Source organism: Arvicanthis niloticus, chromosome 8, assembly GCF_011762505.2.
Source record: "Arvicanthis niloticus isolate mArvNil1 chromosome 8, mArvNil1.pat.X, whole genome shotgun sequence".
NCBI lineage: Eukaryota > Metazoa > Chordata > Mammalia > Rodentia > Muridae > Arvicanthis > Arvicanthis niloticus.
The window spans coordinates 9,248,346-9,370,241 of record NC_047665.1 but is presented as its reverse complement, the minus strand read 5'-3'; the positions used below and the strand labels follow the sequence as shown (position 1 = coordinate 9,370,241).

Here is a 121,896-nt window from a genome sequence, read left to right as displayed (position 1 = left end):
GTGAGTGAAGCTAGCTTTCTTGCCTAAGTGCGAAGAGTAAATGAGATGAAGTGTGTCTGGCACACCCAAAGGAGGTGGGACACCCCTCTCCAGGGACGGTGTCTGCCTCCTGCTCTCATTCGAACCTCAGCCTTTGTCTTCCCTGCCCTTTCCTGGTTCAGAGAACTCATTCAGAGGATTCCATGGCTCCTTGTCACCCTCGGCCCATTCTGCATCTCCAAGGGTGGGCGGAGAGAGGCTCCACTTAACCTTGGTTTATGTGTGTGGATGATTTGCCTGCATTCACATCTGCCTCACCTGTGTGCACAGCTCTGTCTCTAAAGAACATGGACAGTATAAACGTCTGCCCAGACCAGCTGCAAAACTATTCACCTGAGGTAGAAAGTATAAAAATGGGCATTTCACAATTTATTTAACACCTATAAATTTTTGTGGCAATAACAGAGACAAGGACTGATGATGCCAGACCCAAGTCTTGGCAGTGATTCTGGCCATGTGCTCTCTATTCTCTAGACTGAGATTTCAGGAGATATGTCTATCTCTGTGTAGTTGTAGTTGATCCAGAACTTTGCCATGTAGACCAGGCTGGCTTTGAACTCAGATCAGTAAGTGCTGGTATTAAAGGCATTTGCCACCTGCCTGGCTGAAGCATTCACTCAGTCATGCTAAAATGCTAAGTACTGTGTACCTTTCATCATGTTTGTAGAAGGTTGTCATTTGTTCAGTGAAGTTTTGCCTGAGTGTGCTGGAGTCTTCAGTACCAGAAGACTGGCCCAATGTTGTGGGTGAGTCTGAGTTCTCTCCCCAGAATTATCAAAACAAAACTTAATCCAGGTATGAACAAAGGGTAAGGAGAAAAATGTGGGCTTTGCTGACTGGCAGACAGTGCCTGGCCTCCGGCAGCCCTCATGTGGAGTGCTTTTGGAACACCTGTGTAATTTTTAAAAAGAAAAGAAAAAAGGTACATATCTATTTTGAGAATAAAGGGAGGCTAGTGAGGTGGATCAGTGGTTAAGAGCACTGACTGCTCTTTCAGAGGTCCTGAGCTCGATTCCCAGCAACCACATGGTGGCTCACAACCATCTGTAATGGGATCTGATGCCCTCTTCTGGTGTGTCTGAAAACAGCTACAGTGTACACACATAAGTAAATAAATAAATCTTAAAAAAAAAAAAAAACTAAAAAATAACAAAGGGGCCAAAGGGTAACATGAAGGAGTCCTTTGCTTCCACCACATTTGATCCCAGGATTTAAACTCTGATCCTCAGGATTGGAAGCTAGCACCTCTATCTGCTGAGCCAAGCCCCTGATTCTCCTGTGCTATTTACCCCTCCTAGAGCCCTTTCCCCGCACCTCAGCCACCATGCTGGGTAGGCCTTCACAACCTGGGACTTGTACGTGTCCCTCTTGCTGACTCTCAGGATGACACGAAGATTCTCCTCTTTAAGTTGACTTTCCCTGTAAGATAAACCTGTTCTATGGAAAGCTGGGCATGGCCGACTCCAGTACCGGCTCCTCCAAGGCGGAGGCAGGAAGCTTTAGTTAAGCCACCCGGCCTGTAAGTAACAAAGTCTGTCAGTATAAGCCTCAGGAAGCAGGCTGTCTGTCACTCTGATGGGTGACCCTAAAGATGGGTGCTGAGGCACATGCCACCCACTTACACTACTTTGTCCACAGCCCATCTGACTGCTGCCAGCCATTCTCCAAATACCGACAGCCCATGCACTCACCATGTGATTCCAATGTGGATTCTGTATTTTTTTACATTTATGATTTATTTATTATATATAAGTACACTGTAGCTGTCTTCAGACGCACCAGAAGAGGGAGGGCATCAGATCCTATTACAGATGGTTGTGAGCCACCATGTGGTTGCTGGAAATTGAACTCGGGACTTCTGGAAGAGCAGTCAGTGCTCTTAACTGCTGAGCCATCTCTCCAACCAGCTATTTCTTTTTAATTTTAAGCTCTTGTGTGTTCGCCTGCATTTCTGTGTGCACCACTTCTCTGCCTGATGTCCTCGGAGGCTAGAAGAGGGTGTTGGATGCTCTGGAACTAGACTTACAAACAGTGCTCTTAAATACCGAGCCATCACTTCACCCTGTACCCTTTTCTTTCTTTCTTTTGCTGTGATGCCAGGAATTAAACCTAAGCAGGCATTGTAGACCTTGTAGGTATGAAAGTTTTGCTGTTTTGTTTCTGTTTTTGTTTTGTTTTGTTTTGTTTTGTTTTTGTTTTTCGAGACAGGGTTTCTCTGTGTAGCCCTGGCTGTCCTAGAACTCACTCTGTAGACCAGGCTGGCCTCGAACTCAGAAATCCACCTGCCTCTGCCTCCCAAGAGCTGGGATTAAAGGCGTGCGCCACCACCGCCTGTCTATAAAGTTTTTTAATGTATGATGATTGCATGAAGGAGCCTGTGGGTATCAGATCACCTGGGACCGGAATCAATGGCATTATAGGTAGTTGTAAGCCACTATGTGGTTGCTGGGGACCAAACTCAGCCCCTTATGCCCTAGCAGTAAGCAACCCTTAACTGTTGAGCCATCTCCAGCCCATGCATATGTTTTTAAATGAGATATACTCTACATAAATGTCCAAATTTTAAGTCTGCACAAAAGTTGATGCATACACCAAAATGAAGATTTATAGCTTTTCAGTCCCCCGGAGTGCAGCTGCATAGGAGTCAGGACCGTGTTCTACTTCTCCATAGGACTGCCCTCTGCCTTTAACTGTGGGCTTTTGTTTGCTTGCTTTTGAGTTTGTATTGTTTGTTGTGTCTATGTGTAACTTTATTTTTTTTCCTTTTTTTGATATTATATTTACATTTCAAATTTTATCCCCTTACCCTATTCTCCCCACCACCCAGGAACTCCTTATCCCATCCCCTCTCCTCCTGCTTCTATGAGGGTGTGCCCCCACCTACCCCCACTTCCACCTCTCCACCCTCAGATTCCGCCCCCCCTCAGTGTTCAGCCTTCATGGGACCAAAGATCTCCTCTCCCACCTATGCCCAACAAGGCCATCCTCCCCTACATATACAGCTGGAGTCATGTGTCCCTCCCTATGTGCTCCTAGGCTAGTGGTTTAGACCCTGGGGAGAGCTCTGGTTGGTTGGTATTGTTGCTCTCCTCATGGGGCCACCAACCCTTCCAGCTCCTTCAGTCTTCTCTCTAACTTCTCCATTGGGAACCTTTGATCAGATCAATTGTTAGCTGTGAGTATCTGCCTCTGGGTATGTCAGACTCTGGAGGACCTCTAAGGAGACAGCCCTATCAGGCTCCTGTCAGCATGCACTTCCTGTCATCCTTATCAGCGTCTATTTTTGGTGACTGCACATGGGATGAATACCCAGGTGGAAAGGTCTCCAGACAGCCTCCCCTTCAGTTTCTGTCCCACACTTTGTCTCCATATTTGCTCCCTTGGGTATTTTGTTACTCCTTCTAAGTAAGACCTAGGCATCCACACTTGTTCTTCCTTCTTCATGAGCTTCATGTGGTCTGTTAGTTGAATCTTTGTTGTTTCAAACTTTTGGGCTAATATCCGCTTATCAGTGAGTAAATACCATGTGTGTTCTTTTGTGATTGGGTTGCCTCACTCAGGATGATATTTTCTAGTTCCATCCATTTACCTAAGAATTTCTCAAATTCATTATTTTTAATAGCTGAGTAATATTCCATTGTGTAAATGTACCACATTTTTTGTATCCATTCCTCTGTTGAAGGACATCTGGGTTCTTTCCAGCTTCTGGCTATTATAAATAAGGTTGCTATGAACATAGTGGAGCATATGTCCTTGTTATATGTTGGAGCATCTTCTGGGTATATGCCTAGGAGTGGTATAGCTGGGTCCTCAGGTAGTGCTATGTCCAATTTTCTGAGGAACTGCCAGACTGATTTCCAGAGTGGGTTGTACCAGCTTGCAACCCCACCAACAATGGAGGAGTGTTCCTCTTTCTCCACATCCTGCCAGCATCTACTATCACCTGAGTTTTTGATCTTAGCCATTCTGACTGGTGTGAGGTGGTATCTCAGGGTTGTTTTGATTTGCATTTCCCTGATGGCTAAAGATATTGAGCATTTCTTAAGGTGCTTCTCTCAGCCATTCAAGTTTCCTCAGTTGAGAATTCTTTGTTTAGCTCTGTACCCCATTTTTAATGGGGTTCTTTTGCTGTCTGGCATCTAATTTCTTGAGTTCTTTGTATATATTCGATATTAGCCCTCTATCATATGTAGGATTGTTAATGATCTTTTCCCAATCTGTTGGTTGCCGTTTTGTCTTATTGACAGTGTCCTTTGCCTTACAGAAGCTTTGCAATTTGATGAGGTCCCATTTGTCAATTCTTGATCTTAGAGCATAAGCCATTGGTGTTCTGTTCAGGAACTTTTCCCCTGTGCCTAGGTATTCGAGGGTCTTCCCCACCTTCTCTTCTATTAGTTTCAGTGTATCTGGTTTTATGTGAAGGCCCTTTATCCACTTGAACTTGAGCTTTGTACAGGGGATAAGAATGGATTAATTTGCATTCTTCTACATGCTGACCTCCAGTTGAGCCAGACCATTTGTTGAAAATGCTGCCCTTTTTCCAACAGAATATAAGAGATAGAAGAGAGAACTTTAATTTTTTTTTTATAACCTACATCTAATGATGGTTCTTAAACATTTTAACCTTCTCTGTAGCCCACCACCCACCAGAGGTAATGGAAAAGAAAGGATACAGGGGAAGTGGACCTGTTTAGAAAGGTTCTTTGGAGCAACTCCCGTCAGCGTTGTCTAGAAATCAGCAGTTCCGTTCATAGGTCAGTAACAACAGCTCGGTCCACTCGCAGACACTTTATGGATATACCAGTAGTCTAGTTTGGTAGAGCCTCAGCTCCAGTCATCAGGAGGGACCAACAGGGTCGCCAGGAGAAGTTCTTGGCTGTGCCTCTCTCAGAGAAGATCAGTGAAGATGGGAGACCAGTAAGTGTTGTACAGCTGGCCGTACCAGCAAGCCAAACTCAGTCTCTATCAGTGTCCATCATCTTTTTTATACTCCCTCTGAACATCACGTGTCCTCCACGGGTCTTGTCTCAGTATGTGTCTTCAGTATGTGCATCTGTCTCAGCTGACATCACTCTGTCAATCAGCCGAGTCCATAGAAGCAACAGGAAGCCTCCACACACCACCAGAAGTTTTTTGTTGTTTTTCTCTATGGAGTCCCGACAAATGGAGCTCAACTAAGGTGGACTAATATATGTGTGTCGTTAATAAAGAATCCTTCATCAAATGTCCTTTCACGTGCTTGCCTTAATAGAACATCCTTTCACCTGTGTCTGCTTCAGTGAAACGTTCCTTTCACCTGTGTCCACTTCAGAAAACACTCCTTCATGTGTCTGCCCCAGCAAAACACCAACACAACTGACTCTCCAAAGAGCCTGCAAGTTTCCACCTCATGTGTGTGTATGTGTTTGCTGTTGAGGACTGAATTCGGAACCTTGTGGATCCAGGTAAATATTCTGCCATTGATCCACATCATGAGCCTTCACCAAAATTATGTTAACATCTGCCTCTGGGGGCAGGGTTTGGGGTGGGGAGAGATTGTTTTTCTGACTATGGTTTAGTTCTTTTTTTATGGTAAGAAAATTCAGGAGTACATGAAAAACAACGAAGTCAGGCATAATGGCACCCATGCATAATTGCACTACTGAGGAGACTGAAGCAAGAGGAACTCAAGTTTGAGACCAGTCTGAGCTACATAGAACCTGTCTCTCTCTCTCTCTCTCTCTCTCTCTCTCTCTCTCTCTCTCTCTCTCTCTCTCTTTTTCGAGACAGGGTTTCTCTGTGTAGCTCTGGCTGTCCTGGAACTCACTCTGTAGACTAGGCTGGCCTCAAACTCAGAAATCCACCTGCCTCTGCCTCCCAAGTGCTGGGATTAAAGGTGTGCCATGCACCACCACCGCCTGGCAAACCTGCCTCAAAATAATAATAATAATAATAATACCACGCTGACCAGAGATACCTGTTGTTAATATTCTATTCAGTTTTGTTACACTTTATTTACCTTGTTTATGGTGAGCCACAGTATCTGGGTATAGGTCAGGGAATAATTTGTGGGAATTGTTTAATGCTCAGAAAAGCTTTTCTTCAGGCTGAAGGTGTAGCTTAGCAGTAGAATGCTTGGGTAGTAGTGTGATCCCACTACCAAACACACACATAAAGCCAGAACTTAAAAAAAAAAAAATTAGTTCCAGGGCTACACAGAAAAACTGTCTGGACTGTCTCAAGGAACAAGCGAGCAAGCAAACAAAAACATTCAGTCATAAATGCTGGGAATTGAACATGGATCCTCTAAGTGCTCCAGCCCTGAGCTCCAGCCCCAGCTTTTGGTGTGTGTGTGTGTGTGTGTGTGTGTGTGTGTGTGTGTGTGTGTGTGTTTGTGTGTGTATGAATGCATGCTACATGAGTGCAGGTGTCACCCTCAGAGACCAAAGGAAGGCATTGGCTCTCTCCTGAGGTGGATGCTGGTATCTGGGAACTGAATCTGGGTTCTCTGGAAGAGCAGCAGGTGTTTAAATGGCTGAGCCACCTCCCTAGCCCGCTGTGCTACCTTTTTAAATGGCTACAGGGCTTCACTAGATATAAATTGATCAAAATCTTCTTTTATATTGTTAACCCTTTCTTTAAGAAGCAGGTTTATAAACTCCCCTGTAACTAAATGTGCATATCCATGCTGGCTTCCTGAAGAGAACAAAGACTGAAACACAGGGATTGAGGTGTAGCTCCGTGGGGGAGTACTTGCTCAAGGTGCACTTGGCCCTAGATTTGATGCCTAGCGCTAGAAAGCAAAACCACAAAAGTTCCTGAGTTATAAAAGGACAGAAAGTTTTACTTTAAAAAAATAAAAAGGGGCTGTAGAGATGGCTCAGTGGTTAAGAGCACTGACTACTCTTCCAGAGTCCTGAGTTCAAGCCTAGCAACCACATGGTGGCTCACGACCATCTGTGGTGGGATCTGATGCCCTCTTCTGGTGTGTCTGGAGACAGTGACAGTGCACTCGTATACATACATTAAAAAAAAAAAAAGTTTGTGTTAGGAGCTGGCAAGGTAAAGGCCCTTTCTGTGAAAGTAGGTGATCAGAGTTCAAGCCCCATCACGTGGTGAAGGTAGAGGGACGCCCCAGCTCCGCCAAGCTTTCCTCTGACCTCAACCACACATCAAACAAGAGTAATGATTTTTAAAGAAAGTGTTGTGTTGTCCCCGAGAGTGTGTGTCTGCAGCACTGTAAGAGTGAGTCCCAACCTCTGGTCCTCTGCCAGCATCCCTGGAACTCTAACCCACCATTCCAGTTTGCAATTCAGGAATGCAGGCATGGTGGTACTCACCTTTGATCTACCTCTCAGGGTTAGGGAGACAGAAGCAGGCAAGTCTGTGGGTCAGAGGCTAGCCTCGTCTACAGAGCAAGTTCCAGGACAAAGAAAGCCTGTCTCAAAAATTTTTTTAAGTCGGGCAGTGGTGGTGCACGCCTTTAATCCTAGCACTTGGGAGGCAGAGGCAGGTGGATTTCTGAGTTCGAGGCCAGCCTGGTCTACAAAGTGAGTTCCAGGACAGCCAGGGGTACACAGAGAAGCTCTATCTCAAAAAAACCAAACCAAACCAAACAAACAAACAAAAATGTTTTAAAGGGGGCAATTTGGGGAGGAAAAGGTTAATTTCAGTTCAGGCTTCCAGGACACAAACCCTTACTGAGAGAACTCAGGCAGTAACTCCAGCAGAGACCTCGGAGAAATGCTGCCTACTGACTTGCTCTCAGGCTCATTTTCCGATTTTTTTTTTTTTTTTTTTTTTTTAAAGAAATCATACTTGACTTGAACCCAGGCCTCTATGAGTGCCAGGTAAGCGCTCTACCCACTGAGTACAGCCCTGCCTAGCTTTCAGCTTTTTTTTTCCTGGATAGGCTGTGGCCAAATATCACAGAAAGTGTTTATACATGTGCAAAATAAATACGTTTTTGTTCAGCAGATGTAGTAGCATGAAGCCAAGCTGTATGTGGGTGCTGTCATAGCGCTGAGCACTGACCAGGAGTGAGCTGGCTGTCTTGTTTGAGGGTCTTTTCCAGAACGCACTTTCCCCCTTTCTCTTCTCCCTCTGGCCCTGCTCGCTCGCTCCGGCCCAACGGTTTTTATTTATTTATTATATGTGAATACACTGTAGCTGTCTTCAGACACCCCATAAGAGGGCATCAGATCCCATTAGAGATGGTTGTGAGCCACCATGTGGTTGCTGGGATTTGAACTCAGGGCCTCCAAAAGAGCAGTCCATGCTCTTAACTGCTCAGCCATCTCTCCAGCCCCATAATGCACTTTCCTATCAGAGCCTTTATCTGGGATAGAAGCAGCAGAGACCAGAGATTTATCTCAGCTTGCCTCATTCTCATACCCAAACAGCAGTAATAACTGCCTGTGGGTTAATAACCGATCCTTTCTCCTGGGCCACCGAGGAGGGCAGGGCCTGTGTTAAAGACACTGGGGCCCTGGGGTTGGGTCAACTTCCCAGATGCTTTCTCTCCGAGCAGTTCACTCATTTAACTTGCTTGTTTGTTCAATGCATGTATTCTCAAAGTGTCTACACTTCCTTTTTGCTGGGATTCTGCCCCAAGTCTTTCGCTCACAAATTTACCACATTGATGCCCTGCCTCCCCGTGTGCACATACCTCTCCCAAGTCCATCCCCCATGGCTTCTTCCCTGCAACATACCTTGCAGAGGGTTCTCCTGTCACTACAGCTCCTGCTGACAGCTATTGTCTGTGTTAGACCCAGAGCTATCACATGTACCATAATCCCAGGCCAGGAATTAGGAAGGCTTCTTTTACAGCCGAGAAGAGAAAGGATGGACTTGGTGGCACGTATCTGTAATTCCAGCACTCTGGAGGCCAGGGCAGGTTTCCTGAGAATTGCAGGCCAGCCTGACAACTCAGCTAGTATCCAAGCAAGACCTTGCTTTAGAGAAGAAAACCCAAACAGAAGAAGGTCCCGTGATGGGTGTACGCTGGCAGTGCCACAGGCTTTCACAGGTGTGTGCTATCCTCAGCATAGCACGCACTGCCAGGGGACATCAGAAGGATTTGAGAGTGGGTTCGAAAGAGGGGAGGGCTGAGGGCTGAGGAAGGAAGAGGGGGGGTTGTGGTGCTGTCCTGCAGCCATGCAGAGTTGCTCCAGGAGAGGTGCCAGGGCCCCACACCATTCCTCAACTAAAAGGATTTCCATCCTTTTGAAATTAGTTGAAATCATTGACTCCTCATTCAAGAACAGACTGACTCACCCCATGCTGCCAAACTGGAGAAATACTTCCTGTGTGGAGCAGTCTGGCTGACAGTAAGCGTAGCTTGAAAAGAGGCGGTCCAAACCAGGGCCTCTGTGCATTCAAGCCTGGGGCACAGGGCTCACCCTCACTCCTGGTCAGTTCTAGATCCCGGCTGTCTAGTCCCCAGTTTCTCCGGGTGGAAATAAGACATTTCTTAGGCTATGGAGGAACAGAAGCACCAACCCCTGGCCCTCCAGTGCCCCCCTCTTCACTCAGGTGCCTAGCCTTCAAGGCTCTAGTGAGCATTTGAAACAGCTGTGTATTTTAACTTCTGCTTCTGGATTGGCTTGAAGCTGAGGTCAGCTAATTTTATTGAATACATTTATTTGACACAAACGATATGCCAAGAACCCAGCCTCCATCAGGAGTCAGGGCAATCACATTTCTTCTATAGAACTCCTAGGTTTCTTACATGATCTTTGTAGCCCAAGAACTAGGAATGTTCCTCCTGCCAAGGTGCAAGCTGAACACCCAAGACACAGGATGCTTATCATGGGCCAGTGGCAATTGGAGTTGCTAGCAAGTAGGCAGAGTTTCTGAGAGGGCACAACTGAGAGCCTTCTGATCCATGTCGTACCTTAAAATGGTAAACCGAGCCCAAAGACAGCTGGACCTTAATCCAGTTTGTCCTGTTGGGGGTGAGCCTTTATAATTTTCCACAGGCTATTTGGTTTTGAGATCAAACTCACTATGCTACCCAGCCTGGCCTCAAACCCACCACAGGACTCTCTCCTAACCTTTCCAAGTGGGTGGGACTGTGGGAGAGACCCACCACACCCAGTTTTCCTAAACTTTGTATTTCAAAATAACTTTAGAGTTATAGTGAGTGCAAACACGTGTCAATAGGATCCCATGTGTACCTCCGTTTCGCTCCGGTGGAAGCTGGTAGGCAGAGAGGCCAGGGATACTCCCCTGCAGCTTCTTGTTTGGGGAGTGTTATAAATGCAAGCAGCCTCATGTTTGAGTCATAGCAGGAAAAACCAAAACCAAGCCATGCAGGAAAATCGACACCGGTACAATCTGTAACCTTCAAAGGTTTTTACATGAACCCTGTGCCCACATGTGTGTGTTGGTGTGCTTCCTCCCTCTTACGTGCAGATCCACCCAAGGAGGTCCACTCTGCTGCTACAAAGGACTTCCTGCTGCTGCCCTCACTGCCTAGTCCTTATTATTATTTTAAATAATGTATAATATAATAAACATTATATTATAATATAATAAATATATATAATATAATAAATATAGAGATAATAATATATATATTATATATATTAGAGAAAGAGAGAGAGAGAGAGAGAGAGAGAGAGAGAGAGAGAGAGAGAGAGAGAGAACACTGTAGTTGTCTTCAGACACACCAGAAGAGGGCATCAAATCCCATTACAGATGGTTGTGAGCCACCATGTGGTTGCTGGGAATTGAACTCAGGGCCTCTAAAAGAGCAGTCAGTGCTCTTAACCTCTGAGCCATCTTCCCAGCCCCCTTATTATTTTTAAATAAAGATGTTATAATCTTTTAAAAAAGATTTTGTATGTATGTATGTATGTATGTATGTATGTCTGCTCACTATACACCGGCCTGATGCCTTAGGAAGCTGTGAGCCTCAATGTAGGTGCTGAAGATCGAACCCATATCCTTGGCAAGAACAAATGCTCTTAATCACTGAGCCAACTCTCCAGCCCCTAGTTTTCTTTTCTTTTTTTTCTTTTTTCTTTTTTTCTTTTTTTTTTGGTTTTTTTGAGACAGGGTTTCTCTGTGTAGTCCTGGCTGTCCTGGAACTCACTCTGTAGACCAGGCTGGCCTCAAACTCAGAAATCCGCCTGCCTCTGCCTCCCAAGTGCTGGGATTAAAGGCATGCGCCACCACTGCCCGGCCAGCCCCTAGTTTTCTATTCCTAACCCCACGTTTGTACTAACTTGTTTGCGGTGTCTCCAGTGCTCTCATTTTAATAGCACTAGATAAAAAGAATCAAGTGCAATCCTTGCGATTGGCTACAGTCGTCTGTGGAAAGTCTTGTTTTCCCCACCCCCGTTCTTGTTCTGCCCTCTCCAAGAATGAACCCCTCAGACAAGCAGGATGCTTTATTAACGTGGGGTTACTGACCTTAAACAGGATAAACAGGAAAAACTGGTCTATACAAGCTAGTGACAACTCCAGCAGACAAATCTGAACTCTGGGTAGCACCGGGAAGTGAGCCAAACTGTCATGATGTTACAGGTTTCCAGAGTAGCAGGTCTGTGAGCAGTGGGCCTGGACACTGCGAGCACATTTCTGTCTATAGCTGAAGTGTATAGTCTTGGGGGCTGAGGCAAGATGAAGTTTCTCTGCTTCGGCCACTGCTGGAGTTCCAGAGCTGCCTGAGACAGGAGCCTTTCATTCCCATCGGCGTTGTAAATGTTGTGCTGTGTCTCATTGGGCTTTCCGTAACAGCTGATGGGCTCGAGCATGTTTTTCATAAGTGCAAAACGGCCTTTGGTAAACTGTATATTGAACTTTTGTTTTTATGTATCTGAGAAAGGAGCCCTTTTTCTGGTGTGTGTTTTGCAGGTTCTCATTTTGATATCAAATTACTAACTTATTAATTGAGTTTGATGTACTTTGCTTAGCCCTAGATAGGAGTTTCTACCTATCTTCCTAAAAGTTTTCAAGTTCTGTGTTGACCTTTAAATTTGTGGCCCACTCTGTGTTCACTGTAGCATAAACTGTGGGATATCATTTGGAGTAAAGCCAATTACAATTGTGTAGACTGACTCCCGGGCTTTTAAAAACAAATTTCAAGCTGATCGAGGTGGCTCACGCCTTTAATCCTAGCACTTCAGAGGCGGAGACAAAGCGCATCTCTGAATTTGAAGCCAACCAGGACGACACAGTGAGACTAAAAAACAAAATCTTTGTTTTTGACTGTGCATGTCTGTGCACCACGTACCCGTGGAGGCCAGAGGAGAGCGTTGTCTCCTTTGTATCTCACCCCACCTCCTCCCGACTGGAGTTCCATTGAGTTACGTGCTTGCTGGGATCTAAACCTGAGTCATTGTAAGAGCAACCTGTACTCTTACTGAAGACTGAGCCATCTCTCTAGCCCCAACTTCTGGATTCTTTTTGTTCTGGAAGTCTATCATATTGCCTTTTTACATTTGTCCGTGTGTATGTGCGCGTGTGCACGGGTACGCACATGCATACTCGGTATGTGTGTGTGGGTGCACGTGGTGTGCACCGTGGCACAATGTGGAGATCAGATGACAACTCATAGCAAGTTCTCTCTTCCCACTGAGTCCTAAGGACCAAGCACAGGTCACCAGGTGTCACTTGCTGAGCCAATTACATGGTTCTGATATTTTCTGATATTATCTATTTCAGAAGAGGCTAAAAACTTTCCCGAAATTTGGGTTGATTCCAGGATACCTTTCATTCATCCAAATGTGAGTTTATTTTTGTGTGCAGCTACACTTGCCTGTACCCTAGTTTTTACAACTTCCAGCGTATCTTGGATTTTCCTTTAAGATTAAAATTTTACACGTGTGTGTGTGTGTGTGTGTGTGTGTGTGTGTGTAAGCCATGTGAGTGCCTGCAGAGACCAGAGGCATGGGATCTCCTGAAGCTAGGCTTACAGGCAGTTTTGAGCCACCTGATTCGGAGCTGTGAATCAAGCTAATTCTCTGGAAGAGGACTACTTTCACCTGCTGAGCCATCCTTACAGGTCCAAATTTTTACTGACTGGTTAGGAATACCAGTTTGTTTATAGAGAGAGCTCTATACAAATATGCCTGCATGACAGAACAGGGCATTGGATCCCATTACAGATGGCTGTGAGCCACCATGTGGTTGCTGGGAATTGAACTCAGGACCTCTGAAGAGCAGTTGGTGCTCCTGTTGAACCATCTCTCCAGCCTCTAGAAATAATAGTTTTAAAATTCTATTTTCATGTGTTTAGGTTAATGTTAACATGTCAATCAGTCAGTTGAAAGTCTGGCATGACTGCAGCACTGCACAAGTCATGTCTATAACCCGAGCTCTTGGGAGGTGAAGGCAGAGTCTGCTATCAAGCTGGAGGCTGGCTTAGGACACATGCTATGCTCTCTCAATGTTTTTTTTTTTTTTTTTTTTTTTTTTTTTTTTTTTTTTTTTTTCATGTATTTATTGCTAGCTTCTAAAAACCCATTTTCTCCGCACTTTGGATTTTTATTGCTCTAGAGCCTGGGAACTCGGCTGCTGCTAATACATCATCTACCATGTCCCGGTATGCTGCAAGGGTGCACAGCTGCAGCGAAAACAAATACAGAACACACAGCCTTAAGAATCAACTCTGGAGATTTACAGGTCTACCTGTACAAGGCCCAGTTAGACTATCAGAGCCCTTATTCCTGAACTGTGATGCTTCCTAATGGACTTCACTGTGGAAACACCTCAGCTGATCCTGCCACTCCCCCCCAGCACCCCCCCACCCTCCCCCGCCACTTGAAATTAGACTACATGAGAAGCACCTGCAGAGCTCTCGTTAGTGGCGTCACACGAGTTAATGCTGTGCAGAACCATGCTGTTCACTTCTGATGCATACTCACTCCTGAAGCCCTGTACCTAATGCCATCATGGAGATAAATGAAGCCCCTCTGGGGAAGGGGACAGAGCCCATCATGCTGTTGAACTGAGAGACTAGATTAACTGAATTTGCTCGGGTTCAGTCTGCAGCCAGAGTTGTCCAATGTCTAACAGTTCCTCAGGTTTTCCCTCTTGGAGAATGCAGAATTGGATTGCACCCTTAGTCTTTTTTTTTTAAAAAAGATTTATTTATATGAGTACACTGTAGCTGTCTTCAAACACACCAGAAAAGAGCATCAGATGGTTGAGAGCCACCATGTGGTTGCTGGGAATTGAACTCAGGACCTCTGGAAGAGCACTCAGTGCTCTTAACCGCTGAGCCATCTCTCCAGCCCCAGCCCCAGTCTCAACACTCTACCTCAAGATATTTTTGTTTTTTCATTATGTTAGGGATGAGGCCCAGGGACTAGTAGATGAGAGGGTAGCACGCACTACCACTGAGCTGCATGCTACTCCCTCAGGACTTCAGTGTCAGGGCCCGTGTAAAGGGACATGCCTGTAAATCCAGCAATGGGGAGACAGAAGCAGCAGGTTCCGAAGACTCAAGTTCATCCTCAACTACAGACTTGAGTCTGAGGCCAGCCCAGGCCCCATGACATCACCTCAAATGCCAGGAATAATCTAGAAGTTAGGACTATTAAAAGGTGTCCCTCTGCCGGGCGGTGGTGGCGCACGCCTTTAATCCCAGCACTTGGGAGGCAGAGGCAGGCGGATTTCTGAGTTCAAGGCCAGCCTGGTCTACAGAGTGAGTTCCAGGACAGCCAGGGCTACACAGAGAAACCCTGTCTTGAAAAACAAACAAACAAAAAAAGGTGTCCCTCCTCACACTAGTTAGAGGCAGCTGGTTCCGGTCATGGCGATCAGGTCATGGTTCCACCAGCTCGTCCCCGTCCCCTACTTTCACGGAAAGAACACAAGTAGGCAGAGGCAGCTTGGGCAGCACTTGTATACATCATACATTTATTAGTGAATATCCCTCTGAAATCAGCAACAATATTAAAAAAAATAATGATTGCACTACTTGGTCAAGCAGAACTAGCAACTTTCATTTTAAAAAAAGTACAAATCTGTTAAAAATTTCAATCAGTATACACATATATAATACAACATACTAGTTATGTTAAATGCTACAAACCAATGTGAGTCCAATGGGATGGAAAAAACCACACATTTAAGCTTTAAGAACCATTTGTCTCTATATATTAGCATTTTCTCAAATACATACATGGGAAAAATGAGGTAACTGTAAGATGTGCAAGGAACAGGGCCCCCAAATCACATGTGTTTATATATATATATATGTGTGTGTTTAGTTATCTATATATATATATAAAACTTTTCTAACACAGAACACAGGCGCTGGGCCCAGCAGTGCTGGGGAAGGTGCCCACTGTCATGCCTAGGCCAGAAGTCGGTAAATAAAGAGTAAACATTGCCAAGCCCCCACCACAGGAAATCATTGGTAACATGGCATCTACAGCAAGGTCGGCAAATCACAAACATCCTAAGTAATTGTTTCATAAATCTTTTTTAAATGATTAAAAAAAAGGTGTATTTCCCCCTATAGCTGCTTGTTGGAATCATCACTGCAGCCGACACAATCCATGAGCCAATTCCGCTGCCCCAGGAACCACAAGGGTTTGAAAACCTTTTTTGGGGTGAGGAAGGGATGGGGGTTGGAGAAGGTGGTTCTCTGTGTAAAACGTGGATTTTCAACACTGCTATAAATATAGAAACATCACCTGGAGTTATATACAGTAAGACTTTGGGTTCTTGTGGGGTGGGACCAGGCCAATGGGCCCCTGGCAGGCTGGGGTGGGGCAGGGAGCCAGGGCTGCTGTGAGAACGAGGGTGGTTGGAGCATCCCTGAGGCAGCAGGCGCCAATGGCTGCCTGCTAGGATGTGCCGGCCCCACACGCAGTTCGTTCAGTCCGGGCAGCAACCCCAGTTGGCGGTAAGAAAGGAAAGGAATGGGACCTGAAAGGAGGGTAAGGAACACAGCCTCCTCCAGACCTTGGAGGGCAGGAATCAGGCTGGGAGGGGCCCCCTGAGGTGGAGGTTCGCGCCCTCCCTGACCCCTGTCCTCAGGGGATTGCTAGGAGACTCACCCAGGCAGGTGGGACACAAACCCTGGCTGGAGAGGAGATGCCCTGAAAAGCAGACGGTCCCGGTAGGCTCTAGGGACATGTGCAGTACAGTGCATGGCAGTTATCAGCTGAGCACAGACCCCCCAACTCTGCCCTGTGACTTCCAGCCACATTTATGTGGAGGCCTGGTGTGGCACAACCTGACCCTACTCTGCCCCCTGGGCATTTGGTCCCGGTTGGTCCCTATGCCCCCACTCCTATTAAACCAAAGGGAAAATAAGATAATAATAAAAAACCAAACACCTCTTAAATATCCACACCCCCTACACGCAATTTTGGGCCAAATGAATAAACAAAAACTGCTGTTCCTCACATTCATGCAAAACGACAGAGGGGGTGGGGGGAAGATCGAGCATGGGTCTGACACTGTCACTGGTGGAGGGGCACCCACCAGGAACACAAGGACATGCCCAGATCATGGCTCGGCTACTGCAGAACACAATGTATCCAGCTTGGAGCCCTGTCCCATTTGCTCATGGAGCCTGGCTGGGATCCTCTCCAATCTGGGGGCAAGCTGAAATGCTGTGCCTGGGGTAAGGGTCCTGGGGAGTCAGACCCACACCGCACAGCAGCGGAGGCAGAGCTGACTGCCTAACTCTGTCTGGAACCAAACAGGAGAACAAAGGAAATGGTCTCTGGCTACTACCTGCCCACACACAGGCAGTCCCACTAGGGCAGAGGAGGACACATCACTTCAGTACAAGAGACCAGTTGACCCAGGGTGGCTATTCCTTTGCCCGTTTCGGGGCCTGGGGAATCACACGAGCCACCACACTTGGGGAGTGGACTCCTGCCTCCCAGAGCCAGCAGGAAGAAGGACCCAGGGGCAAGTAAGAGGCAGACTGAGTTGGGGACACTCAGGCAGCTCCATGGCGGGCAGGCAGGCAGGCAGGCAGATTGGGGAAGGAGTCTTTGGAGCTTGGCAAATGCAGGGGCTTATTGCAGGGGCTTCTCCAGGGCTGACCCTGGCACCAGCTCTGGAGTTGCAGGTGGGAATGCTGACAGGCCTGGCCCCTCCCTTACAGTTCTCCCTGGGCCACTCCCTGCTTCCCCCCACCCGTTTCCGGAGCTTTGGGCAGGGTTCCTGTGGGCGGCTGTGGAGGAGCCTCACTCAGCCTCCCTGGGCACCTCGGAGGCATCCGCCCGGCAAATGGGACAGGTCCGGTTGGCCTGGGAGGAACACCCACACATCAGACCCCATTCTTGTGTGACCTCCCTGCCCCCACCTATTTGACTTGGATAAACGCTCCCTACCCTGGAGACACCCAGGAGCCATGGTACCTTACCTTCAACCACTTGTCAACACACTTGGCATGGAACTCGTGGTTGCAGGGGAGGACTCGGAGCAGCTGCCGCACCTCAAAGTCACTGAAGCAGACCACACACCTGAAGAAGAGCATAGTGTCACCCCACAGACAGCAGAGCACCCTCCCAGGGCTCTCAGGGGGACACTCACAGAGTCTGCTCGGACTGATGGCTGTCAGGGTTAAAGCGGTATGACGGCAGTTGTTCTATGTCTGCTTTGGTGAGGCCTCGGGGTTTGGCATCTCCCAGCCTCTCAGCCAGGTTCAGGAGAGCCTAGAGCCAGGCAAGGGAGGGTCAGCAGTACCCGAGGCTAGAGCTCTCCCAGCCAGCTCTACCCCAGGCACAGGTGCTACAGACCTCATAGTTCTCCATCTCCACATCATCCACATCCAGATCCAGGCTGATGGTGGGGCCCACGGTGGTTGGTGACATTGGCAGCATTGAACTAGACAGGGAGAGACCCCAGAGTGCAGGTCAGTAGAGGCAGAACAAAGTGACCCTTGCTCCTACGTGTGCACAGTGCGGACTCAGGCTCCTGGGACTTGTTCCAGGAACCAGCAGAGGCAGGGATGACTGCTGACTGCTGTGTGTGCTATGGAGAAGGCACTATGGTGGCTCAAGGGCCCGGGGCCACCAGAGCCGTGGAGGCGCCTAGAAAACAAGGCCTAGTGGCTCTAGGGCAGTTATGCTGGCACTTACAGGAAGTAGGGTAGGAAGCTTGGGTAATAAGATGGTGGCGGCGGCGGTGGGGGTGGTGGCAGCGGCTGTTGCAGGCGGTATCTTTGTGTGTTCAGTCTTCGCGGCATCATGTGGGAATATGGCTGCAAACAAGGAACCAAGTGCAGGTCAACTGGCAGGCCTGGCTTCTCACTGCCCAAGTTGGGCCTGGGGGAAAGGGGAGGCCACTCACCACACCAAAGGACAGCTCCTGGTGCAGTGGATCATGGGGTAGGTAGTGAAGGGGCACTGAGGGCGACAAGGCTGGGCCAGTGGCGGAAGTGGAATAAGTGAAGCTACCCAAGGGGTGCTGGTCTCCTCGAAGGTCCATGTCATTATCCAGCCGCTGCAGTGGCTGAGCGAGGAAGGGCCGGGTCAATCAGCTGGCTGTCACAAGTCCTAGTGTTCCCCTCTGCAGTCTCCCTCCAGTCCCCACACTTACCATACGTGGGTGCTGGGTCTGCAGGGACACAAACTGACCAAGCGGTGCCATGTGGGTAGGTTGGGGCGGTGGGGCCGGCGGTGGGGGGTGAAGGATGTAGTGGTCACTGGAGATGAGGTGGGGGTAGGTATGGTAGGGCACGGGGAGCTGCTGCATGGTGCACGCCTGGATCAGCTGCTGAGAGAAGCAGAGAAGCTGGGCCAATGCTTGCCACGAAGGCCAGGGAACCCCACTCAGCTAAAGGTTCCTATGTATGCACAAGCCAGGGGCTTGAACAGCTCAGGCCACCCTTGCTCTAGGGCACCAGGCAGGATGCCACACCAGACCACCACTGCAGCACCCCTGCCACTGTATGCAGCAGGCAGTTTGTTGCAGACAGTCCCTCAACTCCAAACTGTCTTAAACCTGTGTGGAAGCACACACACACAATCCTCTGGGAAGGGCCAGGGCCAGCATACTGCATGGCACCTAGCCCAGTTCCTAAGGGTGCTCGTGAGCACGTCTGCTGAAATGGAGAGCATTAGGTGTGGCTTGTACCTGGGTAGAAGAAAGCACTCACTCACCGGAGGTGGGAGGCAGCAGAGGGGGTAGTGCTGCCCACTGAACATCACGGAGCATGCTGGGAGCTGCTGGGCACTGCAGCCAGGGATGTGTTGGCTTGTAGGCAAAGGGAAGCCTTGGGTCGTCACTGTGGTGACTGTGTAGGACAGAGGGACAGGTCCCTGGTGCACCTGTGGAGAGAGCATCAGAGAACTGTAGGGAGGAAACCTGGGGAGGAAGAACCATCCCCTTTCTGGAATCCAATTTCTCCATCCACATCATGGGATAACATATGCTAATTCCAGCAAGGCAGAATCATCTCTGCCGCCTCTACTCCTTAGACCAGTCTGGGAGAAACAAGTTGGGGGGAGGGGAGTGTGGTAGGAGTTGTTCCACTTACCTGTTCGTGGAGATCAACCATGAACGGGCTCTGCTGGGTGGCTGGGTGCAGCATTCGGGGGCTCCTGCCGGCAGGAGCTGAGGCTCGGTGCTCCTCTACAGAGAGGTGTGATGGTCGGGGCAGCAGCTGCTGGGAGGGTAAGTGCTCATCCTGGGCAGGTGGGCTGGCCAGGGGCCCCTCGTGGCCAAGGCTGTACCACACAGAGGAGCCCCAATAGGATAGAGGGGCACCACTCATTTATAATTCACGGAGGGAAGCCAAATAGCTCAGGGCCCTGGGGCCCATCCCTCCTGTGCCCTTGAACCCAAGCCACACTGGCTGCCCTTAAACTAGAGATGGAGACTTCTTCCTACCTTCCCCAGAGCTGGCCTGGACTGCTGCTAGGTCTTGTAGAGACTCGCCAGTGACCCACAGGGGCAGAGGGTGGCCACTTAGTCACTGCCAGAGTCCATGGTCTCATCAGGAGGGCAGGGAGGTGGAGGGGCTGGGCCGGGGCTCACAACCCTAGGAGACAATTAGAGAAAAATTGGAGGGATAGAAAAATCCAGTTGCTTGTATAATTAGGAGCTGGGAAACTGATAAAACTTGGACAGATCCTTCTCTGAAGCCTGGAGTCCAACACTGACAGGCCAGTCTTAGTTTCCTGTTCTGTGAAATGGGATCAAATCTCCTTAGAATATGGTAAACTCAGAGCCAGACCAGTATGCTTCAGGGCTGGCCTGCTGGAGTGAGGCTCAGGCCGAGGAAGCTCCTCCTCTGCCTCCTGACAGGGGTTAAGTCTTGAGCCCCAGGCAGCTGGGACTTTTGGGAGCTTCAGGTTCGCCCTTTCCGTGGCTGGCTGAGGAGGAACCCCAAAGAGACCTGAGACTCAACTCCCCTCTAAAGTACTAGATAAGAGAGTCTAACCTGCTTCCTAGTCTTGGAACTTGGTCTAAGGCCAGATGCTGTTGTCTCTCCCCTGAGCCCTTCCTCATGTCCCCTCAGGTGAGACTCCACTAGTTAAAGAAAGCTTTTAGCAGGCTGGGCAGAAGAGACTCACTGTCCCAGGTTCCCCATGTCAAAGCTAGGAAATGGGCGACTTCGAGCCTGTCTCTACACCCTAGTGTTCACAGGGAAGGTCGCCTCAAGGCTTCACAGGGACAAGGAAAGAAGCTTGCTGCTGGCAGCATGCCAGGGCCTGATATATGTCCATGTCTTGTAACCCCAGGCAGAACCCAGAGTGGGTCTTTAGGGTCAGAGTGAGGATCCAGGTGGGTCTCCAACCTCAGGCTTCTGCAACTAAGTCAGAGTCAAGATGAAGCCTTGGCAAGAAACATGCTGAAACCCACCAGGCCCAGCGACACTGAAGAGTGTATCACACTGGACCAGCCAGCTGTCCGCCATCACTGCCACAAGGTGGGCTTTCCCCTCATTCTCAGCCAACAAACCTATGGCCACCTGCTGTCCAGTTAGTTCCAAATGATGCCACCTGCTGACACAGCAAGGGAGCACTGTGCCAGGTAAGCACTGCAGGCGTTCCCTGCAACCGCAGAACCACTTCCTCTACCCAGGACTTGTCAAGTTTGGGCCGAAATTGTCCAAGTCTGCACCAGAGACTGTTTTCTCCACATTACCCAACAGGGCCTGGCCAAGGCCACAGGACTGGGGTACAGCAGCTGGATTCACTTCTGTTACTGACCGGTTCAGGCACTCAGCTGGGGTGAGATTCACTGAAGAAAGTCCCACACTGTATGTAAAAGCACATATTCTGGCATCGATGATGCGGTGTTGTCAGAGTAAACACTGGGAGATTATAAATTAATCACTCCCCCCACAAATCCTTACCTCTGAAATGAGGCTAAAGCATACAGAAACAGACACACACCCACACAAGTCCCAACTACACTTGCCCTCCTCAGTCAGAATGAGGGAAGCGTACACAGGGATGGATGGATGGATGGATAGACAGACAGACAGACACACACACAGACAGAGGACCCAACTACACTTGCCCTCCTCAGTCAGAATGAGGCAAGCGTACACAGGGATGGATGGATGGGTGGATGGATGGATGGATAGACAGACAGACACAGACAGAGGACCCAACTACACTTGCCCTCCTCAGTCAGAAAATGGACCTTCTCTCCAAGATACTCTTACACACAGCTCCCCACTTTTGAAATTCCAGGTCAGGCACAAGTAAGGGTCAGGGAAGACTCACATACTCAAAACAAGATGCCTGGCCAAACCAGCAAGTAAAAGGGCATCTAGTGGGGAGCAATGGGGTCAAAGTTAACAGCATCACTCCCAATAAACAACACCAATTTCTCGCCAGGGTCTTAGGGTCTTCTCACCAAACCTCAGATTCTTCCTCTGTAAAAATGAGAACCACCTAAGAATGATCTTTTAGGGAACCACCAAAGGCCACTCTACAGGGACGAGAAGAGGCAACCTTAAGTGAATGCCAGTTGCAGTGTGAATTGTCACTACTAGAAAATAAGATGGGCTGTCCTTCTCCTGCACGGAAACCTTAGGCAGAGACAAGTCACTAAGTGCTGAAGGAGACAGAAGCATGTTGTCCTAGCAGTGTACCCAAGGAAAGGAAGGAAAGGTGGTTCTCTAACTCCTGCCAGAAACTAAAGTGGTAAAGAGGGGACACACCCATTTCAGTTACTAAAACCCCAAGGACTTGTTCTAGACCATGGGGGAACACAATTGGTCCTCCTGGCTGGTTCCCTAGGCCCAGACTCACCAAAGCCCCAGTCCTCTCAATGACAGTGGTCAGAGGAAAAACCAGAGTACCTCACGAGCCACGTGGGAGATGGAGTATCTTTAAGTTTGAGTAGCCGTCCCAGACAGCAAGAGTAACTGAGCTGGAGCAGCCGACACACTCAAGGTCAAGCAGCAACACTGCTTTTCCACACCTCTCTTTCACTGTACTCTCTATGAAGTGTGTGTAAATTCCTCTAAGTCTGATCTTTCCCCCATGGGTCCACAACTCTGCAAGCCAAGCACAGTGTCCCAAGCACGTATTCTGACCCGGGTAGGGTCGAATAGGGTCGGTTTGCTGAAAGATACGCTCCCCCTGGAAGAGGAGCAAGATCAGGCTTAGGCGGGAATACAAGCCCCCGTTCCCTACTTGCTGGCGGTACCTCCTGCTAAACAGGGGCTTCACAACTCCCACAAAGGCCGACGAGGCGATTTAGGGTGGAACCACCACACCTTGACCAGCTTAGACTCCCTGAGTGACCTTGGTTAAAGAACTCCTTTAGTTTCTGCTAAGCCGTATTTACAATAAATTAAAGCAGGGACTGAAATCTCCCCAGGGCGCCCCTAAAAAGCCAGAGACAAGAAACCAGGTGTTCACACTGGGGTGGGGAGAAACAAAGTCCCAGAGGACAAGGTTCCTCCCCAAAGCAGGCCAGACACAGGCAGTAGGGCTCCAGCAGTCTTCCAAAGCTACCCCTCCCTGGGGACGGGACCGAAGCTCGCACACCTGTCCCAGGAGGGGCCTCCGTTGTTCCCCTCTTACTCCGTAATGCCGCACTCAGAGAACACTAGGGAAGAGGCCAAGCAGCAGCGCTGGGGCTAGAGCGCTGTGACTTTAAGAGCCGAGGATCTCGGACCATGTGCTCGGCGTGAGACAAAAGCAACAACAAAGGAAGTGGCGGCTGCAGGGGGAGGGGGTGGCTCCTTCCCCGCCACCGCAGCGCTCCGCAAGGCAGAGGGGCGGCCCGGCCCACACTAGGTAGCCGCAGGCAGCACCAGACCCAGGGGCCCCACCGCCTTCCCCCACCACTCCCGCTGCTCAGGATCGACACCTAAGAGGCCCGCAAACAACGCGTCCCCCAGGGAGCCGTAGTTCCGGGGTGCGGGTCCGAAGTTAGAGGCCTGGCCCGACTCACCGGCAGCCGTCCGACCACACGCGGGCTCCTTTGTTCGCGATGCGGGGTGCGGACGGTGAAGCGCCCGCTCCTTCTCGAGCCTGCTCTGTCTTCCGCCTCCCCAGCCCGGGCCCGAGAGAAGGGCGGCGCAGGACGCAGCTGTGTGCTCCGGCAAGCTGGCCCTTTAAGAACTGTCCGCGGCGGCCGGATGGAACCAGCCCCACGTTTTGATTCACAACATTCGGAGCGGCGGGGGCGCGCAGCGCGGGAGGCGGCTCGCGGGGGCGCGCCGGGACGCTCAAGCAAACAGTAGCGGCAGGAGCCGGCACCCGCCCCGCCCCGCAGGCCCCGCCCCGCGCCGCGCGTCGGCCAATAGCGTCCTGCGGGCGGCACGTGACTAGAGGGTCGCCATCTTGAAAGGCTGCTTAAAAAAGTCTCTTCGCCCCCACCTCATACATCAAAGCCCCCAAGGCCGGGTCGCAGGTGTAGAGCGGTGTGACCGCAGGTACCGGGGCCGTGGCGCGCACTAACAAGTCATGGTTACCTTCTTAGGGCCGCGGCCTTTGTGGGGCACGCAGCCTCTCACGCAGCCGAGTGAGAGGACCGCTCTCAGCCCGGCAAGCACACTTCCCGGAGATGACGTCACTCCCAAGCCAGGCAAGCCTGCGATGACCTCATAGCTCACCTCTCCTTTCGACTCTAGCTTTCTGTACCGTTATGCGGCGCCTTTAAAAAGCTGAGACAACCCAGATGGCTGAAGAGACCAATGACTGAGGACCCAAGCAAATGATTTAACGTCTCCCGGGCAGGGGGATTGGCCCTGCGCATGCTGACGTCACAGAAACATTTCGCCACCCCGCCCCCAGCGCGACCCGGGAAAAGGGGTAGAGAGGCTCTTGTAGAGCTAAAGTGGGAAGAGCTGGAATCTCCTGAACCAAGCCCAGGGAAGTTTCTGCACTTTAGTTCTCTATGCCTCCCAACACCTGTGAGCCTAGGGGTTATGACAAGCAGTCCACTACACCGGAGAGGACAGTCACTCCCCCGAGGACTGGTGGATCCATCAGTTGAGAACAGCCTGGTCTACATAGCTACAGAGACCTTGTCTTCAAAACACAACAAAAACATCACACGCTTAGGTAGTGACACAGCTGAGGCAAGAGAGGGAGCAGACGTCGGTCCCCCCTTAGGATGTCCCCCAGGCAAACATACAAAGTGTGTGTGTGTGGGCACGGTGTCCGCACGGATTATATAAGCAGAACATCACCATGACCTTAAAGCACTCATGTCTACTAGGATGGTCTATAGTAACTGGACTGCTCCAGTGTCCACCAACCCGGAACAAGATGTCAGTAGAAAATGGCAACATTTGTTAAACCTCTGTGGCTACAGATGAGTGACACTCTGTACTTTGTGGATGTATCCCATAATCTCAAATATTTAAAAAAAAATTAAACCAATTTGCTAACAAGATGTAACAGTATTATCAATTTCAACTGGATATTGTATCTGCATACAGTATTTCTGAAATGATACAGAAATTATCATTAGGGCGCACCTGTTCAGGAGGGCAGATTTTTATTTTCTTTGTATTTATTTACCATTGTGTTTGTTTGTTTATAAACAGAGTCTCCTGTATCTCAGGTGGCCTCAAACTCTTGATCTTCTTCTCAAATGCTGAGATTACAGGCATATACCACCACTCCTGGTTTAGATTTTTAAATTTGGTAACTGTGTATTTGCTTTTAAAAACTCTAGACAGAATTTTTAAAAGGGCTGGAGAGATGGCTCAGCGATTAAGAACACTAGTTGCTCTTCCAGAGTACTAGGGTTCAGTTCCTAGCACCCACATGTCTGTAACTCCAGGGGATCTGATACCCCTACACAGACATACATGCAAGCAAAACACCAATATACATAAAAATAAAATAAATTCTACTTAAAAAAATTCTAGACAGAGCTGGGTGTAGTGGCCCATGCTTTTAATCTCAGAAATTGGAAGTTGGAGGCAGGTGGCCTCCGAGTTAGAGGCTACCCTGATCTACAGACTGAGTTCCAGGACAGCTAGGGCTACACAGAAATCTTGTCTCAAAATACAAACAAATTCTAGACAGTACAACCCATGGAATAAAATTGCCAAAACTATAAAACAATGTATCTTAGGCCTATTTAAAAGGATTTTTTTTATCATTTTATGTAAATGTATGAGTGTATGTCTGACTGTATGCTTGTATAACATGCATGCAGTGCCTGTAAGGGCCAGAATAGATCACTGGGCCCCTGAGAACTGGAGTTAAAGATAGTTTGAATCAACAGATATAGGTGCTGGGAATTGAACCCTGGTGCTCTGGAAGAGCAGCAAGTGCTCCTAACTGCTGAACTACCTCCAGTCCTTTAAGCCCAATTTTAAGGCATAAAAACTTTCTCTTATAATGAAAATCTTTCCTCAGGAAAAGTAGCCAATGGAAAGAATCTAGAAGAAAACTGGGGGGTTGGGGGGGGGGGTCAAACCTTTGGCTCAGGACACCCTTTCGCCAACTAATTGTACTGTGGATGTGCAGCCAGCAACATGATGATGGCAAGGTGGTACCTGGGGCAATTTGCAGATCTCTGAGCAACAGGACATCAAAGTAAAGACTCAGTGGCATAGCCGATACTTGGAATGGCGCTCTATTTCCCACGAAGGTTCATGAACTGATACGGACATGCACAATGATGTTCTGTGTTGGCTCCTTATAATTCTCTTGTCTCCTTCAACCTCATCTCCACCAATTACAAGCACCTACAAATACTGTCCACATTCAAAGACACCTAAATCTGTCTGCCTGCTGCTTCTACAGAAGGAACCTGCAGGGGTCCCTCACTGCCACTGAGTGTGCACTGGCCCTGAAGGTGCATGTAATATGCTCACCCCACCAATCTTCTGGGCTCACCTCTTGTAAGTGCTTCCTGAACCATGATAGTGCTCCTTCTGCCAGCAGAGCCTGGCCCATTCTGTTTCCTAGTCTATGAATCACTCCTTCCTTCCTTTAAGGTTCCACTCCCACCTCCCCTTTTACAAGGGCCGATGGGACCCTGACCTTCACTTTGTGTCACTGTCTCAATAAGCTCGTGGATGAAGGGGTTCACCTTCTAAGTGCACTGAAATCAGCCTTTGCTGGAAATGTGGCATCACAAGGCTAACCCAGTGTATGGGTGAGGAACTGAGGAGCGCAGAAGTGAAGTGACTTGCCCAAGCACACATTACTAATTTCTTCTCCCAGAAAACCACCATCTGGAGCTAACATTGGTTAGTTCCACATCCATCTTTAAAAAGGGTGGGCAGTGACCAAGGAATGTCATCCACATATCACCACATGTGTACTCACAAAACACACAAACTCACCTTCCATTCACAGTCCAGTTATGGGCTTTTAAGCCCACGCCTGGCCTATGTATAATTTCCTCTGTTTAATATGTCTTCAATACCACATACCCAGCTCTGGCAGAGTCTTAGTCAAGCTCTAGCTAAGCCAGATATCTCCCTTGTACCTTTCCTGGCCTGTTAGGTTTGCTTTGGTTTTCCAGACCCAAAGAACCATGATCACAATGCATCTCAACAGGTGGGGCTATCTCCACGTGGTCATCCTGCAGTTCCTAGCAGGGTCCAGACTCATCTGGGACCTGGCTCCTACTGGGCCACAAATACTGTAAGAAACTCTAGATTGTCCCTACCTGGCTAGGCAGTCCCTTTATCTTTTCTCATACAGGGCCTTCTTGTTGATTTTCCTCAGCCTGGCCTTGGAAGCCCTCAGTCAATCTCTCCCCAAGAACAGATGCCAAAACCACCTCCTCCAAATCTGAAGATCTTTCCTGGCCACAAGCAAAATTTTATGGACAGAAGGGAGGAGAATTTTACCAAGTTTCCTAAGTTTTCAAGAGAAGCCAGAAATCTAGACTATTCTTTAAAGTCCTATGCTTTGGAATCCCAGTGTGGTCCCCCTCTGTGTGCCTCTTCCTCATCACAGCCCAGTCCCTGTGAGGTGTGGCCTTTATACCTACTGTGTGCTGCTTATGACAGCCCATCCCCCAGTTGGCAGGTACTGTTTACTCTCAGAGAGGAAGTAACTACCCTCACCACAGAACCCAGAAGGGTAGCCCAGTGGATTGCAGAAAGCACAGACAGGGTTGTTGCCTCTGTTCCTGCAAGTGCTTAAGAGGTTTTTGTAGACCGTCCTCAGTTCGCACATCCTGATCATCTCACAGTAAGCTAGGAGCTAGATACTAGTGCTTGCCCCATTTCACACAAGAGGCCGCTAAGGTGACAGATAACCCACAGACATCTCTGAGACCGTGCAAAGATCAAAAGCACACATGTCCCTCAGGCGAAAGAAGAGCGCAGAGAGGCATAGGACCTGACGAGTGGCTTGAGATCACAGAAGAGAGATGCAGGGCTCAGCAGGGTCCAAGTGCAAAGCACTTGCAGCATTCCAGCCTTGAGGCCTCGTCTGCACAGGAGCAGGACTCTGGCAAGCAGAGGCAGGAAGAAGGTACCAGCACTCTTTTCCTATGGGGCCCTGCCCAACCAGGTTTCCCATCTACCATCAGAGCCAGCAAACTGGCTCCCTCCCTTTCTCTGAGTCAGGAAGTACTCAGTTCCTTCTCCCTTGGACCCTCAGATCTTCCTCCATAGAGGTGGGACACAGTAGACCTCTCAAAATACTACCAAGCATCAGACTGGAGCCCAGAGCCTCAGACACCAGGGAGAGTGTTAACAGGCCCTGTTCTACATCCTCTCTGCTTTGGGCAAGGATGAACCCCAAGCTTTGCCCCTCCAAATACTCAACCATTTGTGCAGATGGGCAAGGAGCAGAGTGTGGGTACGTGCAGATATGTTCTGGGTCTTGTGCTCATGAAAGCACAATCTGGGTTCAGCTTTGAGACACTGGGTTATCTTCCCTTTACCTCAAGCTCTCATCTGTAAAATGGGGTCAATGACAACACTAGTAACTGAGGTACCGATCACCTGCTTAATGTTATTAAGACAGGACTATACACTAATGGTTACATGTAGGCTGTTTTGGCTGTCAGGGGCTCTGTGACCTTGAAATCTTCCCTAACCTCCCTGAGGCTGTTTGTCCAGGGGTAACACTGGATGGTACCTGTTACCTACCTACCTCCTTAGGTGGCTTTCAATGGATATGCAGATGGCCGTGTACCAGTGTAATTGCCTGGCTCTGTGTCAGCAGTAAGGATGTGTGAACCTTGTGTGTATGTTGGGGGCCGGTGGGGGGCTTTTTTCTCATTCACCCCTACACTGCATGCACCTCACCACTGGGATCGCTCAGTCTGCAGTCGGATAGGAGAGCACTACACCACTGAGGAAAAAACTGGGGGCTACAGGAGTGCAGTACCTGTAAGGCCCAATACTCCACTTCCTTGTATTTTACGTATCACCCCCTAATTCTTTTCTTCCTTGGTCCCCAGCATCGGCTCCACTCTAGCTGGGGCTCAGACAGCAAAAGCTTTGCGACTGGGCAAGATGCAAACCTACCCGACCCCCTCGGGGTTCGGACATCGTGAATGCAGTGATGGCCCTGTGTCAGTGCTGTTCTGTTCCCTGGACCTCCAGCCACTGTGGCTGCCAAAGGGTGAAATGTTAGGGACCCTCACTGGACCACAGGGCACAGGATCCTCGCTGGATTCCCACCATCCGAGCGCAGAGCTCGCAGGAACTCGTCCAGCTCGGCGCCCTAGCACTTGGACCGAGCATACCGGCCGGAGCGATGACTAGGGCCGGCGAGGCCTCACTAAAGCTCCCGCACCTCCCGCCGCATCTACAGCGGCCCGCGCCCGGGCGTTACCTGGGGCCACGGCTGGGCTCCACCCCAAATAGGCAGCGGCGCGTTGCTCCCGGGGCAGCCCGGTCCGGCTCCGGCTGCGGCTCGCAAGCCGCCGGCCGCGGCCCTCCCCCTACGCCCGCAGTGGAAGCTCCCAGTGGCGACGAGAGAGTCGTCGCCTCCCCCATCCCCAGTGCTCGCTTTGGGCTTGTCGGACCGCACCATCGTGGAGGGGGGTATGGGGCGGAGCGTCTGGATACACTACCTTCCCGGGACCGCAGGGACGCCCCACCGCACAGCATGCAATGGGCCGGTCGGGCCGTACCATCGCGGTCAGGGGGAGGACTTGGGCGGGGCGTCCGGACACGCCCCCTCAATGAACTCCTCGCTTAGTGTGCGCAATGGGCGGGCCGGGCCTCACCAACGCGGAGCGGGGGAAGCCGGGAACTGGGACTCTGGACACGCCCCCTCATCTCTGGCGAAACCCAGGAGCTGAACGTCGTCTCCCCCTGCGGCGCACAGTGGGCCTATCGGGTCGTACTATCGCAGACCGGGGAAGGGTGGGGCGGGGCTTTCGGACACTTCCCCTTGGCGCGACCCGAGAGGCGCGGGCGAAGCGCGTAGGAGTCGTCGCGCTCTCAGCGCCTCGGTGGCCCGGCAGGAGGGCGGACTCTATTTCTTCTGTAAAATAAGTTAAATACGACTCTGAGGCCTTTCAAGGACACTTCAGAGGACATAGACTCCAGATACGAGAGTAGGGGGTAGATCTTGCCTGGGCCTTTCCTTAATCGCGCGGGTCGGTGAGGACTACAACTCCCAGCGGGCCGTACTGCCCAGCATGCCGGAAGTCGTAGTTCCTGCAGACCGTGCCCTGGTGTTTGCCCCAAGCCTTCCAGGATCTCAGCCCAAAACTTGGCTGGCTCCTCTGTGGTTCGTTGTCCTCAGCGTTAACTGGGCCTTTAAAGCCTCCTTTTGTTGGCTTCCTCCTAACAAGAGCGCCTTAAAGGGGATGTATTCCCTGGAAGGGGCCTAGGGTCTGAGGCCAGGTGTGGGTTGGAAAGTTGTTTCTAATGGTGACCTGTTCCCAGGCTGGTGCCCTCACTATACAGGCACGGAAGAGACTTTGTACCTGCCAGGCAATGATCTTGGAGCATGGGGAATGAAAGCGTGAACACATTCCACCAAGGAACCACCCTCGACGTGCTCTACGGGTCACCCCGAAGACAGTGTCATACACCTGGTCAGAGCCAAGCTACCACTAGATTTCACCTTGACCAGTTTCTGGGTACAGAGGATGCACAGAACAGTCAAGGCCACAGGAAGCTTCTCTGGTTTTGTTTTGTTTGTTTTAAAACAGGGTCTCTCTACAACTTTGTCCTGGAACTCGCTGTGTAGACCAGGTTGGCCAAGAACTCACAAATATCAGTCTGCCTCTGCCTTCTTAGTGCCGGGATTAAAGGTGTGCATCATTAAAGGCTTGTACCACGATGCCCAAAGACTTTCTTTTTCAAAGCACATACTAACGCAAGGACTATGAAGGACTTTGGTGTCTACTTTTTACTCATGCAAACTTTGCTCTGTGGCATGCCATCCTTGGTGCTCTCAAACGTTACAAGACTGCATCATTTCTATGGATTGGAGCCTGTCCTCATGTCCAGGCGAGGGCTTGGGGTGATCTGAGAACCTAAGGTGGTAGGTTGTAGGCAGGCCTTAGGACCCTGGTCATTTTTGGCTTTCACCCCACTTTCTACTTCCTATCTCCTGAAACTGACATTGGACATGAGTCTCTCAACCAGACCTGGATCATCACAGCCCAAAGCCCAGTGAAATTCCCAGGCTGCCTTGGTAGAAAATGGGCAGGATGCTGTGGGCAGATGTTGTGCACGGTCTAGCCTTTGTCCACTTTCTGGCAACCAGAGTAGTGACTCAGAGCTGCTGACCCTGCCTTAGAATGAGGAAGAAGTTCTGGGTCCACCTGCTTTGCTGGGTTGGGCACTGAGACCAGCCTGGTGTACTTGGACCCGAGGTCTAAGGCACAGCTGAAGCCTCTAATGAGGTCACCTGCCTGTCCTCCCACCACCCAGGCCACAGCCCATTATTAGTCTCTCATTCCCAGAGCATAATCAGTGGCTAGAGAATCAGGCAACAGTAATTGCCCAGATAGTTACCATGCATGGGTGACCTTTAGCTGTTAGCCTGGCCCTGGATCTCAGTTTTTCCATCTGTAATAAAAGAAAGGGTTATTCTAGAGTTGTGGGGAAGAAATGACATTTGTAACAATATCACAACAACTAGCTGTACACCACAACAAAAGCCAGTGTTCACTGAGACCTTGACCCTGATACACTATTGCCCCCTGCCTGGGCAGGTATCACACATTACCACAGTTCAGACTAAATTATTTAGCTTTCCCCACCCAGATGGACCCCCACAGCCTGGTGCCTGAACCCAATGTCTAGACCATTGCATGGAGCAATCTTGTCAGGAATGCGCAGCCTGCAAGTGTCTTCAGGAACACTCAGAGAGAAAACTCCTGGGTACTGAACCTCAGGGTCACAGTGTGACTCCAGAGCTTGTCTGTCAATCCTCACTATTTAGACAAGACGGTATGATAACCTTGAACTCCTGGTCCTCCGGTCTCTGCCTCCTGAATCCTACTGCATCACTACTGAGATGGTCTCACTGTGTAGTCTTGGCTGACTTATGTAGACCAGGCTGGCCTGGGACGCATAGAGATCCACCTGCCTCTGCTCCCCTCCCTCAGTGCTGGGATTAAAAGCATATGCCGCCATGCCTGGCCTTAGGTATGTGTTTAAATAGATGGATCCTGTTTCCCTTTTGTGTCTTGGCTACCAGGACTCTCAGAGACATTTTTCATGGACTACTTCCTTAAGCCAGAACATCAGGACATATTTTGTGGACACAATTCAATTATAGATTCCCCTTCCCTCATCCATCCATCCATCTATCTATAATATATATATATATATATATATATATATATATATATATATCCTTTGTTTTTCAATACTGGGGTCAACCTGGCTATGCTAGAACTCGCTATGGAGACCATACTAGCCTTAAACTCAGAGATCCACCTGCCTCTTCCAAATCCTGGCATTAAAGGTTGTGTACCAGCACAACCAGCTTCATATATCTTAAATTTTTGTTTTAAATTTGAGAGGGTTTGGGGATCAAATTACTCTGATAAAATGTTTATCTATATCAAGTACATGTCACAGATCTACTAAGTGTGAACCAGATATGGCTTTGCTCAGGACTAGTAGGCAGCCTAATAGTAGTAACCAGACAGAGCATGCATCTGAGGAAAACTCAGGTCAGTCTGGGGGAGCCCAAGTGAGTGGCAGCAGTGTGTGTGTGTGTGTGTGTGTGTGTGTGTGTGTGTGTGTGTCTGCTGTCCTCCAGGCCACACTCCAGTAGTGATGTCTTAGTTCTTTGGTCTTTTAAACAGTTTTATTTACAGCTCACATGTGGAGGTGAGAGTGGGCTCTCTTCTTCCAAGTAGGTCCCAGGGGTTGATTCAGGTTGTCAGGCTTGGTGGCAGATTCCTTTATCCGCTGAGCCCTCTCCCTGGCTATGTTTCTCAGGTCTTCATAAGAATCCTATAAAGCTAGGCGGTAGTGTGCATGCATTTAGTCTCAACACTTGGGAGGCAGAGGCAGGCGGATCTCTGAGTTTGAGGCCAGTCTGGTCTACAGAGTTAGTTCCAGGACAGCCAGGGCTACACAGAGAAACCCTGTCTTGAAAAGCAAACAAACAGTAAGTGAGGGAGATGACTTCTTTCTGAGTTTCACGTAGGCTAAGGGGCTCAGGAGGAGTAGGTCTCCCAGACAGAGGCTTAGTAGTTGGGAGATGGTGGATCCACAGTCAAGTTCTGGCGTCTGCCCTTACATCTGGTGGAGTGTTGAAGGACTGAGAACTCTAAGCACTAAGGGGAATGTAGGCAGAGCAGAAACGAAAGAAACAAAATCAAAGAAAAGAAGCAATGTATTGGTTTAGGTGAAGAAGTAGATGACTTCAAACATGGTTGTTCAGGAGCTAAGGAAAGTCACTAAGAAGATATTGTTTCTGTTTTCTTTTTGTTTGTTTTTAAGACAGGGTCTACTTCCAGAGCAATGGATTAAAGGCCTCTGCCACCCCCTGCTCCATGCTTCTGATTCCTTGCTCTGTTTGAGTCTTGGGGTATCTGGCTTATTTGCCCTCATGACATTAAAACAGCTGTGTAATGACCTAGTCACTTTTTTACAGTTTAGACAACAAACAGGGAGGGAGAAATCCATGATTTCAACCATTCCAAATGAAGCCGTTTATTTGAGACTAATTATTAAATTTGCTTGTCTTTCCCCCTTTCTTTCTTTCTTTCTTTCTTTCTTTCTTTCTTTCTTATGTTTTTCTTTTCTATTAAGAGAACATGTCACTCAGGCTGACCTTGAACTCATCATTCTCCTGCCTGTCCCTTCCTGCTGGGATTAGAATCACAGGCCAACATGGCTGGCTTCTCATTCTTATAACCAAACCAACCCATTTGCTCTGGCCCTAAGTCTCACAGGTTAGGCCTCAGCCACATACCCAGCATGAAGTGGAGGAGCCATGATTCTGGGCTTCCTAGAAGAAGCTAGAGGACCATTCCCTGGATAAGGGCTCCTGGGCTATTTGGACATTGGTACCCATGATGGAGGTCAGGGTTGGAGGATGCTTTGTGGGCAGGGAGAATAGCCCCAAGGGGAATAATGAGGAGGGACAGGGCAGCATTTTTTGTCTGAGAGAGGGCTCCTCTCAGCCACTAGCAGTCAAGGGAGGCAAATATGAATTTAGGCTCCATTCCTGGGCGTGGACCTCACAAGCATTGTTCTTAATTCTGGTGGTATCCAGCATCCATGAAACACAATGTAAAGCACACAGTAGGTTGAAGTGGAAACTTCTGGTTTCTTTGGAAAGTCAGTCATGTCAAATGATGTTTTGCCGGGTCACACAGGGGAAAGGATATCTTGCTAAAGCAGACACGTGAAAGGACACATGATGTTTAGAAAGATTATAAATATGGCCCCTCAGACAGCGGGAGCTCGGGTTTTGATTGGTTCGATTCATTTCACCTGGCTCGCTAGTCTTTGCTGACGACCTGCATGTATTGGTTGGCCTTACATTGAGTTGCTACTTGTGGTAGAGAGAAACTGGCCAAAGAACTCCTGAGGTTCCTGTGACTTCTTGTGGCTTCCACAGACTTCAGCCAGGTGGTGAGACTCACAGTTTCTTCTGAATCGTGTGTGGTGTCTGTTGAGTAGACTGGACTGCAAAGACGCCAAAGAACTATTTCTAAATAGGTCCACTTCCCCATATCCTAATGAACGTTCTTTTCTACTACCTCTGGTGGGTGGCGGGCTAGAGAGGAGGTTGAACCCTACCCCCTAGAGGGTAGGCTGTGAAAAATATATGCCAATACTAGGTGCTCAATAAATACAGATTCTAGCCCCTCCCCAGAGACACGAGGCCAGCCTTCACCAGGACCTTGAAGAACCATGATGTCTTTGGGTGGATTTGCTGCTCTCTGAGAGCTTGCAGCAGCACACCAGAATCTCAGAGGGATTATTAGTATCCAGAGGGAGCAGGAGCCTCCTCAGGCCACTCAGCGCAGAAGAGGGACATGATTGGTGATCCGTAGCATGGGCCTCCTTCCTACTATGAGGTAGGATGAAATGAACTTGGGGACCTGTTCCCCTGTGGGAGGCCACCACTGGGAGTGTGTGGAGCCCCTGGGGCAGTGTGTGATGCTGCGTTTTGGTTTTCTTTCTTTTCTTTTTGTTCGTTTGTTTTTTTTGAATCAGGGTTTTTTTCTGCTTAACTGAACTTGCTCTGTAGACTAGGCTGGCCTCAAACTCATAGGTTGGCCTGCCTCTGCTTCCCAAGTCCAGGGATCGAAGGCACCACTGCTCAGCTTGTTTTTGTTTCTTTGAGATAACATCTTACTATGTCTGGTCTAAAACGTGTTATATAGACCAGCTGGGCCTATACTCACAGGGATCCACCTGCCTCTGTCTTCTGAGTGCTGGGCATATGCCACTATGCCTTGTATTGGCCCTGCCCTTTGATGTCCTGCTTAGAGGGGACAAATATGGGGCTGAAAAGGCCTGGTTGGAGCTGCAGGGTGTCCCTTCATGTCAGCCTCAAGGCTTGGCCTGAAGGCTCCATGCTTGATAGCTATCAAGTCTCCCCACCCCACTTTCTCCACAGGTCCCCACTACTGAATAAGAGCCAGGAGAGGACAGAAGGTTTTGACATGCCCTCTGACTGTCACTATCTCCAGCTTCCAGTGGGACTCTGGGCTGGGCATCTGCCTAGCCCCTTCTCTGGCACTGGGCCTGCCCGTTCCTCAAGGACTACAGCCCCAGGGCCTTGCCTGTCCTAGCAGCAGCCGGTGCCTTCTGAGGAGGTGTGGTCTCTGCATGGTTAATGATTGCTCAGGAGAGGTGGAGATGGTGCTAAAGTCTGCAGCTGTGTTCTGCCGGCTCCAGACGGTGCCCACCTGTGACTGGTGCACATCACTGCTTCTGGGCCCCTTCCAGGGGCTGTCCAGCTCAGCTGCTTCAGGGGCTCTTAGCCCGAGGGTAAGCCGGGGGTTCCTTGGGATTGAGGCAAACTTTGAGGTCTTTCAGACTTGTTTCCTGGCATCTGGGGTGTGGAGGGGACACCAGGGGGAAGAGCTAGCTGTGGCATTAGCTACTGGCCACTGGGATGGCTTGAACTGGTGACGCTACCTGTGAAGCCTGTTTCTTCTAGAATGTAGGGTAAGACCTCCTCTCTAGGCAGTGACAACCTCCTGTTTGCCTTCCTAAGTCCCTGAGAAGTGAATTGACTACTTATCTGTTCCCTACAAGGAACAGATGAGGAAGACAGGCTGAATCTGGCCCTGAGCCTGAGGAGAAAGGCTGGCTCCACTCTGCCAGGCTCAGATCTTCATTCAGCTTCATGCAGACTTTGAGTGAGCCGCTGACTGTTTTTGGGCCTCGGTCTCTGCATCTGTGGAGTGGGCACAGTACTAGTAGTCTCCGGAAGGCTCATGAAGCAGACATGGCAGGGTATGGAGGATGTCCCTCACAGACTCAGAGATCAAATGCTAGGTCACCTCAAGGAGGACTAGTCATGCTGGTCCCAACCCTTAACTTAGTCCTTGTCCTGGTCACAGGTAAAGACTCAGCCAGGCAAGCTCATCTTCAGACAGGACTTAGTTGTTGGTTGGCCCCAGGCAGCATATCAGAGAATAATGCTGCTCTCCTAACCAGCATAGGCCATAGCCTGCACTCACCTTATTCCTTAGAAAACTGAATCAGAGGGCAAGGGAGGCTTGCCTGGCATTGGACAAGCAGTATGTGAAATGCTAAAATCTAAACCTGAGGCCTGATCCATACCTGTCTCCCAGAAGAAGCAGCCAGGAGGGCAGGTACTGTCTCTGGCTCCAGGAAGCCTGGTATCCCTGGGCCATGGAAGCTTTAAGGTCCCCGGGTCCCTATCTTTGTGGCTGTATCACTTGGCTGGGCAGGTGGAACCATGAGAGACCTCTGTAGGATAAGCAGAGTGGTGCCTGGGTCTAGCCTTGCCTGCAACTGGTGATTAACCCTCTCTTCTTGCTGTTGGCTGTCCCTCTGAACTGCCGTTTTCTTGAGGTGACAAACAATAACTGCATCATAACTGCTTCCTGACAGGCAGCTGTGGGAAGGAGTAAGAGGAAGCAGAAGTGAGAAGCGCTCAGGGAGCTGTGGAGGCTGAGGCAGGGTGGGGTGGCTGTGGGGCGAGGGAGCCCATTGCTGGGTCATTAGCAGGTGAGGGCGTCCTCCCTCTGTGTCCTTCCAAGATGTCCTGGGGTCCTCACACCCAGCAGATTGAATTGTAGAGGCTTTGGTTTCCTGGAGTTTTGTGAGCTGTGGCCAACGTGTCCTCTGAGACAAGAGAGAGGTGCCCTCTTGCTATGTTGGACCTGGCAGAGGATGGCCTGGGTCTGGGGGTCCATAGAGTGATCTGGAGCCCCTAATGCTCCCGACTTTCCCTCAGACACGTTGTAGCATGAATAGCTGTGTGCTTCTGCTTTTAACTGGCACAAAGTAATTGAACATGTTGACAGAGTACGGCAGGGCAGCTCACACTCCTCAGTGTCCTCCACAGCTGGTCTGCTGTGGTAGACAGCCTCCTGCCCAGCCCCAAACAAGTGGGGTGGGAGCTTGGGAGCAAGGACCTGGGATTTCTAGGCTCTAGATCTGTTCTTTCTTTCTCTCCTCTTTCTCCATCATCCTCATCTTCTCCCTCTCCCCCTGCTTCTCTCTCTTTCTGCAATACAGCCCAGGCTAGTATAGAACTAGAGAGCCTCTTCTCTCCTGAGTACTGGAATACTGGCTGCATTCCAGGCCCAGCTTCCCATCTCTTAAAGAAGCAAACTGTATCAGGCACAGAGTGGTTGGAGGCTAGCATCAGTGGCGTCTAACATTTGACTTGTGGTCCTTCACAGGAGAAAAGGGAACCTGGGGGAAGTTTCCCCAGCTCCAGTTCCTGGGCACATCCCCTCCCTTCTCCCGTATGTCCTATAGCACATGTTCCCCGACTGGAGCTCAGAGGCTCTAGCCGTGACCTGAGCTTTGAAGGACAGAGAGAATTTGCACATGGACAAGGGACACAAGAGGGGCTTTGGGGCAGAAGACACACATGCAAATCTTGGGTAAAGAGAATACAGGGTGTGTGTGTGAACTGTGGACAGGATACCACAAGTGGGAAAGAGCCACTCTTGGAAGGTGAGGCCCAGGTCCCCTAAGGAGATTTGGCTTGCCAAAGGTGGGAAGTATGTCCCACAGCTAGTCTGAGCCTTGTACAGGCCTGGTCTTGGGAGTGCCTGTGCCTGTCATCAAGGTGAGGCAGGTTACCTGGTACTTTCCTATCTCACAACACATTTTTCTTAAGTGATGGAGTCTGAGAAGTGCTGCTGCCAACTGCAGAACTTTGGCCTCATTATGATCAATGAGTATGCTTGTGAGAAGTCACAGTGACAAAGGGGACAAGACTGTGAAACTTAGGGTCAACTCATATAGTATAGGCAGGAGGATCAATAGGAGTTGTAGGTATGAGTCAGGCATGACCCCGTGACTGCTGGGCAGCAGCCTTAAGGGTTCCTATAGGCAAGAAGGAGTGTGTAAGCCATCTCTCCTTCCCAGGAGGTGGGATGTGAGCATTCCGGTGTGGGCACCATCATCTGAGTTACACCTGGAGGACAGGAGGGGGAAGTGGGAGGGAACAGAGAAGGGGACTTGAGAGGAGCCTCCAAGGGGCTGTGGGGAATGAAGGTCCCAGTTTGGTTTCTTTTTCTTCAGCTGCACCTCTCTGAGGTTCTGTGTAACCTGGGGTGGGGGGAGAAATGTGTGTGTGTGTGTGTGTGTGTGTGTGTGTGTGTGAGAGAGAGAGAGAGAGAGAGAGAGAAGAGAGAAAGAGAAGAGAGAGAGAGAAGAGAGAAGAGAGAGGAGAGAGAGAAGAGAGAGGAGAAGAGAGAGGAGAAAGGAAAGGAAGAGGGAGAAAAGGAGGAAGAAGGGGAGGAGGAGGAGGGAAGGAAGAACAGGGAGGAGGAGGAAGAGGAGGAAAACTGGGTTTGTCCAGTGCTAGGGATGGAACCCAGGGCCCTGAATATGCCAGGCCAGTGTTCTACCACTGACATATATCCCAAGCCTTTACAGGTTTATTTTTAGCTGGACGGCGGTGGTATTACACATCTTTAATCCCATCACTCGGGAGCCAGAGGCAGGTGGATCTCTGAGTTCAAGGCCAGGCTGGTTTATAGAGTGAGTTCCAGAGCAGCCAGGGCTACACAGAGAAATCCGGGCTGGAAAAAAATTATTTTGAGATACAATCTTTCCAAGTTCCCAGGCTAGCTTTGAACTCTCAGCCTTCCTGCCTCACTTTCCAAATAGCTGGGATTACAGGCACACGCCACCACACCCAACTGCCTGCCTTTGGATTGGAGTCCTGTTACTGGCTGTGGTGGGTTCCTTCCAAACTTCCTTGCCAACAACATGATAACAGGTGCAAAGGGCCAGCCCAGCACTGTCCTCCGTCATTAACGTCCTTCCCATGGTGAGCTGGGTGGGGATGAGTTGAGGCGGACTTTGGGACATGATGAGATGAATTGTGCTCACATCAGCAACTGATCAGCCCGTGGCTGTTGCTTTACATGCAATAGAAAGAAAATGATTGAAAGAAAGAGATAAAGGAAGAGGAGGAAACTCAGTTTGTCCAGTGCTAGAGATGGAACCCAGGGCCCTGAATATGCCAGGCCAGTGTTCTACCACTGACATATATCCCAAGCCTTTACAGGTTTATTTTTAGCTGGGCGGTGGTATTACACATCTTTAATCCCATCACTTGGGAGCCAGAGGCTCAAAGCTAGAGTCCTGAGGAGATGTCAGATGCGCATGTGCTAGCCCAGCCAGCAAGGAAGCCCCAGGACCTTCCACACATACATCAGCATACACATCGGCACTCTGCTCCCCCCCCCGCCCGACTCTCACACTGCCACCCCCCACCCCAGCTCTACCTAGACCCTCCCTGGCTGGTGTACTATGACCTCTACATTCAATCTGAGAGCATGTGGGACAGAGTCTCAAGAAAGAGCAGGGTCCATGGAGACTCTAGTGAGGTTACAAAGGCATGGTGAAGGTGCAAACTCCGGCACAAATGAGAGGGGTTCAAGTCTGCAGAGCCCCTGAGAGCTACAGGCACATGGGCTGGCATCACACCATCCACAGAGCAGAACAAGGCAGGGCAGAGGAGAGCACAGGCTCACTGAGAGTCACCCCCTGGACTGACTTCCACGTCTGCCGTCACTGGTTTTCTTTGCTCGGTTTTCTGCTTATTATCACAAGTCAGCCCGGTTTACTCTGCCAGCGATGCAAACCTCCCACAGGATGTGGGAGCCCAACCCTGGCTTCAGGGTCCACTACTTCTCCACCTCTGTGCGGGTACACAGTCTTCTGTCTTGGGCTTACTCCTATACTGGCTTCCTGAGGAAAGATTCCTAAGAGGTAAAAATGTAGGCTTGGTCTGTCTAAGACTGTGTGACCAATAGCTTTAGTGGATATGGACAGAGTCCTGGGCTGGAAATTCCATGTTTTCAGCGTTTTGCAGAAAGTGTCCTGGCCACTCACTGCTGCATCATAAAACATTCCAGAGCCAGAGGCTTAATCAGCAATCTGTTATTAATGTTCGAGAAGCTGTAGGAATTTAGATTAGGTCTAGCAAGAACTGCTCAGCTCTGTTCTTGGTATTTGAGGCTTCAGCTAGGATTTAGTGGTGGACTGAGTGGGCATCTCACAGCTTGGCAGCCACAGGGGCTCAACACCCCCTCCTCCAGCACTGCTGAATCTCTGTGGGAGCAGACCTGTACCGCGTGCAGTCTCTAGTGTGTACATACTGGATGCCGGCAGCAACATTTTGAGACATTTCTGCTCTTGAACGTTGGTGTTCATAGAAGCCTCTTGCCCTGCCCTGGGGGTATCCATGATTATAACGTTTCTGGGTCTCTTGCTTTTTATGTTTCTCCAGAGTTGGTCAGCCTGAATTTGAAAGCTCTGCTTTAGCTGGGCGGTGGTGGCGCACGCCTTTAACTCCAGCACTTGGGAGGCAGAGGCAGGCGGATTTCTGAGTTCGAGGCCAGTCTGGTCTACAGATTGAGTTCCAGGACAGCCAGGGCTACACAGAGAAACCCTGTCTCAAAAAAAAAAAAAAAAAAAAAAAAAAAAAAGCAAGCAAGCAAGCAAGCAAGCAAGCTCGCTCTGCTTTATTCTGTTTGCCCACTTCCCTACCATGGCTGCATCTAGCTAATTCTAGTTGGTGGCCCCAGCCTGTGGGTAGCACAGGTCACCTGAAGGCCACACTACAAGGGCCCCTATGGAGACCCTCCCACACACATTTCAGAATCTACTATTTGTTTTCCCCTTTAGGCGGGTCATTTAAATCTTTAGGCTGTTGTTTTGTTTGCTGGAGATGAAACCCAGTGCCTCACACAAGCTAGGCGAGCACTGTCCCTGAGCTGAAGTATGCTCCCTTCACTTGCCCCATGTTCTTGGCTGCGTTTCTGGTTGTGGTTGATGAGGTGACAGACACCAAGACAACAGCTCACTAGCTTCCATTATTCCTACTGCCATTCTAGTGGGGTCTAAGAGGGGGCAGAGGAGTAGCAGCCAATGCAGGGCACCCCACGAAGCTCTTCTGCTCCTCACAGAGGCCTCCCCTCATCCCTCAGATCTTCACCTGTGTGGAGATCTCCCCTTCCTGTTCTTGTTATCCATAGCTGCAAGACTTATCACCACAAAGGTTCCTGGCAAAGAACAATGGCAATGAGGCCACATGCTACTACAAGCCTCTAATCCCAGCACTTGGAAGTTTAGGAGTATACATTACACCACACACACACACACACACACACACACACACACACACAAGTCAGTTAGGCATCATGGCACATACCTTTAATCCTAGAACTTGGCAGGTAGAGGTAGATGGATTTCTGTGAGCCCGAGGCCACCCTGGACTACATAGAGCGTTCCAGAACAGCCAGAACCACACAGAGAGCCCCTTTGTGAAAACAGCAATAACCAAAACACAAACAAACAACCTCCCCCAAAACACACCAAATAACAACCTTCAATTCCAGCACTTGGTCAAAGGAAAATAGATCTGAATTTGAGGCTAGCCTGGTCTACATAGCCATCCAGAGCTAGAGACAAATACACAAACAACAAAACCCCAACCACTACCATCCTGTCTAGAAAGCTTGAGTCTGGGCAGGGCTCTGAGTGGATATGCAACTCCAGGCATAGGCTTTGATCCAATATGGTTCCTCACGCCTGCAGCTACTGAGTATTGATTATCAATAGGAGCTCTGAGTGGCGGCCGGTCTCCCTCTGCTCCACCGCAGCTCCACAGAGACTTGTTCCCATCCCTGGCAGCCATTCAAGGGCAGCTTAGGCTCTCTTCCAGCACAGACCTGTGTTCCTGGCTCAAAAGACAAGAAGTCTTATAGCCTTGGCAGAGGGCATCTCTGGTGTCACGTTCTGAAGACCACTCCCGTCTGATGTCATCATTGTTCTTACGGGATGTGTCCCAGTCAGGGCCGCTGTTGCCGTGATGAAACACCATGACCAGAAGCAAGCTGGGGAGGAAAGGGGTTATTCAGCTTACACTTCCACATCACTGTTCATCATTGAAGGAAGTCAGGACAGGAACTCACACAGGGCAGGAGGCCCTAAAGGGGTGATGCATACTGGCCTGCTCCCTATGGCTCCATCAGCCTATTTTCTTTTTCTTTTCTTTTTATTGGATATTTTATTTATTTACATTTCAGATATTATCTGCTTTCCCCATTTACTCCCACCCAGAAACCCCTTATCCCATCCCCCCTTCTCCTGCTTCTATGAGGGTGTGCCCCCACCTGCCCACTCCCACCTTCCCATGCTTGAATTCCCCCACACTGGGGCATCTAGCCTTCACGGGACCAAGGCCCTCCTCTCCCACCAATGCCCAACAAGGCCATCCTCCACTACATATACAGCTGGAGTCCCTCCATGTGTGTTCCCAGGCTGGTAGTTTAGACCCTGGGAGCTTTGGTTGGTTGGTATAGTCGCTCTCCCCATGGGGCCACAAACCCCTTCAGTTCCTTCAGTCTTTCTTCTCTTTAACTCCTCCATTGGGAACCCCATGATCAGTTCAATGGTTAGCTGCCGGCATCTACCTCTGTATATGTCAGGCCTGGCAGAGCCTCTAAGGAGACAGCTATATCAGGCTCCTGTCAGCATGCACTTCCTGGCATCTACAACAGTGTCTGCATTTGGTGACTGCACATGGGATGGATCCCCAGGTGGGGTAGTCTCCGGATGGCCCCTCCTCCAGTCTCTGGTCCACACTTTGTCTCTGTATTTGCTCCCATAAGTATTTTGTTACTTCCTCTAAGAAGGACCGAAGCGCCCACAAACCGAAGGCCATCAGCCCAGGGTTGGCACCACCCACAATGGGCTGGGCCCTTCCTGTCAATCACTAATTAAGAGAATGCCCTGCAGGCTAGCCCACAGCCCAATCTTATGGAAGCATTTTTCTCAATTGAGGCTCCCTCATTTCAGAGGACTTTAGCCTGTGTCAAGTTGACATAAAACTATGCAGCACAGGATGTTGCTGGCTCAGTAAAGAGGTGACTGAGTGGTGACACAGACACTAGGAGCATTGGAAGCAAGTGTAGCCACTTCAAGAGGAAGGAGCCTGCCACCTAAGGAAGCCCAGGTGGGCCAGAAAACAGAGGGAAGGGGAGAAGCCAAGACAGGGGGCTTTCTTGTGTTTTCATGGGAAGAAAGGTGGACAGGAAGCCAGAGCGTAACCAGCAGGACTGGGTGTGGGGATAACCTCTGGGTGCCATGGGCAGCAGTGGTAATCACCCACCTGTTTAGTATTTGCACCGGGATTTGAAGTGAGAGACACTGGAGGGTGGTTAGCACTCTGGCTTTGAATTGTTCCATTTATATAAGAAAGGAGTGGCTGGAGGTTTTGTTTGCTGTCTCTGGAATCAGCTGCACTAACTCTCCAGCCAGCCACACCCCAAACAGAGCATCATAAAATACAGGAAATAAAGAAGCCACAGTTAGCACTCCTGGTTCAGCTAGCACTCAGGAGGCAGAGGCAGGAGGACCACTACAAGTTCACAGCCAACCTGCTCTACAAGGCTAAGTTCCAGGCCAGCCAGGACGACAGGGAAGCAGATATAGTCGGCATTTCTTGCTGAGAGGAATGTCAAACAATGAAAGTACTTGTTTGCCATAATGCCTAAAATAAAATAATTTCTCTCCTTTATGTTCTCTCTCTCTCTCTCTCTCTCTCTCTCTCTCTCTCTCTCTCTGTCTCTCTCTCTCCCCTTCACGATGGGTAAGCAATATTTGGGCAGCCATTAGCTGAGCAAGGCTTGTCCACTCACTGTGTATTGCCAGAGTAGGAACAGATCTGGGAGATGGTAGATGGTAGGTGGCAGCCAGTATCTATTGAAGGCATAAGTCGGGACACTCAACATGCTGAGGGTACTCAGGACAGTGTCAGAAGACATTTAAAATGACCATTCCCCCAACCCCGACCCTTCAGTGTCTTCAGAAAACTGAGTGTTTTAGTCAGTGTTCTGTGGCTGTGAAGAGACACCATGACCTTGACAAATCTTATAAAAGGAAGCATTTAATTGGGGCTGGCTTACAGTTTCAGAAGCTTAGTCCATTATTATGGTGAAGAGCATGGTGGCACACAGGGAGACATGGTGCTTCTGGAGAAGTAGCTCAGAGTTTTACATTCTGATCTGAAGTTAGCAGAAGAAGACACTGGGCCTGGGTTGGGCTTTAAAACCACAAAGTCCACTCCCAATGACACACTTCCTCCCACAAGGCCACACCTACTAATCCTTCTAATCCTTTCAAATAGTTCTACTCCCTGGTGACTAAGCATTCATGTATCTGAGCCTATGGGGGCCATTCTTACTCAAACCATTGTACTGAGGCAAGATTGATCTGAATCAAAACAGGAGGGTTATGCTGGGGTTCAGAGCTGGTGGACAACAAAGGGCTGAAAGCCAGACTTGACTGTTGAAGGGATGTTGAGTGAAAGGGAGCCAGTCATGGCAGAGATTGGGGATGAGAGAGACCAGGAGTGGGGATACCAGTAGCAAAGGGGCAAAAGAGGCATTCCTTTCCATGGCAGTAATCATTAACCTTTGTTCTATGCTCTCTGGGAGTTGGCACTGCAGTGTAGAGGCCCGTGTGCCTTCCTCACAGAGGAGCCAGGGCCAGAGGGGCTGTCCACAGCCTCTGGGCTGCACAGATGGCCCTGCTGAGTCTCTAGGTGCCCCACGTTAGCCTCAGGCAGTTGGGACTCATGGTATCATTTGCTCCTTTCAGTAAGGATGGGGGAGGAGGAGTCGGTTCCTCCTGGAAAGCACTGAGGTGTGTGGACAGGAAGTGACCCTGGAGGTCATCTGGGAAAGCAAGAGGGCAGAGATCTTGCTGGAGAGGAATGATAGGGTGGAGTGGCATATGGGGGTGTAGAGGCTGGGGGGCCGCTAGGGGTCTTAGGAAGCTCTGTTTAGGAGCTGTCACAGGGCTTTAAGCAAGAGACAAGGAGTTAGGATGAGATTTCTTGAGAGCAGGGAGTGGGCTTGAGTTGGAGAGAGTCCTTGAGGCGACTTATATATTAAGCATGATGACGGAGAAAGTGGTCTATATGGCACAGTGGAGTGGAAGGGACAGGGGACAAATTGGATGAGACACTTCTAGTGGGGAGCAAATTGGATGCAACACTTCTAGAGCAGAGATGTGAAGCGGTGAGCCTCTGAGTGTGTGACAGAGAGCATGAGCTGCGTGCTTCACGGCCATAAAGCTTCTCTTCCCCGCCTCCCTCTCTCCCCATCCATGTGGCCCTCTGAATCCTTGATTCTGAACGGTGCTGAGGTTATGTGTGAGACAGGGGAGGTGGAGTGGAGGCTGAGGGTGTGCATGCTGAAGTCAAAAGACTGCTTTCAAAGCCAGTCCTGTCACTGTTTTCTGTGTGGCCTCAGTCATACCACTGACAGTGCTTAGCAACTGCTCTGCCGCACACCCAAGGCACTTAGAACAGCACCTAGTGCTCAGTGGGTGCTGACTTCTGGGGTTAAGTGTAGATTCAAACATCCTTCCTCCCCTCTGACTTCCCTGTGGAAGATGGACAGAGGGTGGTAGAGACCCCGGCAGAGATACAGAACGAAGGACACTGATAGCTTAGAGCCAGACCTAGGCAAGTGGGCTTTGCCAGAAGGGAGGACTGTGTCCTACTGCCTACCCCTCACCTTTTCTTTTAGGTCCCTTCGAGATGGCCTGGCTGTGGCTGCTCTGTGCACTGCTTCCTGCCTTCATGGTGTCTGGTGAGTGTCTTCCTCCCCAACAAGGGCAGTATTAAACTGGAGACCCCAGCAAGACCTTGTGGGACTCGGGCCTCACTAACAAATGCCCAGACTGAATGACTCACTCTAGGTAGGCCCTGGGAGGACTATAGAAGAGTCTTGGTCTAGTTGGGTGGTCTGGGCTGAAGGTTGGCTGTAAGGGGAAGTCATCTAAAGGACCAGCTGGTGGTGAGGTACAGGGTGTACAGACCTCCTCTGCTGTGTGTCCTTACAGTGACAGCTAACTCGCCACCAAAGTTCCCAAACGATATGTCGGTGGTGAGCCTGCCAGAGGACTTACCCGTGGGTGAGTAATGCTGCAACAGAGCCCAGCGTTTATCCTGAGATCCTCACATATTCCCTGCCTATGTCTGAGGAACAGCCCCTGAATGATGATTGCATGTGCAGTTAGCCCTCTGCATCTATGATTTAACATCACAGGTTCAGCCTCCAGGGTCTAAAATACTCGGCGGGGGAGTTTTAATAACTTTTATTCTTGTCCCTATTTCATAAACCAACTGTTTCCACCCTATTCCGTGTCATGGTCACCTAGAGGGGATTTGAAATCAGGAAAGACAGGCTTGGGTTCTATACAAAGGCTCCATCACTTTCCATGAGGGTCCTGGGAACTCACTGATTTTAGCATCTCAGGAGTATCCTGGAACCAACCTTTCGGGATACCACCAAATCCTTTTGCCAATCCATTTGAGATTGGTTGATTCTGAAATTGCGTAAGACAGAGGACCTCACTTAGGACTCTCGATCATCAGCTTGAGGACAGAACAGCTCAGATAAGATTCTTTAGGCACCAGAAGCATGCCTTCCTGCATCTTAACAGTTTCTAATCAGAAAGGGTCTCTCTTATCATGGCATGGTCATTTAACACAGTTATTTATTTATTTATTTTTTACTACAGAAAGAAATAAAATTTAAAAGCCATTAAATGTATCTTCCAGCCAAGAGTGTTTCTTCCATAGAACACTGTGCAGCAATTTCTAGTCTTACTGAAGCAAGAAGCCCAGAGGCAGGAAGAAAGGCTGGGTGGTGGTTGGGGGGAGGGGCAGAATCCCAAATCTCAAGTTGCATTTGCATCTCTGCCCTGTGGGAAACTGAACCAGACCACCTTAAAGGAGGTAGCCATGGACCTGGGTCAGCCCTGTTCATCTGTAGGTACCGTGGCCTTCTGGTTGGTGGCTACAGACCCTGATAATGACCCACTGACCTATGGAATCAGTGGCCTAAATGCCTACTACTTCTCCGTTGTTTCAAACACTGGGGAAGTGAAGCTGGCCAGCTCTTTGGACTTTGAGGTAAAGGATGGTGGAGTGGGGAAAGCCTGGAGAGAGGGGGCAGGCAGGGGCAGCCCTTGGAGCCTGAGTTCTGGGAGCATGGTTGGGATCCCACACTGAGCAAGGCTTCTTCTCCTTGCTGCTACAGACACTCCCTGACTTCACGATCACCGTCTTTGTAAATGACCATCACAACATCCAAGTAAGTGAAAGAAGAGAGGGGAGGGTGACCAGGAAAGGGACAAACATCAAGTGTCCACCTCTGATCATGTGTCTATTTCAGCCAAGCAGAGAGTAGTTGATGTCCCAGTCAATATTGCTTCATGTTGATTGTTTTCAAAGTTATGTGTTTACCTTGTCATACAATATGACCATAAGTTTGATATTTATTAACTAAGCATTTGTTTATAAAATTACAGTGTTGGTTTATACTAATGTAAATACTGATTTTAAAAATGATTTATCTTTTGTTTTCTGTGTGTGAATGCTTTGCCTGCATTGTATGCCCCTGCATTGTGGGCATGCCTGATGCCTACAGAGGCCAGAAGAGGGCGCTGGGTCCTCTGGAACTGGCGCTGCATCAGTCTTAGTCACCACCACGTGGGTGTTGGGAACTGACTGTTGGTCCTCTAGAAGAGCAACAAAGTGGTCTTTTTTTGGTTTTTCAAGACAGGGTTTCTCTGTGTAGCCCTGGCTGTCCTGGAACTCACTCTGTGGACCAGGCTGGCCTCGAACTCAGAAATCCACCTGCCTCTGCCTCCCAAGTGCTGGGATTAAAGGCGTGGGCCACCACCGCCCGGCAACAAAGTAGTCTTAACTGTATCTGTTATTTCAGTTACTGCATCTACTCAATGACTGGTGTAATGTTGTTTCCAAGTCTCTGTATGCGCCCCATTTTTTAATTTTTTTCACTGAGTGGCTTCCCCAAACCCCCTCCTCCGTCCTCCTGTTAAAGTCTTGGTGATATGGTGGCACATGCCTGTAATCTCAGTGGTTGGGTACTGGTGGTAGGAGGAGCCATAGTTCAAGTCCACTTTTGGCTACACTATGATTTAGGCCAGCCTAGGATAGGTGAGGCTCTGTTTAAAGAAATAAAGGCAGTTAAGAGAGCAGACTTATTATGGCTCACAGTTCTGGCTCAGTGCCAAGGGGCTGCAGCTGGTGAAGGACTTCCTGCTGCCAGTCACAAGGTTGCACAGAACATCACACGCACAGGACAAGGACCACCGTTCATCGTTGTAATGTCTGTTTCACCCCATGGGAGCCCACCGGGGGACTTTAGTTGATCTCCTTCATCGGGTTCTCAGGTTCATCACAGATTATGCTATGGGTGGAGAAAGCTAAAACATGCCCTGTTATGGAGCAAACACGTTTTAGATTAAAAAAAATATATAAAGAAAAACAAACCTGCCGGGCAGTGGTGGCGCACGCCTTTAATCCCAGCACTTGGGAGGCAAAGGCAGGTGGATTTCTGAGTTTGAGGCCAGTCTGGTCTACAGAGTGAGTTCCAGGACAGCCAGGGCTACACAGAGAAACCCTGTCTCGAAAAACAAAAACAAAAAACAAAAAACAAAAAAAAACCAAACCAAACAAAACAAAACAAAACAAACCCAAACCTGAATGCTTGCAACTTCACATTCACCTAATATACAACACACACACACACACACACACACACACACACACACACACACTCATGCATATCCATGAAGGATGGAGAGGGAAGAGGCATACATCTAGAAGAAAGGTAGCAGAAGCTCTCCTGGAATTCTTTTCTTTTTTTTCCCCCCCCACAAGACGTGGGAAGGAGCAGGCAGGATTCGAACACGCGCACAAGAGAGACCCGCACCCTCTGCAGGCGGCCGCCTTATGGGCTGCACCACCACTGGTTCGCTGTGCTCTCCTGGAATCTTAAGTCACATTTTCTGACCCCACCTGGGTTTTCTCATCTGCAGGTGACAAAACAAATGCGGGTGATTGTAGAAGACAGAAATGATAATGTACCCATTTTCCTGAACACTGGATTCTCTGCCAACATCAGTGAGGTATCCCCGGGTCTTAGTGGGGCAGGGCATGGGGAGGGTATCTGAGAACACCACTCAGCAGAGGGGGACCAGGAAGCCTTGGTCTGGGAGGTGCAAGGACATAATGACAGGGCCGCTTTTACAGGCAAGCACCTCAGATTAGAAATCTCTCAGTTGTAGAAAAAGTACACATAGAAAGGTGATTCTCGAATGTTTATAAAGAGTGGAGGTACACTGAATTAGACAGAGCCGGTGATGACAAAGTTACCCCGTGCCTGCCACTGCCGTCTCTGTATCCCTGCTGTTTCTGTGTCACTGCTGTTTCTGTCACTGCAGTCTCTGTGTCACTCCATCTTTGCTTCACTGGTTGCCTCTGTCCTGAGGTGTGGAGCCCATTGGCTCTGGCTCTGAGCTGTCTCCTTGCCTCAGCAGCTTCAGCAGAAAGACTGGCCATTTCTCTGTGGTTTCAGCACACACAGGCCTGGCTTCCATCCAGTCACTTTGGCACATGTGTCCTGCCTAGAGACAATACTGAGGTCTGGAGTGGCTAGTCTGGGCCATGGCCCTTTCCTCAGCCGGATGGTGTCTCAACTTTAGCTTTAACTGAGTAGGAAGAGGCTCTCCCAGTGCTGTGCTTCAATAACAAATAGAACATTGTCCCCAAATCTCCAGACCATGCGGTTGTGAACACCTATGAAGTGGATTCAGGCATAAAATCCACCTGACAGGCCCTACCCAGCACCCATGTTGTGGGCATTGTCCTGGTTCCTCACATCCCCTGGTGGGCAAGACTCCCCTGGGTATGATGCTTCAGGACTTACAGTCTAGAGCACAAGTGGTACCCAGAAAAACAAGCTGTGAGAGATGCTGCAGAGATGTGAAATGCTATAAAGATGGCAAGATAGGGAAGAGTGGAAGAGAGTCCTATGATCAGACTGCTTCTGCCTTCTCTGAGTAGGTGATGTCGGAAGAGACCTGAATAGCAAGGAGCCTGCTGGGGATGGAGGGGGAGGCTCCAGGGAAGAGATGGTCTGGACTGGGAAATACCATGTACAGGGGTCCTCAGGCAGTGATGAGGCTAGCCTCAGAGGCTAGAGGGTAGAACATGAGGAGGGTAGAGCCAGCAGCAGCCTGACTTCTGAAGGCCACCAAAACTGTTTGGACCATGTTCTGGGCAGAGTGGGAAACTTTCAGAAGCCAAGTGTGAGGAAGTCCGACTGTGGCTGTGGGCTGTAGGGCTACTGGGAGCCTTTAGGAATATCTGAGCAGGGGAGAAGCATAGCCAGGCTGGATTCTAGAATGCTCTCTCACTTATGGCCTTGATTGTACATCTCAGGCTCATTGAGTGGTTGGTAGGTGGGTGGGTGGGTGGGTGGGTGGGTGTCCTGCTGGGTGCTCCCATCCTTAACCATCTGATGCCTCCCCTGAAGGCCCAGTCCAGGGTTGGGGTGGGAGGAACACACAGGTTTAAAAGTCCCTTCTTACAGACCCTGCCAGTCGGCTCCGTGGTGTTGTCTGTGCTGGCTAAGGACAGTGACACAGGGTTAGCCGGTGTAGTGCGGTATTTCATACGGAAGGTGAGTGTGAAGAGTTCCTGTGGCCCCAGGTGGGAGCTGGACTCATTGTGTCTTACGTCCACCAGGGGGCAGCATCTTCACAGGCAACCACAACCCTAGTTCCTCAGCCTTTCTCTGATCCGCCCCCTCCCTCCCAGCCCCCAACACAGAGAAGTCGCACTTTACCCAGTTGTTGGAGGGTCCATCCTTGCTCCTACCCCATTCACCAGCACTGTCAAGTTAAAACATCATAGCTCCCAGGATCCCAGGAGAGTGCAAGGCTCAGAGAGGACCTGGCTCTTGCCCAAGCTCACGAGACAACTGAGGCGTGTGTTTTTTGAACTTTTTGAAAAACTTAGTTTCAACCCACCGAGGCATTTATACCAGCCAAGGGAAGAACCCGAGGTTCCTAGAGATTACATTGGAGACATTTGCATGTCTGGCCAATGGTAGAGCCAGGATTTGACCCTATGTCTCTCAGAGTAGGAGGAGCAGTGATGTCGCTGGGACCTCACCCAAGTGTCCTCTGCATAGGTCATCCCCAGCACTGCTGACAGCATCAATCTCTTCCGCATCCTGGGAAACGGCTCCATTGTACTGAATGATAGCCTCAGCTACAATAACAAGAGTGCCTTCTACCAGCTGGAGCTGAGTGCCTGTGTGAGTGGGGGTGTAAGCAGAGCTAGGGGGCTCAGAGTTGTCGCACTGTCTCACAGAAGGCCGTCTCTCCCCACAGGACTCAGGGGGATTGTTGAATAACAAATCAGTCACCCAATGCTCCCAGCCAGTCTTTGCATCCATCTCAGTGATTGATAAGCCAGACCTGGACCCTCGGTTTGTCAGGGAGTTTTACTCAGCCTCTGTGGCTGAGGATGCTGCCTTGGTATGTGCTGGGGATGTGAGGGCGTTGGGGAGCAATGGCTGCCTGAGAAGAAGGTCACATGCACTCACCAAGCCTCCTCCCAGGATACGTCCGTGTTGACCGTGGAGGCCGTGGACAGTGACAAAGGCATCAATGACATTGTGACCTACAGAATCACCAGTGAGAACCTGGTTGTCCCCTGGAGAAGGCTCGGGTAAGGCTGGGGTGGGGCGGGGTGGTCAGAGCCCTGCAAACAGCTGCTGCAAGCGCCTCTCTCTCAGACTCCACAAGGCCTGGGTGGTTCAGCATCACGAAAGATGGAGTCATCATTGTCAGTGGCTCCCTTGACAGAGAGGAGCTGCTTCAGGATAATGAAGAAGTGCAGATTCAGGTCACGGTGAGTGTGACTCCCCTTCTCTAACCCTTGACCTTTGCTCTCACTCTCCGACCTCTGGCTTCTGCTCTGTACCTCAGGCCACCGAGAAGAATCTTAACATCTATGGGCAAGAGGCCAAGGTGAGCATGTGGGTCACAGTCAGGGTGACCGACGTCAATGACCACAAGCCGGAATTTTACAACTGCAGCCTCCCAGACTGCTCCTTTAGCCCCCAGGAGGCCCAGGTCAACTTCATAGGCTGCGTGGATGAGCACGCCTCTGCCCGAATCTCCATTGATGATCTGACCATGGTGGCCTACGACCCAGATCAGGCAGGTGCAGGGGAGAGGGGAGGGGCACTGGTGGAGGAGGACTGGGAGAGGGGAAGATGACAGATTGGGGGAGGGCAGCAAAGGGGAGGGAAGGCAGGGAAAGAGAGTGATGGCGGATTACACAGCACATGATAGGACAATGTGTAGCTGTGTAGACTTGACGGCAGCACCAATCTGCAAAGAGGAGATTGTCGAGTGCTGCTTGGTGATGTTCAGGGGAATGTTGGCTGGTGCAGAGCAGAGGCCTCGTGGAGGCATTGACATTAGGTGCTAGGCAATGGTGCCAGGCGTGGTTGTGATTCTGGTGCTGTTGGCTCTGGGTAGCCTGTGGTTTGGGGAAGTAGGGAGCCTCAGAGAAAGGTGGCTGGTGTTACGTTCAAGGTGATCTGGTCAACTGGGAGGGAATCACCACGGAAAGGATGGCAGTGAGTGACAGGTAAGGTGATGGTTTATTGAGTGAGGTGGGGCTGAGTGGAGGCTGCTCAGTAGTGACCAAAGGCTGGCGGGTGTGCTAAACTGGCAGTGGGGAAGGGTAGCTTTGAGGGAACAGGGTGGGATGGCGTGAGTGCTGAGTGGTGGCCAGGAAGGAAGGCTAATGGGGATGTTTTATGGGAGTGAGGTGAGCGTGGCTCTGTCTCTCCAGACCTGGGGACCCACAGGGCCGAGGGCAATCCTCAATGGACAAAGCTGTGTTGGTGGAGCTGAGCAGCCAGCTCAACTTCCGAGGCTGGGACCATTGTCTCAATCTTTTCTGACTCCCTCTGTGCGTCTTCACTGGGCAGGGCTTCTGCAGAAGGCCCGGGCTTGGAGATGAAGGGAAATATGCAGGAAGGCAGTTGCAGTGGCTCAGTCCCTATTATATCACTCTCCTTTACAGGGTGAAAATGGTACCTTCCTGCTGTCTCTGGTGGGCTCAGATGCTGGAGCCTTCAATGTGTCCCCAGTGCGAGCAGCAGGGTCTGTCAGTGTGCAGGTGGTGGTGAAAAACTCAGAGTTGGTAGACTACGAGAAGAAGAGGGAGATGGTTGTGGAGGTATGGTGTGCTGAGATGCTGAGGGATACAGATGCCATGGGTAGCTGGGCCTCTGTACCACCACGTGCTCTTCTATCCTCAGGTTGTGGCCACTGACTCAGTCAGCAAGGACTTCTCTGTTGCCAATGTGACCATCTACCTTAGAAACATCAATGACCACAGGCCCGTGTTCTCTCAGAGCGTGTATGAACTCACTGTGCCGGAGAACAGTTCAACAGGTTTTGTGGTCACCAACAGCATCCAGGTGAGTGATGCTGGCTGGATCACACTGGGAGAAAGCTGCTGAACAGGGCTGATCTCAGACTGTCCCAGACTTGTTTCAGTCACTGGGTCTCCAAATACAGATACAAATGTATCTGGGTGCGTGGAGTGTCTAGGTGTGAATGCAGATGTGGTGAGCTTTGGAGTCAGGATGCACAGTGGCGGTGTCGCATGGGTCACGTGGCGACACAGATGGCCCTGTTTCCAGTGTTCTGCCATCTTTGCCTCACAGGCTACAGATCTAGACGGGGACGAGTGGGGTCCAATCACCTACAGTCTGCTTACAGGAAATGGGTAAGATCTTAAGGTGGGTGGGTGAGGGTGGAGGTAATCTCTGCTTTGCCATGGGGCTGGGGGAAACAGAAGAGCAACCTGCAAAAATACAAAGTGCTCAGTTGTGTGTCCATTCCAGAAAAGCAATCTGAAAAATATGGTTGGTTTCTACAATAAAATGCCCAGGGCAGGGTATTCTATAAAGAGAAAGGTTTATTTAGTTCTGGAGGCTCAGAGGCATGGGACGCCATCTACTGTGCCCTGTGAGGACTTGATAGTATATTGAATCCCATGATGGGGTCGTGTATGACACAGAGAGATCACATGACAAGACAGGAAACCAGAGGAAGGGAAGGGGTGAGGGACAACTTCCCAAAAGGCCCTACCTCTGAGAGGCCCCTGCAACTCCTGACATCATCACACACTGTGGACCAAGTGTCCAACACCTGGAGGTGTGAGGGCACTCACAGCTCGACCAGTCCACTGTCATAATTATGTTGGAAATACTGCACAAGGTTCATGTCTGAAATTCTAACGTTAGTGCACACACATCCTGTCCTTTTATTGGCTAATCTGCCCACCCTGAGCAGAGAAGACCTGTTTGCGGTGGATCCAAACTCAGGGGAACTGACTGTGAAAAATGGCCAGCTGCTGGACCGGGAGAGGCAGGCTGTGTACTACCTCACGCTGCAGGCTACTGATGGTGGGAACCAGTCTAGCACCACCACACTGAAGATCACTCTGCTGGATATCAATGACAACCCACCTGTGGTTCAAGGCTCCTACAACATCTTTGTGCCAGAGGAGGATGGCAATGTCTCTGTGACCATCCAGGTGAGAGCCACACGGGACCCGGTAGGGGAGTTGGGGAGGGGACCATGATGCCCCTGCAGGAAGTCTCGCTCTACAGCATTGGCCCTAAGGAAGTTGCCCAGCTTCTCTGGGCATCTGTTTCCTCTTAGAAAACCAAGAGTTATGGCCCTTATTCTCAGGGTCAGTGGGGCATAATGAGATAAAGGATCTATTGTACCCTGCGCAGGTCTGGTGTGCGACAGGCCTTCACAAACAACTTGCTCTTTTACGTACACATTCCCAACTCGTTCCAAAAAGATTTGATGTGGCTTACATACAAAGTAAGATCCAAGCAAGGCATGGCAGTGCATGCCCACCTTTAGTCCCAGCACTCTGGGAAGCACGGGCAGAGGGATCTCTAAGTTTAAGGCCAGCCTGGTCTACAGAGCTAGTTCTAAGACTGCCAGGACTATGCAGAGAAAACCTGTTTTGAGAAAAGCAAAACAAACAAGCAAACAACAACAACAAAAAACCCAAGCAAACAAACAAAAACCAACTTCCAAACAGAGAACAAGTAACAAGAAATGGGTGATGTTATTAAAGGGCCAATACCAGCATTAAAATCCAGAACGCAAAGACCACAGTTAGAGCAAGGGGTTGAGAGTCTCCCCTTTAGGCTGACCTAGATGCACATCTTGTGAGAAGCAGCTTGTGGGTCCTCACAGGCTGTCACTCTGTCCCTCAGGGGCTGAGGCTTCCTGCTGATGTTCCTATGCTTTGTTGGCAGTGGTAGGGCTGTAGTCCAGATCTCAGTGGACTTGTTCCCTCTGGCCCTGGCCCTGGCCCTGTGTGTGTGTGTGTGTGTGTGTGTGTGTGTGTGTACATTGGTGTTTTGCCTGCATTTGTCTGTGTGAGGGTACCAGATTCTCTGGAACTAGAGCTATAGACAGTTGTGAGCTGCAATGTAGGAGCTGGGAATTGAACCCATGTCCTTTGTCAGAGCAGCCAGGGCTCTTAACCTCTAGGCCATTTCTTCAGTCCCCTGAGCCTGGCATAAGAACATGCATTCTTTATGTTGGTTCACTCCAGTACAATCCAGATGTTTGGACCCTGACAAGACAAGAATGTATGTGTTTACACACACACACACACACCTTTTATATGAAGAATGGGCTATTTAAGAAGTACATCACAATTGCCAGATGTGGTGGTACATACCTTTGATTTCACCTTTGAAAGGCAGAGGCAGGCAATTCTCTGTGGATTCCAGGCCAGCCAGGAATAGTGAGACTCCATAGTGAGACTCTGCCTCAAAGTAAGTTGGGTGAGGAGCTGGAGGGATGGCTTAGCAGTTTGCAGTGTCTGCTCTTGTAGAGGACCCAGATTTGATTCCCAGCACCCACACAGTGGCTCACAACCATCTGTAACTCCAGTTCCAGGGGGCCTGACGCCCTCTTCTGGCTTCCATGGGCACTGCACACACAGGGGATGCTTACACTTATACAGGCAAAACACTCAAACATAGAAAATTAAAAAAAACACTCAGATATATAAAAGAAAAAAATCTTTCAAATTTTAAACATGAAAAAATCTAGTTCTGGGCTAGGGGTGTATTTGGTTGGTAGAGGGCTTGCCTAGCATGTGTAAAAGCATTGGGTTCCGTTCCCAACACCATATAAACAGGGTGTGCCTGTGCATGCATGCCTGTGATCTTAGCTCTCTGGAGATGGAGGCAGGAGGATCAGAAGTTTAAAGTCACCGTTGGCTACGTAGTGAGTTTGAGGCCAGCTTGGGCTCCATAAGAGACCGTGGAGTCTCTAAATAAATAAATAAATAAATAAATAAATAAATAAATAAATAGCCTACTCTGTGTGTGTGTGTGTGTGTGTGTGTGTGTGTGTGTGTGTGTGTAGTAACAGATACAGACAGAGAGACAGAAACAGAAAGAACATGCATACATGGCTGTAGCAATTGAGGTAAAATCAGATTTTTAAAAAAAATTTTATACTTCTATATTAAAAAATATACTCTTCCACACTCTTCTCTGGATCAGGGTTTTGGACTCTCCCCCCGCCCCCCTTTCATGTCTTCTCTGACAGTCTAGCTCAGGTCCAGATTTGCACAATTCATTTAGCACTTATCTGGGAGATGGACAAGCTCAAGGTTGAGACTAGCTTCTGCTGGCTGTGCCCTGCATTTCAGCAGGAAGCCATGGCCTGTGTCCTCTGGCTCCAGCCAATGGCCACTTAGACCAGTACTGGAAGGAGGGGTTAGGCCTGAGGCCTATATACCTGATTGAAAGCCAATTGTGTCCACAGGCCTATGATAATGACCAGCCAGAGACTAACAACAGCCGCCTGCTCTTCAACCTGCTTCCTGGACCCTTTAGCCAGAACTTCTCCATAGACCCCGACTCAGGGCTCCTCAGGAATCTTGGGCCCCTGGACCGAGAGGCCATTGACCCTGCCCTGGAGGGCCGCATTGTGCTGACTGTGCGTGTGGCTGACTGTGGCGAGCCTTCCCTAAGCACTGATGTCAATGTCACCATTACTGTGGAGGTAAGCAGGGTGCTCCCAGGCAGCCTTGCTCCCCGGTTCTATCAAGCTATACTTCCCGCCTTGTCCAGTATGGCAGATAAGAGGTTGGGACCTCAGCTGTGGAGCCTTTGGCAATCCTTGTCCTTAAGTCAGAAAGTCTGGGGGCGAAGTCGTCATGAATGAATGGAGGTGTTCTGAAGAGGGGGGTCACCTGGGCAGGGCTCTCAGTGCCTTAGTTCTGATTGCCAGGCATGTCTTGTCTGGAACCGTCTTGACTGACAGCAAGCAAAGGCCAGAGGTAGATGAGCCTGGTTCCAGTGAAGTTTCCTGCGCACCAAGAGGTGGAAATCAGAGCCCAAGCATGCTGGTGCACACCTATAATCTCAATACTTGGGAGACTGAGGCAGACTGATTGAGAGTTTTAGCCTATCCTGACCTATATAGCAGATCTTGTGATCTCAGGGGGTGATTGAGACATTGAATCAGACTTAGGATTTGTTGGCTTCCTGGGAACAAGGTAGAAGGAAAAAGGAAAAAGGAAGAATTACACTCACTGAATTAGAGGGGTGCTCTTGCCCTGTGAGTTTCTCACTCTCGATGTAAGTGTCGGAAGCTACTCTATTTTAAACTAAGGACACTGAAGCCCAAAGAGACCAGAGCCATGGGAGAGGCAGAGCAGGTGTCTTAGCCACTCCCGTGGGAGGCAGGATGACCACGAGACTTCAGTGGCCTTGTGCAGGGATCCAGTGGCTCTTGTCTAAGGAGTCATTGTCAGGAGCTCAGGAGACAAGTTACATGATGTGACCTCTATCCTCGGAAAAAGACAAAGGAGGAGAGAGTGGGGAGAGAAAGAAAGACAAAGGAAAAGGAAGGAGCGAGGGAAGGAAGGCAAAGGAGGGAAGGCACACCCACTGAAGGGCTAGAATTCTGTTCCCAGGTCTCTGTCCTATGGTTATGTAGACAAAACCTACCGCCAAAGCAGGCACATATGCTCACAGATAAGGAAGGGCTGGGTTATTCAGGGCATCCTCAGGCACACAACAGTCCTGACGAGAGCGTGGAAGACAGGGGTCCAGCTGTGCACGTGGGCAAGGACAGAAAGCAACAGAGGCCAACTCAGACTGAGCACAGAACTGGTGTCACAGGTCTAAGAGATGGGACCTCAGGCTAAGCCAGATGGGCACACAGACAGGGATCTGGAACAGTTCTGGAAAGTGGAGCTTGTGTGGTTCTAGGCCGAGGTCATACAAACAGAAGGTTAGACTAGCAGAAGGACTACTTCCTGGCTTTCTTTGAAGGGCTGTCTTCACATCTGGAAACTGGGCAGTGATGTCTGAGGGACACAGAGTCGATGGCTCTATCTGTAGAGATATTTCTGGGTTCTCAGATGGCTCTGGGGAGGGTGAACCTGGGGCTGCTAATGTCTCTAGGACTCAAACCTGCCTTTCCCTTTAGGACATCAATGACAACCTGCCTATATTCAACCAGTCTTCTTACAAGTTCTTTGTGCGGGAGAGAGATCCAGGTATGTGCCCTCTTGGCTGGTTGGGGCCCATACCTGGGCTAGCTGTGTGGATGGGAGAGGAAAATGTATCCTCATACCTTGGCTACATGATACGCCTGCAGGTGTCATCCTTTGGTGAGGCAGAACTTAGGGGAAGGGTACCTAGGAGGAGAGGCGTGTTTACATCCTATCTCTGACACTAAACAGTAAGGCCGTGCTAGCGCGCCGTAATAGGACCAGCCTGAGTGGCCAAGGCCTGCACAGGTGTCCCTCCAAGCTCTGTCCTCTGTCCACAGGAGCAAGGGTGGGCACAGTGAAGGCCTTGGATGCTGACCAGACAGCAGCCAACAACCGCATCAGCTTCAGCCTGTCCGGGACTGGCGCCAACAACTTTATACTCCAAAGCAAAGTGCTGGAGCAAGGGTGGGCAGAGGGTGGCCTCTGGCTGCTCCCCGATGTGGGCCTGGATTATGAGACACAGAACGTCTTCAACCTGATAGTGAATGCTGAGAACCCAGGCCCCCAGGTCTTCAGTTCTACGGCCACAGCAAATGTCACCGTGGAAGTGTTGGATGTGAATGACGAGCCACCTACCCTGAATGCAGCCTCACTCCAGAGCATCTCTGTGGCCGAGAATGGCTCTGAGCACGGCCGGGTGGCTCAGGTGATAGCCCATGATGTGGATAGTTACGCCTTGCTGAGGATAGAGCTAGTGGACGTCATCTGCACCAAGGCTGGCGTTGATGTGGGCAGCGTGTGCCATGGCTGGTTCACTGTGAATTCTAGCGGCGTTGTGTACATCAATCAGAGCGAGGCCATCGACTATGAGGCTTGTCACCTGGTCACACTGGTTGTACGGGCACATGACCTCAACACAGATCCTGGCTTTGATGCTTACAGCAGTAACGGTGAGAAGGCATGCAGGGCTGAGGCTCAGGGTCCAGGGACCCACGTCAACGCTTGTCACTGTGCTGTCATGGCTTCTGTTCTTCCTCTGTCCAGTGGGGAGTGGCCAGGGGGCAGGCTGTGGAGAGTGTGAAAGCATGCAAACATAGTGTTGAGTGGATCATCTGGAAGCACCTACTGAAGGCCGCCATTTTGTGAGGAGCTACCGGCATCCTCCCCCATTCCACGCAGGCACAAGGGCCACATTAACAGTGAGCACAGCACGGAGCCATGCCAGGCCCCTTACAGCATTTGCTCATTTTATTCTTGCACAGCTCATGATCTAGTGGTACCCATTCAACTTAAAGATGAGGAAGCCAAGGCACAGACTGGGTATGAGGTTTTTATTTTGCTTTATTGAGACAGGGTCTTGCTCTATGGCCCGGGCTGGCCTCAAATGTATAATCCTTCCACCTCAGCTTCCTACATGCTGAGATTTACAGTTGTGTGTCACTACTCCTGGCTCAGAGTGAGTGTTCAAATGACCAATGGATGTAAAATGTATGCATCACACTTATATATTAATATAGACAGACAGACATAATATTTATTTACACACACACACACACACACACTTTTAGGTGTGTTAAGAATGGAGACCTGGATCTTACTTGTGCCAACTAAGTGTGCTGCCACTGAACAATACCCATCCAAGCATAACATGCCTGGTCAGCTGGGGCAGAGCCAGGCCCACTCCTGGATTGCCTCTCTTGCGTGGCTCTGACTAGCTGTTTGCCCTTTGCAAGAGTAGGAACAATACTAACAGCCAGAGCATCTAGAGGAGACTGTGAGGACCCCTGGGCGAGGACCAGGGACGCGCAAGATGGGCAGAGCAGGGGACAGACAGCAGAAAGCCTGCTAAGGCCCAGGCCCAGGCCCAGGCCCAGGCTCAGGCTTTCCTCATGAGAACTTTGCACAGAGCTTTGACCCACAGGACCTTCTTTACCCAGGAAACCTTCTTATCAACATCAAGGACAAGAATGACAATACCCCCTATTTTCTGCCTAACAACCGGACCTTTGGTGAGTGAATGTGGCACCCCATCTTCATCTTGTATCCACACACCTTGTAACATGGGATTACCCTCAGGGACCCTTTCCATCTCTGTAAAGCCTCCCTAGGCCACAGAGGGACCCAGCCCACCTCTGCCCTGGGTTGTAGCTCGAAGGGACATCTGAGTTTTCATTCCAGCTCTGGATCAGCTGATGGCTGGCTCTAAGGCAGGTCTTTCCTCTTTGGGCCTTGATTTCCCCATCTGTATAATGAGAGATGTGCACCTTGCCAACTTTAGCCCCTCACCCCCTCTGGGAACAGCTGAGATGGAGTCACTTTTGCAGAGGGATTGGGGAATGGACTTGTGGAATGGACTCAGATTATAGGTAGTGCTGGGTACTGTCCAGCTGTACTTATAGCCAGGTGGGCACTGTCCAGCTGTACTTATAGCCAGGTGGGCACTGTCCAGGTGTACTTATAGCCAGGTGGGAACTGTCCAGTTGTACTTATAGCCAGGTGGGCACTGTCCAGCTGTACTTATAGCCGGGTGGGAACTGTCCAGCTGTACTGACCTCTTCCTGCTCACATTCGTAGTCATCATTCCAGAGCTTGTGTTGCCCGACCAGCAGGTGGCTTCTGTCCAGGTGAGTCCTTAGCTGCAGTGGTTATCTGTCATAGTAACTCCAGGGACAGAACTAAAGGCTTCAGGCCTTTCAGCTGCCCTAGGCCCGATGGGCTCAGGGTGGCGTGGGCTCACACAAAGCCTGGGCAGCGGCAGCACTTGCCTAATCGATGAGCTCCCGTCCTGCTAATTGTTCAATTTAGTATTCATAAAATTTTCATGACCAGAAGTGCTACTTGTAGGCTACACTTTCCTGATGATGCCAGAATTCTTGAGTGTGATTGAGAACCCATAGCCAATTATAAATTAAAAGGCTTTCTTCTACTTAAATAGCGTACTGAGCACAGTTATAGCAATGCTTTCGATTTGTTATGGTGATGGATGTGGGTGGACGTCTAGAAGGTGGCTGGGCTGTGTAGGGTGAGCCCCAAGGTGGAGCTGCTGTGCTTCTCTGGGATTAAGTTTCCCTTCCTTTCTGTGTGTATTTTGAGACACGTTCTGACTAAGTAGCCTTGGCTATTTTGGAACTCACTATGCAAACGAGTTTTGCCTGGAATCTACCTGCCTCTGCTTCTGCAAGGCTGAGATGAAAGGCATGGGTCACAGCGCCCAGTTCAGTCTTTGACAAGAGGCTGGTGGCTCCTGCACTAGGCTTAGAAAGGCCTAGCCCTCCACACATAGAGCTGAGGGCATCCCTAGGACAGGAATTCTGGGAACAGCAATTTTCCCTTTCTAGATTCTTTCAAGACTTAACCCAATTAATTTTCAATCCTCAGCCAACTGTATTCCAATGTCCCAATTTAGTCATGGCTTTGAATTGTTTTCTTTTGTATGCATGCACTGGAACACATGTGTAGGTGGGTTCACATGCTCCTGTGTGTGTATGTGTGTATGCGATTGCGTGTATGTATTGTGTATATTTGCATATTCATATATATGGTATGTGGTATGTGTGCTACAATGTAGGTATTGTTCCCTGGGAACTATCCCCATCCTCCCCCTTCCTTTTGAAATGGAGACAGGATCTCTCTCAGAGCTTGGAACTTGCCTATTAGGCTGACAGGCCCCAGGAATACACCTGTCCCCACATCCCCATTGCTGGGATTACACTGTACCCCGTCTTTTTATGTGGGCTCTTAAAGCCAAATGCAGGTCAGGCCCTTGTGTCTGCAAGGTAAGCACTTTACTGACTGAACAAAACTGGTTTGTTTTGTTTAGTTTTGTTTTATTTTTTGAGACAGGATTTCTCTGTGTAACAGCTCTGGCTTCCTGGAACTAACGCTGTAGAGCAGGCTGTCCTTGAGAGACCTGCCTGCCTCTGCATCCAAAGTGCTGGGATTAAAGATGTGAGCCACCACTGCTTGGGTTCCAAACTAGTGTTTTTTTTTTTTTTTTTTTTTTTTTTTTTTTTAAAAAAAAAGTAATTAATTCCTTTTTACAATGAGAAGCCCAGTGGCTCACCCTGAGCTTGAAGCCCTGTGTACCTGTTGCATTCTTTTTTAAGACACTGGAGTGAATCCAGATGTTTGTTCCTTCTTCTTGTCCATTTCTTGTCCACTAGGGAATGTAGACAACCCTGAAGGGCTTTAAGAGGATGCACACTGTAGGTGCTTTAGAACTGAGCAAGGCTGTGATCGGGAGTAGGTGTGCTTGGCAATTGAGTAGAGAGGGGGGCAGGTTTCAGTACAGGGTGGCTTTGGGTATTGATCTGTTATAGTGGGGTACATGAGAAAAAACTTAGACAAGTGTGGATGTGCCGTGAACTCGACCTATCTAGGTGTGGTTTACATTTCTGTAGTCTTCTGAGGCACAGGCAGGAGGATCACAGAAAGTTCAAGGCCATTCTGGCCTAACAGTGAGTTCCAGGCCCGCCAGGACTATATAGTAAGACCCAGAAAGAAGTATTTCTGTAGTGGCCACTGTAGCTTCTGATTGTGGTGGGGAGGGGAGGCCTTTCCTGGCCTCTTTCCAGACATCCACTCTTGCTCCAGGCCAGAGATGAGGACTCAGAAGACAACGGGATCATTAACTTCTTCATCCTGAAAGCAGATTTTGTCCACAATGATGGGACGACCAACACTGTCCAGGTCTTCCGGATTATCAAATCAGTGGAAGCCGGCCTGTTCACTGGCAGCATAGAGTAATGTAGTGATGGCTGACGGCCTGGGTGGGTGGGGTAGGGAGCCCAAGCCTGAGGCAGGCCTCCATCCTGGAAGCTGTACAGGTGGTTTTTCAGTAGGACTGTAAGAATCCAGATTAGCATACAGAATAAAGTTATATCTTTACTTCTCTCATAGGCTAGTGACCAACCTTGATTCTACTATCCAAGGCACATACCAGGTGACAGTCCAGGCCAAGGACCAGCCGGTTATGGATCCTGCACTAGAGACACAGACCACTCTGAATGTAAGTGCCGCTCTCTGTCTCCAGCTCCTGCTGTTCTTGGCTAGCCCCTGTTTCTTTTTTGTTTGTTTGTTTTTATATTTTGTTGGTTTTTGTTTTTTTGAGACAGAACTTCTCTGTGTAGCCCTGGCTGTCCTGGAACTCACTCTGTAGACCAGGCTGGCCTGGAACTCAGAAATCCTCCTGTCCCTGTCTCCCAAGTGCTGGGACTAAAGGCATGCGCCACCACTGCACAGCTATTTTGTTGTTTTAAGACAGGTTCTCACTATGTAGCTCTAGCTGGCCTTGAACTCACAAAGATCCACCTGTCTTTGTCTACCAAGTGCTGAGATTAAAGGTGTGCTTTATTGAAGTTTTATCCAGAATACTTGTCACAGTCAGATGGACCCTGTCATTTGGGAACAAAACAGGAGGAGCTTGAGTTTAAGCCAGCCTAGGCTACATAGCAAGACCTGGCTCAAAACAAATCATAAACCACACACACGTGCACATACATGCACACATACACACAGACACACACAGGTACACAGGGATACATACAAACACACAGATACACACACAAACACATACACACACATATACACATACACACTGACACATAGACACACACAGGTACACAGAGATACACACAAACATATATACAGATATAGACACACAGACACACAGAAATACACAGAGACACACATATAGACACACTCACCCCCACCCCCACACCAGACACAGAGATACACACAAACACACACACATAGAAACAGACACACACACTGACACACACAGACACATACACTGACACACAAACACACACAGGTACACAGATACACATACACACACTGACACACAGGTACACAGAGATACACATACACAGACACATACAGAGAAACACACAGACAGACAGACACACATACACACTGACACAGAGACACACACAGGTACACAGACACACAGACAGACAGACAGACAGACAGACACACACACACACCCCTAAATGATGGGGATTTCGTTGCTCTCACCCACACAGCAGAGTCAAGAATGACCAGCACTCAAACAAACAAACAAACAAACAAGCAAAAGAACGACCAGCACACACATGGAAAGTCAAGTCCTGGTCCACAACAGCTCTGTGAAGGACTGAACGACTCTTCTAACACCAGAGATCTTACTTCTTGACCCAGACCCTTCTTACTCTTGTTGATACACTAATTCAGCTGTGATCCTTTAGGGAGGGCATTTGTCCATCTCTACACATACCCACAAGACACACAGTATTTTAGCCAGCAGGTCTCTCCCCTTCCAGGGATGTTCCTGCAGACACACTGATGGTACATCAGGGTACATGAGAGCACCTGGGGGTGAGAAAATCAGGAAGAGGTGAGGGTGTGTGTGTGAGAGACACTCACATGGACCACCACAGATGCCAGATCATGTAGAGAAAATGCCCAAGAGAAAGTGAGCGAGCAAAGACATGTAAGGACGACAGAACCCAGAATTCTAAGAGTGTGGACAAGGAAAATCATGCAAGAGTTTCATGGGATTATTTATAGCCAGACAATTCCAAGATAAAGTCTCATGAAACTTTCATTATGATGGCCTCTTTAAAGTGAGACCATGGATCTGAGTGTGGAAGAGGCTTTTCTTCGTGTGCCCCTTTGTGGCATCTGAATCTGGGTTGCAGGTGCTGTAACAGTGGCTGTGTGTCCTGAGAAGCATGTGCTGTTGGCAATCTTGTGGTTGCCCCGTGTTTCTGATGTCTCCTCTGCCCACCCCTTCTACCCTAGATCTTCACTGTGGACCAGAGCTACCGTGTGAGGCTTCAGTTTTCCACTGACAAAGAGGAAGTTGGTGCCAATATGGAGGCTATCAAGGCGTAGGTCTGGGAAGTACAAGATGGAGCTGTTGGAAGAACAGGGCCTAAGGGGCTGGTCTCAAAGAAGTAGATGCAATACCTCTCTGCCCTGTCCCTGACCCAAACTTGAGCTTGTCCCCTACTGTCAATCCTGTGCCTGTACACCAAGAAGGCAGAATGAGACAGAAACACAAAAACGATTACAGTTGTGAAGCCAGGTACCAGAGAAGAGCCAGGGGCTCGGGAGAAAGAATTGACATTTCTGATTTGTGCAGAGGTGTCAGATGCTTAGGGAGCACACTCTTTTCATCCACACAACTCCTGAGTCCACTGCACAGCCCTGCCACAATCCTGGGCTAAGGTCCACACTCTAACTTCTTTGTAGGGCTCTTATCCAGGCGACCAGGACCTCTGTCTACGTTGTAAGGATCCAGAACATAGACTCTATGGCTCGGTGAGTGTCCCCAGGCCCAGTGGCTGGGCTTAGGGAAAAAAAAAAAAAAAAAAAACAAAAAACAAACAAACAAAAAACCAGTAGTTAGAGAGGCTCACGGTGTTCCTGTGCTGCTATTTGTCTATTCCAGAGCCCGAGTCAGCTCCTACATGGATGCCTACTTTGTCTTCTCCAATGGGTCAGCCCTGACACTTACCGAGCTGAATGTGTGAGTGGGGCTGTCTGGGAGGGTGGGCAGGGGACATCAGAACAAGAAGCCTTCGGGGGAAGGACAGTGACCCTTGGGTCTAAGCAGGACTCTGTGGCAGGATGATCCGGAAAGACCAGGATGCACTGAAGCAGCTGCTGAACCAGGGGCTGGTGGTAGTGGTGAGTTGGGGGGGCTGATAGGATTACAGGTGGGGGAGGGGTACAGCTCCCACAGCCTGCTCACTCTCTCTCTTCTTCAGAGCTCCCAGGAAGGCCAGGAGTCTGATGAGCCGAAACTGCTCACCAGTGTCATCATAGGGCTGGTGGTGTCTTTGGTGCTGGTCCTTGTGATTATGACCACAACCATCGTGTGTTTGCGCAAGAGGTAAGGCTTGCATTTCTCCTCGTGTCTCCAGCTCTCTCCTGGCCCCGATGCCCAGTGTGTGTGGGGTGGGTAGAAAGAACTTGGGGTCAAGCCTCATCTCCTCACCTGCAGAATGGGCTCTGTGCTAGATTCCTCCATGGATTCGGGGTAACAATGTTCAGCTCCCCACCTCCTCTTGCCAGAACACAGTCGGTAGCTTCTCCAGTTGTACTCTGGCTGTCACTTCTGGCGGCCCGTGTGTGGCCCGTGTGTGGCTTTTGGCAACACATTCCCTTGGCTGTTAGTTTCCACTCCCTACAAGATGCAGCTAAAATTATCACCAGCCAGGATCCTTGTGAAGCCGCAGTTGAAGGGCCCCCACTAGGCACCAGGCCAGTATGTTGCAAATGTGACTTCCTCTGGTTCAACAGCTACCACCGGAAGCTTCGAGCTATGAAGGCTGGCAAGGAGGCCCGGAAGACACCAATAGAGACGACGACTTCAACTGCTGCTATCCCAGGGACCAATGTGTACAACACTGATCGGTGAGCAGGGGTCAAAGGGGAGCAAGAGACCTCATATGATGGCTAAGGGCCATGGCTGCTTGACCAAACTTTCTCCCCAGGGCCAACCCTGTGCTGGACCTCCCCACCAAGGATCTGGGATTGGAGTGCCACTCTTCCAGTGACTTGGACTATCACAGGTGAATAGTATCTCTTACTACCAGACTAGTTGTTTGTAGAGGGGACAGAGGTGGTGGTGATGGTGATAATGTGGGTGGTGATGGTAGTGGTAATGGTGTGGTGGTAGTAGGTGGTGGTGATACAGATGATGGTGATTATGTTGGTGGTCATGGTGATGGTGATTCTGCTGCTGCTGGTGATTATGTTGGTGGTCATGGTGATAGTGATGGTGGTAGTGGTAGTGGTGATGGTGGTAGCAAGGCCACAGACTAGGAAGACTGGGTCAGCTTGCTAACAATCTAAATTCAACCATTCTTCCCATAGCCTCAATTCCCTAGACGAGAACTCTGTGGACTTGGACATGGACAGTAAGGAATTCAAGGCAAGCTGTGGGAGGGGTCAAGGAAAGCTGTGGGAGGGGTCAAGGTAAGCTGTGGGAGGGGTCAAGGTAGATAAGGGAGGGGTCAAGGTAAGATGTGGGAGGGGTGAAGGCAAGATATAGGAGGGGTCAAGGCAAGATGTGGGAGGGGTCAAGATAGATAAGGGAGGGGTCAAGGCAAGATGTGGAGGAGTTGGTACCTGGGGCTTCTGACTTGAGACTCTTGCCAGAAGGAGTGGAATTCAGGATGAGTGAGGCTCAGCACTGTTCCTCCCTAATGCGACCCTTGGTGGGCTGCTTCTTGCTTTGGGCTCTCAGTTCTTTTCATCTGTAAATAGTAATCAAAACGCAGGCTCTGCGTAGGCTTCTGAGTGGACTAAGCCAGAACAAGCATGTGGTGTAATGGTAGAGCACTTGCTGAGGCTCTGGGGTCAGACGCCAGCACCACCACCAAAACAAACCAACAAAACCCCAAACAACAAGAGAAGGAAAAGCCCTGGCCCAAAGTACATAGCCAGGAACTGGTCCTGCCTGTACAAATGCTGGTGGAGTAGGTGAGGAAGAAGTCTGGGCACAAGCAAAGGTACCCAAGGAGAGAAAGGAAGCCCAGTAAATGACCAAATGACAACACTACTACTTGTTAACTAGGTTAGTTGGTTAGGTGGTTGGTAGATGAGTCACAAGCTTACAGTTTGAGCCCAGCTTCTCGATGGGCTTTTGATTTGTTTCGGATTCTGTTTTGTGATTGGGGTCTTACTCTGTAGCCCAACCTCAGACTTTCGTCTCCTGTTTTGGCCTCTTGAGTGGTGGGATTACAGCTGTACTGCCTTGCCTGACTCTCCAGGCAACTTCAATGTTTAGGTGGAACAGAGACTCACTGGTACTAGTCAGTAATGTCAGAGGGTCTCTTAGAGTGCTCCCCTTCCTCCCAAAGGAGCAGACAGTTTTGGGGTCCATCAACTGCAATCATTCCTTTCTTGTAAAGAAGTGGTAAGGCCGGGCAGTAATGGCGCAAGCCTTTAGTCCCAGCACTTGGGAGGCAGAGGCAGGTGGATTTCTGATTTGGAGGCCAGCCTGGTCTACAGAGTGAGTTGCAGGACAGCCAGGACTACACAGAGAAACCCTGTCTCGAAAAAAAAAACCAGGAAAAAAAAAAGAAAAAAAAAAGAAAAAAAGTGGTATTTGTACTGTCACAGTACCGTTCTTTGGGCTCTTCCCCCACAGGCTGCCAACTCTCACATCACCATCCTTATTTTTCCTTGAGGACTTCTCTCTTTCCCTCCCTCCCTCCCTCCCTCCCTCCCTCCCTCCCTCCCTGCCTCCCTCCCTCCCTCCCTGCCTGCCTCTCTCCCTCTCTCTTTCTTTCTTTTTAATATATTTTTTTGAGATAGAGTTTCTCTGTGTGGCCCTGGCTGTCCTGGAATTCTCTCTGTAGACCAGGCTGTCCAGGAACTCAGAGGGCCACCTGCCTTTGCCTCCCAAGTACTGAGATTAAAGGCATCCACCACCACCACCCGATAGAGGACTCATCTCTTAGATCGATCAGGCTAATCAAAGGTTCTCTTGGGCTTGTACAAGGGCCCAGATGTAGCATGATACAAAGTCTGATATAGAGACTTCCAGAGGACTCCCAGGAAGGGGGATCATGGATAGCAAGCTAGTCAGTCCCTGTGTGTGGCTCATCTTGGTGTGAAGATGATTAGAGGCAGAAAAACAAACAACAAAACAACAGCAAAAAAAATTTCCCAACAACAACAACCAAAAACAAATGAACAAACAAAACCCCCCAAAACAAAAAAAGTCAAAAACCCTAAAACTCTAATGAACTTCTTTGACACAACTGAGGCAAAAACTTCAGGGCCCAGGGAAGGGCAAGGGAGGCAGTGCCACCCAGGAGTAGCATTAGAGATTCCTGACTGCCCTGTGGAAAGAACAGGGCTTCAGAGAGAGGAGTCTAGAGAGAGGTTGTGGCAGACTGGCTGGGGTACAGAAGAAGTTTTTCTAGCAATCCCTGAGTGCCGTGACCTACAGGTGTGAACAACCAGGAGACCACCCAAGCCCTCTTGCCAAGCAAATAGCATGGGTGCAGATGCTCAGAGGCTGCTGTCTGGCTTAAGGCCTGAGGCAGTCTGCAGGGAAAAGCAGTCAGGTCTCTGGCTTAGGTACCAGGTTATATTTTCTAGTGTTATACCAGTTTCTTTGGGCTCACGGCCTGTACTAAGGAATGACTAACCCCTCAAGGCTCTTGGATGCTCTGCTGTTTACCAGGGATAGTAACATCCCTAGGTTGGAAAAAGCTCTTATACTATCCAGGGAAAGGTAGTGGTGACTTGGGGCTCTGGCCCTGTGGAGAAGGGGGCCAGTCACTGCAGTGGACTAACCTAGTTCAGGGCCTGAGCTCTCTCATGGGAAGGTATATCTGTGAAGAAGGATGGGTGGGCAAGAGGAAGGGCAGTAGGGTGTTTGAGTACCATGATAAGGTACAGGTGTAATCCTGGGTGACATTTCTAGAACAGACGGGAGATGCCAAGTTCAAGAAGATTCTGTGTTATACTATGAACATCCACAAGAATGGTTGAGTGGTTTCCATCTCTCTCAGCAGGGGATCTATGGCTATGCCAAGGAATTGAGGGAGGAACCTTGCCCAACCCATGGCCTGCTCTAGGGTATAGGTGGCAGGAACTGTGACAAAGTTGCTCTTTGGTTTATAACTGGTTTGAATGCCAGAACTTTCTCTGCTGGGGTTAGGTAAAGGTCACAGGTGACCCCCAAGGGCCACCCCACCTGTATCACCCTTGGCCACTGCTGCATCTGGGCTACAGCAAGGAGACGGAGGCCCAGACAGAGTGAGCCTCAGAGAAACCTCAGGTGAGGAGCCAACAGCTGCTCTAGGGTCTGGGATGACAGCCCCATCTTTACCCTTCCCTCCTTGTCTCTCCAGAGGAAGGATCTTCCACATAACCCTCCTGAGCCTGACCCAGAGCCCCTGACTGCAGTGCTCTCAGAAAGGTCAGCAGGCACAGGTGGACAGAAGAAGAAGAAGAAGGAGAAGAAGAAGCTTTCTTTCACCAACCCTGGCCTGGACACCACAGATCTGTGATGGAAATCTTCATTCTTTAAGCTCAAACTGTACTGTCTGCCCTCCCCTAAAATATAATATATGGCCTTGCTTTGCTCCTTACTTTCAATCATAGACAAGAGTTGGGGAAAGGTTTTATTACCAATGTATACTGTGACAGTTAGTAGCCAAAAACAGAGGCTAGAGGGTTAGGGACCAGGGCACTCAGTGGTTACAAGGAACTTGGGGCTCACAGCATTGTGTATGGGGGCGGGGGTAAGAGGGGAACCTTTAAAGACAGCTGTAGATGTCAAATGGGCCCTCCATCCTGTTCCCAATACCCAAGACCAGCTGTCACCCAGGTGGTCGATGGCCTGAGACCTTCTAGGAGCTTTACAATGACCTTCAGTCCTGTCTAAGACCCTCTGACCTTTCCATGACTCTCCTCAGTTGAGCCCCAGGGCACTCCTAGCATTTGGCCTCAATGGGAACTGTGCATAGTGGCTAAGTAGGGGAGAAAATAGGACTAGGGTACTGGGCTAGGTGGGGAGAGGCAGGGATGGGGCTAGGACTACCAACAGCATGCAACAGATGCCCTGGCCATGGGGCCAGCACCATGTAGAGACCTCTCACTGCTCAGAGACTCGCTGCCCCCCTCCCCCCAGACTCCCATTTTGCCTTTCTGGTGGCATTACATCAATCCTGGCACACGTGAAAGAACACTTAAAAATCTGCATGCAGTCTTTCCCCGTTCTGGGGACCTGGCCCACTGGAAGCCTCAAAGCACCAGTCTGGCCATCTCAGGAGCCTGCCTCAGTTCTAGGGTGGAAGGGTGGGAGCAGGTCCCTGTGCTCTTCCCGTAGTTCCCGCGGGAGTGGAGCAAAAGGCTGTGAGGGCACCAGGGTGGAGTTGTCGGGGCTGGGTGTGTGGGCTCCTGGCCACAAAGGGGCTGGATAAGGGGTTTTCATCAGTGTTTGGGAAGGGAGGGACTGGAAAGAAGCCCCTGAAAGCTGCTCACTCCTCGGAGGCGTGACGCACTCGGGAGTTGGACACCGCTTTCAAGGGCCAGGCATGAGAAGGGAGCCTGAGAAGGTTGGAAACCCGGGCCTACAAAACACACGGGGACAGATCACTCGGCGGTGGGTCCCGCCCGCGAGCAGCACCGCGGCCGGCGCACACTCTGCAGCAGCGCGCGGAAGAGGCCGGGCGGGCGCTTGGCGGCGCCCTCCGCCGGCGCGGTGCGCACGGAGCCTGCACGGCCGGGGCCCGCGCGGACGGCGGGCGGCGGCGCCGGCGCCCCTTGGCGGCCGTGCTCCTCGATCTGACGCTCCAAATGCTTCTGGATGGCCATGCCCAGCACCTCCACCTCCATGGAGGCACCGTACACTTCCCACGTCATGCCCTTCTCGTCCCAGCTCACGTCGCGCACCGGCTCGGCCGCCTCCTGGGGCGCCATGGCGGCCGCCAACACGGAGCCTGGCCGCACCCGCACCTCAGGGAAGACGGGCGGCACGGCGGGCGGCGCGGCGGCCTGCGGGGTCATGGGCCCCGTGGCCACTGAGCGGGTCTCGGCGGCTCCCAGCGACACCTGCAGGCCCGCGTCCCGGCGCGACGGTGGCCTGGGCGCCGGGCTGGGCGCACGTGGCGCCGCCTGGAAGCTGAAGGCCGGGTCGCCCGCGCCGTCCTGCGGGGACATGGGGCTCACCGCCACCGAGACGCAGGCCTGCGCGCCAGCCTGCGTGCCCGCGTCCTCGCGCGGCGGTGGCGCTCCGGCGTCCCACGACGGCGCTTTGGTGAAGTTGTCGCGAGTCCGTGGCCCTGGCGGGGGCGCTGCACCCTCCGCGCTGGGGCTCTTCTGAGCCGTTGCTGCCGCTAGGTCTTTCTGGCTGGTGCTGGCCGAGGGCTCCGGCTCTGGCAGGGCCCCGAGGCTCCTGGTATCTCTCCGGGGCTGGGCTGAGCTGCAGGGTGTACCATCTGATTGCCTGAAAGAGGATGTGGCCTTGTCTGGAGCCTGAGGGGCAGTCTTTGCCGAAGTCTGAGACTCTGCTTTTCTAGGAGATGGAGATGCAGAGTCAGCCTTCCCCAGGGACACAGTTTCCACAGACGGGGTGGGGTCAACTTTTCCGGAGGGATCTGTCTTCTCAGACAGTTGTGGCTGCTCTTTTTGCAAAGACGGAGCTTCCACCTTTCCTGGGGATGTGGCACCTGGAAGCTGGGTTACGACTTTGACCCCAGATTTGGGCTCAGTACTCCCTGAGGCTCTGGTGTCCACCCGTGTGGAGTTCCCAGGATTCCTTTTCTCTTGAGCCTTCAGCTCTTGAATGCCTTCTGCTCTTTCTGAAGCCACGAGATCCACCTTCCCTGGGGACACCAAAGCCGTTTTTCCTGAATTCGTTGGGACTGTTTTTCCCAAAGTCATAGAGCCCACTTCTCCAGAGGGAACAGTTTCTGCCTTTCCCTGGCTTGCAGAGCCCGCCTTGCTTAAAGCCAGGGGATCAGCCTTCTCTGAGGCTGGGAGATTTGCCTTCTCCAAGGATTGTGGGTCTCCTTTCCCCTCAGTCACCTCAACTTTTGCAGCAGACAGGGACTCCCAAGTCCCCAGAGACCTAGTATCTCCTGAACTCGAAGACCCAGGGACTGTCTTTCCTGAAGACTCGGGATCCCCCCTTTGAGATGTTTTTATGTTTCCTGTGATAGTCGTGTGATCCACCTTTCTAGAGGACCTTGGATCTTCTTTTCCTGAGGATAAGGTTTCTGTTTTGACCAAGGACACACGTTCTGCCTGCCCAGAAGACAAGTGTTCTGGTTTTACTGGGGACACAAGTTCCGAATTTCTTAAGGAAACAGGGTCCACTCTGCCTGAAGGTCCTGTATTGTTCGAAGATGTAGGATCTGTCTTTGCTGGAAACATACCTTCCGGTTGTCTGGCAGACACTGTTTCTGTCATTCCTACAGACACAGGCCCACTCTCTTCTGAGGAGACAGGCTCTTTCTTTCCAAGAAACTGAGGGTCCTCTTTGGCTGAGGACAAAGTTTCTGTATTCCGAACAGCTGCAGGATCCGCTCTCCCGGAGCATACAGGGTTCACATTTTCGGAGGATACAGGAGCCACAGTTACTGAGGATTCAAGCTCTGTCTTGCCTGATGATCCTGGAGTTAGCTTTCCAGAGAACCCAGGATCTGTTTTTTTTGTGGATGCAGGATCTGCCTTTTCTGGGGGTTTCATATCATTTTTCCTCAGAGACATAAGATCCTCCTCTCCTGTGGATCCAGGGTGCTCTCTTCTGGAATGTATGGGGTTCTCCTTTTTTGGATCCATTTTGCCTGAGGATATAGCCTCTACCTTTCTTAAAGACCCAGCATTTTCCCCTCCTGGGGATACTATATCCACTTTGCCGGGACATGCTGTGTCTACTCTTCCCGAGGACCCAGAATCCTCCTCCCGTGGAGCTGTGTAGTCCATCCTTCCCACGGCCCCAGGCTCCCCCTTTCCACAGATCATAGGCTCTGCCTTTCCCTTCAACATGGACTCTTCCTTCCTCAAGGACCCAGAGTCTTCCTTTCGTGTGAAAGTAGAATCTGCCTGCTTCAAGGAGTTGGACTCCATCTTCTCAGAGAACACAGGATTTCTGATCTCTGTGGCTGTGGGAGCAGCTTCTGCTGAGGACATGGGCTCTGGTTTCCCAAACAAAGTCGTTTCAGAGGCTTCTGAGGTCAAGGCTCCATGTGCCCTCACTGTCTCTGGGAGAGGGCTGCAGGTAGGAGATGGGCAGGCTAAGCTCCCAGCAGGGTTCTCAGAACAGGAGGCCCCTTCCCCAGCCCCACTGGAACTGCTGTGTCTGGAGTCCATGCCTAGGCTTTGGTCAAGGGTGTGCCTTGGGGGTGTAGGGATAGCCTTTGGAGAGGAGCAGCAGTCCCTCATGACCGGGCCTCCAGTGCCCAGGCTCCCATCCTGTGAGGAGCAAAGGGATCTTGGGGAGCTGGAGTCCTTCCAAAGCAGGTAGAGCCAGGCTGGGTCTTTAGGACCAAGCCTCTACCCTCACCGCCATGTTTGAGCTCAGGACAGTTGTCTAGTTCTGAAAAAAAGAGAACAGATTCAGGCTTAGGAGATACTCCTGAGGGCGGGGGGGGGGGGGGGCGGCAACTTAGTCTGTCTAGCTTCTCACTGGATTCTTTGTCCCCATCTGGTCCCCTTGTCAAGAAGGTCTCAGATAAAAGCATAAACCCAATCCTAACACTCCCCTGCTTCATCACATTTAATAGCTATCCAAGAAGCCAACACTCCCAGCACTTGGGATACTGAGGCAGGGGATTTTCTAGTTTGAGACCAAGCTGGGCTATTTAGTAACACCAAACCCAGATAGACAGACAGACAGACAGACAAACTGACCCTTCACAACATGGCTACAATCTGACTTTTTAACTTTACCGCCATTTCCCTATTTCATCTCACTTCATGCTTCCAGAAGTGACGTATTTGTCTTCAAGCCCAGTGGCTGCAAACTTGTGATGTCACTGGGCCAGATGGGTCATTTGGGTGGGGGAAACAGAGGGAGTAGTGTAACTATGGCAAGTGGTAGAGGACATGGCTTTTCCAAGAAGGGCTGTCTGATGCTCTAGAGCAATGAATCCTGGAACTGTAGGAGCTTTTCTAGTGTCTCAGGAAGAGTGAGAAAGCTGGACCTTGATGTAAAATATGCTAACTAATTCAAGATTTAAATAAAAGCCCCAAACACTATGTGAGCTAAAGAAAACATGTCTGTAGGCCACCAGTTTATGTCTGTGTAGGCCCTGGGGAGCTGTGAATGGTCTGTCAGGGAGAGGACATAGTAGTTGTGTGCTTTCAAAGACTGCTCTGAGACTGTGTGGCGATCAGGCTGAAAGGAGAGAGAAGCTAGCCAAGACCCAGCAGGAAGACAGCCAGACTCTCACTGACTGATGCCTCACTCCTTGTCAGAGCCCCTTCTATACAATGGGCCCTGGGCAAGTACCCTGAGTGATCTGGGTGGGAGACCACCCTGAAGGCAGAAATGAGAGCTGAAGAACCAGCAGAAGGTAACTGGCTGTGGTGAGTGACAGCAGGGATGGGGGTGGCCTGCAGAATGCTGGGTAGGTGGGGATTGCAGGGCTACAGTGCTGGCCTGGAGATCTGGGGCAAGAGGGGACTCTGTTTAGGATGAACTGAATTCTTGATGTCTGAGGGTCATTAGGGGAGAGGGTCCAGCAGGCAGACGGACCTAGGAGAACCTGTCATGCATTATTCACGAAGCAGCCCAAATGAGCAGAGCTGGCGATTGCCCCTTGCCTGCATCCAGACCCTCTCACCCATGCTCAGGCCAGAATTCCTAGAACAGCAGTGTTCAGTCTGTGGGTTGTGACCCCCTTGATGTCACATATCGGGTATCCTGCATATCAGATATTTACATTGTGATTCATAGCGGTAGGAAAATTACAGTTATGAGGTAGCAGTGATGATAATTTCATGGTGGCGGTCATCCCAGCATGAAGAGCTGTATTAAAAGGTCAGCGCGTTAGGAAGGCTGAGAACTGCTGCTCTTGAGTGTCTCTTGGCTTTGCACACTGTGAACCATCCATCAGCAAAATAGAATCAATCTGCCTTCAAACCACATCTAGAACCTGGGTCTAAGGGCTCCTCATTGTTGGCTCTGTTGCTTCCTTTGACCCTTGACCCTTCCTTCTACTATCCTCCCTTTTCTGTTATTTTAGCTCAGTTTCTGTTATTTTAGCTCAGTGTGCTATCTCATGGTTCATTGACCATTTCCCTGCAGGTATCTGCATAGTCTACTCTCAGCTCATCCTCTATAAAATAGTCATCTCCAATTCTGGCTGTCCCTCTCCATTCACCTTGTTCAATTTGTTTGTTTGTTTGTTTTGTTTTGTTTTGAGAAAGGGCTTCACTGTGTAGACTGTGTGCCTGACTTGGAACTCGATACATAGACCATGCTGGCCTCAAATTCTCAGAGATCAGCCTGCTTCTCTCTCCTCAGCACTGGGATTAAGGACACCACACCCAGATCTGCTTTACTGAATTTAAAATTCAGAATGCTTTTCCCTGCCCAATCCATCAAGGTATGTGTTCCCTGAACTCTAGCTTCATGGTGGGGCACACCTGTAATCCCAGTGTGCAACAGAAGCAGGAACTTTAGTTTGAGGCCAGCAAGACCTGGCCTCAAAACAAATCATAAACCACACACATATGCATACACATATGCTCCTGCACACACACACACATTGACACACACAGATACACAGAGACACACACAAAGACACACACAGACACAGACACACACACACTGACACACAGGTACACAGAGAAACACAGAAAGACACATACAGAGATATACACAGACACACAGACACACACATACTGACACATAGGTACACAGAGACACACACAGACAGACACATACTGACACACACAGACACACATAGACACACAGACATAGACACACACAGACACACACAGATACACACACACACACACCCCTAAGCGATGGGGACTTTGTTGCTCTCACCCACACAGCAGAGTCAAGAACGACCAGCACACACATGGAAAGTCAAGTCCTGGTCCACAACAGCTCTGTGAAGGACTGAACGACCCTTCTAACACCAGAGATCTTACTTCTTGACCCAGACCCTTCTTACTCTTGTTGATACACTAATTCAGCTGTGATCCTTTAGGGAGGGCATTTGTCCATCTCTACACATACCCACAAGACAAACAGTATTTTAGCCAGCAGGTCTCTCCCCTTCCAGGGATGTTCCTGCAGACACACTGATGGTACATCAGGGTACATGAGAGCACCTGGGGGTGAGAAAATCAGGAAGAGGTGAGGGGGTGTGTGTGAGAGACACTCACATGGACCACCACAGATGCCAGATCATGTAGAGAAAATGCCCAAGATAAAGTGAGCGAGCAAAGACATGTAAGGATGACAGAACCCAGAATTCTAAGAGTGTGGACAAGGAAAATCATGCAAGAGTTTCATGGGATTATTTATAGCCAGACAATTCCAAGATAAAGTCTCATGAAACTTTCATTATGATGGCCTCTTTAAAGTGAGACCATGGATCTGAGTGTGGAAGAGGCTTTTCTTCGTGTGCCCCTTTGTGGCGTCTGAATCTGGGTTGCAGGTGCTGTAACAGTGGCTGTGTGTCCTGAGAAGCATGTGCTGTGTAATCTCATGAGGTATATCTAGTACAGTCCTAAACAGTGGGGTCAGCAACTTCCCATGGCCTCTTGATGCAATCAGGAGTCTCAGTACACTTGAAATGCTACTGGTAATACAGCGATACTGTCTGTAGTCCATTTTAAAAGTGCTTATTTTAAATTACATGTAGGTGTTTGTCTTCATAAAGGTATGTGTGCATATATACAGAGGAGGTCAGAAGCCTTCCCCTTGAAGCCAGAATTACAGGCGTGATGACAATGGGTGCTGGGAACTGAACAGGGATCTTTTGTAAGAGTGGTAAATGTTCTTAACTGATAGGCCATCTCTCTAGCACTACATCACCTTTAAAAAACCAAACAGGAGCTCACTCTAAGATAACTATAACAAAGAACTGTGTGCGCTGCTCAGTGGTAGAGCAGTTGTTAGCGTCTCAGCATTATAAGAAAATAACAAAGCAGCAGCAGCAGCCTGAGGGTCCCTAAACCAGGATCCTCACCATTTATGATCACTGTCAGGTGACATCCCTGTGTGTCACACACTTCCTGTGTCTATATAGGCCTAGCAACACAGGTGATTGCTTACTTTTAACATTACCACAAACAGGTGAGGGAGACTCGTACTGAGACTTTAGGAGGTGGCAGGGGCTCTCACTCCGTTCCGCATGGCTGCACCTTTTTGAAAAATAGGAAAATGGAATGTTTCTCTGTGAGGGTCACTCCGTCTCCTTAAGGTGCTTCTAAGTCCCACATGCTCACTTCCTTCTTTTGTTGGTATTTCTCTTTTATTATCCTCTTCATACCCAGGTGTATATGTGCACACATACACACACACACACACACACACACACACACACACACACACCGATGCACGCACACATGTGCACACACACACACACAATGTGACTGCTTTGTGCACAACCATGGCTTGGAGTTCTCTCCTGTCTCAGCCCACATACACCCTCTGCTGTTGGCATCGTATCAAAGTTTTAGTTCTCAGCTTAGATGTTCCTTCCTCCAGGAAGCCTTCTGTGCCTACCAGCTTCCTCTGAGGCTCCATGCCCTCTTCCTACCCCCCTAGCCAGATTTCTGTTACTCCATGCATATCCATTTAACCTGAGCTCTTGACAGAACTTCCAATGGCAGTCTCAACTGATACTGTTCATTCCCGGGTCTCCCCCAAATCTCACGTCTGCAGCTTGGGAGGATGGCAGTCATCAGAAAGACGGACACACAAAAGGGCATCTTGCTGAGGACTCTAAGGCCTTAGGGTTTGGAGAGCTGGACTGGATGCCTCTGTGTCTGTGGGGGTACACAAGAGTAAAGTGGGTGCAGGTCTAAAGCAGAGGAAACATGGAATGGGTGGTCCCTGACCTCCAGATAAAGAGAGGAATGAGGAGAGGCTAATAAGCTAGCAGTGAAGAAATTATGTCATTTCTGATGTGAGATGTGAGATGATGTGAGGATGAAGGACTGGACAGCTGGTCTGGACACGTGGTCAGGGAAGGCCCCTAACTTCTGAGCCACCCATGCAAAGGCCAGAGAGGCTGGGGTAGAGCTGGAGTCAGACAGGGAGGACATGGGAGGAAGAAGCAGTAGCAGCCAACCATATGAGGCCTCGGGGGAGCGGTGGGGACTCATCCCAAGGTACTGAGTAAACACTGCTGCATTTTAAGCAGGAAGTATGTGAGACTGTTTGGTGGCCAGGCTCCTTAATTCACTGAGTAAAGTCACAAATATGGATATTTTTTAAAAAAATATATTTTAAGTATTGGCTTTTTTTTTTTTTTTTTTTTTTAATATGATGAAGGCCAAACAAAACAATTGTGCAGGTCGATTTTGTGACCTATCTCGTCCTTGGGACTGTGGAACAGGATGTTGTAAGTCAGAGCGACTGGGCAGATGGGCAAGAGAAAGCGCCCAGAAACCAGTGAAGGCCAAGGTCTGTTTGCCACGTTTTCTTGTTTCCTCCGCTGAAACTTGACTGTCTAGCAATTACTCAGGGAGGGAAGTACAACCCAGAAGGGTCAGACAGGGCTGAAGGAGGGGTGCCTTGGGTCGCCATGCCTCCTTTCACACCGGTAACCCAGTCAACCCCAGGTGTCTCTGCACACCAGCGCCTGCTTCTTGTGTGTAGTCTGGACAGGGAGTGCAAAGAGTTCACCGCTCAGCACATCTGAGACTTCAAGCAGGGCCCTTCCCACTGAGCCCCAGCCCCCACCCCGACTCAACACCTCCTTCCCCACCAGACTTGTTGTGAGAATTAGAGACGATGAGGGGTGTGCATGGTTCTGCTCACGTTAGGGCCAGGCTGTGTACACGGAAAGCCTGTTTTTATCTACTCAGCCTGTCAGAGCCCAGCTGTGCTCCCAGGAGGGGGTGGGGGTGGGGGCTGAGGCTGAAATGGTTGCAGCAGAGACAAAATTCAGCAAAATCTGCCTTTAGGGCATGCTTGTTTGGCCTATGATGCTAAGAAATTATTTTTAAAATCAGATGTGTGTGTGTGTGTGTGTGTGTGTGTGTGTGTGTGTGTGTGTCTGCAAACAGTAAAGGTCAACCTTGGGTGTTGTTCCTCAGTAGCTGTCTACACTGTTTTTTGAGACAGGATCTCTCACTGGGACCTAGGACTCACCTATTAGGCTAGGCTGGCTGGCTACTCAGGGAGCTCCCAGCTCCCAGTCTTTGGCTCTCCACAGCTTTTTTTTTTTTTAAATTAATTAATTAATTAATTAATTTAATATGAGTGGAGGGCATCAAGTCTCTCTAGTCCTTTTAAGTCAGTTTTAAGTAAGGGAGCAAACTTGTCACCATCTAAACACTGCTAGAGTTCATGTGGAAATCCGATGTTCAGGTTATTCTGGCAAACTAAGATTTGGCAAGCTAAGCAAGCTTCCTGCAGAGCGAGGGCCAGCTGGAGATGGATAGGACGCCTGAGGAGGCAAGCAGCCACAGTCCCCACCCTCCCTCTGGGGTCCTGGACACTAAAGCTAACTGCACATCACCACCCGTCTCAGAGGCTGGAAGCGTACCACCAGCCTCTCATGTATGCTACCTTCCTGTTCTATAGCCCCCAAGTTTTGATACTTTTCTCACATGCCAATAAAAGCAGGAAGTGGCTTCGCCCGAGTGCTTACCACACACACAGACGGCCCGTACACCTGTCAGGCAGGTGACATACTCCTATTTTCTAAGAAAGAAGCAGAAAGTTTGACAGGTAGGCATGGCCACGTGTTAGGATACCCCTTTTGCAAAATCTCCCCAGAAGAGGTTGGTATCCCATTTCCCACTCCAAGTTCTCAGCTTCTGAGACGGGATTGGGTCCAGTGCAGTAGACGGAGGGCTTGGCTAGATGTGGGTAAAGCCCTAATTTGGTCACTAACCTGTTCTGTGACTTTGTGTGGGTTTTCCACTCTGGGAGCCCTTGTTTCCCATTTCAATGGTCCAGAGATAAATTCCAAAGGGTCTACTGCTCACAGATCTGCTGGATCCTTCCTGGTTTGGGAGGGACTCTCAGCTTCCGGACACTAGGCAGCCCAGGCCAGGAAACCCACATCTCCTCCCTCCACCCTACCTCTAGAACACAGCTCCCTCAGCCCTGCATGCTGAGCCCTGGATCCAGCACTCTCAGGCTCACTTTATCATCTAGACTATCCATAGCAATTTCACAATGGGGCCCCTTGTCATTGTGTACCACAGACAAGGACACAGAAGTCAGGAGGAAAGACCACCAAGGGCATGAAGCTGAAGGGAGGAAGACTGGGGTTCAGAATTAATTGAGTCTGATCTCAACGCCTGGATTCTTCCCAGTTTATGAACCAACATCTACACTCTAATGCTAGGCTCTTTTCTTTCATCTTTGTGTGTATGTGTGAATGTGGACATTCTCATGCCCATGTGGAAGTCGGCAGGCAACCTCCGGTGTCAGCCTCTGACTCCCACGGTCTTCTTGTACACCGGGCTAGCTGGCCCTTCAGTTCCTAGGGATTCTCCTCTCTTCCCTCTCACTGTTGGAGTGTGTGATCCGGTGTGGGTAGCAGGCTGAAATAACCATGTAGGTGAATGGGCCAGCTCACCTGGTATGCAAATGAGTGAGCAGACTGTGGTAGATACCAGCTGAGACCAGTCTGGGCCCAGGATCTGGCTCCCATCTCCTAATCAAGGAGACCTTGGTTAGCTTTTTGTATACCCCATGTACATAGAATAGCCTGTGCATCTGTGCCTTGTTGGGGTCACTGGGATCCCGTGTGCCTTACAGTCTCACCTTGGGGGAGCTAGCCTGTGCACATAGGTCCTTGTGTTTGGCTCACATGCAGGGCAGTCCTGGGAATGCAGAGATACAAGGCTCGCCTGGCATTTCCTTTCCCTCGAGGCTCTCTTCCCAGTCTGGAGTCATCTCTACACCCCCAGCCAGGGCCAGAGCTGCCAGGCACCTGCAAACATCTCCTGCTATGGTAACAAGACTGACAAAAGCTTGTGTATGCCTGTGAGTGTGACTGAAAAGCCCAGTCTTCTGCCACTTGTCCCCTCATCTCCTGGTGCCCCCACAGCAACCATCCCCCCGGCAGCTGCCGCAGGTGAAGGAGTCTGTAACAAAAGGCCTTCTTTGAGAGACATTCCCCAGACCATCTGTCCATTTGTCCATCCACCAGTCCACAGAAAGGCAAGGATGGGTGTTCAAGGGTGTGCGGACTTGTGCTAGTGTGGGTTGAAGAAGAGCAGCAAGCTAAGAGACAAAGCAAGGGTGTGCACAGGGTCACAGCCTGCTTCAGGGTGGAGGGTACAAGAGGGGCATAAGCATGAGCTGGAGCGGGGGGTGGATGTCGGTTAGAGTATTGCTGACTTGGATCCAGGATTGATGCTCTGAGTGCGTAGCCCCAACTGGGTGCACTAGGTGGGTTGCACAGGTGGCCGGATGTGTGGATCTGATGGAATGACCAAAGCCCACGGGTGTGTGCGTGTGTGTACCTGTGGCCTTGTCCAAAAATGAGGTTCCCAGACATGAACGCGGTGTGTGACCACGTCCAGGACTGGGTGCCACACTGGGTGTGTGACGAGTGGGATGAATCAATGAAAGCGGCCCCTCCCCCCGGTGGCGGGAATCGCCCTCTCCCGCACCGCGGTGCAGAACAAAGCGGCGGGCAGCGGGGCTGGACGTGGGGCGGCCTCCCCACACCACAGGCCGGGCCGTTCACCGGGGCCCCGCCCCACCGCGCCCCGCCCCGCCGCCCCCGCCCCGCCGCCCGAGCCCGGCGCGGCCCAGGACCCTGGACAGCGGCTCCGGCCCGCGCGCCCTGCGGCCCCATGCGCGCTCGCCGCTTACCCGCGCCGGCTCCTAGTAGCTCCGGCTCCCGCCGCGCAGACCACCTCGGTGCTCCCGGTCGCGCTGGCAGGCGGACCCGACTCCGCGCCGTCCCTGGTCGGCTGGGCGCCCCGCCCCGGGCATGCGCGCTTGGCGCACTCGGGAGCCGGGAGGGGGCGCCGCGGGGGCGCGCGAGGGCCGGCAGACGCCGCCCGTCCCCGGGGGCCGCGCGCCCGCCTGGTGCTCAGCTGGGAGCACCGCGGGCGCACGGGCGGCGGCCTCACCGGAACCCGGGTCGTCCGGATCTGCCCGCTGCCTCGGCGAGGAAATTTCCCGCGTCCCTATCGGCCGCACTTCCGGCCTCTGCCCCCTCCGCCCCGCCCTCGGCCCTTTGTCTCGCTGCTGCCCACGCTTCGGCGAGTGGCGGCCCTGGGCTGGGAGGCGCTCTGCGTCCTCCCTGAAGCAGCCTCCCCGACGGGGAGTCCGCCCACCCTCTGGTCAGGGTATGCCCGGTCCTCCTCCTGGATACTCTCCAACAAGTCACCTAGCCTCTTTGAGCCTCAGTTTTTAGGTCTGTAACTAGTATTAAATCTCTTCATAGTAGTCTTAAGAAGGTGCTCGAAGCAGATGTCCAGGGAGTCCATTTGAGTGAACTGCTGAAGGTGTGAGGACTCACTGCCTATTTCTCTCTACATTTGAGCAGAGGAGTGGGAGCCTCCCCTTGGACTCAGATGAGAACTCTGTGATATCTTGGAAGTGATAAAAGATCCTTGTGCCTGAACTGTGAAGCCACCTGCTAGATTACTAAGGCAGATGAAAGTCTTAGGGACACAGAGCTAAAATTTGATTTACAGGTGTCGATGGCTTCCAAGTCCAATCAGACCAAGTGAATATTCTATGCACACTTTTCAAATATGGGTAAGTTCCTTGTTTGTGGTCACACCATTCCTTAGTAGGTCGAATTGGAGTTGCAAATTTATGCAGGTCACTTTCTGCAGCCTCACACTTGGGCTTATGTTTTAGGGACCATTGCTTACCCTATCACCTTACCTTAATAATAATAATAAAATCTAGATGGCAAGTGAACGTTTAAAATTCACAGGAAAAGTAGGGACACTGCCTGTAATCCCAGCATTCAGGGGTCTACTGCAGGTCCGTAACCCTGAGTTTCTGAGCCAGCCTGAGCTACATAATGAGTACTAGATCAGCCTGGACAAGATTGATAAAATAAAACAAGCAAGACTCTATTTCCAAAAAATCTCAAAACAGTGGAATTTATGGCAGAGATCGCGGACCCATTTTCAGGACCACGGACAGCGCACAGCAAGCGTCGCTCTCTTATATTCTGGGTGCTGAAAATGGTTCTTCGACTGCCTAAGAGGGCACTTAGCTTCAGAATTTACAATCCCTGGTCCACATTCATCATTCCACCGCTTGCCAGCTGCCCCCTCAAGGTGAGTATTACTGGCTCTCTGACATATAGGAAGCAACCGAGGCTTAGGAGGTACATGAGACACATGAAAGTGGCAAGAACCAGTTCTGATTTACAACAATCTCCCTAGAGGCAGAATGGCTCTGGAGCAGAACCAAGTATATTGTGCAGTCTGTGGCAGTGGTTCAGGAGAGGACTGGTTGTAAACGAGGCTGGAAGCCTTTGATAAGATGGAGTGGAAGCAACTCTTACCTATTGGGGGAAAGTCAAGTGGTCTTGGATGTTGAGAGAGGCTCCTGCTGGTCCTCTGAGGTTCCACCTTGTGGATGAAGGACACATATTGAATGTTGGTGAAAGGAGGTGCCTGTAGAATGATTACCCTAATATATGAGTTCACGGTCGAGCTCTATGCTTGGCAGCTGGAGGCACACAAGGAAACCCATCGACTGAGAGCTGATGGTGGAGGTCACAGGTGGGAGGGAGGGAGTCAGCACATGAAGGGGAGGTACTAAACTAACAGGCAAGCATGGGAGCCCTAGCACCACCCAAGGACCATGAGGCTGCTGTGAAAACCAGAAGAAGGAAGGACACTGAGGAAGGAGACATCTTTCCCAAGAAGTCTGGACCCTGAGAGAGAAAAGAGGTGTGGTGGTATGTGTCTGTAATTCCATCACTCAGGAGAGGTTATGGTCAGCCTGGGATACATAAGACCTTGTCGTGTAAAGGAAAATAAAGAGAGAACAGAAGAACAGAGATGAATGTGACAGCTTCCACGCAGGCAGAGGAGACTGAGTCGGGAGGGGAGGGAGCAGAAGGGAGCGAGAGAACACCAGCAAGAGAGAGAGTAGCGTCTGGAGGGAAGAGTGAGCTGCAGACCCTTGGGATACCTCTGAGAGCCTGAGATGAACATGAAGGGCATGCAGCCCATTTGTGAGGTGCTAGGACACCAACCAGGGAGCTAGAGGGTGACCCGAGAAGGGGGTGCAGCCAATGCGAAGTTACTAAGCCAGCTGCCACAGTGGCTGATCGGAACTTGGCTCTGTGGGAAAGAACCAAGAAAATGGAGTCGATGTGGTACTCCAGAAGGCTTCTGCTTGGAGGCGCCTCTGGGGCTGTGGTTTCTTCCCAGACATCCCAGGTTAAATGGTTTCAGCAAAATGAGTACTTCTCTTTGGTAAAGACTTAGGTGGTAGATGGTTTCGAGCCCTCTTGGTGGCCATGTCTGAATAGGGTCTGCTCTGAGGTCAAGGTCAAGGACTCTTTCTGTGTCCCCTACTGGGTCCTCTGATTGCTTCTGTTCCAAAGGGACTTGTTAATAAGAACATATTTTGAAATTTCTGGACAACCAACCAGCACTTGCTGGAACAGATGAGGAGCTGAAAACAGGCAAGACAGTAACAGCAGTGCCCTGCCCCCACTCCGGTGCTCTGCACTGGCATTGCCAGTCACTGCAAGGTCTCTGACCTTCAGGCCGCTGTATATACCACCAAGCTTCCAGAGGTCGGCAAACGCCCTGCATAGTGTAGCTCTTGTGGAGGACACCTCTGTTAATAGCAGGCCTGACACGGATGTCCTTTTTCATGTGGCACCCCCATTTTCCTTCAGGGGCTACTTTTGCCCCCTCTATGGAGTGGGGAGTGGCCCAGATCTGGCCAACAACTATCCAGTAATTTATTCTTGGAATGGGTAAAGCAGGGGACCAAACCCAGTACAAGTGACTCTCATAGTTTTCAGTCTACCTGGAGCTTCCTGGAAAGTTATCTGTGTCCCTTTATGGAGAGTCAACCAAGGCCTGGGACTTGGGCCCCTTGTGTTAAACCGACATGGCCCCCCACACCCATGTGGTGTGTATGTGCACTCTCAAATGCGCTTATACCTCAGATTGGCCTGCCGCTGGGGAACCATACACACTCCACATTCATATGCACCAGAAGATAAACAAGTGCCTGCAGCTCCTTGGCGGGTGCCCAGGCTGGGGGTGGAATAAACAATCCCAGTGACTTTCTGAGAAGAGAGCGTGTGTGGCAACCGGTGCCATGGAGACAAGCAGACTGTATCAGAGCAGAGGCAGCAGCCAGCCCCCAGTGTCACTCTGAGTGCCTGTATGCACATGCTTACATGTGTGTTCTCCCTTCCTCTCTGTCATGTCCATATCATGTTCATGTCTATTTCAAACATATTCGTGTTTCACACCCAAGGCCACCCACTCCTGGACTCTAGCTAGATAACCCCATTCCAGTTTTGTTTGAAGTTAAAGGCTTTGGAAAAGCTTTGGGGTGGGCAGCTAATGACACCTGTAGTTCCTGTCCCCTTGGCCTGTGCACTGGCTATCACCTAGACTGAAGTCCAGTTTTTAGCAAATCAAAACCTTGAGGGATGGTATGTGTGTGTGTGCATGTATGTTTGTATCCATGTATGTGTGTGTGCATGTGTATTCATGTATGTTTGTGTATGTGCATGTGTGGTATGTGAGTGTGCATTTCTGTGGTGTGTATGTGTGTGGTGTATTTGTGTTACATGTGCATGTGTGTATGCACATGTATGTGTGCATGTATGTGTATGTGATGTGTGTTATGTGTTGGAGTTAGAATTACGGTGTGTAGTAGCTTGCAGGTCTATCTTTGGGCACCGTTCTTGCATGCAGCTCAGTGCTTCAGGGAGACATGTGCAGCTCATGTCCATAAGCTCATCAGAAGTCACCCAGACCACAGATTCCTTCAGGCTCCACGCTTCTCCGGCTGCACACCGTGCTCCTCATCCTCATGACACTGGCAGTGCTCACTAGGTATTCCAGAGTAAAATGTCACCTCATTTTACTAAATTCTCAAGGAAAACCAAGGAGGGATGGAGAACTATTAGACCCATTAGACAGATGGGAAAAGTAACTCACCAGGATCACACAGCAAGGGACAGAGCTGGGAGTTACAGTGAGACTTTACAGTACACATGCAGCACCCCATGCTTGTGCAGTCCCACAACTCACACCTGATGAGACCCCTGACTCCTTCACACATATTTCTCCCAGGTCCTCACTATGCAGCCTCAAGAGCCATGAGACAACTAACTGGGCATGGTGGCATAGGCACGTGGTCCTAGCACATAATCAGGAGGTAGGGGGATTGAAGGCTCCTGGACTATGGGATTGAGGAGGATTGAGGCTAGCCTGGACTAGGATATCAGCAATTGACCAAGATCCTGGTTGTCAAAGTAAACATAAAAACGAGCTGAGGTTGAAATGCAGCTAGCATTACATGTTGGCTAGCATATGCAAGGTCCTGGGCTTGATGTCCACTACTAAGAAAGAGAGATCGCAATCTGATGCCCACACAGACCCCTTCCCTACCTTTCTGCAACTCTCTACCCCCAGCAGCTGAAGGCTGGGGTGGCCCAGGATTTGGATGGGTGACTCAGGCTGAATCATGGCCCAGCTGCTCCTTGATAACCCCTCCCACTTCTGCCCAGAGAGTCTATTTGGAAGGCAGGGGTGGGCCTTGCTGTTGTGGGGAACAGGGAGCAGGTTGGGGGAAGGTAGGGGACAGAATCCTTAAGAAGTAGACACCGCAGGAGTGTGGCTCCTCTTGTTTGGAAACGGGCCAGGAGCCCACTGGCTAATCCCAGAGCTCATTTTGGCTCCCTTCCCCCATCGCATAGCCGTAATAAAATAACACAGACATTAACTATTCTAATTGATCACTCACAGTTAACCACTCTCGCTCTGCAGTTTATAAAGCACCTTTTAATCTGGGGGTGGAAATGAATACCCTCACACTGAAGCAGAGGAAACCAAAGTTCCGAGTGAGAGCTCGTGTGAGCTGGCCAACATCACACTGTTGGTGATAGGACTGACACAGGGCAAAAGCCCAGGCCTGTGGAAGGTAAGCACTGAGCAGCTGACGAGCAAAGGGCCTGGTGGAAATTTGATGGGTGGGGTGCGTGAAGTGACGTGTAGCTGTGGAAAAGGCATGGGGTGTGGCCCTGGAGAGTACGATGGGGTATTAAAGGCAAACCATGGTGTGGCATAGTTGGACTAGGGCCAGGGCACTACTGAGAGGTGAGGCTTGTGGAGAATGCAAGATTGTTAAATTTTAATTTCCTTGTAATTAATGGATTATAGAATTATCTGTGCCTTCAAATCTTTCATTGTCAAAGACCAATACTCTTTAAGATCCAGGGCATGGAATTTCCCTGGAAAATGCTTGGTCTTGGAGACTTCACTTCCGGAAACCTCGTGTTTTTTATTTTTATTTTTTATTTTTGAAAAACAAACAAACAAACAAAAATAACCCCAGGCCTCTGTTAAAGCTACTGGAAAGCTTGGGTGAAGTCGCCACCCTGTCCTTTCAAAGCCGTGAGGGACTCCACAAAGTCTGCTACTGTTTTTCACACTTTGCTTTGCCATTTAACAAACATCTATGGGTGCTGGGCGGAGGGCAGAGTGGGCTTCTGGAAACCTGGGGGCGGCGCTGAACAGGGAGTGGGTGACATCTCTTCCTTTCCCCCTGCCTGGGCTGTGTCTGGCCCTCCCCCACCCTCAGCCCAGGAGCCTGTTTCCAGGCAACCGGATGGATGCAGAGATGGTTCGGAGGGGAGAGAGCTAAAAATAGGGAAAGGGAGAAAACAAAAATAAAGTTCCAGAGAAATCCCTGAAGCCACACCACTGGGGGTGGGGAGACAGACAAATGGCATGATAAGGACATGGGGACAGCCCCTAACCCTTCACTAGGCAAAGGCGGCCGGCCGTTTTCCAGCTAGCTGCTCAGCGGGAGAGCTGATATGGACATGCGTGGTGAAGCAGTGAGAAGAAATGGCTTCAGAGGGATGAGAAATCTCGGGGGTGGGGGGATAGGGGCGGAGAGAATGAAGGCAAACGGAGAGAAAGCCAGGGTCAGCAGGGGGAGGCTGGGTACTTCAGGGGAGCTTGGGAGGCCTGGCGGGTCTCAGCCCTCTGACTGCACACTACCCAGAACACCCACTCTCTCCAGATAGCCTCCTAGTGTACCCCTTCATTCGGGTTTCAGCTTCACCTCAGACACTTGACCTGGCCAATTTATTTATTTATTTTTTAATTTTATGACTTTTTTTTACATCTATTAAATTGTAAGTAAGGAGGCACATTCATAGAGGCTACAAAAGAGTTTTCTGAAGTTGGTTTCCTCCTACCTTGTGAATTCCAGGGATCAAACTCAGGTCACCATGCTTGACAGTAAGCATCTTTCCAGGCTATACTTTCACTGCTCGGTGCCTTCCTTTTAATGTTGCCCGTCACCTGCAGACTTCTTCCACCTCCTTTTGTGTTTCTCCAAAAGCTTGGGTTTATCTTTATCCTGTTTCCCTTTCTTTTCTTTTTGAGATGGTCAGGGTCTTGCTATGTAGCACAGGCTGGCCTCAAACTCATGATCCTCCTGGCTCAGCCCCATAGCTGACACTATTGACTACTCTGTGATCCTTGGGATTTGAGCTGTCAGAGTTCCAGGGTTTCCTGAAAGCCCTCGATTGTAAGACCAGAGCCGCGGTGCACGCAGCACATCTGGACAGCACCATGAGCACACATTTGAGTGCTGCACACGTGCACACCCATCCCACTGGGGTAGTCATCACATACAGCTCAACAGACACACAGTGCCACTACAGTCTCCGTGACGCTGAACAAGTCTGCCATTCTACATTTCTGTTTCCACCTTTGCCTGTTATCCATATTTTTCCATTTGTCTCTTCTCATAGCCAGAGAAAACAGGTTTTGGAAATTCCAAAGGTCTTGGCCTTTGGAGCCAGGCATAGGGCTCAATGTGGCTTTGACATTTCTCAGCAATCAGGCTTGGCTAGGTAGCCTGCCTCTCTAACTCCTATTCTCCCACTGGAGTCGAGGTCGTAGCAACAAAGTATAGAGAGTTGGTTTTAAGTGAAATTAGTGAAGATAAGTACCACATGCTTGGGCTACACTGGGAGCTTGGGAAATGGCTCAGACTCCATGAGCAGGACACACACACACACACACACACACAGTCACTGGACATCGGCTGGCATCTTCTGTTGACACTTCTGGACCAATGCCTGGAGTGCATTTCATTTAAAGGGACTCTGGCAGGTGAGAATGTTGGTCTCTAAGCAGAATCATTCTCAGTGGGGCCAGGTGTAGGATTTGGCGCGTAGGAAGGAGGAAATAAATCTTTTCACAGGCCACATGGTAAACCTAGTTTTGACATCTAAAAACAGGGATCAGGGGCTGGAGATAACATTAGAGCCAATAAATACGGGGTTCGGGTGCTGGTTTACAGATAACAGCTCTCTCTCTCTCTCTCTCTCTCTCTCTCTCTCTCTCTCTCTCACACACACACACACACAGTGTGCATGCTGGGTGTAATAAAATCAGGACAGACAGGACTGGTGACCAAATGGAAAAGGTGTGCACAAACCAAGGGTATCCAAACTTAGAAAATTATATCGTGCTGGTAAATTAATCGTATCTAAGCCAAAATTCAGCCGGACGGCCATACACTTGTAGTCTCTCCAGAAGACAGCGGGTTGTAGGTAGTGTAGTAATTGAGCCGATAGGGGCTTCTAGCTCCTATCACTCATCCAAGCCCACCAGTTTGTTTCACAAGGTCATCTGCTAGCTGCTTTCTACTTCCAGACATGAAGGCCCAGGTGACCAAAACACAGTGGTCTCCCGTAGGGTTATTGGCTTTCCCAGACTCGCCATTGTACCTCCAAGGACTCTCGGGAAAGAAGATGATTGAATAGAGTAAGCTGATTCAAGACGATGTTGAGGGGACTTCTCTGCAGGAAACCAGACTATGGTTCCTGCGCGGGGAATGCAGACCTGACCGGGTTTCCACTGCAATTGGAAACGCCGCACTGACTGGGGCGGAGCCCCAGTAGGCGTTTTCCTACTTGCAGAGGCGGAGCCTCCACGCATTGCGGATCTTATCGAGGTTCCCAGCTTACTCTGAGTCGGCGGGGGCCCCCTAGTGCTGATCGTGGCGTGCTCCCGGTGTCTGGCAGGCTTCCCAGTATTCTGCAGACCCTCTCCTACTCCACCTGAAATCTCAAACTTTCAGTGAGAGGAGAGTATTGCCTGCAGGGAGCTCTGCCCTCTTCTGGGCCGATGCCTCCAACGGTTTTGTTTGCGTTGGGCCGGTGTGCGTAAATATGTGTGGACAGGACTGGAGTGGGAGGGGTCTGCCAACGGTTAATAACAGCTTTCGGCGGCGCGTCTGCAACCCAGCCAGAGAGCGCAGGTCTGCATGTGCGCTCTGGCCTTGGTGCTGACACTCGAGCTCGCGCCTAGAGACTGGCGCGCGTTCACGTGTGCGCATGCGTATTCACGATGCCGGTGCGGTCCCTGCTTCTTTTGGTCCTGCACTCCCTTTCCTGCCAGGAGGTGGCGCCTGATGCTAACTTCCCACCTCCCAGTCAACTTAATCTCAGTGTGGGTGACAGTGGGGGCAATCACCCTCTGGGTGGTGGGCCAGCGTGGAGATGGATAAGCTGAGATTCCAGGTAACCAGCGATGTACCTGGGTTTAGTGTGTCAGAATTCAAGGAACGAAGGGTTAGTCTGGGGCCCAAAAGCCCAGTCTTGCCTAGGCGGCGCCAGCTACAGACAGATTGGCTTTATTCATGGACACACTGGGGAGCGGCTTAGCCGCCCACCCGGGACACGCTCACACGGTGGGTGGGGAACTCTCCATGCCACAATCACAACATACGACGCCCGCACTCGGACCGAGCGGGCTGAGGGAGGGGGCATGGCACGACCTGGCTCCTGATTTGGGTTAAAAAGAAAACATTTTAGGGGTCGAAGTGGGGCTGCCCGGGGGCCCCTTGGAGAACCTCTGTTAGGATGGGGAAGGAGCCATAGTTTTCCCATCTTGGTTTAAAAATACATAGAACATGCTACATCCGAGCAGACACTGGACCAGATGGAGGGTGAGGGGCAACACTGGTAGGGCGGGGCTCCCAGCCGGACCTCTCTGCCCGACTCCAGTCCACGCCTCAGGGATGAACGCGGGCAGATAGGACAGACAGAAGGGCAGGGCAGACACTAACACAGGCCCTGAGGAAGTGCCTCGGAGCCGAAGGAAGATCTTGTGTTTGGAGAAAAAGGTAGAAGGACAGCCCTGGCTCTGGGGGGTGAGGAATGGGGCGGGGGCAAGGAAGGAATTGTGCTGCTGGTGCGGGCCCTCCTGGACCCTTACGCCTCTGGCTCGTATTCCTGATATTCCTCCTGCATCAGAGGGAGGGGTGGGACAGAGAAGAGCACAAAGGAAGGGTTGGAGAGGAGTGGTCAAGTGCAGCCTGCCCACATCCCTTCCCATCAAGGAGGAACAATGTTTGTCCCACCCCCTGGGCTGGGAGAAACATGGAGTTGGGGCCAGCTGACATATTCCAAGGCAGTTGTGCCTGGGGGCCTGGCTTTAGGTGCCATCTGCCCTCTTCTTCTGCCTCCTGGACCCTGAGTTATTGAAGCCTCCCCACCCCCAGCCTAGCTTTATTATGCTAGGGACCACCCACCTAGCTAGGGGTGGCTTCAATCTTCAGGCGAGCCTCTCCCCCAGCCCTGCTGGCCCCTCACCTGGGGTGAGTCCTCATAACTTTCCCCTTCAGGCTCCATCAGAGGCTCAATCAGGGGCTCCTCAGCGGCTTCTTGGGCCACCTCCTCTGGCTGTGAACAGAGAAAGGCAGGGCTGTGTGGGCAGCTGGACAGCCCTCAAAATCCCATGATGATACTGGTTGCTTGGAAGAGTGGGATCGACTAGGGTGGCTTGGCAGTGCCAGGAATGTTAGGTGACTTGTTTATTTGGAGGTCTTAGAAGTGAGAGGTGAGGTGGACCTGTGGACTGTAAATTCCCAGCCAATCATCGGGGGAAGCTGGAGTGAAGAGAAAGAGCAGAGTGCTCTGTGCCCCTCAGCCCACCACCTGACAGTCTCTACTCTCATCACTGAGACTGGATAGATGGGGAGACAGCACATGGCTGTCCGTTTAGGTGCAAACTGCTAGACTGACTATAGGACCCAGGAGAGCACTCTAGAAGCTCCCCTCCAAGGCAGAAGGGAACTGGAGGCTCAGGTATGAGGCTGGAAAGGGGCTCTTTGTGGCTCCCTCCACTGCCTCCACCCATCCCTCCCTCCCTCCCCCAGGGCTGAGCTTGGCCTGATTTCTTCACTGTAGCTATTTTAAGATAAGCTGGAAGCAACAGCTCATGGTGTTGCTTGGATGTGTGAGCTAAGACTCTCCCCTCCCCCCTGCATCTGCTGCCCAGATGGGCACAGACCAATGAGCATGCGTGCAGAGGTCTGTTAGACACATGGCTGGCCGCCTGCAAATCAGCACATATATGCAAACACATGATAACTTGGGGTGTATGCATGGCTGTAGAAGACCACATGTGGGCTGGCACGTGATTAGGAGGACCCTGGAGCCGTGGTACCGAGAAGTTGGCCCTTCCAGTTGCCTTAGCCCCTTTGGAGTGTTGTCTACAGCTTCTGTGGGTACAGAGTTTTTATATCTCCCATAAATGAGGACACGGGCTCATTCCTCTCTGCGGAGATGACCAAAGCAATGACAAATGTTACTTTGTCCCAAGTTACCCAGGTGTGTTCAGAACCCAGGAAAGACACAGAGTTTCAAGTCCCAGCTCCAGGCCTTGAAGGTATAGTTTCAGGCTAGAATGTGTGTCTGGTGTGCTAAAACCTTGGGCTCAATCTGTAGCACCCCTATCCACAAATGAACCCCAACTCAATCCCCTTGTTTGGAAATGAACACAGCAGGATGGTAGAATGCTTTGGGTGTGTGGTCTAACCACAGTGGAGCAGGGCCGGGCGGGAATGGGACTCCCACAGTGGAGCACGGCCCGGCGGGAACAGAGTCACTGCTCTCCATTCTCCAACAGTGGCAGTCTTAGAAGCCATGCTGTAGAATACGACAGGAATGTAGAAGAGCACACGATCCACGCGATGACATGCACACGGGATTAAAAAGCACCTAACCAGTGTGCAGTGATGGAAGTCAGGAAGCAGGTACTCTTGGACCGTGGGTGGGTGGGGTAGGCAGGGCCTCCATAGAAGGAAGCTAAGTGAGACACTCCCTCCATGAACCAGGCATGCTCCATCGCCTCATGTAGGCCTGGCTAGGATAAGGGACTTTAAGGCCAGCATAGTGCAGAAATTCTGGAGGTGTTTTGTGTCTTGAACTGGCTGCTGGCTTCATTGGGACAGCTCTTTCTAATGTGTCTTTCTTTTGGGAGGTGGAGGGGGAGTTAAAGCAGCCTTTTGAAAACAGATGTATTTTGTGTTCTTGCTTTCCTGTCTTGCTCCCCCCCCCCCATTTCGCTCTCCCTTCTCTCTCCACCTGCTCATGGCTGGCCTCTACTCCTGTCCTCTCCTGTCCTCTCCTGTCCTGTCCTGTCCTGTCCTCTCCTGTCCTGTCCTGTCCTCTCCTCTCCTCTCCTCTTTTCTCTCTGCTTCTTGACTCCCTTCCCCATGCCCTGAATAAACTCTATTCTATACTATTAAGAGAAAAGATGCATTTTTATTTTATGTGTATGAGTGCCTGTCATTCATGGGTGTCTGTGTGTCACACGTGTGTGTCTGTGTGCCCTGTGCATGCCTGGTGTCTAAAGAGAAAAGAAGAGGGCACTGTATCTACTGTATCCCTTGGAACTTGAGTTACAGATGGCTGTGAGCTACAATGTTGACGATGGGAACCTTACTCAGGCCCTCTGCAAGAGCAACAAGTGCACTTAACAGCCGAGCCATCTCTCCAATCCCACAGATGGAGTCTTGTACAGCCCTGGTGGTCCCTGTGCTCGCTGCTGACCTGATTATGGAGCACTCACTCTTTGCAGGCCAGACTTTCTATCTCGGGAGCTCTCAAGGTGTAGTCTCTGGAACTGCAGCGCTAAGGTCCCCTGTGTACTTCATCTTCTCACTTCTGCCCCAGGACCTTTGAGTTTTCTGTTCAAAACTGCTTGGAATACTGTTCTGGGACATCTTAGGGCTGTGTCTCTTCAAATGGCATTTCCCAGGAAACCTCTCCTGGCTCAAGTAGACCTGTCACAGTGTTGCGCCCCACCCCCCTCCAGTGTTCTCTTCTTCACTGCACACACATGCCCTGTCTGCCCTGTCTGACATCATCATATGCACGGGCTGGCTTTGCACTGTGCTCTCACTGCCTGGGTAGCATGCATGGACCCCACTGTGGGGCTACTAGGAACAAATCTTCACGGATATGGACATCCAGGGAATGAACGGAGCAAGTAGTGGCGTGTGCAGACGTGGTCAGAAATATGTGGGGTCATGCTGCTAAGTGGGTTATGCACTGACAGTCCCTTCTGAGTCCCTTTGCAGGGAGCATGGCATCTATAGACACCAGCCCACAGCTTCATTTTTAGCTGAGTGTATAGACTTTTAGGAAGGGAGGCAAGCAAGCTTGTGTTCCAGTCTGGGGGAGTGGAGGTGGAATGGACAGTGGCAGGCGTGTGTGCCTGGTGTGTGTGACACATGGTAGGGGGCCACTTGCCTTCAGGTCTGTGGGGAACTCCTCCTTCTTCACCAGACCTGTGGCTGCTGCGATGTTCCCAGCCCCAGAGAAAACAGCTCCTCCCAGATGCGATGCCTGCTCCTTGGTTTTCTCAGTCACTGGAGCAGGGAGGGGTTTGGAGAAGGGTTCAGTGCCAGGGGCCCCCACATTGTGTCCCAGAGTCTTCCCTCTCCAGGGGTAACCCCACACAGAAGCCTCAGGAGTCCCCATGCCCCTCACCCCCATAAAGCATTAGGACTGGTCTGATACCTGAGGCCACACCTTGTACCACTCCCTCTTTGGTCTTGCTTCCTATAGGAAGAAAGAGGAGCACAGTTAAGGACTCTGAACACAGGGAACAGAGATTCCAACCTAACTCTGGGACTGTGCAGTAAGCAGAGGACCCAGGTAGCAGTGAGTTCCCTGAACCCCTCCATCTACAACTCTCACCCCCATGCTAACTACACTCAGTCTTCCCCCCCCCACCCCCCAAGACAGGGTTTCTCTGTGTAGCCCTGGCTGCCCTGGAACTCACTCTGTAAACTAGGCTGGCCTCGAACTCAGAAACCTGCCTGCCTCTGCCTCCCAAGTGCTGGGATTAAAGGTGTGTGCCACCACTGCCTGGCACACTTATACATACTTCCTTAGGCCTCTGGCCCCCTGCCCCAGTACCAACACCTTCCCAGTGGAGGCCAGCTGAGTACCAGGGCAGAGCTCTTAGCATCTCCTGGTTTACCATTTGGGCTGTGATGGCTGTGAGGCGTTGTTATTTCTTCATAGTTGGAAAACATGGGCACAGTAAGAGCCCTGCAGTTAGCAGCTGGGTGAGCATTCAAGGCTGACTTGAAACGCCTGCTCCTAGCTACTGTGTAGCCCAGGATGAGAGGCAGTGATGCTAGGAGGAACAGCCATGCCCTTGCCCCATGACCTGACCCCTGCTCCCTTTCTGCTAGTCTGTCTCCTCCAAACAAGAGGCCAGCTTCTCCTCTGGCTAAAGTGGAGAATGTTAGGTAGAGGTGAGTCTAAAGGTGATGTTCAGATTGTAGAAGGCACCCATACCATTGGCTGGGTCTTCACCAGGATCTTGGGGTAGCATTGGAAGAGGCAAGAAGTTCCGACTACAGGGTACGTATCCTCCAGGGCCTGGGGAATCTGTCTCGTGAGGGCTTAGCAACCAAAGGCTGGTAAGCCTGGGCTAAGACCACCAGGGAGGAGATGAGGCTGTTAGCTACAGGTAAGGGTGAGGCCAGGATGGGAGGAAGTGTGCACAAAGCTAAGGCCAACAAGAATGTGGAGGCACAAGGGACAGGAATCTCCCTGTATGCTATTCATTAATTCACCAGCAAATTGTCTGCACGTTTTATGTGCAAGGCCTGGGCCAAAGGCTCATTCTCTGTCCTTGATTGGTAGAAAAAGAATATTTAGACTCCAGGGACTGCAAGAGGTAGGGACAGTGCTGGGGCCTTGAGAAATGGGGAACTCGCGAGTGTTCTAAAAGGAGAGTAGAAAGGAGGAACCCCAAAGCGGGCAGGTAAGACTCCACTTGAGGGCCAGGACACCAGGTATGTATGTAAAATCCATGCTGGGAATGTAGGTTGAACGTACATGGTGGGTACCTCATGCAAGACTATAGGAGCTGAGGCTATAACACAGAGGTCCCTGGGCAAAGGAAGAAGGTAGGAAGTACCTACTAGGGGGAAAGACAGAAAGATACCACGGCTGGGAGCCTATTAGCAGAGAGACAATAATGTGGTCCCAGTGGTTTAAGGAAGAGTAGGAAGGAGGGAGGGGTAAAGAGGAAGGCCAGGGCCTTGGCTAGGCTGCTGTGGGCCCAAGACACTCTTCTGCTGGGCTTAATTACTCCTGCTCTTGTCTCAGGTGGCAATGCCTCCTGGCCTCCCTGCAATTTGCTCGGTCCCCGAAGGTCGGAGGGACTGTTCTGAACTAGTGAGATCAGGTCATTCTCTCACTTGCAGCCTCTAAGGGCAATCACAAGGATGCTCCAGCCTGGCCTACAAGGTCTTCTTATGGATGGGTTCTTGACGGCCCATCTGAGCTCTTCTTCCAGCATGACTCCTGCCCTCTGCTTTCCCAGTCCATTCTATGGCCTTTGCATCCTGCCTCTCTGCCTTTCCAGGCTCCTCAGTGTTCAGGGCTGACCCTGCGCACTGCCTGCCAGTAGCCCCCCTTTTTACTCTCTTCTTCCAAATGATCCTCACACTTGCTGCTCGATGCCAGACCCCACCCCTGAAGTGCTGTGCCTTGCCATGAGGCTTTGTGTCCTCTCAGCATCCACACAGCGCTCGACACACACTATGCTTTTAATGGTCAGAATCCAAGCCTGCAAAATGACCTTGGGCAAAACGTCCAGTTCTTTTATGTTTTTCCCACAAGAGCAAGCCCCGACCTATGATCTGAGCTCTGAAACATGTCAGTGAACTTCCGTTTCAGCCTTTTTCTCTCTCGTTATGGGAATAACCCTACAAACTCCCCTTTCACACTTTGGGAGAGAGATATTAACCTCCTGACCTTTGTTCTGATACCAGTTGCCAGGAGGATGAACTGGAGAGACTGCCAAGGTAAAACCACAGGGTGTGTGTGTGTGTGTGTGTGTGTGTGTGTGTGTGTAGTGCCGATGATAACTGGAGAGAGCCCGCCAATAACCAGGGAAGGTGGGGCTTTCCAGCTGGATTCCATACCGGGCTTTGGGCTTTAGCAGCTGTGTGACCTTGGGCAGAGTGGTTAACAGAGGGCCTCAGAGTCGCTGATCTGTAGGCTAGCCCAGGAATGTTAGATACTATGGCATTTCACTGCACTTGGCCACAAGTAAAGGTTCCCCATCAGGTCACTATTAATAGTGATGATGGGGATAAGAAAAAAGGAAACTCTGGCGAGCTCGCCACCTTGGTCCCTGGTCTTTCATCTGAGCATCATCTCCACCAGCTCTCACCCGTCCCCACCTCCTGGTTCTATGGACTGGCTGTGTCCCCAGTGACCCCTACTGACCTCGCCCATCTGCTGACTCATATTCTCATACCCAGACCCCTCAATCACTCTGACGACCCTTCCGGTTACCCTCAGAAGACACCCAGCCCTGCATCCCCTTGCCCACCGACGTAGAGGACGCCTTCCTTGGTCTTCTCTGCTGCCTCGGTGACCCCCTGCTTGGTTTTCTCAGCTGCAGCCACAACGCCCTCCTTGGCCATGGACAGGCCCTTCATGAACACGTCCATCCTGGCGGCCTGGGGAGGGCGAACACACAAGTGCCGGGGCGCTGGCTCTGCACCCTTTCTCAGGCCCTCCCTAGAGACCTGGTGCCCACTCCCTCCCTTCCCCAGACTTGGCGCGCTTCTGGGCCGGGAGCCCCCTCCTACCCTCTCCACTCCCCAGCTCTAGTCCTCAGAGCTTTGCTGCGGTGAGTCCTAGCGTCCTTGAAACCCCGGGACGCGGGAGGGGCCAGCACCTCAGTTATCCGGAGATCTGCAACCTGCAGGCCCGCAGAACCGGAAGCTAGGCTCGGCGCGAACACCAGGGCCTGTCTGTACACACAACAGTCACACGGTCTGCATACAAACACACATCACGGACATGCTCACGTGCACACAGAGAACACGGGGCGTTCAGAAGAGCATGGACACTCCGACACACGGGCACGGACGCACGTCCGCACGTCCACCCAGACTAGCAATCAGAGGGGACAGACACGCATCCTGCAGTGCACCTGCCCGCGCCCGCTCAGAGCTTTCCATCTCTGTGCCCACGTTTCTCCCCAGGGCAATCTCCATCCCGCTCCTCCTTACCCCAGATCCCTCTGGATCCCCGGTTCAATCCCCTTTCCGGAGCCTCACCTGGGTTTCGGGGCCGGGCTGGGTGATGGAGCAGTGGTGGCGACAGCGGCGGCTACTGCGGGCAGACGCGCGGGGCTGGGCTACGCCGGGTAGGGGTGGGCTTAGGGCCAGTGGGGTCCTGCCGTGGTCAGGCTCTTGAGTCACCTTCCCTGAGCTGGAGCGCAGTAGTGCTCCGGCCTTGGGTGCTCTGCCACCAAGGATGCTACTCGCGCGCTCCGGCTCGGCTCCGCTCCGGCTCCTGCTCCGGCTCCTGCTCCGGCGCTGCGGCAGCTCTGAGCTCAGCACTCCCCCCTGGTGGCCGCGCCGCCCCCTCCGCCTGACTGACAGGGGGCGGGGAGCGTGACATCTCCCTAGAGCAGGCGAGCCTCCAGGGGAGGGCCTCTGACGTGCAGCCGGGGACCCTAGTGCTGGAGACGAGTAGTCTTTGAGAAAGGTGGGAGAGGGCAATGCGGCGAGCAAGGTCTGGGAAAGAAATGATGCGGTTGGCCTGGGAGTTCAGATAGATTTGAATCCTAGCTGTGTCTGTTAGTAACTGTGGGATCTTGAACTGCCTATCTCCCCTTTTGAAACGCCAGGTTCCTCTTCTGTAGAACCAAGGAGAGAGCCTGTCTAGGCAGCGCTTGGATGGGTGGTGAAGGTTCGAGGGTGGAAACAGTGCTAAAGAAAAGCAGGCTTCGCATCTTAGAGAGATGCTGCGGGTATGCACTGATGGCCACTCAGAGCTAAGAGGCAGGAAACAAAATAAATGTATCCACACTTGAACCAAGCAGCTTGTGAGAGGAGTTAGGAAGACAGAGAAATGCTGATGTAAGAAACGGACTTGAGGCAGGGTAGGTAGACAGCGAAGGCCTCTCCCAAGAAACGACTTGGAGTAGAGAGATCCCGGAGAAGCAACAAGGTAGGCCTAGACAGGTGAGGGTGAGAGCCACAGAACCAGACCCTCAAAGGCAAAGGCCCGGAGGCACCACCAAGCCGAGGGGCAGTCAGGATGCAGAACGGGTGCTGAAGAGGACCCAGGCAAGAGCATTGTGGTTTATGGGAGGGGGAGGGTATTCCAGATACACAGCTGGACCTCAGTCAGTTCTATGAAGGAATTATGCCCACGCAGGTGTGGAATCCAAGATGAAAGAAACCCTGCGAGCTCAGAGAGTCTGGGGAAAAAAGTTAAAGGAAGGTGGCACTTAGTTTGGGGCTTGGGAGCTGCGTGAGGTTTTCCCTCCGGAACAAGATCAGAAAAGTGTTTTTTAAGCTAAGGATATAACACAGGCGAAGGCAGTGGCGACAGAAGCGCTGGGCGTTTGAGCACTGAGGTGTGCCAGCGGCAGACCTAGGGCATGGGCGGGAAAATGCTTGTGGCTGTGGTAGGGCTGTAAGTTGGCAGATGCTTTTAGAAGGCCAGTTTGGCAGGGTTTCCTAGGACTGTAAATGCATGCTCCTTTTGGATCAGCAGCGCCCCTTTCAGGAACTCACCCTGTGGACCTCAATTCTCATGTGCGTACACTGACACGTGTGCAGGCATAGTCATTGTAGAAAACACTGACAATGTTCTAAATGTTCTCTTAGAGGTCTGGTTACTTCGTTTATAGCACATCCGCCCAGTGGCACAGTGTGATGACGTGGTTAGGGGCCATGAGCTGGAACCCCCATGGACCAACACATTCATGAATCAAGATGGCGTTAGTGAGAAGCGGGTGCAAAGATTGTAGGTGTTGAACAAGCTTTATTTTCAATACATAGTAAATTATATTACATACTTAGATGTTTAACAGGTTATATGTAAGGATATAGTTTTATGTATATCAATATGTATGTATTATATATAAGAATGAGTATATATTAAATACATGTGTTTATGTGCACACTATATGTATTTATCACAGACTATATGTATTATATACAGGCATGTTCCATACAAATATATACATATAGTCGACCTTCCCTATCAAAAAATTCTGCAACCTTAGATTCAACCAACAACTAATCAAGAAGACCAGCTGGAGAGATGGCCCAGTGACTTCCAGAGGATCAGATGTAATTCCGGCTCCAGGGAATCTTCTGGTCTCCACATGCCTGTGGAGTGTGCTCATGTGTATGTGTATGTGTATGTGAAAAATTGTGTAAACAAACACTATCTATGCTGAACACACAACTTTTTTGTCATTATTTTTTAAGTAATAGTTGCCTAGCACTGCGCTGTATCAGGTCTTAGAGATCCTCCAGGGTGATTAGTCTGCAGAAGGTGGGGTGCAGCCTATATGCATTGTCACACCGTTATTCATGAGGGCCTTGAGCATCCACTGATTTTGGTGCCTGCCATGGGTCCTGGAATCAGTCTCTGAGGATACCCAGGGACCAGGGATATCTGTACACATCCATCACCAGAGAAAGACAGAACTCTGTAATGACAGCCACAGAACTACTGAATTGCCCTGGAAGTGAGCAGAAAGGGGCAGGCCTGGGATAGACGGTTCTGCCTCTTCATCTTTCTTCTTTGTGCTGCTTGGTTATTTTCCCTAGCTCAGGAGACTTGTGGCTTCACGACATTGCAACTGTCCATTCTTGTGTTTGGGGATTCACTACCTTCTGAGGCAGAGCCTCCCCCCTCCCCCTCTACAAACAGACAATGCCAGCATCTGCTACCCCAGCTTCCTCACATGAAGGACACACGGCTGGCACCTGTAGCTGGAGACTGGTCTCAGCAGGGAATGCAGGAGTCTCTTCTGATGAGGAGGGGTAGAGGTGATGGTGACAGCTCTTGCTAGTGACCATGGGCAGCAATGCCACTCTTCCTGGAGTGTCCAGCACCAATAGAGCACCTGACCACGGCCCTGGTGTCTGGGAAGCCCTCGTGGCCTGCTAGGCAGTGGGCTTAGCATCACTTCAGGCTGTATGGTGTCTGTGCCGCTTTCTGTCTTCCCAGAGATGGAGCCACTTGGTGTCTGGTTGCAGATGTCTTAGATATTAGATGAGTTGGTCAGAGTCTCTGCAGCCTGCACGAAGAATTCTGAATGCCGGGAAGATGAAGAGCACAGGAAAGTGGGTCAAGACGTAGAAGGGATGGGACAGAGATGGAGAGTTATTTGTGCCTCAGAGCAGGAAACAGCTAGACATAGGATGATTTGGGGGAGTTTGTGATTTTGTTTTTTCTTTCTTTGTTTTGAGATAAGGTCTCACTATAAAGCCCAGACGGGATCAAACTTTCAGAGATTTGCCTGCCTCTGCCTCCTGAGTGCTGGGATTAAAGGGATGCCCAACTAAATTTCTACTGTTTAAGTTAGTTTAAGGGTACAGTCCCTTGTGGTGTGGGGGCAGGCACGGCAATGAGAGCTGGAGGCCCCTGGTCATAGTGTGCACAGCAAAGAGCGTGTAGTCAGAGAAGATGCAATAGAAGAAGAAGAAGAATAGAATAGAAACATGTGAGAGCAGTGTGTGACCACGGGAAATGGGGCTCACTCTCTCCAGAAAGCCTACACAGCAGAGCTGTTAGGTTGTGGTGTGAGGCACAGCTTTCTCAGCAAGACCTGGTCTTTACCACCTCAAAATCAGAGCAGTACTTACAAGACCCTCCCAAGCCTGGGCCTACTAACATTTTCTTGTGTAAGGACAGATGGGGAGGTTACCAGACATAGTGACTCTCTTTCCCTCTCATGTCCCCAGCTGCACATGGTCTTCTTGTAGTCTCTGGAGCCCTATAGTAATAGTAGGTGGAAGGTTGGTTAGGGGGCTGTCACCCATACTGTGGTGGGTTTGTGTGCTCTTCCATACCGTGGCTGTTTGGGGGCTACCCACCTTCCTGTAGATAAATCCAGTAAACCCATTAGTTCATGAGCTGGACACGGTGGAGTTAGTCTGTCATTGGTGTTCTGTCAGGCTCAAGTGTGTGTGTGTGTGTGTGTGTGTGTGTGTGTGTGTGTTTTAAATATTTTATTTATTTAATGTATCTGAGCATATTGAAGCTCTCTTCAGATACACTAGAATCTGTTACAGATGGTTGCCTGCCACCATGTGGTTGCTGGGAATTGAACTCAGGATTTCTGGGAGAACAGTTCATGCTCCTAACAGCTGAGCCATCACCAGCCCCTCAAGTGTGTATTCTATTTGCTGATGAATAGTTCAATGAGGGGTTCTCGATGCTAAGAAGGGTGTACAAGGAGGGGTGGTTTGAAGAGGGCCTGGGGACAGCAAGCCTCTTTAGCGAGGGTAGGCAGGAGCTGACATTTGAGCCAAGCTCTGAAGGACAAAGAGGGGAAATCAACTGTCTAAAGAGATTTGAGGTTGTAGGTGTAGGTCAGTGGATAGAGGGCTGGCTTAGCATACATGGGATACTGGGGTTCATCTCCAGCACCCTATAAATAAGGGGTGGTGGCAAACACCTGCAACCCCAGTACACATGTGGAAGCAGTAAGATCAGAATTTGGGATCATCCCCAGCTACATAGCAAGTTTGAATCTGTGGCCAGCATTGAGTATGAGACAGGGAGGGAGGAAAGAATAGGTGAGGGAGGGAGGGAAGGGGAGAGAAGTAACTTCAAAAGCAAAGGCTGAGGCAGGAATGACCTTGGCCTCATGGGCCCTATGCGGTGGGGTCATGGGGCCTTGAGCCTGAATTTTGCCTCACATTCTGGTTTTCCAAAAGGCCTTAAACAAAAAGTTAAACTTTCAGATCAATATCAGACAACCACTGTGAGACACACAAAGAATGTTCTCTAAGGAGGCTAGATGGAAAGCAAGGAGAGAGTTCGGAAAGACTCGCACCATGGTCAGAGCTGGTGGGGCTTATCTGGGGTAGCAGACAGGAAAGTTTCAGAATGGGAGGTGGGGTTCACAGAAGACCTCTCTGTGTGAGATCCGAATGGATAAAATAACATAGCCCATCTCCAGAAAGATGGTTCCATAGAACTGGGGTGCTTTGGTTTAGAAAAGTAGTAAAAACGGAAAACAAACAAACAAACAAACAAAAAAAGCAAAAGAGTGGGTGATGAAAATCCAGGTGCAGAGACTTCATTGGCCTTTTCTGACCAGAATGAGGCATTAGATAAAGAAAATGGAGTGGCTTCAGTGTCAAGGAAAGAAACAGAGAAAGATCCAAGCAGGTTGCTTCTTTGGTCCACTGGGAAGAATTATCTGGTTTAAGGACAGAGGAGGCTACTGTCTGAGAGGACCACTCACAGCAACACTGAGGGTGAAGATGAATGTAGTCCTCTTCATGGGGCTGTCCCTGTGGCAGTGGGGAGTAGGGGTCTTGCAGTAACACTCCTGCACAGCGTGTGTGGAAGAAAACGGAGGACTCTTTGTTACTTCAGCATGGTGGAGATATTAACACCCAAACAGAAGGCCTCTGGACCTCCTTGTATCCTGGTTCTGGGAACAAAGATACCTTGTAACCTTCCTGATGAGCTATCTGGAAGAAACTGCATCTGATACTGCCAGGAGCACAGACATCTATCTACCACTCCCTCTTTGGAACTGTGAAAGGCTTGCAAGCTCTTCCTCTCTGTCTTAGCCATTCTAGCGATTTTCTTAAATGTCTAAGCACCAGGTCCTCTTCTAAGTGAGAGGTAAAATAGTCTCACAATGCAACGTCAGTTCCAGGCACCACTAAGGAAATTCCATTGGTGCTCATCACAAAACTCTTTCAAGGGACTATCTGACCTTGATGTCAAAATGTAGTTGAGAGTTGTTCAGAATGATTTCTTTTTAAATCAATTTTTGTGGAGTTTTTGAATTTTACCAGATATTCTTCACTTACTTAACACTTCAAAACTTGACAGAGGGACCATGAATGGTTCAGCAGGTAACCAAGCCTTTGATGACTTTGTGTTTGATCCCTAGGACCTGCATGGTGGAAAGAGATAACTGGCTGCCACAAGTTGTCCTCTGACCCCTGCATGTGTACTGTGGCATGCTCACTCATTTACACTAATCTCCACTACAAATTAATTAATAAGCAAATTTAGGGCCAGTGAGATGTCTCAGTGGAAAGGTGCCTTCTTGCCTGATAACTTGAGTTCAGTCCCTGAAATCCACATGGTGGAAAAATAGAACTAAGTCCACCAAGTTGTGTTCTCTCTCTCTCTCTCTCTCTCTCTCTCTCTCTCTCTTCTCTCTCTGTCATACACACACACACACACACACACACACACACACACACACACACACACACGGTTTGAGTAAAAATGGCCTCTATAGGCTTATATAATTAAATGTTTGGTCCCCAGTTGGTGGAATTGTTTGGGAAGGACTAGGGGGTATGGCCTGTTGGAAAGGGTATAGCCTTATTGGAAGGAGTGTGACACTGAGGGCAGGCTTTGAGGTTCCAAAGGTGCAGCCTATTCCAGTTAGCTCTCTCTCACTTCATGCTGGTGGATTAGGTGTAAACTCTCAGCTATTGTTCCAGCACCATGCCTGCCGACCTGCTACCATGCTCTCTGCTATGGTTATCCTGGACTCACCCTCTGAAACAATACACCTCCATTAAATGCTTCTTTATATAAATTGCCTTGGTCATTATGTCTCTTTAAATTAACATAAAAGTAACTAAAAGACACATACACACAAAACCAATTGATAATAAATGATAAAAAATTGAAAATAAATGTAATGTAATGTAATGTAAAGGGATACTAATAATACTAATAAAGCAACTTGAGTCTGGAGAGACAGTTCAATAGTTAAGAGCACTTGCTATCTATAACTCTAGCTCCAGGGGACCTGATGCCCCCTTCTGGCCTCCTTGGGTATCCACATCCATGTTCACAGATACAGACACATAAGTAAATTAAAAGATAAAAGTCTTAAATAGATTGAAAAACTTAGATCTTTGATTTCTTTTTCTAAAGATGCAGGGTATTTGAAGAAAGCAACTAGCTGGGTGTTCAATTCATTAATGTATGCTTAAAATATACTTGTCCTTTTCTTGGGGGAGGGGTGTATCAAGACAGGGTTTTTCTGTGTAGCTCTGGCTGTCCTGCAACTCATTCTGTAGACCAAGCTGGCCTTGAACTCAGAGATCTGCCTTCTCCTTCTGGAGCACTGGGATTCAAAGTCTCCACCACCACTGTCTCAGCTACTTGACATGTCTTTATACAAAGATTTACTTAGTTATATCTTAAGTGTATGAGAGTGTTTTGCCTGCATGTTTACATGTGCACTACATGCATGCAGTGGTGCCTGTGGAGACCAGATCCCCTGGTACTAGAGCTACAGATGGCTGTTAGCTATGTGGGTACTGGGAATTAAACCTTGGCTCTCTGCAGCAAGGGCGTTTAACCATTAAGCCATCTCTCTAGTCCCCTAACTCACGTCTCATACCACCTCCCTTACCACATTGTTTACAATCCCACAGACTGTCCTCTCTCACCATCAGCAAGGCACATGATTCTCCTTGTAACAGTGGGTCAGTGTCACCCATCACATAGGACTTTAGTCCAGGTTTTACCTGCTTCTTCCTACTGACTTGTGCACTGCCACACAGGCCCTTGGTTCTAGGACACACACACACACACACACCCACACACACACACACACACAGGCGCGGCTCGCACGGGGGTCCTCACATATAAACTGTGACAATGGCTCAGGCTTTCTAAACAAAAGGTTCATAGTCTGATACAGATTGACCAAAAGCATAGATAGAAACAAAGTAAATACTTTAAAAAGAAAGAAAGAAATTCCAGGGCTGGGATTCCAGCACCTCAGTTTATCAGCCTCACTGAGCTGCTCTGGGAAGACAGGCCAGGCTGACCTTGACTGAGAGCCAGATTCCCAGCATACCCAGGGACTTGCTTTTAGTGTCTCTCCTCAGCCACCACAATCTAGGGTGCTGCTCCAGGCTGGGCAATGTAGAAGGTGGTATTATGCCTGGAAGCCACCCTGTGCCAGGAAAGGGCCACGGCTCTGATGCAGCTGAGACCATGCCCAGCTCTGGAGAGAGCTGCTCCCCTACTCTATCAAATACAGATCCACAACCTCGCCCTGCCTGGCTTCCTCCCAGGCTGCCTGTGCCGAGGCATTCCACGGTACCATTGAAGGGCTCCATCCCTGCCTTGAATTGGGGGCCTGGTAGTTGAGGGGAACACAGCAGGCCTGGGGTTGAGTCAGGTTTCAAACCTGAGCGTTAAAGGTCTGGCAGCATCTACTTCCTGTCTCTGGGGATGTCTGCCCTGGGAACCCAGACACCACACTGAAAGATGAGCAGTCACACGGAGCTTTCCGCCTACAGCTGTACTAGTACCCCATGTGAGTGACAGATGCCTTCAGCCCCAAGCTGTGAGCCAGCCTAACCTATCTTGTGTTGGAGCAGAGAAGAGATGATCCCATAGGTACTGCCCAAACTGCAGACCTGCAAGCACAACACATGATTCTTACTGTTGTAGGCCACTAAGACTGGCTGTACTACATGGCAACAGGTAGTGGACTGCCGTCCTCCTCTCTTCCAATACTTCTGGACTTAACACCTTTCTGTCTTCTTTGCTGCTCCTGCCAGCTGACACACACTAACATCCTGGTGGGCATCCTCAATTATTTTCATGGTTACAGTCTCCAGCCATAGCCTGAGAACCTGACTGCAGTGGTTTATTCCTGCCCACCCCCCACAACCCACCCCCTAACCCAAGGGTTTCTCTGTGTAGCCCTGGTTGTCCTGTAGACTAGCCTGGCCTTGAACTCAGAGGTCCTCCTTCCTCTGCTTCCCAAGTGCTGGGGTTAGAGGCATGCGCCATCGTGCCCGGCTTTGTGGTGGTTAATTATGCTTGTTTATTTAGTTGGAATAAAGGCTTTAGTGAGGTGCAACTCACCTTTGAGTGTGTTTGTGAATTCACTTTTGGAGAGGACTGGCTGAGGAGGAAAGGCTGCCTGCACATGGGAAACACCAACCTGTGGGCTAAGCGAGGGTCACAGCTGAAGAAAAGGGGGAAGAAAGCCAGCTGAGGGCCAGGCAGTGGTGGCGCACGCCTTTAATCCCAGCACTTGGGAGGCAGAGGCAGGCGGATTTCTGAGTTTGAGGCCAGCCTGGTCTACAGAGTGAGTTCCAGGACAGCCAGGACTACACAGAGAAATCCTGTCTCGAAAAACAAAACAAAACACAACACAACAACAACAACAAAACAAAACAAAACAAAACAAAACAAAACAAAACAAAAAAACAAAAAAAGAAAAAAGAAAAAGAAAGCCAGCTGAGTGTGTTTCCCTTTCTCTGCTTTCTGGTCCATGAAAATGTGGGCAGTGCTTTCCCAGACACAAAAGACTAATTCCTGTGAAGTGTGAGCCAAATGAACTATTCAGAAACACAAGTCTTCAGGCCTCGCCCAGACCCAAGAAACTGGAAACCTGGGAGCTCACTCTCGCTCTGTGTGTGTGTGTGTGTGTGTGTGTGTGTGTGTGTGTGTGTGCGCGCGCGCGCGCGCGTGCAAGCACAAGGAGCTATTATTGGAAGGTCAGAGGGCAACTTAAGGATGCTGATTTTCTCCTACTATGTAGGTTGCAGGGATTGAACTCAGATCGTCAGGATTGGTGGCAAGAGCCTTTCCCTGCTGAGCCACGGTGTCAGCCCCCAGCAGTGCATTTTACAAGCCCTGCAGCCAATTATGACCCATTCATAACAGACCCACCCCGCTCTAAGGCTCAGGTCAGATTCTAGACTTGATTTCGTCCCAGCCTGTTTTCCTTTCTCACAGTAGCTTGTACTGACTGAGGTTTGTACAGGTCACAGACCAGACCCCAGCACAGAGTGTACAGCTTTAAAAAAAAAAAAAAAAAAAAAAAAAAGGCGCTAGGGCTGGAACCCAGAGCTGCTCGGCTCTACCCACACATTTGGTGCCCATTAGTGCATGCCAGTACTGAGCCTTGTGCCCCAGGTACTGTGGTGTGGTTAGAGATGTGGACTGACAACTGTGGATGTGAGCCTCGAGCTGAGTATTCTACCCTGCCCCTCTGAATAACCCTTTCCTCCCCAACTTGCCTCTTAGTCATGAACTTTTGTGCAGGAGTACAAACCCTGGCTAAAACATCCTCCTTGCCTCTTGCCAAAAACATCCATCTGAGTGTTCTTCACCTGGATGTCACTGGTCAGGACAGTGGTTGAATAACGTTTGAGATCATGGAGGCCGCAAAGCTTAGCTTCTTGTCTCTCTCTTCTTAGCTGGTTCTCTCCTCCTGCCCAGGGAGAGCTCTCACCTGATAGCCATTGAGCAGTGAGCTAGGCCTTATTCTCTGGACCTCACTTCCTGAGTCCTACATCCTCCTCCTGATCTTTAAGCTGAAGGCAGTGAGGCTCCATGGGTTCGGGTTCAGGAACGTGGATTAGCAGAGGGAAGGGTTTAATACGCTAGGTGACAGTGCCACTGTGTCTGACCAGTGACATCCAGGTGAAGAACACCCAGATGAATGTTTTTGGCAAGAGGCAAGGAGGGTGTCTTAGTCAGGGCTTACTATTCCTGAACAAACATCATGGCCAAGAAGCAAGTTGGGGAGGAAAGGGTTTATTCAGCCTATACTTCCACATCGCTGTTCATCACCAAAGGAAGTCAGGACTGGAACTCACTCAGTGTTGGGAGCCGCGTGAGCGTGTCAACATTCACCATTACAAGATGGCGCAGGCATCCTGTCCTCCCACTAGTAAACAACTGACTGCGCAGGTGCAAAAGGCAAAAAGCGTGCCAAAGTCACTGCCCATCCCGGGGCATAATATGGGGTGATGAGTGAACAGCCAATCAGAAGTGAACACGCCACTCTAGGGTACATATAGCAGTGCCTTTCCCGGGCTTTGGGTCTTTCCGCTTCTGCTTATACAAGAAGTAAAGCCTCGCTGTAGTAACCACCCGAACACTGCCTCACGTGTCTTTTTCGAGGGCGAAGGGGACACAGAGGGGCTTGAAACAACTCAGGGCAGGAAGCAGGAGCTGATGCAGAGGCCATGGAGGGATGTAATCTACTGGCTTGCTTCCCCTGGCTTGCTCAGCTTGTTTTCTTATAGAACCCAGGGCTACCAGCCCAGGGATGGCACCACCCACAATGGGCCCTCCCCGCCTTGATCACTAATTGAGAAAATGCCTTACAGCTGGATCTCATGGAGGCATTTCCTCAAAGGAGGCTTCTTTCCCTGTGATAACTCCAGTTTGTGTCAAGTTGACACACAAACCCAGCCAGTACAGAGGACAACCACATAATGGATGCGGGTTCTACAAGATAGAAAGCCTCAGGGTACCAAACTCTCTAAATTCTCAGACAAAACAGGAATGGGGCTCTTAATGCAAATGTCCCAGTCCCTAATCTTGAGCAAGTGTTTACCCTTCTGTTTTGTGGAGATAAACTCCCTTAAGGCTCTGGGAACCCCCTCAGTACTGGGTACTGGCCTTGAACTCCAGATGCCTCAATTCTACCTCCCTGAGGCTAGGGTCACAGGCCTGTACTGGCCAATTCACTAGTTGCTATTTTACAAACTCAGCTGCTTCTAGAGCCAGATAAATAATACCACTGGATAATATTGAGGACTCAGACTGAGGGTGTGTGTGTGTGTGTGTGTGTGTGTGTGTGTGTGTGTGTTGCTACCTCTGTCATCCTGGAACAGTTTGCTTCAAATTCAGGCTTTCCTTAGTAGGTCCCAAATACCCTAAGAGCAGACCCAGATTTTGACCCTTACTTTTAATTCTCTGAGTCTCACTCTCTGCCTGAGGGCAGGTTTTTCTTGACACAGCTGTGCAGGGTGATGAAGGACCATCACCTTCCAACCAGGAACTCCCTGTCCCACTCCCCGCCCCACTTCACACCATCTCCCCCACTCACCTGTCTGCCCAGGTGAGACTGGGTTCTCTGGTGGGTTAAAAGCAAGGAGCTGTGGGCCTCTTAGTTGCTGGTGGAGCCTTGAGCCTTGTCATGGCTACTTCTGATGTTGTGAGTCTATTTGCTTTTCCCAGAGCAACTGATTAGCTGGGGTGAAAAAAAGTGGAGATGGGGGTCAGCCAGAGCCAGGGCTTACAAGTCACTTTTGTTGTTGTCATTTTTCAAGACAGGGTTTCTCTGTGTAGTCCTGGCTGCCCTGGGACTCACTCTTTAAACCAAGCTGGTCTGGAACTCAGAGATCCGCCTGCCTCTTGTCTCCTGAGTGCCGGGATCAAAGGCGGGTGCACCACCACTGTTCTGCTACAACTCACTCTTATTTTTTTCTCTGGTCAGATGAACAAAGCTGAGGATGGAGGGCAGGAGGAGGAGGAGGTGGTGGAAGAACAGGAGCTGAAGAGAAAGCCATCAGAAGCAACTGAGGAGGTAGTCCAAGAAGGAGAAGACAGAGACAGAGACCTTCCTGGATCCCTTAAGACTCTGACTAGGAACCCCCACAGAGAACATCCACCTGATGTCCAGAGCAAGCTACATCCCCTGCAGTACAGGTAGGGAGGCCACAGAGAAACTGTCCTGCTGAGAGGCCAGCCTCTGTGCCTCTTGAGCTGCCTGTGACCTTGGATCCTGCCTTCTACTCAGTGGACTTATCCCGGTGGAGACCGGAGGTTTAATACCTGCTCACCCCTGCCTGTAGGGATAACTGACTTCCCACACCTTGTGGGGACTGTGTGTCCCAGATCTCACCTCCTACTTTACAAACTTGGCAGCCTACTTGGCACTGTGGGGCTTGGACATGTGGAGCCCTGACCCCTTCCCCCCCCCCCCATCTCCTATTCTCTAGGTGGGTTCTGTGGTTCTTCAAGAACGACCGAAGCCGGGCCTGGCAGGACAACCTGCAGCTAGTCACCAAGTTTAACACCGTGGAGGACTTCTGGGCGTGAGTGTCTGTCTTCAGGAGCTCTGAGTTGGAGGGTGAGGGGTGTCAAAGGCATCATAGCCTGTCACCTTTTTGGGGCCTTGTCAACATTTGCTGGGAGCTGAGAGTTGGTAGGTTTTTGCCAGGCTGTGGCCACCCTCTTGTAAGCTTCTCAGGGCTTAAGAAGAACCTGGAGTCTGGGAGAAGCAGGAATGAGCCCTGCTACTCCATGGCTTTGTGGCTCTAACCAGGCTTCTTTTCTTGAAACTTGGCTCAGCTATAGCAAGGATTGTTAGGCTGCCGCCTTAGCGTGTGTGCCGAAGAGGAGCTGAGGAAGGCCACACTAACCCAGGGAGGAGGCCCAGCTGCAACGCCCTAATGCTGTAGACTTCACCAGGCTTTTTTAGTTCAGACAAGTTCCCAGGGAAGGGATTCCAGGTGGCGGGGCCCTTGTGTGTGTGTGGAGGGTGTGGGGAGGCCCTGGGAGGAAGGATGTGGATGATTGGAAGCTAGGTCTAGAGAGGACTTGGAAAGACAGGGTCAGGTGAACCATGTGCTGAGAAGCCTTGAAACTGTGTGGGGTGGGGTCTTTCCAGGATGTACAGCCATGTCAAGCTGGCCAGCAAGCTCTCTTCCGGCTGTGACTATGCTCTGTTCAAGGTAAGCTCTGCTCCAGGGACTGATTCCAGGGCTTTTCCCTCATGGATGACTGGGGCATGGGCAGCTATGGATGCGTGAGTCTAGAGAGGAGAGGGCCTCAAGGATGGAGCCCAGGGTTTTGGCCTGGCTTCTAAACTAGCATGGACATCAAAACTGCACGAGTAAGGTGTGCTGGCGGGCATTCCTCATCATGTCCCACCTCACCTTGGAGGTATTACCATCAGCATTTAGAGATTGCTCCAGGTGTCTTTTGGGTCCCAAGGTTTGCAGACCATACAGCCAAACTGGGTTATCTATCCTAGCCCACAAAAATTCTGACCCAGAGGCACCTTAATCCTGTTCAGTAAAGGTGACAAGCACACAGATGAAGTTACCAAAGGTGGCAACAGTGGGGCTCAGGGAGCGCGGGACTCAGGGGGCATGGGGCTCAGGGGTCTGTGGGGTCTTGGAAGGGGTTTGTGTGGGAAGCTGAGTGGTTGGAGGTGGCACCTGTTGTGCAGAGGGGAGGTAGGTAAATTAAGGTCTGGGTACAGAGCAGACTAGGCTCTGTGTAGAGGGAGCTTGGTGTCCACTTCCCTTTAAACAAAGGGAGGCAGTTGATCTGGCCCTCCCCACAGGAAGGCATCCAACCCATGTGGGAAGACAGCAGAAACAAGCGGGGCGGCCGCTGGCTGCTCAGCATTGCCAAACAACAGCGCCACATTGAACTGGACCGTCTGTGGCTGGAGACGGTGAGTGGAGGGAGGGGAAGAGATGCAGGTGTGAGCCTTAGGAAGGCAGCGGTATCAAGCTGGTTGGGTGGACCTTGTATCCAAGCTGGGGCACTTACCAGTCCTCTGTCTGGCCCAGTTGCTGTGTCTGCTGGGGGACAACTTTGAGGAATACAGCGGGGAGGTGTGTGGTGCTGTGGTGAACATCCGCACCAAGGGGGACAAGATTGCCCTGTGGACAAGTGAAGCAGAGAACAAAGCGGGCGTGATGTACATCGGGTGAGGGTCCTCTTCCCATGGTCCTGGGGGGCTGCAAGGGCAAACTTCTGGAACCCTTCAGACTGGCTCTCCCTTCTTCCACACCCACTTATATAAAAGAGGTAGGAATTTAGACCCAAACTATTTTTAATGAAGTCTTCAGGTTCGCTGATAGGATCTACTACAGGTACTGGTCTATGAGTAAGACATGCAAAACAGGTGAGGCTGGAGCTGGAATCAGGGAGATAATCTGAACAAAAGAATAGGGCCCAAGGTTATGTCTGCCATCTTCCCTGTCTTCCACACTAGGCAAATATACAAAGAACGCCTGGGCCTCTCCACAAAGACCATCATTGGGTACCAGGCCCATGCAGACACCGCTGCCAAGAGCAACAACTCCTTAGCCAAGAACAAGTTTGTGGTGTGAGGTGGGCTTCAGCCACTACTCACTGGGCACCCTCCTGTTTGATGGACAGGGAAGACTGCACTGTGGATTCTGGGGCAGGGCTTGGGGGGTGGGTGGCCTGGTTCTTTACCTCTCTCTTGGAACTTGCATAAGCACCACTCCTTAGATAAGGTCTCACCTGTTGCCCGGGTTGGCCTCTTATTTATGGGCTTAAGCCATTCTCCCGATTCAGCCTACATAAATGGGATTGCAGGAGCTCACCATTGTGCCTGCATCCATAGTAACTTCTTCAGCACTTTTTGGGCTCAGGCCTTGTGGCAGCTGGCCAACACTTATAAACTACTCTCACTGCTAGCCCTGCATGTGGCTATTTGCCAAAGGCAGGGTGAAGCAAAATCCTGGCTCAACCCTGCCAAACAAGGACAGCAGAATTCTAGGTGGCCTGAGGCAGGCTCTTCTGTCTTGGGAGAAGGGTTCTAGGCCACTGATATTAAGGAGTTCAATTCTCTGTGAGCTTAAAGGCTTATTATGGGTTGTCCTCATCAGATCTATAGCTTGGGTACCCATCCTAAAATCTGTCCCTTCCCTAGACCGGTTGTGACTGGGTCCTATCCTCCCTCCCTTCTTCCTCTCAAGTATGGAATAGGTTAGAGAGGAAACTCGGGCATTTGTGTAAAGACAGGTGGGCACTAGGGACTGAGAATGCCCTGCATAGCCTTCCCATCTAAAGACCGTCCTGTGGGTTCTTCGTTTCTCCTTCTGCTGAAGTAATGGATGGATAAACCTTCACGCCATGAAAAGATTGCAGTGGTAGTTGGGCTTCACCATGGTTTTGTAAGAAGGGGCCCACTTGATACTAATGATGCTTAAGGCCCTTTTTGTATCTGGTCTAAATAAACACTTTGGAACAAACTTGGAATCTTAAGTATTTAAGATCAGGCATACCTAAACCTGGATCTGCCCTGTCCTGTTTTGCGTCAAAAGGACTCCGGTGAGTCCCAGGTACCAAGGAAACCAGAGATAAGCCCAAGATGATAATGTGACAGGGGCTACCTACCATAGGAATAGGCAAAACGGAACAGGGGTGGCACTCCAGCCTGTTTGTATTCTACTGTGTGTGGACGCATGGCACTGTTCATTGGTCCCACTCCCCAACTGCTTATCCCTGGGGAATGGACTCCTCTGGCTCTTGAGCCTTAGGTTGAAGATCTACAGTCTTCATTCATACTTGACACACCTGCTTTGTCAGTTGGCTCATCTGAGGCCTCTGGAGGACTTGGGGAGCTTGCTGCATGTAGAGAAGAGATGGGGACTCCTCAGAGGTGGGGGTTGCAAGGGGTTGAATGGGGCTGGGGTGTAGCCAAAGCCTGACCCAGAGGCAGGGTCTTAGGAGTGAGGCCTGTGGACCAGAAAAAAAAAATGTCTTGGGCGTGGCTCCAAGGAGGTGGTCTGTGGTTCCGAACTGAGGCTGAGTAGGGCGGAACTCCAGGACGACTGTGGCCGGATGGAGGCGGGGTCTGGGGCGGATTAGAGGCGGGACCAGGTTTAGAGGCGTGGCTCGATAACAGGTTGGCTAGGGCAGAGTTTTGGGCGGGGCGTAGGCGGGGCTGCGGGAGGACAGCTGCTAGGCATGGGCGGAGCCTGGGAGGATTAAGCCCGGCTGGAGGCGGAGTCGTGGGTATGGGCGGGGCTCCGTGAGGACTCAACCTGGCTAGGACGGGGCGTGGGCGGAGCTCCAAGAAGACCAAGTCAGGCTGAGGTGGGGTGTGGACTGACACTGTGGGCGGGGCCGGGGCGCTGTTGGAGGGCGGGGTCGGATGAGGGCACCGCACTCTGGGTGTGGCAGTCCGAGCGCCGGGGGCGGTGCCACAGCGGGCCGGGCAGCCGGTGAGCTGTGTGGCTTTGGCCATGAAGCCGCAGCCACCGGGCTAGGCCCGGGGCTGCTCCAGGCCTGGGCGGCCCGCAGAGGGCTGGGCCGGTCCCCGGCTCGGGTTCCTGGGGCGGCAGGTGGCCGCTCACCATGCCTGGCAAGCACCAGCAATTCCAGGACCCTGAGGTCGGCTGCTGCGGAAAATACTTCCTGTTTGGCTTCAACATTGTCTTCTGGGTGAGTGCGGGTCCGCTTCTCGCTGTGCGCTGAGGATGGGGGTTTGGGAGTCTCAGTTGCTGGTGGGGGAGACTCTTCTCAGAAGCTGTCCCCCAGCCCCTCCACTCCGATGCCCTGTCCCCAACTACTCTGGGGAGCTACTGGGATAGCTGAGGGGCGGGACCCAGTCCCAGCAGGGTTGTGTTGGGAGTTTCTTTCTGCAGCCCCAAGTTTGGGCGGAAAAAGGGGGCGGCGTTTGCCGGAAGACTGCAGGGGCGCGGTAGCTGCAGACCAGCCTTGCCCCACCTCCTGGCCATTCCAGCTACCAGCGTGGTGCGGTGAGGTTCGGGAGGTTGGGTCCTAGCCCGAGTCTACCCTACAAACGCTCAGAAGCTTGTGAGCCTGGAGGGTAGGAGTGACAAAAGCCAAGGCCTCTGCCTCTGCAGGGAAAGGAGTTCCAGTTGAGAACAGGGAGCTGTCCTTTGGGAGCAGCATTCAGCATTCCGTAGCTGACCAAACAGAGGCTTCCCTCTGTGTGGCATCTGTGTCCTGATCCTGCCAAGTCATCTTTCTCTTCTCCCTCCCCCATCCTGTCGCCAAAGCGGGGCCGTGCATGCTCTCCTTTCCGCCAGGCCTTTCCAACTTGCATTCAGCAAGATTCAGCGTCTCTGTTCTCCACCCACAAGCTGCTGGGTTTGCCCTGTGGTGGGTGTCCTTGGATTTCAGCAGTCTTCTGTTCTGAAGGGTGTGGGCAGCTACAGGGAGCGCTGGAAGTCAAAGGGCCTGAGTGTAGCAGGCCTTGTCCAGCCAGAGGCTTTGAGTAAGCCACTTTACTCTCTGGGCCTTAGCTTTCCAGTCTGGGAGGGGCTGGTATTGGAGTTTGTCCTTGTGGGTTGTTCGATTAAATGAGAGTTTTTGTTGTTGAGACAGGGTCTCACTCTGTAGCCCATCTTGACTTGGAATTTGCTGCAGTTTTCCTGTCGGAGCATCTTGAGTCCTGGGATTACAGATGTAAGCCCTCACACCCAGCTTAATAGCAAATGAGTTCTCCCGACTACCTTATCATTATCTGTAGTTTACAGATTGGGGGCTGAAAGGATAGCCGGTGAGAGCTTGAGTCATTGTCTAGAGAAACAGGTGATTATCAGTTGGGGGGAGGGAAGGCAGAGCAGCAGGCTGAAGTAACTCTGGGGGGAAGGGGGATGAACGTCCTGACTTTGTTCCAGGGTCTGGGCAGCAGAGTGAAGCTGGACAGAAGGGACATTAAGCTCCCATGCTTGGGCGGCATGGGGCAGTCAGGGTTGGATCAGATCTTGTTGGCTGCAGGTGCATGGAAAGGTGACAGAGGATCTGGAGATGTGAAGGGATCTGGGACCTTGAATTCCTGATGTCCCATCTCCCAAGTGTGAGGATCATAGGTCTGTGCCTCTCTGCTGGGCTCTACCTATCCATCTGGACACCAGCTAGGTGTCATCTGGGCAGCCTGGGCTACCAATCGCACCTTATTTTTTCTTATTTGCCTAGCCTCAGCTCCTTGCTTGGAGAGCCCTGAGGGAGGCCAGCCACCCTCTCACCTCTGACTTGTGGCAGCTCCTAGACACGCAGTCTTTGAGGAAGATACACCACCAGAGTAGAGAAAAGAGACTACCAACACCCGCCTCCACCCCACTCCCCTTCCTTCCCTGGTGCTGGGTTCTGTCCACTGCTGCATCCTCCCTGGAAGTGCCTTCTCTGTGCTGGCTCTGGGGGCGTGCAGCCAGCACTACATTGCCTGCCTCATCCCATCTGATCTACCTCATCTTTGGACAAGAGTCCAGCTAATGTTTTGTTTTCCCCAAGTCCCTCCTAAACTTCCCAGCCTCCTGCTCAGCCCCGTCTATGCTCTTCACCCTGTCCAGTCTTAGCCTCTTACCCAAGTCCTCTCCACAGTCCTTCTGCTTGCCGGGACCCTGACATCTCCCGGGTTCCAGACACTCATGTCCATGCCCCACCATCACCTTCTGTTTCAGACACCTCAGTGCCCAGCACTGTTAGCCCCGTGAGCACATCAGAGGGCAGGCTAGCCCTGCTCTCTGCCCTCTCTGCCCTGCATAGAGGAAACACCAAGCAAATAAACAGACACCCAAGTGTCTGGAGAGTGGGCAGCTAGGGTTTGAACGGCAGGGAGGACCAAGAGGAAGAAGAGTTCTAGGTAGAGCAGCCAGAAAAGGCAAAGACCCACGGCCACCGCTCGCTACGTAGTGAGTTAGAGGCCAGCCTTGACGACCACCATGAGACCCTGACTCAAAAAGCCAAGACCGAGGCTGGAGAGATGGCTCAGGGGTTAAGAGCACTGACAGCTCTTCCAGGGGTCCTGAGTTCAATGCCCAGCAACCACGTGGTGGTTCACAACCATCTATAATGGGATCCGATGCCCTCTTCTGGTGTGTCTGAAGAAAGTGTACATAAAAATAAATGAATCTTAAAAAAAAAAAAGCCAAAACAAAGGTACAAGTATGTCTGAGACCAGATGTGTTCTGAGCCAGGCTGGGGCCTCTCAGGATTCTGCTCCATGTTGAGAGAGTCCTCAGAGAGTCCAGAAAGGGGCTGATCTCCAGCCTGAGGCTGAGGTAGGTAGCTTCAGTTCCTCTAGCTAGCCTGTGGGAAAGACCCCCTAAATGGTGTCCTTGGTACACTGCCAAGTTCCATTCACAGCTTTGGGGGTGGGGTTGGAGCATCTTTCTCAGCTTCCTGATGGTCAAGGATGGGTCAAGGGTGGTCAAGAACCCTGGTGTGGTGCCCAGCCCTGAACTCTCCCTGCTATTGTAGGTGCTGGGAGCCCTGTTCCTGGCCATCGGCCTCTGGGCCTGGGGTGAGAAGGTAAGAGAGGGGGGCTGCCCAGGGGTGAAGGGGGAGGAGTCACTTCCTCATACTTGTCTACACCTTGGTGCAGGGCGTTCTCTCCAACATCTCAGCGCTGACAGATCTAGGTGGTCTTGACCCCGTGTGGCTGTTTGTGGTGGTCGGGGGAGTCATGTCAGTGCTGGGCTTCGCTGGCTGCATCGGGGCCCTCCGGGAAAACACCTTCCTGCTCAAGTTTGTAAGTCTTTCTCTAAGTCACCCCAGATCTACCAGAGACTCCTAACCTCTTTCCATTCAGTTCTTGCCTAGCCAGGGTGACCAGACAAGGACCAGGTAAAACCACACTGTCTTTTATCAACATAACATAGTACTAAGGGGCAGAGAACAAGCTTAGGGGTAGTGCACACATTGCAGGGTGGAGGGGGGGGAGTGGACGGCGCTTAAGTAATAGAGGACGGAGCCTGGAGACTGTGGCTCCCTTGCATCTTGGCAGAGGTAGTGGGAGTTCTTCCCTGTCCTCAGACGCCATGCGTCTCCAATGTCCGCCATCTGTATGCCCTCCCTCCCCCCCCCCCCCCAGTTCTCTGTGTTCCTTGGTCTCATCTTCTTCCTGGAGCTGGCGGCGGGGATCCTGGCCTTCGTCTTCAAGGACTGGATCCGAGACCAACTTAATCTCTTCATCAACAACAACGTCAAAGCCTACCGGGATGATATTGACCTTCAGAACCTTATCGACTTTGCTCAGGAATACGTGAGTGTGGTGCCCATCATGGGCCTCGTGCAAATGACGCCTGATGGGCACACAAGAGAGGGGGCAAGTTCTGTGTGTGCACGGACCATTTCCTAACCCACCCAGGCCAGCAGAGGCCAGGGAAGGACCCTTTGAGAGCCCCTGTCCCAGGAGAAGCCAGCTCCTGCTCATTCCCCAGACTTCCTTGTGCCTAGTCCTGTAGAGACACAGGCTCGGGAAAACTGTGGCCAGAGAAGGAAATGGAGCATACTCTGCAGGTCTTTCTACTCAGTCTGTGCCCGGAGTGTGCGCTAGGACTACGTTGTGACGCTCCGTGACTGTGCCCAGAGTTTGTACAGTCTTAACCCATCAGCCCTCCTTTTATTTTGAGCATTGCTCGTTAGGTTTGGTGACAGGCAAGGACTGCATTGCCAGGTGGTTTTGTCCTTGTGCAGATATCAGAGCAAAAGTGACACTTGTTTATTTATGTGTATGGGTGTTTTGCATATATATACATACATATACATACATACATACATATATACATATATACATATATACATGGTTGTGTGTGTGTGTGTGTGTGTACCAAGTGTTTGCCTAGTGCCTAAAGAAGCCAGAACTGGAGTTCCAGGCAGTTGTGAGCTGCCATGTTGGTGCTGGGATTTGAACCTGGGTCTTCAGGAAGGGCAGCCAGTGCTCTTAACAGTTAATCCATCTCTCCCGCCCCAGCCTAGCTTTTCTTCAAGCAGCGTGCATTATCTAGGACTGCACGTTCTGTACTTAGAGCCACGGAAACCATCCTCCCCTGCACATTCCAGTCCTTATAATCCTTCAGGGCCACACCCCAGTCACCTTCACCAAGATGTGGCTCTGGGGCTCCACAGCACCCTGAAGCTCGCAGGGCAGAGGCAGTCCTGTAGCCTGCATATCCGGTGTGCTTCCATTCTCTGTTCAGTATGGAACTGGGACAGGCCTGGCTTATGCCAGGCCCCAAGCCAGGTGCGGGGAGATTCAGTGTTTTTAACATGTGCAGCCTGTTCCCTTCGTGATGGCGATGTGCTGGGGAGAGGATGCCAAGCATATAAAATAGGTCTGGGGGAGGGGAGCAGGGAGGCAGGAGGAGGGAACACACCATGAGGAGGGCTGAAATGGAGCCTCTGAATGGTGACCTTGTTGCCCCCATGAGGAGAGGAAGGAATTGGTGAGGGGTGTAAGGAACAGGCCGGCTCCCCAGCAGGGACAGCAGGTGCTG

General features: G+C 50.7%; 6 protein-coding genes across 17 annotated transcripts in view; 3 read left to right on the top strand and 3 right to left on the bottom strand.

Moving 5' to 3' along the window:
* Nucleotides 1–14,861: 14,861 nt before the first annotated feature.
* Nucleotides 14,862–29,340, bottom strand: Rnf44 (ring finger protein 44). Of its 6 annotated transcripts, none has more exons than XM_034509924.2 (11): nucleotides 29,184–29,340; nucleotides 19,834–19,984; nucleotides 19,481–19,670; nucleotides 19,104–19,271; nucleotides 18,541–18,717; nucleotides 18,292–18,453; nucleotides 18,081–18,202; nucleotides 17,739–17,826; nucleotides 17,533–17,654; nucleotides 17,363–17,462; nucleotides 14,862–17,246 (listed from the first exon to the last, which is right to left on the bottom strand). In XM_034509924.2, exons 2-11 carry the CDS (start codon nucleotides 19,938–19,940, stop codon nucleotides 17,184–17,186), a joined length of 1,299 nt encoding a protein of 432 aa, XP_034365815.1. In that variant the 5' UTR covers nucleotides 19,941–19,984; nucleotides 29,184–29,340; the 3' UTR covers nucleotides 14,862–17,183. The 6 variants fall into 6 exon arrangements, with proteins under 6 accessions (XP_034365815.1, XP_076795113.1, XP_076795112.1 ...); XM_076938998.1 differs by having other exon boundaries at nucleotides 18,541–18,714; XM_076938997.1 differs by lacking the exon at nucleotides 29,184–29,340 and adding an exon at nucleotides 23,888–25,207.
* A 6,287-nt stretch (nucleotides 29,341–35,627) lies between these two features.
* On the top strand, nucleotides 35,628–71,024 carry Cdhr2 (cadherin related family member 2). 2 transcript variants are annotated; one of them, XM_034510753.2, is made up of 32 exons: nucleotides 35,628–35,782; nucleotides 46,060–46,122; nucleotides 46,376–46,447; nucleotides 47,311–47,450; nucleotides 47,578–47,631; nucleotides 49,385–49,474; nucleotides 50,941–51,030; nucleotides 51,544–51,669; nucleotides 51,746–51,892; nucleotides 51,976–52,051; nucleotides 52,153–52,268; nucleotides 52,346–52,579; nucleotides 53,457–53,612; nucleotides 53,695–53,856; nucleotides 54,106–54,167; nucleotides 54,737–54,980; nucleotides 57,257–57,496; nucleotides 58,931–59,000; nucleotides 59,276–59,887; nucleotides 60,875–60,946; nucleotides 61,512–61,561; nucleotides 63,531–63,679; nucleotides 63,837–63,945; nucleotides 65,718–65,806; nucleotides 66,171–66,239; nucleotides 66,370–66,447; nucleotides 66,548–66,608; nucleotides 66,689–66,813; nucleotides 67,224–67,337; nucleotides 67,418–67,495; nucleotides 67,800–67,857; nucleotides 70,796–71,024. In XM_034510753.2, the coding sequence occupies exons 2-32, from the start codon at nucleotides 46,071–46,073 to the stop codon at nucleotides 70,952–70,954; spliced, it is 3,954 nt and encodes a 1,317-aa protein (XP_034366644.1). In that variant the 5' UTR covers nucleotides 35,628–35,782; nucleotides 46,060–46,070; the 3' UTR covers nucleotides 70,955–71,024. The 2 variants fall into 2 exon arrangements, with proteins under 2 accessions (XP_034366644.1, XP_076795110.1); XM_076938995.1 differs by lacking the exons at nucleotides 35,628–35,782; nucleotides 46,060–46,122 and having other exon boundaries at nucleotides 47,259–47,450.
* Nucleotides 71,025–71,055: 31 nt separating this feature from the next.
* Nucleotides 71,056–83,546, bottom strand: Gprin1 (G protein regulated inducer of neurite outgrowth 1). Of its 2 annotated transcripts, none has more exons than XM_034511042.2 (2): nucleotides 83,422–83,546; nucleotides 71,056–74,988 (listed from the first exon to the last, which is right to left on the bottom strand). In XM_034511042.2, the coding sequence occupies exon 2, from the start codon at nucleotides 74,832–74,834 to the stop codon at nucleotides 72,042–72,044; it is 2,793 nt and encodes a 930-aa protein (XP_034366933.1). In that variant the 5' UTR covers nucleotides 74,835–74,988; nucleotides 83,422–83,546; the 3' UTR covers nucleotides 71,056–72,041. The 2 variants fall into 2 exon arrangements, with proteins under 2 accessions (XP_034366933.1, XP_034366934.1); XM_034511043.2 differs by lacking the exon at nucleotides 83,422–83,546 and adding an exon at nucleotides 78,688–78,865.
* Nucleotides 83,547–92,429: 8,883 nt separating this feature from the next.
* Sncb (synuclein beta) lies at nucleotides 92,430–100,512 on the bottom strand. 2 transcript variants are annotated; one of them, XM_076938994.1, is made up of 7 exons: nucleotides 100,201–100,339; nucleotides 99,727–99,839; nucleotides 99,465–99,594; nucleotides 96,623–96,664; nucleotides 96,349–96,471; nucleotides 93,407–93,492; nucleotides 92,430–93,058 (listed from the first exon to the last, which is right to left on the bottom strand). In XM_076938994.1, the coding sequence occupies exons 3-7, from the start codon at nucleotides 99,583–99,585 to the stop codon at nucleotides 93,026–93,028; spliced, it is 405 nt and encodes a 134-aa protein (XP_076795109.1). In that variant the 5' UTR covers nucleotides 99,586–99,594; nucleotides 99,727–99,839; nucleotides 100,201–100,339; the 3' UTR covers nucleotides 92,430–93,025. The 2 variants fall into 2 exon arrangements, with proteins under 2 accessions (XP_076795109.1, XP_076795108.1); XM_076938993.1 differs by lacking the exon at nucleotides 99,727–99,839 and having other exon boundaries at nucleotides 100,201–100,512.
* An 11,858-nt stretch (nucleotides 100,513–112,370) lies between these two features.
* On the top strand, nucleotides 112,371–115,875 carry Eif4e1b (eukaryotic translation initiation factor 4E family member 1B). Of its 3 annotated transcripts, XM_034510626.2 has the most exons (6): nucleotides 112,371–112,582; nucleotides 112,876–112,971; nucleotides 113,547–113,610; nucleotides 114,228–114,341; nucleotides 114,460–114,599; nucleotides 114,888–115,126. In XM_034510626.2, exons 1-6 carry the CDS (start codon nucleotides 112,371–112,373, stop codon nucleotides 115,003–115,005), a joined length of 744 nt encoding a protein of 247 aa, XP_034366517.2. In that variant the 3' UTR covers nucleotides 115,006–115,126. The 3 variants fall into 3 exon arrangements, with proteins under 3 accessions (XP_034366517.2, XP_076794911.1, XP_034366518.2); XM_076938796.1 differs by lacking the exon at nucleotides 114,460–114,599 and having other exon boundaries at nucleotides 114,888–115,875; XM_034510627.2 differs by lacking the exon at nucleotides 114,888–115,126 and having other exon boundaries at nucleotides 114,498–114,594.
* Nucleotides 115,876–116,745: 870 nt separating this feature from the next.
* Nucleotides 116,746–121,896, top strand: part of Tspan17 (tetraspanin 17) — an 8,908-nt gene continuing 3,757 nt past the window's right edge. The window contains exons 1-4 of one of the 2 annotated variants that reach the window (XM_034509926.1): nucleotides 116,746–117,091; nucleotides 119,879–119,929; nucleotides 120,003–120,149; nucleotides 120,492–120,662. In XM_034509926.1, the coding sequence (XP_034365817.1) occupies nucleotides 117,005–117,091; nucleotides 119,879–119,929; nucleotides 120,003–120,149; nucleotides 120,492–120,662 (456 nt within the window). In that variant the 5' untranslated portion in view covers nucleotides 116,746–117,004. The remainder of the gene's footprint in view (nucleotides 117,092–119,878; nucleotides 119,930–120,002; nucleotides 120,150–120,491; nucleotides 120,663–121,896) is intronic. The other variant, XM_034509925.2, reaches the window with a different exon arrangement.

Bases quoted from the DNA above. Each gene is read 5' to 3' on its own strand.
- Eif4e1b (XM_034510626.2), top strand. From the start codon at position 112,371: ATGAACAAAGCTGAGGATGGAGGGCAGGAGGAGGAGGAGGTGGTGGAA. The intron at 112,583-112,875 runs GTAGGGAGGCCA...CCTATTCTCTAG, and splicing joins CTACATCCCCTGCAGTACAG to GTGGGTTCTGTGGTTCTTCA. The intron at 112,972-113,546 runs GTGAGTGTCTGT...GGGTCTTTCCAG, and splicing joins ACCGTGGAGGACTTCTGGGC to GATGTACAGCCATGTCAAGC.
- Cdhr2 (XM_034510753.2), top strand. From the start codon at position 46,071: ATGGCCTGGCTGTGGCTGCTCTGTGCACTGCTTCCTGCCTTCATGGTG. The intron at 54,168-54,736 runs GTAAGATCTTAA...CACCCTGAGCAG, and splicing joins AGTCTGCTTACAGGAAATGG to AGAAGACCTGTTTGCGGTGG. The intron at 66,448-66,547 runs GTGAGTGGGGCT...ACTCTGTGGCAG, and splicing joins ACACTTACCGAGCTGAATGT to GATGATCCGGAAAGACCAGG.
- Sncb (XM_076938993.1), bottom strand. From the start codon at position 99,585: ATGGACGTGTTCATGAAGGGCCTGTCCATGGCCAAGGAGGGCGTTGTG. The intron at 96,665-99,464 runs GTGGGCAAGGGG...TTCTTCCTATAG, and splicing joins GGAAGGCGTCCTCTACGTCG to GAAGCAAGACCAAAGAGGGA. The intron at 96,472-96,622 runs GTATCAGACCAG...TCCCTGCTCCAG, and splicing joins GGTACAAGGTGTGGCCTCAG to TGACTGAGAAAACCAAGGAG.
- Gprin1 (XM_034511042.2), bottom strand. From the start codon at position 74,834: ATGAGGGACTGCTGCTCCTCTCCAAAGGCTATCCCTACACCCCCAAGG.
- Rnf44 (XM_034509924.2), bottom strand. From the start codon at position 19,940: ATGAGACCATGGACTCTGGCAGTGACTAAGTGGCCACCCTCTGCCCCT. The intron at 18,454-18,540 runs GTAAGTGTGGGG...TTCCTCGCTCAG, and splicing joins AGACCCAGCACCCACGTATG to CCACTGCAGCGGCTGGATAA. The intron at 17,463-17,532 runs GTGAGTGTCCCC...GCTCTTCTTCAG, and splicing joins CATCAGTCCGAGCAGACTCT to GTGTGTGGTCTGCTTCAGTG.